The sequence below is a fragment of the Rhipicephalus sanguineus genome, chromosome 5, assembly GCF_013339695.2.
Source record: "Rhipicephalus sanguineus isolate Rsan-2018 chromosome 5, BIME_Rsan_1.4, whole genome shotgun sequence".
NCBI classification, from domain to species: Eukaryota; Metazoa; Arthropoda; class Arachnida; order Ixodida; family Ixodidae; genus Rhipicephalus; species Rhipicephalus sanguineus.
In genome coordinates this window covers 94975461-95119639 of record NC_051180.1, presented here as the reverse complement: position 1 = coordinate 95119639, position 144179 = coordinate 94975461, and the positions used below count along the sequence as shown (strand labels likewise).

Sequence of the window (144179 nt, the reverse complement as noted above, 5' to 3'; positions counted from 1 at the left end):
ATCGTGAAAAAGGCGGCTTGCTCTTGTATGATCGATTGTCAATCCCAATCCTTGGGCGGACCACTGCTTGCAATGGTGTAGGTGAGGCAAACAAGAGTTTCAGTGCCAAAAAGGGCAGAAGCCTGTAACGAAGCGGCAGTTAGTCAGTAGTTAATGGAAGGAAAAACAAACAGACGAAACGTATGGTGCCTTTCCCTGGTCGATCCGAAGCAGGATTTCTTTCTCCGAGGCGACGAATCCGTTTTTCACTGATCGATCCGGAGCGGGTTTGCGCGTTCGACTGGTCGTCCTAGAGCAACTCGCTTCGCGCCGGATTGCTCTCATTTTCTCCGCTGCCAAGTCGCGGATCCGGTTGGAGATATGGTACATTCGACTGGTCGTTTTCGAGCGCTCCAAAGCGCTCTGGCGACGCGGCGCGTCACGTTCGGCTAGTCGAAATCGATTGCTCTCAAGAATACGTTCGTCTGGTTCTTTCACAACACCACGCTCCAACTCAGAGCGCTCTGAGGCAGCTCTCACTTTGACCTCGGAGCGCGACCGATATCTGATCACGTGACTCCCGCACCTCATCTGTTTGCAACAGAACCCGCGGTGACGTGTATCCTCTTCCGGCCTCCTATTGCTCTGGCGAGCGGCTGCACGTTCGGCTCGTACACACGTTCTCTGGTTCGGATCAAGATCAGGTTCCGCATTGTTGCAACAGCGCCCAGCCGAATGTACCACTGGAAAGAGTGGCATAGATGGCTTCGTCAGTCTGCAAGCAAGTGCAGTCACGCTTTTTAGCGACCAAGGTTGCCATGAAAACGTACAGGGCGGAAGCAGGCATAGCTTACGCTACCAGTTTACGTGACGTATGCATACAGAACTTCCGGCGTGATCTCACAAGGAGCATTCCCATGTTTCATTGGCAGATTCGTCTTGGTGCAATACGAGTGGTCGCTTCAGCATTTTGGAGGCCGCTGTGGATCTGCCAGTGAAAAACGCCATTATACCCATGGACGTAGCGGAGATCTAAATGGAGCACATCCAAAATAAAAAGCAGATTTTTTTTTTGTGAGGAATACATTAACAATATAGACGAGGCAACCTAAAGTATGCGCGCGCGACGCCAGCTCCGGATGGTCCCCTAATGGGCCGATGAAAACATCCAAGGACTGTGCGCTGCAGCGCGCGCGTTTTCAAAGGAGCGCGTGCTGCCGGTGATTGTGTTTCCAAGTTGCAAAGAAAGCCACGTCATTCCACAAGTCGGTACGCACCGTTCTTATGCCGCGCAGTGCCGCATCAACCTTGAGAATATTTAAGCATTTAATTGAACTGTGAAACTGCATGTTCAAGGGAAACGCACAGGCAAAACAAGCGCCAAGCTGTACGCAGACTCAAACAGTCATTGATTTTGCGCGCCTTATTCTGATCATTGTCGTATGGCAGATTGAGTGGTCCTTACGCATACAGCAATAAAGTTTAGTCGACGGTGCTCCTCAGGACTATCTTAATAAAGTTCATTGTCTGTCTGTCTGTCCTCTCATATCATCGCGCCTATTCAGTACCTTCAGGAAAGAGCACACTGGAACACCAGCTGATCTGAAAACCCGTTGTGGCACTGCGCCTACCGCGAAATACTATTTAACACAGTGATCGCGATTGCGTATCTGCACTGGTGCTCTCCGATAATCCTACTTGCGGCCTGCGAGCCCGTGAGGCAGCTGCGCGAGAGAACGGGTTATGCATCGTAGATTCATCGCATAAATGCACAAATGGCGTTTCTATTTTTTATCATTACTAACTCGATTAGTTCATTCTGATAAACTTTTGAAAGTCATTGTGTCATTTATTGTGCGCGGTCCTATCCAAAACAAATACCATTTCTGATCATTTTATATATGTCGTTCATCCATTATATGATGACAAACATTTTTGTACCTCGCAAAGCGGGTGCTCAAGCTACTTGCCTTTTCCTTTTTATTTCAAACGTGTAAATGGGCCATAATAATAGTGCAACGATTATTCCAGCAGCCCGTCCTTTCTAGACATTGACTACTGTGTACAAAGCCACTGTAATTGGTTACAAAAAATATCGCCCGTGTTTCTAAAACAAAGCGGCACAAAATGTTACAATGCGCTCAAGTGCTGCTAGCCGAAAGAGTGTATATATATAAATATGTGTGCGTACGTACGTGTGTGTGTGCGTACGCATCTTCGTTTCCACAAATTTTAGCAATGTGGTTTTTACGTTGCTCTCAAATGACATTGGAAAGAAATAAACAGCAGTCGTGTTTTTTTTTTTTCTTCGCACTGTTCTATTTTCGGAAACCGCCGGACCAGGAAAACAGCCTACCTCAAACTTGGGCAAAACTTATGCGCAGAAATGGAATAGTGAATCTAGCAAACGCGAGCGCACATTATTTGTTTCGCCCTTGTGCATTGGTAACAGCTTGATGAGGGCTAGTCGGTTCATAATTAGAGGAGGTAATAAAACAGAGCGACGAGAACAAGGACAACAAAGGGACGAAGTTCTTGTCCTATCGTCTTCGTTCCCTTGTTGCCCTTGTATTCATCGTGGTGTTTCACCTTCTGCCTTTGTGCTGTCACCCCAAAAATCTTTTACCGAGAATCCCAGCTTAAAATCCGTTTTCGAGGGGACACGCTCGTTTTCGAGTGGCTTTTATGCCAAACACCGGTTGGCATAAATTAGTCCATGTTGGTTGTGTCATTTATAAACGCTTCTCTCGTATTCCCGCACGTTTTTAAGCAGGGTGACTAATTTGACCTTTTTTCGCGTTTATTTTCATATCGAGGCTGCAGAAGTTCTCGTCATGAATGTTCTGCACGATCATGGTGCCATTTCTTTTCACCATTCTAAAAGCATGGCGCACTAATTTATTTTCAACCTTTTATTTTCTCGACCATCTGGGCATTAATGTCGCTAAATGGGTGGCTTTCTTGGTCAGTCTCTTGACAAACGTGCTCTACACCAACTCCACCGACCCCGCGAGGCCACAACCTGCAGTTAAATACATGAGCACCGTGAGCAAGAGCACGCGCTGCTGCTGCTCAGTACAGCGCGAGAGGAGCACGCGTGCACGAGCGCCTTGGAGAGAGCACACGTAGCGCGAGCAGAAGAAGAGAGCGGGGGAGAGAGAAAGCACGCGCGTGCGTGGAGGGAGAGAGAATGCACGCAGCCGCAATGTAAACAAATCGGCGGCGGAGCGCCGTGCGCGACCGCATAACGAAATTTCTGAAAAGAGGGCGCTTTTCATACAGTCGCTGCAGCGCCCCCTGACCGAGGTTTTCTCGTCTATAGGCCTAATAGGTTCATATACTATCAGATGGCAACTGATACTACCTGGGCACTGGAGTATGTGGCGAGTACGCGTGGTGCAGCCTATTGTTCGCATATACGGCTTAAATCTAACTGATGATGTTTCCTTGTGCAGGCCAAAGGGTGGCTTAAAATGCAGGATAGTGTTTTGATAAAAGGTTGGCGATTTAGAGCACTACGTACTGTAGTAAAGCAGAGCAATAAGCTGGCCGTAACATACAGGGAGATTGCCGGCATGCGCCAACGCAGAAAGACACTGTCTCTGGAGCCAAACGTAAATTGGACATGCCTAGCTTAAGTTATCCTGGAAAGCCTCCGTGCTAGATCCGGTTATATTTCATAGTTCGGCTGCCTTACTAAAACAGCTTTATTTGTAACCTGCGCAATAAATGAGTGAAGAATAATAAATTACGTTTACATTTTATCCCTTAAGCAAGCGGTTATAAGGGAAAGTACTTGGAATGATACCGTTGAAAAGTCTGCTACGAATTCGTCCCGAAACAAAGGAAAGGATCTACCCAAAGAAGCACTGATATCCATAGCAATGAATGAATGAATGAAAATGCGCTCAAAATGGCTTTTGGAAGTTGTCCATGTTTATTTCACCTCCTTGGAGTTGTTTAAGCGATGCGTTCAATTTTCCCTCAAATCTTTTTTCTTTTTTTTTTCGGACGCCATCGTCATGGCGTCTTTCACGTTCTTCCCAGCGTGTTTCAACGTCTGAAGCGGTCCCACAGTATAGCCGCTTCCAGCGACCACCGAAACGCGAGTTTGGCAGTAAAATTTCTCAGATTACAATTTTTTCTTATGTGTGTATACAGTCCTCCATGTCGGCTCCATGTCCTAGAGAGGGCTTTTGAATGCGTTAACATTTCCATGCCGACTCAACGAGAAGACAGTCCATGCGTCCGTCCGTGCCTCCGTCACGTGAAACGATCATCGTTTTAGAGAAATGAATGTATAAAAGCAAATAATTTTTCTTTGGCATTGCAGGGCTTGAACCCAGGCTGTAAGCCTCACTATATGCGCTCAACAAGTACCATTTCATAGCGGCATTCACATTTCCAATAGGCTCCAGCAACACTACTTGTTCGGCGACTGTAAGTGCGCAGTACTTAAAGGGCCCGGCTTATTGTGCATCCGTAGATCTCATGTCGCGTGATCACGCTCACAATCATGTGATCAATACAGGCCTAAGACAAGGCTCGCAATGCTCGCAACTGGTGCCAGATGACGATAATGAGAGCCGTGCAGTCGCCAGCAGGCGCTATCTTTAGCTCTCATGCACTTATCAGCCCAGTTTCGTCGACACCGGCCGATGAAGCTGCATTAGAAAAGGTGTCACCAGATTAGGAATGACACGAAAACGCCATCTGCGGTTGATCGCTCATCGCATGAAGCGCATGCGTACTTGGAGACTTCCAGGTAACGGACACTCGTACGTCTTCATACCAAATACAACGCCATGGGTAATGTGATCGCATCTGTCCACTTTTGCTACTTTTTCGTATGCTATGCGTTCTGGCGCTGCTGTCGCAGTAGGAAGTTCGAGTGCACGGTGTCTATAGTTGTGCGGCAGAAATAATCCCCAAATAGTCGATTTTTTTCTTGGTGTGTAAGAAAAAATCGAGTATTTGGGGAATATTTCACATTACTCGGCATAAAATCAACACCATAGACTCACCTCATGTCTCGCTTGTCAAAACCCTGCCACTGGCTTTTCGTTGTACAGTAGACTGTGTGTTTTACCTAACAAGAGCCAAGGATAAAAAAAAGTGCTTAATTGCAATTGAATGAAACCAACGATATATGGTTTGCCGTCATGTGGTGCTCATTAGGCTGTCTTTTATAGCGCGCCTAATTAGCAAATTAACTAAGGTCAGTCATGCAAAACATTTAATAGTTACTTTAGGGTCAGGTATATAATACACTAGCTTTGTAGAGGGCATTTCAAAACGACTGATATAATTTGCTGTGGCAACGTCCCGACGTGGGAGGACCTAAATCAAGTTTCGCCACCAACCATCCAACCAACGTACTACACGCTGCGTGGTGATTTTTCCCGGCGTTTAACGAAAGCCCGCAAAATGTCGAATAAAGCCACGTGACTGCGCTCATGCGCTACCGTATTCCAGCGCCATCAACCGCGCATCGAGCGTAACAAACGCGTGCGCGCGGACTGTCAACCTATTGCTTATCAGGGACGAAGGCGCTTGCTTGCCCATGCTGACGCACCATGCCTGGAGCCGCGACCGCTGCTTCGCAGCTATCCACGCGCATTGCACTTTCATTTCTGTCCCCTTCTCAGTGACCCCGTATTATGGAACATCCCTTCACTCGGGCGCTCCACCTTGAGCCGAGAATGTCGATGGCAGATCCACCTTTCGGCATGAATGTTCGCTGCGTGTGAGCGATAGTGGGAATCATTTCGAGACAGCCGCTGCGTCATTTTCAGTCTAGCGGCGGCGCTGTGCTCAGCTCGGTCATGTTAAGGGTGAACTTCGAGTCGAGGCTTGTTTGAGAATACGGGGGTGACGTGCGATAAACTTTGAGCACTCATCCGATCCAACACGTCTCGGCTTCTTTCTTACGCCAGTGTCCCCAAACAGTGGCATACGCAGCCGCACGAAGCACAGCGGAAACGTAAGCGTAAACCCATACGATTATTAACCGATGATTCGTGTTCCCTCAAGCAGTTCTTAACACAGCGACCAGTTTCGTCTATGTAAACTTCGCCATGTCTCAGCAGAATTTTGTTGACAACGCGCGCAATGCAGCGCGAAATTAGCCTGGCGAGCTTCTTTTCGCGCGAATGTAGCCTATAGCATTTTGGGACGAAATGCAGGCACAAGGCTTCGGCAGCTTATTCGGTGAAAAAAAAAAGAAAGCTATCGGCACATATCGGGGGTTTTACGCGCCAAAACCACGATATGATTATGAGGCAAGTCGTCGCATTTCGGCGGTCGCATCGCCTCCATCGAAATGTGTGCAGCATTTTTCTTCCCCTTACCAGCGGAGCTACTCAAGCCGAGCGTTCCGTGCAGAGCGAACAGAACACTATCATCATCATGAACCGGCACGCGCTCTTCTTCATCTTCTGCTTCGCTCCCAGAAAACATGCGTCGATTTGTTCGGCGTGGGATGCAATCACTATGATGAGCAAGAGAACGAGCACAGAGGGAAAGAGGGGAGAGAGAGAGAGAAAGAAAGGAAAGAAAGAGAGAAAAAGATAGAAAGACAAAGAAAGAAACAGACAGACGCAGAGCTTTATTGGGTCCTGAGAAACGCTACTCTTTTAGAGCAACGCCGCGGGCCGCTCCCACGTGGGGACGGGGAGGCCTAGCCTCACCGCCGCATCATGGGCTCTCACAGCCCGTAGTTGTGGTAGAAACTCTGAACTTCGTAAGGCAGAGTCCCAATCCTGTTTTGTGAGCCGACTTGGGCCCTGAACGAGGGACACCGCCAGAGCATATGTTCAAAGTTCCTGACCTCCCCGCAGTCAGGGTAGGTAGACTCCAGTGTTGTACGGAACGGCGTTCCAAGGAACGACGTTCCAGGAACTAGTTCCTTTTTGGAGGAACGAAGGAACGCCACCGTTCCATATAGGATCGGTGAAACTGTAACGGTAACTCGTTACGTTTACGTGCGAACGGCACAGGGAACGGCGTTCTTCTGGAAACGTTCCTCGGCATTGAACAGGCGTCCGCACACAGCACATCACGCAGAACAAGGTGTATGGACGACCGCGTGTGGCGCAAGAATCTACCGCTCGCTAAATCCCCTCTGCTCCGAAGATAGAGGGGCTTTACCGCTAGCCTCTCACTTGACTATGCTGCATCTTCGTTTTCACTTTAAGGCGCCCGCCGGGGGCGCAGAAAAGCGCGCCATGTCAAGACCAACCGCGCGCCGGAGGAACAGCTGATTTTTTTCTTCTTGTCTGAGCCAGTCTGACAGCAATCACGGGCCGTTCTGGAGTGTAGACACACCTTGGAGAACATTTACTTGATATTCGAGAATCATCGAACCCCATTGGAAGGCTGCCCAGGAAAGGGCACGCAATTTTTCACCTCGCGGACTTCTTTGTTGGGCCAACTAGAAAGTAGCTAGTGTGTGTGTGGGGGGGGGGGGGGGGGGGGGGGGGGCTGCGTATTCGGGTGGTTTTGCTGCGTGTCCCCGTGGCCTTGTCAGCATAGGGAAAAGTGGGGGAGCCGACTTACAGTAGTCGAGGCGCCTATGCGTGGTTCCGCGGAGTATTCGAACGGCGCGAATCATCGTCGCGAATATGGTGTTTGGCGCGAATGGGACAGAGGAGCCAATCACAATGTCAGAAGCCGCATAAAATGAGAAGCACTGACGTGCTAACCACCGAAATCCCGCGTGGTAGCCAGCCACTGCGCATGAATGGTCTTCGGCCCCAACATAACAGTGGCGAAGTTACACTTTGGTTCTACTCCTTGGGAGTCAGCGGCTTGCCGCGTGCAGCGTACTCTTCAGACGTTTTATTGGTTTTATGTTCGCGCACTGCCGACTGCGAAGCTTCGGCTCAATCCCTGGGAGTCTTTCTCTCGTCGCGTGGTCTTTAGCGGCTCGATCTTCCCTTTAGTATATCGTGCATGCCGCCGGCAGGTATCGGCAAATCTGTCTTTTGACATCCGCTTGCGTGCATAGTGGGGAAGAGGACTGAAACGCAGTGGACGCGGGTGCTGCAGTTGCGCCTTCGATGGTTTCGTTGCGGCAGGCATCCCTTCAACATGCAAGTTATCTCCGCGGCTATCGGCCTACAACATTTATTATAGTTCAGTTCGACAGCCGCCACACCGATAACGTCTGTCGTGCTATAAACGATACGCGTACATCCAGCGCTACATTCTTGTTGCAGCCACAGAGCCTGCCGTCGCCACTACTGCCACGGTTTTGTCCCTATTTGTGTACAACACTGCAGTACCCTCAAGCACTTGATTGAATGGCTCTTCAACATTGCCAACGAAGTGCTGACGAGAAAACAGGTTCCTCAGTCGGATACCAATATCGAGATGCAAGTCTTGCTGAGCGCTAACAAGGGACTTTCCTAAGTTGCGAATACGTATCATGGACATTATTTTCTACTCCCACTGCGATATTAAATCAGTACTCATTAAACGCCTATTTATTGTTCTTTTCGATGTGGTTTCCTGTGCAAGAAACTAATTTATATTGGTGCATGTGTAGGAATTTCCATTTGAATATCTGAAGCGCAGTATTCTGACGGCGCATTTGGAGACTGACGTGGAAAGTGCCCCATGTGTTGCACTTGTAATAGATGAGCACATAAGTTGCAGTTTTTTTTTTTTTTTTTGAGGCATAGACTTGCCCTTAAGGCATAATATTTGTTATGTCTTTAGTGTGGCCGGTGTTCTCTAAAAAAATCGTCTAGGAGCGTTTCTGTACATTCATTTTGTCTACATATATCTTACTGCCGGCGATGTCAAATTCGTAAAATATATGTAGGTCAATGTTAGCTTTAGATTGCGCGCTTTATTTCGCCTCAGAGTTATGCAGCACTATATTTTGATTAAGATTTCCAATGTAACGGTAATGTAACGACACGTTCCAATTTTCGAAATGTAACTGGAACGAGTTCCTTTCGCATTAAAGGAACTTGTAACGGGAACTCGTTCCAAGATTGGGAAGGAACGAGGAACGAGCTTTCGTTCCTGTTTTAGAGGAACGTGTACAACACTGCTAGACTCCAAAGCCTCCGAAGAGACGACGCTGAGGAAAGTTAGGCTAGGATAAGACCTAGTCTGTAGCATTCTAAACGTGATGGCCTGATGTCTAGACAACTTGCTGTGCGGATGAGGAAAAGACCGCCTACTCAACTGGTAGTGTTGTGACCTCATTGAAAGTAAGTAAAGCGTCCCTAAACACCCCACAGTCAACATGCGACCAGCCCCAGCGCGGAGGGTTAGTGCGAGCGCCCGGGAATGAGCAGTGTCGTTGAGGTTTGCGAGGGAGTCCAGTCGGGGTTCGAGATGTGCAGGAAACCAGGTAACGGTATGTGGAGAAAGTGTCCTATTTGCAAGTATTTTGAGTGCTTCGGCGGAGATTGGACCAGAGGCAAAAGCCTTGACCGCCGATCTGGAGTCAGTAAAAATTTGCGACCTACTGTCGTCCAAAAGGGCAAGGGCTATAGCCGCCTGCTCGGCTCTCGAAGAAGTAGAGTCCCTAAGCGATGCAGCATTTATAGTAGAACCCATTTGATTGACGGAGATAACGGAAAACCTAGCCGAGCGACCGTACCGAGCGGCGTCGACAAAACACACCGAACTAGAATCGTTCCCGATGCTCTTAAGAAGCGTGATGGCCCTGTGCCTTCCTACGTTGTGTTGTGGATGGACGTTCCATGGGAAGGGAGCGACATGAATGGCAGTACGCTGGTCATCCGGAAGCTGAAGACGGCGCTCCTCTACGAGCGCAGGATTGAGACAGCAAGACAGAAAGGGAAAGAAAGAGAGATAATCAAAGAAATAGAGAGATATAAAGAAAGAGAAAGCGAGAAATAGAGATAGAAAGAAAGAAATAGAAAGAAAGAAAGAAAGAAAGAAAGAAAGAAAGAAAGAAAGAAAGAAAGAAAGAAAGAAAGAAAGAAAGAAAGAAAGAAAGAAAGAAAGAAAGAAAGAAAGAAAGAAAGAAAGAAAGAAAGAAAGAAAGAACGAGAACAAGGCAGGCAGCCCAGCTCCGCAGTTCCTTCAGGCTGTCTTTCGCACTAGGGGTCCTTCAGACCACTAGTGCGAAACTGGCTGGATTTTTTGAAGTTGTGAGCAATGTTGGTGCATGTACGGCAACAGATGCGGTCTCTCCTGCTGCATGCCTCAGGCTTTCTGCTGCATCTTTCCCGCTTCCGGATCAACGACTCGATCATACGGATTATAACCGTAGAAGGAAACCCGGCTGCAACGAATTCCTCTTTGTCTTGTCCTTTCTTTCCTAACCTCGACTGCTGACCCGAAGGTCGCGGGATCGAATCCCCGCCGCGGTGGCCGCATTTCAATGGAGTTAAAATGCTAAAGGCCCTGTGCGCTTAGATTTAGGCGCAGCTGTTAAAGACCGCCAGGTGGTCGAAATTTCCGGAGCCCTCCACTACGGCGTCTCTCACAATCACGTCGTGGTTTTGGAACGTAAAGCCCCAACAATTATTATTTCTTCCTTAATGTTTGTTTACGTTGCGTAGCAGTATCTTGCTTAGCTACGCACCAACTCGCCAAATATATTTACTCTATTACCCAATTTTTAAAATTCGAGAGTGTGGACTTGGCTTAGTGTGCACGTACTTCTTTTGACAGCGCTTAGAAATTTCTCTCAGCAGTTAATAATTTAGGTGGCTGTTTTATTTTTCACTGACTAGTATATCGCACTGTGAAATTGCAGCTTTCCTGTCGCCATGGTTCTACTAAAACAGTGTTCTAGTTCTTAAACTCCGAGCGTGTTTTGATGGTCAGCTCTTAACGTTTTATTCGTCTACCAGCGCATATAACAAATTGCATTGTCCAAAGGGACATCTTAGCCATGGCTTTAAAGATGCTTTTAGTTGTAATTAGGCTGTAGCGATGTACGAGGGGTGTTCAAACGACAAGGAAAACGTAACCGTAACATAGATGCCTATATGGGAGAACGTAGCGAGACATCTAGGGATGCGATTGGAGTCTCCGTCGTGGATCAGAGCATACGGGGGCGCCCGCATACGCAGGAGATAGCACATGCTGTTATAAAGAGCGCCGTCCAATTGACACGACACTGCGTGCGAGGACAGGATGGCGTTCACATTGCAAAATTCACCTTGCATCCGATTTCTGACAGCGGAAAGTGTTAAACCGGCCACCATTCACCGCCGGATAATGACCGCAGCGGCCGCATTTTAGATGGAGGCGAAAATGCTTGAAGCCCGTGCACTTATATTTAGGTGCACGTTAAAGAATCCCAGGTGGTCGAAATTTCCGGAACCCTCCTCTACGGCATCCCTCATAATCATATCGTGGTTTAAGGACGTAAACGCTCCCCCCCTCCTCCCCCCCCCCCCCCCCCCCCCCCAAAAAAAAAAGAATCTGAACTTAAAGGGACATTAAAGAGAAACAATGAATTGGTTTAGATTGATAAAGTGTGCTCGGAGAACTCTTGCGTAGTTTATTTCACCACGGTTTAATATTAGAGGAGAAAACCAAGTTCAAAGTTTCATTTTTAAATTTCGCGCCGAACTTTGTAATTCGTGACGTAAAAGACTTCAAAGAGCATTTAACGTATTTTGGCGCCACTGGCTCGGACGAAATTTCGACAAACGTGTTATGTCAAGTCTCTGGCCCCCTCAGAGGACAATGTACTTCGATTTAACCGATTAGGAACTACGCAGGCCCAAGCAGGCGCCGTCAAAAATATGTGACGTCACGGCAAATTGTGCGGGAATTCCAAGGTGGTGTCGCCACCTGTATTTTCTTTTTGCGCGTTTTCTCGCTTATTAAGCGTCTTCGCGCAGAAGGCGTGGTGGTTTTGGTGTCGTGGAAGACTACTTTACTAATGCGAGAAAAATCGTTTTGCTCTTTAGTGTCCCTTTAATGTTATTTCCACATTTAAAGTAAATGTACTTCTGAAGGTAGGGCTCTGTCACTTGCTAAAAGTATACTGATTTCCAGTATGAACCGGCTGGATCTAGTTTGAAAGTAACGTTCGCAAACCTCCCGTGTACGCCCCTCAAATGCATGGTTCGTCGAACTTGCCAAACGCCTTCGTGTTCGATCACACGTACCTGGAACCAAACTAGTTCATGATGTCGGTGCAAGTGAAAAGGGGACTCGTGCACCTTGCAGTCCCGCACGTCGCCTTCAATACCTGATCAATAGCTCGTGTCGCTGACCTAGCGGAATTTTTTTTTTTTCAGTCGTATTTTTTTTACGCATACACCTTCACAACTCACCCCACCTCTCGTACTTTTTTCCTGCCGTGTGCGTGTGTCAACTTGCCTGCCTAGGTAAAAAAAAAAAAAGATACACATAGAGAAAGTGAGGGGGGTATAGTTAAAGCTATTTTTTTCACCCTTCTCAACAATAACCAACCTGTTATTCGATCTATTGTGTGAACACTTTTTGATGCTAGCGCACGGGCCGCACATAAAAAATACACTCCCCGGCTACGTCCACAGGCACGAAAGAAAAATAAAAAAACAAAAAAAAATGCCAGAGAGAACTTTAGTTGGGCGGGTTATTTTTTATGCGGCCTCGGAGACATTTTTCTTTTTTTTTAATGCAACGTTCAAATGTTTTTATGAAACGTCGGATCGCGTTGTGCTCTTGAAGCTTCATGTTTGAATGCCCTCCGCCTCGCTGGTTTCGCGACATTGTACTTTCTTTTGCGCCGTATTCAATCCTCCCCAAACATTCTTTCATGTACAAATAAATAAATAAATAAAATGCACGTGGTGGCACTTTTTTTTTACAGTATTCTTTTTTACTTTACAAGTGTGGGGTCTTGTGCGCACCTGATTCATGCCTCCCTCTCAGCACTGTTAATAGAGCCGGCCTATTTTATACTGTCTTTTCTTATTCCAATTTCAAAAATTTTTTTTTCCTTCAGGTGTCTAATTCGTTTGCATTTACCTGCCCATCGTCGCGCCATATATTCTTAGGCTGCCCTGCTATCGTCCGCCGTGTTTTTCAGTGACACCAGCCATACAGTGTTTGCGGTTTGCCGACACTATCAAAGAGATAAACTCTGCCCCCATTATCTTGCAAATGAAGCCAACGTGGCATGGTGCAGCGGCTCGAGCGGGTATTTACGCCTTTACAGGCGCAGCCCGCTCACCTTTTGTGGTGTGAAACGACGCTTGAACGCGCTTTCCGAAGTGTTCTTGGCGCGCACGTTTTGAAGAGTCGCACGCAAGCAGGGGTCGGTTGTTTGCAAGCGTTGTCAACGCCACTTTGCATTGATGCTCAAGCGTTGTTGGCAACCGGTATCGATGTACCCCGTCAGCTCCTTTTCTAGAGGCATCGCACTGTCGTTGTTACGTATAGCTAGATAGTTAGCTATTGCATAGCTTTTAGACGTTGTAATAGCGAATATTGAAACATTGGGGAAATTTCGCATATCTTTGTTGGGCGCCGTTAGTGCTCCCTTTGAGACGCTTGGTATACAAAATTCTGCATCGCTTGTTTTTGTTAGTTGTGTCTAAGAAAGACCAAGATACATTGAGATTTGGATCAATTGAACGTACTTCGTAACGAACGTGTCTTCATTTAACTTCATTTTTCATTGCACTGTTGCATGTGATAATTTTCCTGAAGTCATTATAATTATGTTCGACGTGCGGGTTTGCGCGATTCATGCCAAATATATAACTTTTTTTTTTTTGCTCGAAATGAATAAAGCGGGAACGAGACTGCTCTATATTTGTAGCCTGAGATTTGATTCTATTTATGCAAAAACGGAGCATGATTGACTTCAAGACGAATAATGAAAACCAGCAGATAATAAAGTCAAGGAAGTTATAGAGGATGTTAATTGTACTGTTTTAAGTGTGTTGTAGTAATTGTGATTTAGATGTGGACAAAGTAAAGTGGACGAAAAGACAACATGCCGCTGGCAGGGACCGTACCTGCAACCTTTGCATAATAAATATGTCTTCGGATAACAAGTGTATCCGAAGGTTGCGGGTTACACCCGCGAGGTAGAAAACCAAGTTTATAAGTTTTCCTACCTCGTCCCATTTATCGGGGACACTCACGCGATCGTAAATCGCGAGCCAGTCCTCCACGTCTGTGCCATCCGCGCCAATGAAGACTGTCCCGGTGTCCCTCGTATCCGCGCCCTGGCGCGGATACGAGACACTGGGACCTGAGGTCGATGCAGGCGGAGGTGTTTGCTGGGCGGCGTCTTGAGGCATATGGTTGATCGCAGGGTACGGGATCGAAGTGCCAGGGGCATCGAATGGGGACCGAAGTTGTTGTGAGGGCACATCACCCTCCACCAATTTGTTAAGGAATTTATTTGACGGCACTCAGCGACAATACGCAATGGCGACAGTCAAGGCAAAGCACGGACTCTCAGCGCGAGCGGCGTTCTTTCAGGAAGGAGCCGAAGAGAACGACCCATGGACTATAGCAAGGCGCTGGAGAGCGCAACCCATTACACAGTTCCAAGGCTTCGCTACAAAACAAACAAAAACGATTACTGAGCAATTCACCTAAACAAAAAAATTGACTTTAAACGAGGTACACAAATGGAATCTACAACCAAATCGAAAAAACCACATCTTTAAAGTCTAAAGCAATGCCAAATAGAGCACAACGTTGACGAAAAGCCGCCGCAAAAGGAATTCTCGTAGTCGGATTATACAAAGTAGCTAACGGCACGACATTTAGTTTCGAAACTTGCTCATTTCGCGTCGTTTTTGTGTTGCTTTAGCATTTGAAATCAGGTCTTGGGTTTACCTGTTGTACGGGGACTGCACGATTGTGTCTCGTATGTCGAATTGCTCAATTTTTAGAGTCTATACTTCTGTCTCCGCATTCTTCTTCGTTTTGCATATGGTTGTTTTTTCGGTTAATATACTTCTTTCTTTATAGGTGGTCATTAGAGCGACCAACTATTCCGTACAAACAGCTATTAATGAGAGAAAAGAAAAAAAAAACAGTTGACTTGAACGACAAATGCTCTCTGAATTAGTGGTATACGGTATAGCCATATAGTCGTTAGCTATATACCCTTTCAGGTTATTGGCTCTATATGCAGCATCGGTGAGCGCATGAGTATGTAGATACATGGGTTAGCTAGCAAGTATTAGAACTTTTCAGTGATACCATTTCATAACCGAACACTAATTAACGAACCTGTGGTTCAAAAATAAAACGTATTTATTGTCAGGCACCACTTTTTGAAGAAAATGCTCTCGACGTAAAAAACTTGTCTTGCATAGCCCTGCAGAGAACGTGACAGTTCTCCTGCTTTGTCCACGTTTGCGTAAACTGTGTGTTAGCGCAGAATGGAAAGAAAAGAGCGCAATATCTACAAGAAGAAGCTGTACAGAACCTCGCCATGCATGATAACAGTCCCCTGACGTGTGCGCATACGCACAATATCGATCGACATAGCCGAAGAGAACATGTATAGATAAAGGGGGCAAACCGTAACACCCAAAACTGGAACGAAAAAGAAAAGTAATAAGCGAATTCGTTTGATCAAACCCAGCTGACGTTCGTTAGCTCTAATTGGCAACGCGTCGAGGTTCCTAATGGAGTCCTGCGGATGCCATGTTGTCTTTCCCTCTCGTTTCTTCTTTCTTCCCCATCACATTTCTGTGCTGCTGGCACAGACGTTCATTACGGAGCCTATAGCGTCTTCGTTCATGCAAACGTTGCTGCTGCTGTTGTTGTTGCTTCCCCAACGCCTGGATTCCCTGCATTTCTTGTTCTGTTCTATACCTCTGTTCCCTCCTGTCGACTTTAATATAACAGGCCAGCCGTTCTGTCTCGGTGCTTTAGCCGGAGACTAAGCGGCACTGCCTGTGGCACTCGTAATTAAAACTTGGTGTCCACGAAGCACTTCCTTTGTGCATAATTTGCCACTCTAATATTCCGCGATGCACTTGCACAGTACTGCCAGGTGAATGAGGTTGTTCTACGTCATCCGTATGTGTACAGTGCTCACGAATTGAAACGCGACATCGTCTTTGTTTACTATAATGACTGGCATGAGAAATTGTTCGTGATAATCGCATCATGTCACTGCAAATCTGGCCGCTAAATCTGACCGTTGGCTTTGTTGTAAGTGTTCGAGACAGAGTTACGCCGATATGACACGAACTGCGGAGTTGAGTTGAGTTTATTTACCACATATACAATTTTACAGTAAGTGGTTGTAACAGGGAAAAAAAGCTGCATGAGACAGCTTGACAATGCCCCACGTCCCCAGGTTCACTGCGACAGCAATACATCAATCGCAAAATAAATTTCAAGACAATTCAAACCAGCAATGCACATGCTTTACACTGGAAAAGAAGTTATACAAAGAGAAATATCCCTAGGGACATGTTTAACAAAGCATATTCAACATAGAAGTATTAGAGAGAATGCGTACATTTTCACAAGTAATTTTGAAATTATTTAGTGTATTTGGCAAGCTATAACACAACGCCTCAAAACCATAGTATAGTGCGCAGCCTCGGAACACACCAATGCTCAGAGTGTCGTAGAAGGATTTAGTTGTAGATTAGCTAAACTGCGTATATAACGGCTTTTTATGGTGTCAGATCTGAAGGAGATTAATGAGGAGTATTCGTAGAGTGGGTTTAATTTGATTATTTCATTTTTAACGAATATTTGTGAAGTGTGGGGGTTAAAAGAAAGGTTTGCAACAGAACGTAGTGCCCTTTTTTATTTGTAAGATAATAAGATTACTTATGGATTGCTTTGTTCCATTACACCAAGTGAAGTTGCAGTAACGCAGATATGATGTAGAGAGCGCATTAAGTATCAAAAGCTTTTGAGGAAGAGGCAATACACGATGACAATTTCTCAATACACATCAGACCTTGCAAAGTTTGTTGTATAAAAGTTCTGCACGGTAATCCCATTTCATGTGTTCATGAAAAACAACGCCTAAAGATTTCGCTGTAGAAGAGAATTCGTTTTTGTTGTTATTTAACACAAGATTGTAGGAACTAGTGAGCTCATTAAGTGGAGGTTCGGAGCGAAAAATTACAGCTTACGTTTTGGAGCAGTTTAGAAGTAAAGAATTTTTAAGTGTCCAGGTGTACATTTTTTGTAATCTTGAGTTAACTACATTCACGAGATGATTTATTTTTGTACCTGAAAAGAATAGGCTTGTGTCATCTGCATATAGGTATTGGGCTGAAGGGTCAACATGTACAATATCATTTATAAACATAATAAACAAGAGCGGTCCCAATATGCTTCCTTGGGGAACGCCATATTTATCAGTTTGCACAGAAGAGATTGCCCTGCTTGTAGGTGCACACTGCTGTCTGTTTGTTAGATAGCTTTGGATTAGATCGAGCTCCATAACACGAACTCCATAACACTGCAATTTTCCTACTAATGTCTCGTGGTTAATTTTGTTGAAGGCCTTCGACACATCTAAAAGTATCACCAGAGTGAATTTCCTGGTTTCGATATTTTTGAGAATCAATTGTTATTGGAACAGAAGGGCGCTTTCGGTTGAGAAACCTGATCTAAAACCATATTGTGATTCAGTTATAACCAGTGTTGTAGGCGTTACCGAAAAAAAGTAACTAAATACGTTACTCGTTACGCTAACAAAAAAGGAACGCGTTACCGCCCTACGTTACCTCTTAAAAAAGGTAACGCGTTACCGTTACAGTTACTCTAAAAAAGTAACGGACGTTACTTCTGCCGTTACTCTATGGTCAGAAATTTTATTCACCGAACTTCCACTGTAGGAACCCCAAATAACAGTTTTGAAAAGCTGATAATTATAATTCACACAAAACTTCTATCACAAACGACAATTTTTTGCGCGATGTACCGATTTAACGAGAATAGGTCGCACATAGGTGTCGTACTACGGCAGCAGCAGCGTAGCCGTAAATATTTTTCGGGGGTGGGGCGGGGGACGTTAAGTCATACTTTATGTTTGGGTGTGCGTGCGTTTGTATGTGTACCTGTACATATACACATGGATAATTGAAAGATTTCGGGGAGGGGGGGGGGGGGAGGAGTGTTGAACGCGGCAACGCCAGTGCCCCCTTCCGCGGCAACGCCAGTGCTTGGCAATAGTGGAGTGACCTAAAGTCGCCTGTACAGTTACATGGGACGGCTGCTAACTCTGTGGCACATGGTAAATCCATTTTCTCAGTGTGACGTTAAACACAAAATTAGATTTTATCATCAACGCTCCTCCCTAAAGAAAACACCACAACTCTCAACAAATTTACAGTAATTCTGACGGTGCGCTTCTACTAACAAGATAGATGATCGAATAGTCATAAAGAAATGCTTAAACGTCTTAGTTTTGGGAAAAAAAGGTTTGCACACATGCATTTTCCCCTTTAAAAATCTGTATACATGCCTCAAAAATTGCGAGCGTTTATATGAAGGTATTCAAGGTCAGCCTCATTCGCTGAAAAATTGGGTAACTATAGAAACGTGTACTCGAAGTTGTCGATAGAGAGAAGCAAAATTGAAAACAAAGTTGATAACTATCGCTAGATTATTGCAAGGAGAATTTTCTAGTAACTACAGCTTCTTGTAGAAATAAAGCAACAGCTGCATTTCAAAGCTGTCATCGGACAGATTGCCTCTCTCTTAACGAATACGTCCACACCTACCCTGAATAGGCACTCGAAGGACGCATTGGATGGTACTCTTAACGCCTCATGAATGAAAATAGCGCGAAAAAACGTATACGACGAGACGAAGAAGGCTACAGCACAAGCGCATGCGCTGTATAGCCTTCTTCGTCTCGTCCTACGTTTTTTCGCGGTATTTTCATTCATCATGAATTACCAACTCGCTCAACAGTCTATTCTTAACGCCTGACGGGCCGGTATGACCGCTGCGACAATAGAACGTCGCGGCAAGCTCCGCAATAGTGGCGCCTATGAGACGAGGGAATTTTGAGTAATACTTCCGGGATAATTGAAAAAAAAAAGTAACGAGTAACGTGACACCTCACGTTACCGAAAAATGTTAACGTAAGTACGTTACCCGTTACAGTTCCTAAATAGTAACGAGTACGTTACTAAATTACCGAGAAAAGTAACGCGTTACCGGTAACGCCGTTACTTGTAACGCGTTGCCGCCAACACTGGTTATAACGGTAGACGCTGGAAACGAGAGTACCTGCATTACTTACGATTACATTTTTGTGTTTCAAACCTGAGCACTGTACCACTGCCAAAGTACGTAAAAACGTTTTTGTTATGGAACATGCATTATCTAAGATATCGGATTTTTTTTTTCAGCGAAAAAGAAAATGGGAGGAGTTACATGCGTAGTACACAAAATGGACCATTTTAGAGCGTAGTGCGAGAAACACTGCACAAGAAAAAGGAGGCACACACACACACATAGCGACCGTCTGTACGTATACTCGTTTTTGTGTTGTGCTTAAGAAGTTTTTTTTTATTTGGGTGGGGGGACAAAGAAGTTTCAGCGAAATTGCATGGAACAGATAACTTTAGTCTTTGAGCCTGATTACTCGACGCCACGGATATTCTTACATGAAATGTCAAAATGCGTAATTTACAGATTAACTAAAATTCTGTAATTAATACCAAGTTACTTACTTACAGTACTAATTGTAACTGGTGAAATGTAGCCGGTGGGTTTGAAAAAGTATATCCACATAGAACGAAATTTGAGAGTGGTGCTGATTTTACGACAGGTCTTACGAAACTTGCGACAAAAATACACTGTTGTTCCACTTTTCCTCTTACAAGGATCGTTTTCTGTGAAGCACGAAACTTACTGGAACGCCCATGTATTTCTTCGCATACTTTGAGAATGAAAAACTCCAACTTGATGTCACGCTGAAAATTTGTTCAAAGTGATTACGCCTATCGAATTCCTACACTTAGTAAATTACTTAATAAAAATTACTAAATACAATGTAATTTCTCATTAGTGCGATATTCTTGACATATATTGAGTACAACTTGTGTAATATATGGTAAGCCTTTTTATTATTAGCCTGTAAATCTGTCTGTTGAAAGGAGCCTGTCTTCCCTTTCACAATGATTTAGTTTCAATATTTGTATAATAGTGCACACACGTTTGGTGCACGCGCTTTGCGGATTGCCCATGCCACGAAAAATGGGGCGTAGGAGCCCCGTGAAGTTCAACACAGCAGCTTTTTGCTTTTATCCTTGCATAGTTTTTTCTGCTGAGTCAGTAATAAAAATTCGGAATATTTCATATTTGAATATGAATAGCACATTAGGCAAACAATGTTCTCTGTTAGTAAATAAGCAGTGTCACTTAGAACTTGCAGTGCAACTTTCACAAATTCAGTAGATGTATAATTTACAAATGGACGTAAGCGTACAAACTAAATAAAAGCGGGGGCAGCTCTTTTCGGAAGAATATTTTTCTTAGTGTCTGTATAGTTTTCTCTGCATTGTTTTGTAGTGGCCTACTACGTCCCTCACCTATGTAGTCCTGTGGGTCTATAAAAGGATGCATACATACATACATACATACATACATACATACATACATACATACATACATACATACATACATACATACATACATACATACATACATACATACATACATACATACATACATACATACATACATACATACATACATACATACATACATACATCTTTAGTACTTGCATACACGAAACGAAAGCACGGACAGAAAAATGGAACCGCTTCGCCACCTTCTTGATGTCTCTCAACGCGAGCTATAACTTCTTTATTACAAACGCCAATGCACTCCCATACGCTGTCACTATCCCTGAAGAACAACGGATTACTTTAACAAAGATAAAGGTAAGAAGAAAAATAAAATGACGACCGAGGGACGACCAGGAATGGTAATGACACGAGCAAGCACAGGCCGTTTGAAACGGGCGTGGCGATGGAAAAAGAAAAAGAAGGAAAAAGAAAGAAAAAGAAAGAAAAAGTAAAATGGACAGGCAAAAGAGGCACGAAGTAAACAAACCGAGAAAGTATAAAGAGGATTAAAAAAAAAAAAGTACTCCGAACGAGGGGGAGGCCACGGAGGGCGGCTGACTTACGGTCTCCCGTCCAATGGGGAAGCTCGTTCTTCCCGGCGCCTCTCTTTTGGGGACGCCTCCCCCGCGGCGCCAGCGCTCTCTTTTTCATATTTCTTCAGTTTTCCTTTTTCTTTCTTGCGTGAGCGTTTCCTGTTCCTCTAATTCCCCGCCTCCCTCCCTCGCCTCTGACTTAGCGCGTAGACGGCCGTGCATGCCGGAAAACAATCTCCCGCGCTTGCATCGCCATCACTACTCCCTCTTCCCCCACCCCCCTCTCTCCTAAATCTGCCCTAACTTGCCTTCGTTTTCTTCTTCACGTGCAGCCTCTCTGCGTTTCATATATTGCCACGCCAGTGTACGAACGGCGTACGCCAGAGCGTTTTTGCTCTAGCGGGCCTCTAGCTGCTCCGCGCGTGGATGCGCGTTAGCAAGCTGCTGTGCATACCGTATACAAGACCCGGGCGTCAGCGCGATGATGTTCGTTTCATTCTTTCTTTGTTTTTTACTTTAGACTGCAGATGGGGTTGGCCATTATCTCTGTCCCCGAGTTCTTATAATGACGTTTTAATCCCGGCTGGAACGCGCGCACAGATGCGCTGGATGCTAAAGGCGGGAAATAACGGGTGCTAGCGGATTACCCGAGCGTCCGTCAGCTTTGAGAAGACCCGACATACGTAGATAAGGGCGTGATTTCGGCACAGGCGTAGAAGAACTTACTATCAGGTGTCTATCGCGAAATGCCGAAATGACAGTGATTTCTTCATGGGCCTGAGTGTCCCCACATTGCTCAGAGTTCCCCGTGTCGCTCTCTCTCCACTTTTAGTCCCCTTCCCCCCGCGTATATGGTTGCCTTAACGTCTCCGCCTTCTCCCGTTATCTCTATTTCGCTCTTTCTATTTTGGAGTAAGCGTAAATTGCCAGAGATTGCGGGTGAAGGCGTAAGTCGGAAGATAAGCGACGAAAGAGCTATATAACTATTTGTGAGTGCCAGGAGTCCGCGTGCAAAAAAAAGAAAAAAAGAAAAAAAGTTACGAATGTGCTTTTAACAGCAGGGGACTACACGTCATTTGAGTGAGAAGCGATGTAAAAAAAAAAGAAGAAACGCGTGAACATTCGAGCAAGCACCACGAAGAATGAAAGGGCAGCATAGAGCGACAGTATAATATTATGCACGTCAACAGGCAACCGCGGGATGGAACACCTATTTTATTTTCAGGAATCTGCCGCCCCAGACATGTGACTCTGAATCGAATAAGCTATAGCCTGTAATCACTGGCTTCCCACAAAGTACTTATTGTTACCGAAGCTTGTTAATTTTAGATATTCAGCCTTAATGAAGATACACAATGAGCTCGTCAATGCGAACATGGGCGACAGCTTACCGAACTTATAAGCTATTGTCGGTCCTAGTTTAATATCACTTCAGTTAACGACAGTCCCAGCCAGAACATTTATCAAACTACATCAGTCAACCTTACTGGGAAAAGTTCTCATTGATATCTTGACTAGATTCTTGCAGATGGTACGGTATATTCTCAAAGCTCTAATAATATCATCGCTAGGCCATAGGCGTGCGCAGGGTTCCTCTTCAGAGGGGGGGGGGGGGCGAAGGTTCGTCGCAGCGCCCCCCTCCCAATTATGTCAATGTACGGCGCTGACATTGCGCCCCCCCCCCCCGTCTCGCAGCGCCCCCCCTCTCTATTATGTCAATGTGTAGGGCTGACTTTGCGCCCCCCCCCCCTTTGGTGAATAGCTGACTTTGCGCCCCCCCCTCCTGTGCGCACGCGGCACGCCTATGCTATAGGCAATGGTCTGGGATTGATACTTTGAAAACTATTCGCTTTTACTGTTCGTTCGCTGTCATCTTCGAGCATTGAACAGCGAAGTTATTTAGCAAATCGTTCTTTGTGAGTCGATCGCAGAAAACTATCATCATCTTAACGGGTGTGTGCGTCTACCGGAGAACCAGTACAGAGAGAGAGAGAGAGTAAGAAAGAGAGAAGCAAACATAGTGACGGAAAGAAATATAAAAAGAAAGAGAAAGGAAAATTCTTGCCGAAAAAAATTTCTTCACGAGGCGGGATTCTAACCCGCATACCCTCGATCCGAAGGCGAGCGTCCTAACCACTCGGCTATCCAGGCACACTAGCAGAGCATATCATAGCCTTGTATTGTATAGTGTAGCAAGGCGGTGGGAAAGGGAAATGAGCGTGAGGAGGAGAGAGGTGACGTTGATGAGGAAGACGGACAGGTGGAGGGGAGAGAGTAAAGCGTAGCACAGAAAGAATGAGAAAGAGAGAAATAGAAAGAAATGCAGAAAGAAGAATAACGAGAGACAGAGAGAACATCAGCGAAACAGAGAGAAAAAAGGAAAAAGATAGAAAGAGAGAGGAAGGAAGCATCGCGTCGTCTAGCGACCAGATACCGCACCACCTGGTCAAGCCACGCGTGCGCAGTAGCTAAGGCACGCCCACCGACGGAGACATCAAGCGCAACCTCCGCTCTATATAGTGCATAGCCTCGCTGCATACTCCCGAGGAGGAAGGCGCGAATCTCGAAGCTAAAAGACTTGTCGGTCGACGGGGAGCGGCGACGGGTCTGTGCTTCGCTGTGCCAAGCTTCGCGTGACTTACAGTGCAAACTGCCCACAACTCTTTCTCCCTCTCTCCGGCCTTTTCAGATTGTCCTCGAGTATACACCTAATGGAGCCTTCTTACTTTTCTTATTAATTCGCATTTGTCAAATCGCAAGAGTTTGCCTCACTGTATATCTTCACCCGCCCCTTTTGTAGCATAAAAATACAAATGTAATTCTTCCACTTTGAGGGCTTCCGCGTAGTTTATTTGCCATACCATGCATTCAGGGACGTCAGCATATACAAGCTAACAAGGCTTCGAGTGCTACACGAGGACGATGCCAATTCCTAGCGGCCTCTAGACGTCTGTGCCTGACACTTCCATTACGCCCTCCGTGGTGGCGCGATCATGCTTTCACGACGAGCTCCGCACGCCTTCGTTGCCGTGAGCGAAACGCGGGACACATTGTTTTTAGAGAGCTAAGCTATAAGCTGCAGAGCGCCTGCTCTCATCGATCGGCCTAACCACGGCCACCCCGAGCCGCGCCTCCCCTCAGCGCCCACCCCAGCTCGCGCGCGAGCTCGCGTTGGCTGTAGGCTGTACTACGTACATCGCACACTTGCTGCTGCTGCTACACTTCGATGCTGGCCTACTGCAGTAGGCCTTGCGTCAAAGCGCGTCGGCAGCGGCGGCGTCGGCGACGCGCTTTCACGGGCCTTCTCTCGCACGCTCATATCGACCCCCCTTCCCGCCTCTGGCGGCAGTAGGTATAAATACGGGAGCATCGGGGCGCAGTAGGCCAACTGGTCTACTGCGTCGACGACGGGATGCCGAGACCCGGGCCCAGGGTTTAAAAGCCCGGCGAAGAGCCACCGGAGAGAGACGCGCGATGGCGTGAGTCTTGTGAGGCGCCGCTGTGTGTATATCTCTACGCGCATTCTTTGCGTTCGCCAGGGACGTAGCCAGAACATTTTTTCAGAAGGGGGGAGGGGGTAGCCTTCTTATTATGTATGTTCGTGCGTGCGTTTGTATGTGTGCGTGTATATATAGAGGCTCAAAATTGCAAAATTTCGAGAGAAGGGTGTTGAACCCCCCCCCCTCCTCCTCCTCTCTTGGCTACGCCAATGGCTTTATATGCGAAGCGGGTGATGGGAGAAAATCTTTTTCTCTAGCAATCATTGTTGCAGAAAATTTTATTGCGGCTTCACTTAGACATCTCCCGCGTTCATATTACTTCATATTCATGTTCCATATTCATAACCAACGTTTTTTTTTTCTTCTTAATTTAGCCTTAGTAACTTGTAGTACCTAAGACTAGGAGCGAAATGAAAGTCTTGCTCTCACAAAATCGAGAACTGGTCGAAATCTCGTCTTGTCGGGACGTAATGGCATGGTAGAAATAAAAACACGGTAACGCCGACCAATAAGGCGTTGCTGAAAATGTAATTACGTTGTTTTCAGTGTTTTTTATTTCTACAATGCTCTTGCTCTCACCTTCGAAGTATAATCTATCACGCAGCCATGGTTCTGTTTATTTTATCTCTATCTATTTTTAGTATCTTCCGCTTGGTCATTCGTCGCTTATGAAGATGCTGCTTTCTCCTCCTGCAGGGTCAGTACAATATCGCTCTCAGCTAAAACCTGGCTGAAAATTTGTATTTTTAGTTATCTGCCCTACATAATATGTGGCCGGACAAAAAAAAAAAAACATCTACTTGTTCCTCTCTGTACCCTTATCTCGTCTTCCACCTGTAAAATTTAATCGTTCATCGTGTCTATTCACATAGCAGCAATGTTGGCATGAATTTGCATCTGGCGTATTTCTACGTCAGGTGGAGTTGGCCTTGCACATTTGGTTTCAAGGAAGGAACGAAGGAAGGAATACAAAAGGGAGAAGGCAAGGAGGTTAACCAGACACTAGTCCGGTTGGCTACATTTGGATACTTTTGGCTACGGTTGGCTACCCTACGCTTTCAAAGTGGATGAAAGTACTAAGCGGTCAGCGGTTGAGATAACCAAAAGACATTTAGATTATTAGTAAAAAATAAAAATAAAGCAGGTATGAGGTTAATAGAGCAGAAGTCGCTTCAGGAGTGCCGGTAACATTACAAATGTATATTGCAAAAACAGAAGCTTGCATGCAAAAACAAAATTTCTTGAAACAACTTATAGTTTAAGTCTCTGGCACCCTCAAAGGACAACGTACTTCGTTTTTACGGATTGAACAGCGTACGGGGCCTACTGGTGGTCGTCAAAATCTATGACGTCACAGCTATAGTTGGTGCGGTGACTATAAGGACGTCACGTGCACTTTCCTCTTGCGTGTTTTCTCGCTTATACCAAGCGTTTTGTCGTGGCAAGAGTTCTGCTGTTGGAATGTGGGAAAGGGTAATTTACTGAAACGATGGAAACAGCTTTTCTTTTTAGTGTTCCTTTAAAACAAAGTTGACTGTCCTATTACGCTCGATCACTATGCCATGTTTTAAAAAACGAAGAGAAAAAAAAACTAACAGAGATTCTTGTATATTCGCCCAAGACGACTCGGTAAGTGTAAAGAGCCCGCGTGTGATTACTTCCGGATAAAAAAAAAAAGTTATGGATGTCCTTTTAACAACAGGGGGAGGGGGGGGACATGCCGTTTGAATGAGACCAGGACGACTCGAAGGCGAAAGCCCTCCGTGTTGGCTATTTTACCTAGTACTTTGTATTACGTGAACGCCGCTTGGTTTATTATATTTTTTAACGCGATAGCGTTACAGAGCTTGTTTCGCAGAAATTTCGGTGTCGGCGTCGGCGTCGTCGGTTGTGAGCGAAAAATCAGCGTTGTCCGTGAGCCAAAATTCGAGATAGATGCAAATAAAGAAGCAATAAAAAACCTTCGGTTCGAGTGGGGATCAAACCCTGGACTTCTGCGTGGCAAGGAGGTGTTCAACCACAGAGTCACGCCCGTGCTCGAAATTGCTTCGGAAAGAACAGTGTATGAGTGTTATGTAGTGCGCGAGGTGTAATTAACACATGTAATATTGCTTGACAGCAGCATAGAATCACAGCTGGTGTCAAAACACATGAATTGCGCAACGAGTGGTTGATTTGAAGGCCCACCAGTTACAGAGCGCACATGCATAATTAATCGTCATTATCAGGAGCAGCATCAACAACTTGTGCAGCCGCGCAATTACGCGTGTTGCCTACGCACGCGTAGTGTGTACTTCGCATTTTCGCAAGAGGAAGAATTGTGTCGCAGTTCGCACTTCGCAACTGTGCTTGCAGTAGGCATCTTATAGGATAGCTTGAAACGGCCAGTTTTGACGAGCACAGACGTTCCTTTGCTTGCGGCACGGTTAAGGTCTCCACCGAAAAGCGAAGCGAGACTATAGCGACTGGGAAGGCGATGCAACCTCGTCGCCTTCTTCGAACCTCCTTCAACGAGGTCCGAATGCGCTATCGCATTCTACTTTTGAAGGTGTAGCTCAAGCGTCCTCCAAGATTGTTTTTGTCACGCGAATGTCGCAAGAATGAAGTGAAGGCGCAGCTTGCGCGATATTTGAGCTTTTCTTTCTTTTCTTTTTTTTTTTACTGACGAGAACGCCGAAAAGACCAAGTGGACGCGCTGCCCAAATGATCTTTTCTTAGACCTAACCTAAGGATTTCGCTTTAAAAGGGCGAATATTGAGATTACTCCGAACAGCGTATATATTATACGGGAGAGCGGTGAGAGAGGACTTCGTATAGTCTATATCTTACGTGGGAGAGCTGTCCCTATAGCTTCCACCAGAAGCCATATTTCCAAACTATACATGACAACAGAATGGTTGGAATAAAATGTACAACGATTTTGGAAGAGCTGTGTCCAGCTGTCCTTACAATAACCTTCTCCAAGGTCCCACCCAGACCATTGCAGATTTTGTGATTAGAAAAAATAATTCACTATTCAGAGTACTGAGTACTATGGGAGAGCAGTTAGCTGTCCCTAACAAAAAGCGCTGTGCAGCAGTGTTTTGGTGGCACGTACGCCTATATGGAGCCGTATTTAAGCGCTACGCTATCATACGCTATAATTGCGAGCCTAAGTGGATGCCCTGGTTACTCTGCAAAATTCGCTAGTACATTTCACTATCTTTGCAAGCGCCCGCGGCATCACGTATACTCATACTGTAATAATTCAACTTATCTTCGTTAGCTCTAAGCTAACAGTCCCATATATATATACTCAGTAAATGCATGCCGTTGGAATGATATCACTAAAGAAAAACTCCACGCAGAATATCCTATGACAGTTGTCTAAGTGACGCGTAAGCGTAGAGTTTTAAGGCGAAAGCCTTAGTTGACTCATCAAACGCTAAAATTGACCGTCGGCGTCAGCGGTGTCGGGTCAACAATGAAGACAGCGAAGTTTAGAAGAACTTGTTGGTGGGCGAGTTGGTGCATCTTAATACAAAAGGGATAACTGCGCTACCTGTGTGTCTATGGTTGTTACGTGTGTGTCAGGTAGCGCAGTTATCCCTTTTGTATTAAGACAGCAGCAAAGGTGGCATGGTCCCAAGGAGGTTAAACAAACCTCCTTGCATGGTCCATGCAATGCATGGAGTAATACATGACCGGTAACTCCGCCTTGTGTATGTCACCGCCTTGTTTCGAAAGAAAGAATCATCGCAATCATAATCGGACCGGCCATTTCTCAGTTTAAGCGCATCTTTCCCGCGATGTGTAACATGTTTTTGCCTATTGAAACATCTTCAATACAGTAAGAAGCTTAGGTCCGTTCATTTTACACAAGCGCCGTGTTGTAGCTTCTCTCCTTTTGTCCCGTATTTTTGGAGCTGTAAAAATGAACGGATACCAACAGCCTGCATCTCGAAGCTTATAAGTCCCCTGATTTTGCGCGTGCGTGCATGTGTGTGTGTGTGTGTGTGTGTGTGTGTGTGTGTGTGTGTGTGTGTGTGTGTGTGTGTGTGTGTGTGTGTGTGTGTGTGTGTGTGTGTGTGTGTGTGTGTGTGTGTGTGTGTGTGTGTGTGTGTGTGTGTGTGTGTGTGTGTGTGTGTGTGTGTGTGTGTTTGCGCGTGTGTTTGCGCGTGTGCTTACCGTCTTATGCGCTGGCTAAGTTGAAATGGCCCCTTTTTCTAGTAAAGCGAGTGTGTTATTCGAGAGCAGTGCTAAGGCTCGTCCTTGAAAGTTTATGTGTGCACCATGTTTGCGTTGAACTACGTGAACTAGCACTTGTATGGAGATGAAACGCATAGGTGCTCGTGCATTTATTTATTTTATTTATTGTTTGATAGTGTTCGCCGGAACGCCGATACAGGGTGCAGTAATCACAACATAACCTTCAAAGATCTTACGGACATGAACGTTACGCAATCAAACGAAAAATTACGGCAATACTACGAATTTTACGCAAACATACAAGTACTCAAACTACATAAATCGCAATCCAAACCGCTACATAAATCAAGCCAGAAAATACAACTCGTCTGTGTAAATGAACGCCAATTTTACACAAAATGTCCAATATTGAGCATCATAACACCGACTCTGAATGCTATATATACTATCAGCAGCAGCTACACCGTATAGGAATTTAAATTTTCAGCATCACGCAAAGGAACTTCGTCAACAAGACGTATAGAACCATTTCAAACCATTTCATAACGCACATGCCGTTCATAGATGAACAAAGAAGCTAATAATGTTGCGTATTACTGCACAGATGAATGATAGGCCAGTTCTGATGCTTCAAACTGTTTTGGAGAATCAATTTTGGTTATGCTATGCCGTAGGGCATTGCAATCTACACGAATTGTAAGCAACTTGGGCTGATGTGATACATTTTGGCGTCCAAAAATTCCTTTTTGGGTTCTCTTCTATCACCAATTTTCTGCCAGAATATGAAAAGAAACTTGCTGCCAGCCTACAAAGAATATTTCACGAGCATGTACTTTTTAGGCGCGTTGGCTTCAGCGACGAAGACAACATGTGCATTCAGTCACCGGTTCGTGCTGTTCTCTCGGTCGCTGCATTTTGTACAGTGACAGACCACGACCTATGCACTATAGGCATCAGTATCAATGCGTAGTTGACACTCGAGCTATGCGTACATGTAAATTTTCACGAAAAGGGCCGGAGTTCGTGTACAACTGTGTACACAGCGGTCCATGTGCACAACCCATGTACACAACCATGTACACAACCATGTACGCAACCGTGTAGGCAACCATGTACACAACTATGTACACAACCATGTACTCAACCCATGTACACAACCATGTACACAACCATGTACACAACCCATGTAAACACGTGGCACGCACTCCGATGTTTAACAACGGACCGGCGTGTACGTAGCCTGAACATATATACCAATTGTGCATCGGTATATACTGAGGGCAAAGCACTACTTATGAAAACTTCTCGACTGAGATACACTGATGAAGAAGCTATATGTTGTGGCCATTGAGTTCAGTTGTGAGTGCGAACACCGCTGTACATTTTGTGATTTCAGACATTGTGAGTATACGGATGTAGGTAATCGGACAGTTCATTTCCCCACTTGGACTGCTAATTTAGGATCTATAGCTTAAAGTATAGGACGCTCGTCTTGTCTTCAAGTTTCTCTCTGTTTTAAAGAATTCTCACATAAACGTGTATTCCAACGCCAAACTGGCTGTTTTAATGTATTGGCGTCTGTTTCTTTGCTATTGTTTGCCGATTTACTCAACTTAGCGGAATAATTATTGCTTCGATCTTCCACTTTTCTGAAGACATGCATGCGTAGGTTATACGTGACCATTGAAGCATATTTTTGCCGACGTCCTCATTAGGGTAGACATGCTGGAATCATCAAGGTGGCCTTGGAATTCTTAGTATAAATGCTACCCGCATTGTTTGCGAAGGCACGATACATTTTGTGATTCTATACCTGATGAGAACGAATATGTTTTAAAGTTTGGTCCATCGCTCTAACTCCAGGCCGATAATTCACTTAAGAGTGAATAAGTGCTAGATTATTTTACGCTATCAGACTTCTGGTTTAAGAGTTATGAATTTGTTAAGCACAAAATCAGTTTTAGTCAAAGAGAAATGACGTATAAAATTACAGTTAGTCTTAGTCAGAGTGAGTCCGAATGAAGAAAATTTTGGTGAGCCTGAGTCCGAGTGAGCCCTAAAGGCAAAATACATTTCGTGAATGAATCTGAGTGAGCTCCACATGTTTTGCCGACCTATGGAGTTATGGTTGATTATTTTTTTAAAGTTTCACACTGAACTAGCAGTGCCCGTCACGCTGATTTTGGAAAAATTACAGTATATTGAAGTGCCCGATTCGTTTCTTGTGCACGAATAATCATCGAAGGGTTCCTAAAGCTTGATATTTTCCTTGATTTTTTAAATGTAATTTAACTTATCGATCCCTGCAACTTGCCACGAACATACGCTGTGAAAATCCATTGCGTCATGGTGTGCTTGGTTGAGAGAATTTGGAGGCCACGTCACCACCTGAAGTTTTTCGAATTTCTGTCGTTTCGCGTTCATCGGGCAACTATACTCACGGTAAGGACAGTTTAGTTCGAAACGTGGTTATTAATCTGCGTAATAGGCTAACTTCAGTGATCATAACATTTGTCTCTTTATCCCTTCTTCATAAGAATTTAAACTATGAACAGAGTACAAGTAATGACGTTCAGCAAACAAAAATCAGATGATGCCTATATCATTTAACCTATAGCTGCCGATTCCTCACGCGTCTGTAGCATACCTGCCACATATGTTTTTCCCTGTGAATTCCGATACGTGTTGCTATCATAGTGAATTAAAAGGCTTATGGAGATGCTAAAACACGATCGCTTCATCAAGAACTACATCTTGACTTCTATCGCTGTAATCTATGCTATGAAGCTACATTACTAAAAATTATGATGGTCAACAAAACAATAATGGTGGTCATTTCAATACTATAATAATAATATGTGGGGTTTTCCGTCCCGAAACCACGATATGATTATGAGAGATGCTGTAATGGAAGGCTCCGGAAAAATTCGACCATCTGGGGTTCTTTAACGTGCACCTAAATCTAAGCACACGGGCCTCTAGCATTTCGCCTCCATCTAAATGTGGCCGCCATGGCCGGAATTTGATCCCGCGATCTTCAGGTCAGCAGTCAGGCACAATTCAAAGACTAAGCCAATGTTTTATACGGCTACTTTTGCAATATAATGGCAAGGTGTTTGCTACAAGCTGTAATCGCGTGCACAAGTGTACTTTCTGCTTTTTCTTTTATTACCCGTAACCTCGGCCTCCAGACGCTGATCTTCAAAACTAGGAAATGAAAAAGTACAAACGAAGCGTCATTTTTTTACTATCGTCATTTGTGTTAAAACGAGAGTCGATTCTTCACGCAACAAGTTTATCCGAATCTAATGAGTCTTTTCTGCGCAAGTTGGCGCATTGCAGTCATCCAGGGCTCAACGTGCGGTCCTTGGGCAAACTGGGATCAATAGAGGAACGACGGAAGAGGCTGAAAGCACGTAGACCGGGATTAAACGAGGAAAAAAAAAACTGCGTGGCTGTGTTCAACGCCCTTTGTACCAGCGTTGCTGGAGGCGAGGGTGGTCGGTTTCCATGACAACGAGGAGACGACGACTCGCAGCCCCCGGCTTTCCTTTAAGCCCGGAATACTTTCGTACAAGAGGGCTCGTTTTGCTCGGTAATCGTGGAATCCCTGGCTCGTTTTAGATAACGCTACCAAATTGACGTCCAAACAATCGTCGGCGTATGAGTCTGCGCGAGTGAAAACGTTTATTAAAATATAAGGAGAAACCGCAGTGTCGTTCGTGTGCGAAGTAGGTACTTTTATTATTGAGAACGTGTACTTTATGTAGAGAAGTACTGACGGCGTTCGTACGCGGCAGCAAAAAGAAACAAATAAGGTCATTTGGTACCTACTTTTTTTCATCTACAGCTATATAGACTAATAGTTCAGTTTTAAAGTTATGGTACAAAATGTTAGGAGAGTGGTCTCAGTACTGCAGTGCTGTTTATCTACTCGAAACTAAATGTGCAGCTTTGTGTATGTGTGCACGTGAACTCAAACTACGTTGTTCATGTTCATGGTCTTGTTACTCGAAAAGAGTCGTTATGTGGTAGGTTCGTATTAAAAGAACAAATGTCAGATATCGGGTCTATTCGTAGACAACGCGCGTTTATATATATATATATATATATATATATATATATATATATATATATATATATATATATATATATATATATATATATATATATATATATATATATATATATATATATATATATATATATATATATATATATATATATATATATATAGAAATGAGCAACTCAAGTTAGATGTGTAGACCGTTGTTAAGCCTCTCGAACACAAATGTATTCGCTTCCCAGTTAAAGTAAACGAAACAAGCATTAAAAACCTACAAACAGCTAACGACGTCTTGTGAAGATATCTTCGCCTGTTGCACGTGTGTCTAAAGAAGAAGCACCCTTTCACGTCAGTTGTGGAGCATAAAAAATGAAGTCTTCGATTCGTACTTTCACAACAAAATTTACGGCCGACAGTTTACAAATTTACGTGCCAAGATGATAACATTATTAATGATAATGATAAAAAGTATGTAGAACAACATTTTCATATTTTTACACGAAATAATATCGCTGCATGCTCGCCGAACTGATATTACTGTAGCTTGCATTCTGTTTCGCTGAACAGCGAAGGCAAACACATCCCGCTATGAACTTTAATAGAATCATATCAGGTCGGTGACTTCGGCGTGGTTATTTTCATCTGAAGCCTTTATTTGTGTTTGGCCATATGTGCCGAGTAGTTAGCTTCGGCTCGTGCAAGGTACATAGCATTTTTTTTTCCCATCGAATGTCTTGGCGGTACTTCGTTGATGAAACTCGAGTCTTGACGGCGAAGACCCGGACCCACGCAGTGCACCGCGGAAAAGATCCGTAGTCATGGAAACGGGCGGCCGGCGTCATCAGCATAATTCGATGTCGAAGGCGTGGGCGGAGCGCCGGCTTCCCTCGCGACTGCCGAGCGAGCCGTGCGGGGAAGTGAAACTGCGGGGGGAGCTGGGGAAAAAAATTACTTTTGTCCTCTTTTCTTTATTTTTTTTGCAGTCGTCGCGCGCCTCCTCTGTGCTGGGATGATTGTACATGAGTGTCGATCTGAAAACTAAAAAGCAATAAAAAGCAGTAACTAAAGTTCTAAACTAAAAAAAAAAAAAAGGACGGGGGTGGGGCTCGTTGGCTCGTTTATGCTGGCTTCCCGTTGGTAATAATGCGCGTCTGGAGGGCCCCCGGCTTGTTGGCCGGAGTATTTTTTATGACTCACTCAACATGGGCGGGGTTGTCGGCGCTCGTCTTTGACAAGATTATTTCGATTACTATCAATTCCCCCCCTTTTTCTTTGCATAAATAGAATTTTATACTCGAAATGTCGCGGAGAGATGGCGACGCGACTTTCAGCTGGAGCAGTCGGTATGAAAGTTAGGCCAGAAAGTCATTCATTCATTCATTCATTCATTGCTACATCGTCCTTGAGAGAGGTACAGTGTGATAGAGACGTAAGGTACACGAACCGCTGTTGAAGGGATGGTTAATTACTTTTAGAGATAAGAAAAAAATAAGGCTTCAGTTTAGAAAAAAACAAAACAAAACAAAAATGGAATGATTCATAGTACTGTTTACTTTATATAGCACGAGACAGCGGTATTCGGCTGTCCCTGAAACAAATCGTAGATGAACGAATTATGTGTTTAGAAAAATATAACACAAGACTTACACTATACTATGTACTTTACCACTCGAGAGCAGTAAACTGTCCCTGATATCAGGTATTGCAGTCTTTGTGTCCTCTCTTTAAAACTTGGTATACAATTCAGATACTCTTTACAGTGGGAGAGCTGCGTGCAGATGTCCCTGAAAAATAAATGGTTCTTATGACCAAATCAGACACCGTCGAAACCATTACGGATCGGCACACACCACAGAAGCACGTTGCTTTCACTCTCTTTTAAGTTTGATGACTCGTTCAAGTTATGCTGGTTTAACCACTAATTAATTGCTCCTTTTAAAACTGTACACAAAGAATACATCGGTTTCATCCGTAACCGAAAAACACCAAACGGACGAAGAAAACTGTTAAACATCCGCACAGTAACCAAGCTGCAAAAAAGAACTGGCATCAAATAAAAGGAAAAAAAAAACCCAAATGACAAAACTCTTTCGACGAGGCTCAATCAATGTGAAAAATGAGTCACTTCTCTGTGTAAGATATCTGCAGCAGGCCTTTTGTGACGATTTGCTTATTTGCATTTTCGACTCCTTGTGCCCTTCGTATTGAAACGTCTGGAAGCTGAACACCGATTTGCCGCTGAAATCGACTATAATTATGGGGGACGATAAGAAAGCAATAGAAGCGGAGGACATGTTATCATGGACCTAAACTTCGTCTTTAATGCGTGATATATCTATTCTTTATATTACCTTATTGTTAAATTTTCTGCAGATCTATGAAACCGCCCAATTCTTGGCCAATCCCCCACAGTGGGTGTGAGCCATGGTGACTAGGTGACTAACAAAAACAAGAACAACAACTCTTGAGAAATTCTATGTAAGTCAATAATGTGGTTAAGATTGAGTGAAGATAATGTTAACGCCACAGAAGAGGATAGCCGGTATTAGTGAATAGTTAGCCAAGGCTAGCCAACATTGGGCAGTGGTGGTTGTATTTCTGGTAGTACGCGATTATATATCATAGTAGAATTCGGTATCAAATAGGACAATAGTATTCTTCATCCTAGGGATCGGTTGCTATCACTTCGATTTGTGTACAGAGCCCCATAAGAATCTAGCGAGGATGAAGAAAAAGTTCGAGCGTTTGCACTCTGTGAAGGTCGATGACCAGCGAATCTGTGTAGCACACGGATTTATTTATTTCATTTATTTTATTTATTTGTTTATTTATGCATTTATTTATAATTGTTGAAATTAGCATGTGCTAATGCAAAGGAATTCTATTTTGGTGTGCGTCGGTCAGATGGGCAGCGCGCAGGTTATTTATTTATTTACACATTAGTTTATTTATTTGCGTGTTTATTGTTAATGAATGAATGAATGAATTAATTAATTAGTATTGCCGTATAGCGGAACAGTTGTAAGTAATGGGGTTTGCCCAATTTCTGTGGCCCACCCCTGCAAGGGGTTTTCTGTTGAGTTGATAACTGAGAAGAGAGAGATAATAATCTTTAATGAAAATCCCGGAGAGGTTAGCCTGGTTTGTCGCCTAGCTTGCTATACTCTGGGTGTCGGGTGACGACTATGGTATATACAATGAATCACATATACACACAAATGGTACGTACAGTCACATACGCACATATATACACTTTGGTTTAGTCCAGTGTTCTTCAAGAACACCAACAGCGCTTTGGTGTTGCGCATCGCGCAACCGCTGTCTTGCCACGAGCCGAGAAGGTGCCGCAGTTCCAAGCTCGAGCCGCGTTGCAAATGAAGTTCTGCCTTCAGAATCTCTCGTTCGGCGTCGTAACGGGAACAGTCGCAGAGTGCGTGCTTTAGGTCTTCCCGAGTATTACGTGTCGTGCACGTGGGTGAGTCCGACTGCCTGATCTTGTGCCTTAAGTATTTCGTATAGGCAACGTCGAGTCTCAGCCAGTGAATACACGTTTCATCTTGCCTGGTTACTCCCTGTGGCATATGAAAGCTACACGTCGGGTCTATTCTGTGCAGCGGCTCGTACTGGTTATTTGCATCGCACCATATTGTTCGCTGTAGATTCCGCGCGAACGCAGATACCAAAGTCGCTGCATCTTTCCTTGAAAAAGGAATGTCGATTTTCTCAGATGCGGTGTCATGTGCAGCTCTGGCGGCGGTGTCAGCACGAACATTCCCTTCTATGCCGCAGTGAGCTGGTAGCCACTGCAGTAATACATCGCGGTGTATCAATGCTCATGGGCATTGTTGCCTAGGCGCCTGATGTCCAGGACTAGTTGATCTTGTGTACGTGGTGATTTTAGGGACTGCAGTGCTGCTCGTGAGTCGAAGAAAAATCACCCAAGAGTCGGGTCTTTGATCTTTAATATATGCAAGCGCCCTCCGCAATGCAGCCAGCTCAGTGGCAGCGGCGAATGTACGGTGGCTGAGAGCGGCTGTGATGGTGACATTCGCCGACGGTATCCACACGCCTATAGCAGATGATCCATCGGTTACAGACCCATTGTATAAACGTGACGGCGGTTTATATAGTTGGTGTTAATGTGTTCGACAGCAAAGTATGTCAACGCTGGCCCAGGTGTGTTTCTCTTGCTCTTGAACCCCGGCACTGTCGTGGCTATCGTCCAGGAAGGAAGCTGCCATGGAGGCCCCGTCAATATCGACGACTTTTCATACGTCGGGAGGAGTAACATCCGCACCTCAGAAGTGCTGACTGAAGCAAGTGGATGATCTTGTACCATGGCCGCAAAACGCAGACAGACTCTGAGGAACTCTTGCTTCATTAGCAGGGCAGCCGAGAGACGTTTGCTTTCTGTCAAGGTCCCTATTGTCGATGTGTTTTTCGGTAAGCCTCAACGCTTTGGCTTGCATACTCCTGAGCACCTGAAGATTTGATTTGGTGAGGCCCTGTAGTCTAGGAAGACTGTACCGCAGGAGACCTTCACAGCTTTACTTGACATCATGCGGAAGATGTTCGCGTATGATACGAGCTTCTCTTTGAGTGATCGAATGTGAGGAGACCACGTCATTGATCTATCGAAGGTCACTCCCAAGAATTTGTGACTTGAGACGTATCGGATGTGAGATCCCGCAACCTTTAACTTGTAGTGCGACATATCCCGTTTGGTAAAGGCAATGGCGGCACACTTGTCTGGTGACATGGATAGTCCACGCCTCAGTAAGAAAGTCTCAATGGAGTTAATGGCCTTCTGCAGTCTTGCGCGTAGTACTCGACGATTGCGACCACTACACCATATGCAGATGTCGTCTGCATATAAGGACATCTCAACCGATGCAGGGACACATTTTTCCAGGCCAATGATAACTGTTGATATATAGGTAACTGTTCGCACAGTTATAAACCGTATGTTCATAGTCATTATTCTCAGGGTCGCATTCCCGTCGGCCGATTCGCTCAGTTCACCAGCTGCCGTCTCAGCTCTGTCTGATTGGCCATGGTCGTTTTTTTTAAAATTTGAAGCTAAATGCCTTTTTGATGAAGATAGTTTCTTGTGGAGTAGATAATTTTAGAGTAGGTAACTGTTCGCGGAGTCACGATTGCACTGTATTCGCTTCATTTTCGCTGATTTCCTCTTCTGAACAGTATCAAAACAACTCGCCCAGCAAGCTACGTTATGAGACTGGTTGTATACAGCTTCGGTGAAAGAAATTAAAAGTAATTGTGCCGCTGTTGTGGTTTCGAGGCATTTTCTCGTATTTATTTTTTCTGAGGAGTAGGGTTGTGCGTGGTAACATTTGATATTTCGAACAGAAATCGGGTGGCCTTCGTTGTTGCATTCGCGTTCGACCATAATTCATTTTACCTCGTTCGAAAGTGCTATTCTTTGCACTGCACCTTTGGCCAGCGAACATCATCGGTTGTCATGTTTCTAAATGAAGACGAAATGCCTGTGGTACATCCTAGGGCTTGTATTTTGCTCAATTTCATCACGAGATGCATGTCTCCATCTTTCACGGCTACCAGCGGCGCTGAATACCACTCCTAGATTTAAGAAAGCACATATATACTCCATAAAGTGGATGAAAGGATGAATAGTTATCTTTTCGTCCGCCTTACTTTCTTCAAATTTACACCATAATTACTACAAATAAAATCCCTTATACTTTCCTTGGCTTTCTTGTCTGTTAGTTCTAATTAATGTTGTGTCTAGCAAAGAAAAACGAGCCCTTAAAATTCCCCTTCTTTCGTACGTCTTAAGACAAGGCAGCTGTGCTTGTATACGCCGATCGAAAGTCACTACTCCTCCGCTACACTCGAGGAAATTGCCTCGCGGGAAAGCTAGCTTTACAATTTGGAAAATTGTCGACTATTCCTTCTCATTCAAACATAATGCTCGCTGGAACCTCGTGAAAAGAAGCACAACACAAGCGCGGGCAACTTCGTACAATTATGCTTCACGGCAGTCTCGGAGTTCGCATAGGAGACGCATGTTTGTTAGCGAACTCATGGAGCCGCAAACTTCGACACACGAACTCTCGGACAGTCAGAATACCTATAGTCTATACGTAACTTAATAATTTATTCTTTCAATTTATGCAAATAAATTTTTTAACGTCCCAGATTCATCAATTTAAGCAAACGCGTAATGCTGTATAGCGCTATATACTTGGCTCCTTCAGTAAACACATTTCATCGGTGGTCGCGTGCTGTCTCCACGTTGTGTGCTGTAATTAATTGTCTTACATTGCGCCAGATAACAAAAAAAAAAGACTGTTTATAATCGAGAAGCCCTATAGCTATAAATGTATGGTTGCGAGAATCATTACGCGCACGCATCAAGTGGACATCAAATGAGCGTCTACGAGACGCGGACTCCAACGAAAGTTGATATTTTCCTTTGTTTAGAAACGGGACGCTGTCCGTTACCCAAGCTTGAGTGATTTTTAGTCCCCATACACATTCAATTCAGTTAAGTAATGTTACAGTTCAGTTACCTTTACTGAAAAAGCAATGATGACGTTTCAAAAATGGCTTCCTGTCAATAATGTTTGGCTTCGGTAAGTTTAGGTGCCGCATTTAGCGAGAGTTGTTTTACCAGACTTTTTCTAACTTCTTAACCGTAAAAGGCCGAGTGTTCATACCCAGTGATCACGTGATTGAGTTTTTCTGCGAGGGAATGGGAGAGAAAAAAAACTCTGAGAATTATCACGAAATTCATCCCAAAAGGAAAAAAAGGAAATAAACTATACGCAAAATATTTCACCTCACAAAGCTATTGCGTCTTTTAAAAATGCGGTTTCAAATCTTGGACCTTATGAAGATGAAGTCGCATTTTTCTGGGAGTGATATTTAGCAACTTTCTTCACTACTTATCTGATTTGTCGATAAAAATTCTCGTCAATTATTCTATGTTACACGCGTGCGTAATAATTTTATATGGTATAATGTGTTCGCCAGTAAATGAACAACATGCGGCGCGTCGAATACTATATTGATTCGTGCACTAATATTGCTGTTTTAACAGCTTTGTTCATAAAATTTCATCCACAGGGCAACCGGATATACTCATCTGACCGGACGACGCACTGCACGATTGGTCGTATAGGTGTAACTTACATGACGCGAATCGAAATATTAAACGTTGCCCTAAAGTACCGAGCTTCAGGACATCATTGTAAAGTGAAACACATATTCACGGACACCAATTGAGAGAGGCTCGTCAGAACACGCAAGTAGAGATTGCGCGGAAGTTCTTCGATCATGCACGCAATATTTTATGGCTACAATAAAAAGTTTATGATGCAGCACATGGCGTCACCCGTTTACACTTAAATGTAAACATACTTATACAAGCGTTTACGCATAAGCGCTCTATGTATAGAAAAATTGTGGGAATTTGTAACGAGTTATTCATTGCAGCTATAGGAACGCTTCTCTAAGTCTATTTATTTTTTATCAAATGTTTTTCTTATATCAGCGATATCTGTTTGAGTAGTCCTTAAATTAAGGTGTCTTTGTTCTGTTGTTGCCACCGAGGCTTTTGTGCAGTTAATCAAAAAAAAATGCACAGAGACGAAACACTGCTACAGTTTTTGTTGTCGGAATATCAGGTTTACTGGAAAATAGTATAGATAGTCAGGCTAATATCAGGTTTACTGGAAAATAGTATAGATAGTCAGGCTATATTTAGTATTTTCTTTACTAGGAAACTAGAGCGGCTACTAGACAAAAAGAAAGTCACACAAGCAAGCGACTGCTTGTGTCATATTCATTCTGTGTTGTCACTCTATTTTGTTAATATCTTACTGGCAAACACACACACACATATAAATAAGCATACAAATATGCGCACTTACTTTCGAGTTACGCATCTTCAAAACAGATATGACTAGGCGCCTGCTACTCCTTATTGCTAATATAGTGTGCCTACGATATTTCACACAATAATTTCCTACACCAGAATTGTACCTTGATGCGGAGCGCAAGTGGTTCGGAACGTCTATGAGCAAACGGAAGTATTAGTCTATAAGAAGAGTAGAGCCCACAAATACTATCAACCAACTTCGGGGATGTTAAGTGAAGAAAAATGCACATGTGTTGTCAATCGCTTCGACGTTGGATAATTTATTTACATTCGCATATATAAAGCGTGACAAGATTTTCGGTTTAAACAGCAGTCTAGCATGCCATCTTTCTCCATTTGCTGCTTTTTAATTTGATAATCATGCAGCAAGTACGCACGTTATCTGACATCAGGAATGCGGTAGCAGTGACGGAAATGGAAACTCGTACACGGTGCCACATAGCATATACACTCGCTAGCCATATCAACAAAGCCGTTCCCACTAACACAACTGATAATTCAGTCGGCCCATCGCTTCTTTTCTTTTTTTAATAATAAGGCCCCCTCTTCCTGTGTACCGCCCCCAAACATTGTACACAAAAGAATTCATTATAATTCTTAGGCAAATTTCTCCGCACCGAAGCCTTTCACCAGGCCGCGCATGGTCAGCATAGCCCCCGCTCCATTGGAATGTAGGCAACTTTTTTGTTTTTAAATATTTCATGCTGTAACGTTTGTAGCGAAGTGTCACGTTCTCCTCCTTGTGTTTTTTTGCTTTGTTAAGTTCATGGTGGCATTAGTATGACCACAGCTGGGGAGATAGTTCAAATAAAGAGAAGGTGCATCGTGGAAAGGAAGGGTGCGTTGAATGAGCGTTATTATCGCGGTGGCTGCGAGACCACCTTTGTGCCCGCGGGGTTGGAAGATTAATCTTCTTTAAGACGATCCATCTTTCCAGTGCCACCTGCTCCTTTCGGAACCTCCCCAAAGCTTACGGCATACGCTGTTTTTCTCGCTCGATCGTTGAAACCCGGCTTTATACGGGCACGACTCCTCACCAACCACGGTGGGCGCTAATTTGCATCTCGCCGTCATGAACGCACACGTCGTGAACGCGGCTGCCGTCGCCTGACCAGGAAAGCGCAGATTGAGCTGCTGCAAGCACTGACGGCTTGTGGATACCAAAGCGCATGCGATAAAGAAAACATTTCAAGAACAAATGAAGCGATATGCACTGAGGGTTGTAAACGTTATTGCGTTCGGAATGCAAGTCGTGACTTGTCCTAACACACGGCGTGATGCAAAGGGGCACGCCTAATGCCAATTGTACACCGATAAATAACATGTAACGATCGAACGGCTTAACTGGCTCATTGTGTTCATGCATGCTTGAATAATAATGATTTATTTTTTGAAGAATATATAGCACAGTGAGAAGAAACGACAAACAGTATAAAACAGGGAATGTTATATGTAGTGCTGCAGCAAAGTTGAGTTACATCGCTTAGACACTATTGACAAACAAATGCCACATACAGCCTTGTTGAGTAGAGCAAACGTGCTAGATTTCTGCAATGAAATATAAACCTGCGTGCCGTAAGCTTAATGAACCTCTACGTACATGTTATGCCCAGTGTGGTTTATTCGCGATTTACGTAGTTTCCTCGCTGCCGCAGTGCTTGCACGTATCACTGTCATCCATGCCGATTCAGAAGGCAAAGGATTTTGGCCAAAATGCGTTGGCGGGCTAGTTGGTTGACGATCATAAGTTTGAACAGCGCGGCGCCAAGCCACAGTCTGCAAAATACCATCGTCTCAAGTCTTGTCCTACCTCAGAGTGAGGATTGAGTGATATTACTGTGTTCTTGCCATAATGAATATAATTTTCTCAACACGAAAAAGTTGCGCAACTTTCATGACTGTACCAAACAGAATCCAAGCACATCACATCACGTAAGCGAAAACCACAAGTCTGGAAACATAGGCATTTCAGACATTTTTTTAACCATATATTCTCATCTATTATAGAAAGACCCATACCTTGACGTAAGCAGGGGTTGTCAACATCGCTATCGGGCAATGGTGGAACTTTCTTCCATACTAACACATTCGATAAAAGCTCTAAAGATGCACATATAGACACTGGTGGACTTCAAATAGGTTCTTCCGTGTTCACAAACGACAACAAGATGCGATTGAAATCCCGCATCAACAAGGTGTTAGCTTGCATGGTGCAAATCCAGCAAGGTGTTATCTTGCACGTGTATGTGATGCTGATAGGAAGACAGTATAGAAGACACAGAGAACAAAAATAATTAGAAAATTGGCATACATACACATGTGTTAGCGGTAACGCGTTACAAGTAACGGCGTTACCGGTAACGCGTTACTTGTAATTCCAATTATACTCACAGTCTTACACAAAATTCATTCGTCTTGTAGGAGCGCCTTTCTCAGGGCTCGCCCCGACGTTATTTTGCCGCTGCGGCGGACTGCTGTCGTCCCGCCAAGCATTGACAAAGCGGCATCGCATGGGCGGGTCCTTTTTTTTTTTTGCGCGGGAGAAATTGCAATGGGGAGCGAGTTGCCGAAATTTCATAAATGGATTTGCTATAATTATGGCGACCTTGCTGTCGAGGTTCAAGTTGTCGTTGATTGTCGATGAAGCGAAGTGTATGCGGTCCTTGTAACCGTCAAAATAGAGCTGTCGAGATCTGCTCGGCTAGCAGACTTGCAAGACTCGGCGTGAGCTCCAGCAAAACGCAGGATTACTTTTTCGCAAATTCCTTCTGAATATAATCGCCAACTGATGATGAGCGACTGTCTGCCTTTGGTGCCGCATGGCATCGCCATGAGCGGGCTCAAAGAAAACTCCGCGCCTTCACCAGCTCTTTCTGAAAGGGAATACAAAAATACCATATAGTGGTTCCGTCGAGCTCCTATTTAGCGTAGGTGCAGACGTATTCGCTAATAGGCGAGTCAAGCTGTCCGATTAAAGCTTTGAAAGGCAGCTGTTGCTCTTATTCAGTTATTTGTAGTTACACTAGAAAACTGTTTCTTCATATTGCAACTGCGCCCACGTTTCTGGTTATTGAGCTCCTGGGCAAGCGAGGCTGACCTTGAACACTTTCACGTACGCAGTCGTAATATTTGCGGCAATTATACAGGTCAAATTGGAAAAAAAATCTTGTTTATGTGCGCAAACACTTTTCTCCAGATTTATGCCATTTAAGCATTCCTTTATTGCTACAAAATTTGCTCATTGATTTTGGTAGCAGAAGCACGCTGTCATAATTACTGCAAGTTTCTTCAGTGATGTTTTCATTTCGGAGAGCGTTGATGATGAAATCGATTACTTTGTGTTTAATGACCCGTTCCGAAAAACAGCTTCCCCGTGTGCCACAGGGTTAGAAACCATTACATGTAACTGTACAGGCAACTTTAGGCCAATATAGTACTACGAAGATATGGCAGATTTGTGCAATTTTTATTTGGGGTTACATTTTTGTTTGGGCGACAACTCTAACGTGATATATAAGTATCAGTTTTATAAAGTAGCTAATGTGGTTCTTGAGGCGAAGACGCATTGATTAAGATTTCTGGCTGTGGATTAACGGCGGAAGTAAGGTCCGTTACTTTTTTTTGGTAACGGTAACGGTAACGCATTTACTTTTTTTATTGGTAGCGCAGGGCGGTAACGCGTTCCTTTTTCTTTAGCGTAATGAGTAACGTATTTAGTGTATTTTTTTCGGTAACGCATACAACACTGTACATACACGATAGCATATATCCGTAAAACGCAGTAATGCTGGCAGTTCTTTGTGGGGCAAATCATTCAGTTTGGCGTCTTTAAATAAGAAGTTACGAGAGACGGCCGTAATTGACTACTTGAACAATTCGCTTGCGTTTAGAGGTCCCAATATGGTTGATTGTTATGACAGAACCGGCGACAATTCGATCGAAATCTATCGACAAGTGCAGGCTCTGTGCGGCACCGAGACTTCGCTGATCTGCCACCTATATATATTGCAGCAAAATGATGCTATAGATTTTGTCAATCGAAGCCAGCTAGCTGAAAGTGTGTTTATACAAAGCATATATGAAGCGAGGTGCTGCGTCCTCTGTATCGCGGTTCGTATTGTTGGTGATCGGTGGTCGATGCTGCGAAGAATATTTGTTCGTTCGCCCTGTACTTCACTCCCGCTGGCTACAAGTGGAGTTGGCCACAATTGACGCGCACCTGACTGGTTGCATTCTCTGAACTGTCCAGAGCCACTGCCATTTTTCATAAGGGATCCTCAGGCTCAAGGAAGTTCTCTTATTTGCTGAGGTCACCCTATTTACGGCTGACTGACAATGCTGCGTATATACGATATCTGCGCGTGAGAAGATACCGCTGATCATCTCATCTGTCACAATGTCTGCATTTATTTATAAAATGGTCGCTTTCTATTGCATTACGGGACTCAACCGATACTCTTGCTGGTCGTAAATGTAATTTTATAAAACACCGGCCTCACCGTCATCGGTCCCATATCTCTAATTTCATTTCTATGTTTATTTGCTTGCTCATTTCTCGCGGACTTGATGTGCGTCGGAGGGTGAATGCAGTCTCCGTAGAAGCTGTCAAACTCATGGTGGATTTCATTTAGAATGTGCGTGTTCAAACGACGCAAACATTACATATACACAAGTCCAGAGCTGCGTTCTCTTTTTCTTCGTACTCTTGTACAGAGCGACAAGCGGTTGTCTCCCAGAGAGCGTGTTTTAGACGCCCTTCATTTAAGCCTCCACTTAGAAAAATAAAAAGCACCGTTTCTCGGCAAAGATATTGCGGAAGATAAAGCTCCCAAATGAGACGAGGCAGCAAGAGAGACATGCATACAGGACGAGACGCGCGCGCACCGGTTGTCACGAGGCCACGCGATGTCGTACCATGAGGGAACTCGGAAAAGGCGGGATTTCGCTCCCTCCCGAAGCGCAATCCCACGAAAGCGGCTGCACTGGCTATAGGAGCGCGGAATAGAAGAGAATGAAAACGAAAAGTACATATCCGCGAAACGGTGCTTACAGAGGCGGCGGCATTCGCTTTCAAGCGCTCAACGGCAGCCGTCCGTGCGCGGCCGTCCAGCTCCGTTAGAAAGATTTTGAAGACACTTTGGCTTAAATTTTTGCAATCAACGGCCATTGCGGGAAACCAGTCTGGCGGCGGGGAGAGAGGGTGGTGTTGGGAGAGGCGGCCCCAGTGACGTCATCGCTGTATCGAAAGGGTTGCGCCACTCTTTCCGCATGTACGCTTACTACGCACCGTTCTGACGTATACTACACATAACTTGTGAGGACAAAACTAATTCGCCGCGAAGGCACGTTTAGGGCGCAGAAAAAAAAAAAAGACAGAACAAGTGCGGCAAAGCTTTTCTGCGTCCACACAACTCTAACTCCCGCGCATATTTTAATGCTGCCGGTCTTCTCCCGATTGGCTTAATACTATGGGCCCAGCTGCATATGTTATGTGCAACATTAAGGATAACTTGTGCATTCCAGTGTGCAGATATATTTCTAAGCGAAAGGTACACAGAGACGACGAATTGAAACCAAACTACCGCACACCTAAAGCCCCCGACTTGTGGCTGGAAGGTGTGGTCCAGGCGCTCCATGTAGACTTATCTCAAGGCAAAGGAAGCACAATGAGGTTGAGCAGAGATCTTCAGTTGCCTACCCTGGGAAAGTGAGAAACTGCATAATAGAGAATTAAAAAGAGAAGGGTATACGGAGGCCCCACAACGTCATTGGGACAACGGCAATCTCTAAGACACGAAAAACACTATCTATGACCTGTCACAATGTACCAATCCGGTGTATCCGGTTCAATCAGGTGTATAGAGGCTCGTGCGGACTTCTGTGTAGGCTAGCGCCCTATAATTTTGCCTCATACGAGTGGGTGGTTGTGCTGCATATAGTGTTAGATGTCTCAATACTGGTGGGGTAGGCTGATCATATGTGCTGTGAAGTGCAGTTTAAAACGAAACGACCTAAAAACAATAATATTTGGAAATTTGGCCCCTGACCCTTCGTGAGCTTTGTAAGCCCTTGAACGGCTTGTTTACGCCGTGCGAAGTCCTGTATTCGCAATTGGAACTTGTTGCTGGGCTAGTTTTTGTATACTTGACGACATCTTCATTTTAGCACTTAAAGGACAAAAAAAAAAAAAAAACATGAAAGACCACGCGCAGCGCCAATCACATAGCGCCTGTCCTGTGGTCTTTCACATGTTTGTCCTTTTAGCGCTAAAATGAAGATGCCGTCCTGTATACCTGTATACATTACACGAGTCCTTTTGCAGTTTTTGTAGTTTCTCACCCATACTGCATATAGCACATGGTTCGTACCTTCTTACACGCAGCGTTTCAGCAAGAACAATACAAGCTGTTACGTGTGCGTTTGCTCCGTCCGTTTGCAAACAAATACTTACCGCGAAAGAAGACGCTGTTCCTCCGAGTGAGGCTTAATTGAAGAAAATTCGCGCTTCGTGTACGCAAGCGACGGCCATCTTTGCGCATTTGTTCTGGCCAGCCCCAGTCTCGCTGCGAATTGCACCACAGGCTGCATCAAAGAATTAACAACGTAAACATGTTTGCGAGGTAGGTTGTCTTCGTCAAAGCGTTCTTTTCCCACATTCTGCTTTTACTCATCGTATCGAGTGGATGAAAGAGAAAATCATCGGTCTCTTGCATCCAACGTGCGTATACCCATACGACAAATTGCACAAAAAAAGAAAAAAAATTGAGTATATACATGTCAAACGAGGCGAGAGGCGTTTCCAAGGCAACACCCAGATCCAGGGACGGGGCCCGGAGGAGAGGGACGGAAGGCTTCTTCCTCGTTCCAACCCTTTCCTGCCTGAAAGACTCGATTAGGCCTCAAAATGGCGCTGCTGTGCGCTACAGTAGCAACAGGAGGCATATGGCACGTGGAGTGGCCGTGTCTGGTTGCCGAGAGGTCAGTGGCCAGTGGCTTCAAGGTAGCGAAAATTTGAAAATATATAGTATAGATATTTAAAGAGTCTCGGGCTTTCGGGACATTGAGGTAGCAAAGAATGTTTGAGAAAAAAAAAAGAAAGCTGCTGCAGAATGACATGTGGGGACCAATCGGTGACTTTTAGCATTCTCAACGGACAGCACGAATACATGGGACGATGGCTTACGAATTTACATATGACGGCAACGCTATCTTTATTAGTCTTTCAGTTGACGTCCCGTGTTCTTGCTGCATCTAGAACATGTTGTCATGAAAATTTTTTGTGTTGTTTTGAAATACTTTCTAACCTTTCTCCCACCCGAAACATAGTCTAAAATACTGCAGCACCGTAAGCGAACACACCAATAATCTGATTACAAATATGGCTTCATTAGTGTGCGTTGATAAAGGCGTATTACCTGACGGCCTTTAGGGTGTTGTCCACAGCCCACTGCGTCGGTAATTCGCAGATATTCCAGCAGTCCCATGCGATGTGTGAGTGAGTCCGCGCTTAGCCTGTACACATAGAAGCCTTGCAGCCACGTTATTATAGCTTGACAGTGTTTAGACATTCCTTATAAGCATGCAACAGTGAATGTTCTTGCATGCTTCGCCCCAACAGTGGCAGTATAAATGGCTTCCTCTGACAACTTCTTGACGTTTTAGAACAGAAATGAGGCTCTTTGCGGTAAGGGTGGCAATAACATAATTTAGTCCGCACTTCATCGTCCGCACTTCATCGTGACATCGTGACGTCTCACTTCATCGTGACAACATGCCCGCACTTCATCGTGACATCTTTCCAAAGGCTTTATGCAAAGTGAATGGGTTGTGCGAAGCAAACGCTTACAGCCCTGATAAAGTAGAAGAATGAGGAAAGAAAGTGTTACCGAGGTCGTTGGCAGAAGTTACTTTGCCTACGTAAAAACAGTATGAAGCAGCTATGAAGAAAGTGACACGACGACTTGTGTCATTTGCCCAGCATCGTCTTCGTCTTGCCTAATTCTTTTTTTTTAATCTTTTGTATATTTTCTACGAGTAACCCGGGTCGCATCCGTATTTTGCGCTTTCAGGAAAGAACATAAATCCTAATCATAATAATTATCGTGGTTTTATGTCCCAAAACCACGATGCGAATGAAGGACGCCGTAGTGGAGGGCTTCGGAAATTTCGATCACCTGGGCTTGTTTAACGTGCATCTAAATCTAAGCACAAAAGCCTATAGCATTTCGCCTCCATAGAAATTCGGCCGCAGTGGCCGTGAATCCATAGCGCGACTTTCGGGTCAGCAGGCAAGCACCATAACCACTAGACCACCTTGTCTGGTAACGTAAATCCTGGCTTTTTCGAATGTAAGAAAAAGCAGCGAATAACGCCTAAACGTTGTTCGTGCGAAGTTTGTGGATGATGGTGTACGTCCGCTCCATTCCTCAACCGGCGATACATCACTCTCGTCCACGCGTATCTCCCGCCTTGCCCGGCATGGCCAGGCAGCCGAGACAGAAGCCGTGGTGGCATTTTTTTTTTCTCTCGCAACCGGGGAGGGAAAACGCGCCGTCTGCGGCAGTAGCGCAGCCGGCATAAACAAGACACAAGTAAATAGTCACCTCTGCCGTGAGAGCCCCACGCTGTGGGACATGGCAGTCGCCGGCGGAACCAATCAGGAGCCGCAGCTTGGGAATCAATGACGGCGGGCAACATGGCGTCGTCGGCTCCCGTGCGCTGCCGCCATCTGGAGGTGACTGGCGGAATGAGGCTACCGCGTTTTCTCGCCTGCAGTCAACGTAGCTGTCGTCTCTTCTGTCTGAAAGCGATGTTGAGAAGAGATATATCGACTGGAAAGATGAGAGGAACCGTTGTTGAATGCACATGCAGTGAGGCTTTGCATCGAAATAAACCTCAGCGAGCGACGCATTTGAGGCTTTTGGTCTATTGACTAACCTTTTACGCTTTTTTTTTTTTCGCAGCCTTCTACTCCGTCGTTTTAGTTACCGGCGATGAAACATACACTCTGATGTTCGAGGAAATCGGATAACGCATGCATTTATAGCGACATAAGTTTGTGCGCATGATTTCACGTTAAATCGAAAGGAAATCCGCCCGCCGCGTACTGTTTCGAAATATGAGAAGGCGTTGAATTCGGAAACCCTTTGTTTCGTAAATGCTGTTTGTTCATAAGGTGAACTGGACTGAGGTTCACGAGGTGAACTGAAAGGACTTAACAAGAGAGTTGACGAACCCGAGCGGTAGTCCTGTATTTATTCGGTTTCCCTTAAGCTGAAGTATAAAAACAAGCCCCGTTAAGTACCATATTACTGTTTTCAATTAAAAATCAACACAAATAAAATTTTATTTACCAGGAAAAGAAACTGGAAGGTCAGTAGGGTTAACAGCCGTGAGAACGGCTTGACAAATGCCCTGGCGACCTGTACCTGACAGCGGGCAGTTAACAAAATTAGGCACATACCATTCCGTGACAAAAGCAGGCATCAAAAATGCAGAGTACAAATTCATAAATCCCATTAGTACTTAAATTTTCCACGAAGTCATATAAGAATATTGCAGCATTTGATAGGCCATATACACACGCCTTAAAATTACACAGCAAGGTTTCTAGACATTTCAGTAGACACTATGCATAGACTATTAATAATATCTCTACAACAACAAAAAATTAGTCCAGCTTACACTAAGTCGCGCAAGGGTTGGTCACAGCAGAGCACGTTTCAGCTTTGCTTGTTAACCATCTGTACAGAATGCTTGGGCGGTTCATGATGATGATAATTTTGTATCTACGACGCACTTCAAACCTCGACCAGAACAGTTCTATACTAGTTGGTTGGCACCTTCGCCAATAATATGCCAAACGTAACAATCGGCTGGCATCTGCTCTCACGAACAATTCTGGCATAAGGAGGACAATTTTCGTCGTTTCGAATCTGGGCCAAGATACGCAGAGGGGCGTGGATTTCCTATGCAAATTATGGGCAGTAAAAATTCTCAGCTGAGCTGCAAAAATGTTACGTCATCTACGTGGTGAAGTGACATGGAGAAAATGAAGTGGGCGTTAGTATAAAGCCACAGTGCACGGTCATATTTATGCGGCCATGCTGACCTTCATGAGAGGATAAAACTAGGTTGTTTAACAAATCCTGCAAATTACATACTTCACTAGCAGTTCTCGAAAAGTATATATCGAGATATATAACTATATAATCAGCTACTTGTTGGTATTTTTAAGTCTTGAAAAACCTTTAAATACGTTTTTTTTAAGAACCACTGAACTCTAGAATGATCTGCCTGTCACGACCATTCCTTTATACAGAAGGAAATCATAGTTGCTGTTAATTGCTCGCTATAACCATGTCCTTATATGTTTCTGTATTTTATTGTGTTCTTCTTTGTTTATGTGTCATACTTTGTATTCCCCCCACCCATGCGATATCCCATTTATGAGCTCCAGTATCTGTCAATAAATAAATAAATAAATAAATAAATAAATAAATAAATAAATAAATAAATAAATAAATAACAAGGCCCAATACCAAAGCCTGCCAAGCCTATTATTCAGTTAAAGCTATTACAAACAAGCCTGACATTACAGAACAGTGATAACCACCTGCCTCAGCGCATTCATGTCCACTTTGCCTTAAACGGCAGATATTAATTAACTTATCCGAGTTTCTCATTTTCATTAGTCACACAACTATATTAAGCCAGCAAATATTGAAGCAATCATAACCACGCACACTTCCGTGGTGTTTTTGTCTTATTCAAAGTTATTGGTCGTAAGGAACCATCCACACGTATGCCTTCATATGTGCGTGTATGTGGCCATTTTTATGAAATCTCCGGGGCCGAACTCACGAAACGTTTATTTAATAAGCCCTTCTCGCCATTTGCCTGTAGGCTTCTCTAGTGATACGTCCCTCATCAAGACTGGTCGACATATTCTCTTATGAACATCTTAGTTTTGCTTAAGACTTTTTCGTGAATACGGACCAAGATAAGATATTCCCCCTACATTTTCAGCCCGAACGCTGACACATGCACATGCATCCTTTTTCTGTGTGTTTGATCAGCCTTCGCGGAGTGTGTGTTTGCGACCAAAAATTAAACCAGCGATACCGGGAATATTAAGTAGGATTATACTGCTGAGCTAAGTGCTTTGTTACGCCAGCAGCCAAGGCTGTATACCGAGTTAGTTCCACAAACGAAACATCCACTGGTGTCTGATATGGTTTCACGAGAATGTCATTGTGGAAGGAGGGCCTAAACAGTCAGAAACTGTCGCTTTTTGCCTTAATCCTTAATTTGCTAACTGTCACAGTTAGGTAAGCTTCAATTTTGGTTTATTAGGCACGCATGCAAAAACAAATACGGCATCTAAGCTCAGTAAAGCACCGCGCAACTTTAATTCTTACTGAGCCAATTCCTGCTGGTTTCTGCTAATAAAGTTTATTCCTCCTCCTAGCAATGTGTTCGTCATGAAATGTTGGTCAGGTTTAGGTAGAACTTAACAAGTTGGTTTGTTTATAACGGTTAAAAACAAAGAATTGCGCTATACGGACCAGAACGCGGAAGTGTAATGTACAAGATCTTTCTTTCGTATGTTTAACCGTGGTATTATTCTGCGCAAAGATGTTTTGAAGCCAACCCGTGAGCTCACCTGGTGCCTTAATCGGGCACTCTAAAGTCAAGGTCACTGAAGAACACACATTCACTTTAAATGTCTGGGACTTTGCAACCGCGAGCACCTTGCACGGCGTTCAGTATACCCACCTTGACGACAGGTCCAGTCAGATAGGATAATTTTGTATGCGTATACCATGTACATAAGATAAGTGAAAAGCGAACGAGATTATTTAGGGTATAGAGTGCTCCTTTGACGGCCGAATAATAACTCTAGAGTACCATCCTTCTCATCTCTAAGCCTGTACATCTTTCACACCACTTCAAGCGCACGTGTAGATGATGACGTCACGACAGACAGCCAAAAAGAAAACAGAACAACTCCCTTTAGTTCTTCCTACAAGCTCTTAAGCATCTTATTCGTTCACGATAATGCAACGGTTGAGTTATAACAGTGACACAGTATACCTCCATACTCAAGTGCCCAATATCTGCTGCGTGAAAAATCTCGGGTTTGGGAGCATCTACGCAGTGTCAACTGATAATTGCAGCACTGATAATTGCTCTTACGTGCGAACATTTCGGTTTTATGAAGATTTATGAACTTTCCTGTTGCGCGAACGTTTGTGTTGCAGCACTAATTACGTGAATTCTTGTCCGCGTGTTTATTTGTATAGTTTTGTGGCTGACAAAGCTGCGAAGACAACCGTCATGTATACGAGAGGCACTTGTAGCCGGCGCCACCCCTGGGCACCAACCTTTCCTTACAATAATTTCTATAAAAAGGCCAGGAATGGAAATCCTACTGGATGACTCAATGAGTCGTATATAGATATATGTGCATGTATATTACTTCGAATAAATACAGCTGCCCTAAACTCGCAGATTTTATTGGATAGTTTTCATTTTTATATTAGAATATTCATAGGCTTGCGCTTATTTGCGCAGGTATTTCGCTTAGGTTCGAATCAATCGACACCAATACGACACTATTCGGCAGTGCGTACACGTGAGTAATTAATACTCCCAATTAATCTCGAACTGAGTATTTATGTATCGCTTTTTAGTCCACAAGAGAAAACCAAATAAAGTCATCATTAAGCGGTGGGGCCTTATACCTGAATACCTAGAGCTGCTTTTCATTCGATATTCTCCGAGCAATAAGAAGAACAAGCACACGACAACCCCCAGCAGCGGTCACGTTTATTTCCAATGCATTCTTGCGGAAGCTTGCACACGGGACCCTTGTAACCTGCTTAGCGGTTGCCAAAGGCAGCCGCGCAGGCAAGGAAAAAAAACGAAAGAGCGCCGTTTTCTGTACCCACAGGCGTTAAAGAAGATATGTACAGACAGAAAAACAAGCACATAGACAAACAATAAGCAAGCGAAGAGGAAGAAGCATCGAAAACATCGCTAACGATGTTTGTTTATCCACTCATCTTCTTTATAATTTCGGGACACATCTTTGTTTGCTCATATCATATACGCCGCTGTGGCAAGCCCTGACGATGCCCGAACAAGGTAGCGAATAAACACAGATACACACGCCGCTTAAGGAGAAAGGAGGGAGAGAGGATATTGGCGAGGGGGGTTGAAGGAACAGCAAAATGATAAATGAAGTCAACAAGCCGAGAGCAAGGCGAGCAGGAGTGAATTGTTTGTTTTTCATGTTCGGGAATCCTATTGTCGAGTGGCAGCACTGATAATTGCTTTCAAGTGGGGCATTCCTTCAGGGGCTCTTCCAAATGGGATAAGCGAAACTTAATTTGTAGACATGACGGTTTTGTCGTTAACGTCATTGCATTGTTGTTTTGTTGCTGATTCTTTTATTGATTTATGAACAAACATCTCACGATCGTCGTCTTTTTGCTCTTGTACTTATCGTAATAGTGTTCGGTCTCACTTGTAACTACTAAGTGAGCTCACTAGAACACTGAAAGGTGAAGAATTTTGTTGGTTTTGCTCGATTATTTCAATAGGTCATGCAATTTTTTTTTTTACAGAGATATTGTTTAAGCTTTTCGTTTCACCGTTTCGCGTGACCAGAAAACTAAGCTGCGCCTATAGCGCGTACTCTGCCGGCGCGCTCTCTGTTCATCCTCCTTTTTCTCTGAGGATTGACTTAAATAAAAATAAAGACAGTTTGCTCTTGGCGAAGTACATTCGAGAAATGGGTATAGTTGTAGTACATTTTTCTGTATCGCCTAGTAATTTGGTGCATAATGAGGCCTCTGTGTGTGCAATGTCGACGTTTCTTCAACGCGTGCGCCTTCTGAAGAAAATTATAGAGAAGCACAGAACAGATAAACCGAAGAGAAAGGTGAGAAAAGAACTATAGAGAAAGAAACAGAGAGAGGAAGAAACAGACAGGAACACGTAGAGAGAGAAGACCTTGCTAATTAAGACAATGCTAATTAGAATCGTGCTAATTAAGAATTCGCTAATTAGGACCTTGTTAATAACCTAGGTCGGCCACAAGCCCCGCTGTTAGTCCAGCATTGCACCACTAGTGGAACCTGCCCACATTTTTTTTTTAACGTGAATTCATTGTCGCCGGGTTGCCGGAAAGTTGCTTCGATTCCAGACGAAACATACGCGTACAAAAAAAGAAGAAAGAAAGCATATAAAGCAATCTCTTGCGTTGTTTTAGCAGCTTTCCTATGTATAATAATACAACATCTCATCCATGACACAATGCACCACTTGTTCGGCACAAAAGTGCATCCCGCAACACGGCGGCATTGCCTTTTCTTCCAGCTGATAGTTTACAGAATGTATAGCGCACGTCACGTGACTTAACCGTGTTTTTTCTTCGCTTTGTGGCGCTGATGGTTGTATTCACTGTTTAAAAAGAAATTCTGCTCACTGGAACATCGACGTACTCCCAGAGCCTGTCAACCTTCTGTAATCTGAAAATAAGAACTAGAAGAAAAACTAAAAGAAAGATTCGGCAGATCCCACGCCTTGTGGGAATCGGTTTCATGCGAAGCAGTCAGCGAGTACCTGTCAATGCTGCATTTTTTTTTTTTTGCTTTGAGACAAGCGTTGCGAGGTACATCGACATGTTTCTGTAAATGGAGTAGTAGTGTGCAAATCGTGGGGTCACCAGGCACGTCGACTATACTGTCGTTTAAAGGGCAATTTATGGTCTGACGCAAAGTCAGCAAACACGTTTGAGCACATACATTAGTCTTATAGAAACGAAGTGCACGCTACGGTGCGATAATATGAATATCATTCGTTAGCGTATTCCTCCGTGATGGAGCAACGTTTGAATATAGCTTGCTGAGTCATAGGAGTGCATATATAATGTTTATTAGACTGTTCTAAAAGTGGAGCCTACGCTGGAGCCACAATTGACGTTGCACGGCATGACGCCTGCATAGTATCTTTTCCAAAGCAATTTCAAGATATGGCGTGGCTTTGTGGTAGAATAGATGACTGCCACGCAAAATGCCTGAGTTCGACTACTGCTGGGATCCTGATTTTTATTCTTTGCATTCGTCGGCTCAACGCTGACGATGCTGAATTTTCTTAACGCTCTCGCATTTAAATGACCAATGTCTGTTGTCGCCGTTCCTGGGGAGATATCAACTGTGAATTACATTTGGCTCATACCCGCGTACCGCGGCCCGTCGTATACGGGTATCTGCCACACGTGACTGAAGGAAAATGGTTTCATGACGTACACGACAGGATTTTCACGTTATTCATGCCACGACCAGACAGTCATATTCGTCATGCCCTCATGCTCCCCTATGCGTATTTTGGTCTGTACAAAGATAAGGAGGCGACCACGAGAGCACCCAGACGTAGGCGGCTAGATAGATAGATAGATAGATAGATAGATAGATAGATAGATAGATAGATAGATAGATAGATAGATAGATAGATAGATAGATAGATAGATAGATAGATAGATAGATAGATAGATAGATAGATAGATAGATAGATAGATAGATAGATAGATAGATAGATAGATAGATAGATAGATAAAAACGCTCAAAATGCCTTTGGTTCGCTAAGAAATGCTTCGCATTTAAAAACAAGAAAGGAACAAATATAATTGAAACTGCAGCAACATAGCAACAGAAAAGAATGCCTAGGATCATTCTTTTGACAGACAAAGTGTGACAAAGGAATTCCTACGAGGGCGTGAAATTTCTGTGAATATTTTTAGGTAAAGCAAACGTTTTTTTTTTTTCTTCACTGTGTTTGGACATCAGCACTGAAAATATACACTGAAAAGACAAGTGAACACATCCTGTGATTTAAGCTCCGTGAGTTAGACTGTGATGGTGACTGATGCAATACTGTTTGAGAGTATGAGACGGATGATATTTCACATGTTTACTTCTACATTATTCCAATCATTATTTTGCCCTTTACAGACGGCTCCGGCTAATACAACTGCGTAGTGCTGTAAAGCAACATTTTACGACAGGTTGAAATTCGTATTTTGGGAAATTGTTCACAAAATCGTTCGGGAGGCCTGTATCGTGTAACAGTAAACGTAACAGCAAACATGGCACACACATTACGCATACGGCGTGTCTGACCGTTTATGCCCAGTCATCTTGAGCTTCTACGACGACCTTCTAAAACGACCATACTAAGATATTCTACTTAATCTTACACGAATTTTTTTTTCGGACAAGGAGTCAAGAAATTTCAGTTCATATTGTACATTACATACAGTATTGTACAGAATGTACAATATTTCACAAAATGTACAATATTGCACAGTACGTACAATGTTGCACGTTAATGAGCAAGGAACTGATGGCACGAAAGATCTGGATAAAGGTGTCAATTTCTATAGGCCGAAAATTACGTTGTCTTTATATGTATAACGGTGTCGAGAGAAAATACGTTTGATATTTATCGAAACTAGACTATTGGGATAATAAAGCGGTTCCGTCGGTATTGCTTTATACTAGGTAGGCATAGTTGCTACGTAGTTGCTACGTAGTTGCTACGTAGTTGCTAGTCTGCGCTTGTGCGTGTGTCTCACCTGTCCCTGTTTATTTTGCGCAGTTTTTCGTAGTAATGGAGTACCAACTCGGCCAACGCTCAGTCCTTTCAAAGTAGGCATACACATTTCAATATTACTCCATACTTTAAATAAGCAACTAGTTTCGAAAAGCAGACACGTGATGTTTCCAACCGACAAGGTCATCCAGTTTGTCTTAATGCAAGCCCATCGTTCATGGAGTCTATAGTTTTATACAGAAATTCAAAAGACTGACGCTGGTAATTCATACATCATAATAAATTCTCGCTAGTTTCACTAAACAAATGAAAACTGTCGAAGTTCGTAATTGTGACGCCTTTAGCAGACACCAATGGATAACACGACAGTTTATTGAATTGTTTATAGTTGTTATTATTGCTCCCTGTAATAGTGTTGAGTTATTAATGAACGTACCTCATAGTCACGATATATGTAAGTGCATAAAAAATTATCTCTACGGACTGTATCCGCTGTTTGTACTGTACTATGCCCTTAGACTCTGCTCATGCTTTATACGCTGCATATTGTATATGTACGTAGTGCTTCTGATTCTTTCTTTATTTTATTATTCTTTTATTCTTCCTAATAGTTCGTGTCTTTGTGTGTTTATTCGATTCTACTATCGTGCTGATGGGACAGCCGGCTCTAACGTAGCCTACCTTCCCATATTTTTTTCATATATAAATAAAAAAAATAATGTTTTCGTTTCACCAACCGGTGAGCGTGAAGCGATGAAGCGAGCGGGTTGAAAAAGACGCTGGATTTATACTTGCCCCGCGTCTATGCGTGACCACTGAAATCACGCGTGAGCGTCTGCTAAGGACGCGAAGGGCCCTGGCACTCACGTGCTCACATGATTTAAGGGTGAAATTTGTCTGACTTCGTTGCGCTTCAAAAATTAAAACCTTCAGCCTTTTTTTTTTATGTGCAGAACCGGACTGAAATTCTCCGAATGAGGTGCTTTCGATTTCTCACATGACAGTGTGGGCTCAGTTTACTTGTTATTTCCCAGCCTTCTGCATGGTCTTCTGTAAGCCAACACGCGCAATCGATTTCAAGTCGACACGACACGACGAGCCGAGGCGGCAAGCCTATGCGTAGTTCATTGTTATATCATTGTTATATGCACAGTAAGGCTGAATATCATGATTGTCTAACGCACGTGTTTATGATGACTTTTTTGCTCTTTTGCAGGTAAGCTCGACTGCCGTACTTCCAGGAATGCAGATAAACCATTCAACAGGGGCCAAGGAATCCTCTTTTCGTGTCCTTAAAGAAAGATTCCTCACCTTGTTTTGCTTCTTACTTTTTGCGCCCTCATAACGACGCGCTCGAAGTTACCTGTCGAACACAACGGCTAACGTGACTAACGACAACTGAATACCTAAAGACCACGTGAAGTTTATTTAAGAAAACAAAGGGGCTTTCGATGACTGAAGCATACATTTCTTTTAAAAATCGAAAACAAAATTTATGGGCCTGCAAGTAACATTCGTTAGGCAAGAGATGGGAGGAGATATGGTAGCGTTCAATCGTTTTATGTTCTTAGGTCATCAATATTCTGATTATTCACGGCACAATGGGTCAAGTAAGACAAATAAATAAATAAATAAATAAACATAGATAGATAGATAGATAGATAGATAGATAGATAGATAGATAGATAGATAGATAGATAGATAGATAGATAGATAGATAGATAGATAGATAGATAGATAGATAGATAGATAGATAGATAGATAGATGCATTTTTCATCAAACCTAAACTCGCTTATGCAAGTGTACGGCACTACTGCCAATTTCTTCTTTATCATGCATGCTTGTTACGTTTCCTAGCGCTGTCCAAGAGTTCAATGTCTCCTTTTAAATGCGAAGCATTTCTTAGCGAACTTCTGCGACTTTGAGCGTATCTATCTATCTATCTATCTATCTATCTATCTATCTATCTATCTATCTATCTATCTATCTATCTATCTATCTATCTATCTATCTATCTATCTATCTATCTATCTATCTATCTATCTATCTATCTAGCCGCCTACGACTTTGTGCTCTCCTGGTCGCTTGGTTCATCGAATGTGCACCAAAATTATTGGTATGGCGTAAAATGACTGTATGACGAACATAAATGACAAGTCATAACATGAAAATCATGACACGCATGTCATGTACAGCATGATTTACATGCTACGCTCATGGTGCGCTGGCGGCCGTTTCGCTACATTGATATACACCAAAATTGGTATCTTGCGACGTGACTGTGTGACGAACTTAAATAACACGAGTTAACATGAAAATCATGACACGCATGTCATGCACAGCATGACTTGCGTGCCACGCTCATAGTGCGCTGGCGGCCGTTTCGCTGGCTTGATCTACCCCGAAATTGGTATTGTGCGACGTGACTGTATGACGAACATAAAAACTCGAGTTAACATGAAAATCATGACACGCATGTCATGCACAGCATGACTTACGTGCCACGCTCATGTAGCGCTGGCCGCAGTTTCGCTAGCTTGATATACACCAAAATTGGTATCTTGTGACGTGACTGTGTAATGAGCATAAATAACACGAGTTAACATGACAATCATGACACGCATGTCATGTACAGCATGACTTACGTGCCACGCTCATGGGGCGCTGGCGGCGGTTTCGCTAGATTTATATACACCAAAATTGGTATCTTGTGACGTGACTGTGTAACGAACATAAATAACACAAGTTAACATGAAAATCATGACACGCATGTCATGTACAGCATGACTTACGTGCCACGCTCATGGGGCGTTGGCGGCGGTTTCGCTAGCTTGACCTACCCCGAAATTGGTATTGCGCGACGTGACTGTGTGACGAACACAAAAACACGAGTTAACATGACAATCATGACACGCATGTCATGTACAGCATGACTTGCGTGCCCCGGTCATGGGGCGCTGGCGGCGGTTTCGCTAGATTTATATACACCAAAATTGGTATCTTGCGACGTGACTGTGTAACGAACACAAATAACACGAGTTAACATGAAAATCATGACACGCATGTCATGTACAGCATGACTTACGTGCCACGCTCATGGAGCGCTGGCGGCCGTTTCGCTAGCTTGATCTACCACGAAATTGGTATCTTGTGACGTGACTGTGTAACGAACATAAATAACACGAGTTAACATGAAAATCATGACACGCATGTCATGTACAGCATGACTTACGTGCCACGCTCATGGGGCGTTGGCGGCGGTTTCGCTAGCTTGACCTACCCCGAAATTGGTATTGCGCGACGTGACTGTGTGACGAACACAAAAACACGAGTTAACATGACAATCATGACACGCATGTCATGTACAGCATGACTTGCGTGCCCCGGTCATGGGGCGCTGGCGGCGGTTTCGCTAGATTTATATACACCAAAATTGGTATCTTGCGACGTGACTGTGTAACGAACACAAATAACACGAGTTAACATGAAAATCATGACACGCATGTCATGTACAGCATGACTTACGTGCCACGCTCATGGAGCTCTGGCGGCCGTTTCGCTAGCTTGATCTACCACGAAATTGGTATTGCGCAACGTGACTGTGTAACGAACATAAATAACACGAGTTAACATAAAAATCATGACACGCATGTCATGTACAGCATGACTTACGTGCCACGCTCATGGAGCGCTGGCGGCCATTTCGCTAGCTTGCTCTACCCCGAAATTGGTATTGCGCGACGTGACTGTGTGGCGAACATAAAAACACGAGTTAACATGAAAATCATGACACGCATGTCACGTACAGCATGACTTACGTGCCACGCTCATGGGGCGCTGGAGGCCGTTTCGCTAGCTTGATGTACCCCGAAATTGGTATTGCGTGACGTGACTATGTGACGAACATAAATAATAGGAGTTAACATGAAAACCATGACACGTATGTCATGTACAGCATGACTTGCGTGCCACGCTCATGGGGCACTGGCGGCCGTTTCTCTAATTTGATCGACCCCGAAGTTGGTATTGCGCGACGTTACTGTGGGACGAACATAAATAATAGGAGTTAACATGAAAACCATGACACGCATTTTCCTAAATGACATACAAGACGATGTATGCAGCTCTTATCTGGCTGCTTCGCATTACATCGATTCCCACAATGCGTGGGATCTGCCGGCTTTTTCTTTAACGGGAGGTAATCACGTCATTCCGCTTGTAATAAGACAGTTTTGTAAGTGTCTAGTTTGGTACGATGTGGATCACTATAGCCTCGTTTTGTATAGCAAGTTTAGGTGTGTGTATGCGAAACCTGCGAACAAAACTAGTTCAACGCCGAACGCCCATCCTTGCAAAACGTGTCTGTGTACGGAGAAATCCGTGCTTTATTAAGCAGCGGAAGAGAGGCACGTTTATGAAAAGATTGAAGCAGATCGTGGTAGTAACAACAAATAAAAATAGGATATACTTGCACCGTTTGTTTGCCGGCTCCCTCAGCAAGTACTATTTGTTCAGGCCACATATACAGAAAGGACGATTTGTGCTGTTACGTTCCTGCATTCTTGGAATTGACTGGGAGAATATGTTGTGCGGCCGACTGTCTTTCATGGTTTCTCGCCTCTTAGAGCGGTAAAAATGCTCGTTGTTTGCCATTCAATCTTGCTTTTTCACAGCCTTGCTAGCGCACCTTCAGGACACATTACAAAAATAATAATAAAGTGACGTTGAAGTGTCGCCCCCAGTGCAACATTTTGCTTTCCCGGAACTTTTGTTCGCTCAACATCCGGTGGTGCACAGGACGTGTTTCATTGTTACGTATGCGTGAAATTCGCTTGGTGTATGTAAGAGAGAGAGAAGTAATGGGTGTGCATAATTTTGCGTGCTTATCGCGGGCCTCGAGAGCGCAAGGCTGTCGAACGTATAAAGTGCGAGGGGGATTAGTAATGCAAATTAGTCTTTGTCGGCACCTTGCACGAGCACTATTATATGGAACACGTTCTATTGGCGTGTGGGCAGGGCTGTTGTCTTTGTTGCACCCGTTTGGACGCTTTCGTGCGTTTTCTGCGTTTGAGATGAATGGCTGGGATCACAATTTTACACCGTCTGTGAAATCAGTGTGTTTGTGTGTTGAGATGGCACCATGGTCTGAAACGCGTGTTAGAGGTGAAAAACGTGGTGGTGGAGAAACGCGTAGTGGTCGTGCTGGCCTTATACTGACAGTGGCACCCGCCGACTAGGGGTTACTGGCCAACAATCCGTCGGCCAGCTCCGTTCGGGGTAAGTGCGAAATCTCGCGGTGCAATAAAAATTTTTCTTCCTTTTCTTTCCATGTAATTTTTCTTCGAAATGCTTGGAATTGCAGCAACTACATGTGCACCAGCCGACACATCTGGATCTCAATGGCTGCATATCGATCTATAACGACAGCTGTCGCTGTAGATAATGAAACGATACGCATTTAGTACCCGTCTTCAGACAAGTGTCGCCATATGCATCCGTAATAAAGATGTAGCAAGGCGCCCAGAACGTGACGTGTGTCATCAGTCGTCTTTTGACTCGTGTTACTTACGCTTCGAATGTATAAAGCTCACAGCTTGCTAACCTCGTAATCGCAAGATGCTCGAGTTATAAGCCTGAATTTGCTATTCCTTTGTGCTTGAGTGGTTTTCTTGGCTATATAATTGCTCTGAGCCTCAGGAAGTGATAAAAAACGGGCGCCACCCTGTCCGTGGTACTTGGACGTTTGAAATGCTTGCTCTGAACGGGCATTGAACTAAACTGGAAAAGGCATTGCATTTGTGCGCCCTGGGTGGTTAATCACAGCCTCATGACAGCCACAATTACAAAAATAAAAAAATCAAACGAGGACCTCACGACTGAGGTCACACGCCAGTCCATAGGGCTGTCGAAGAAACTATTGAGCACCTCTTGTGTTACTGCCTGACTTACTCAAACAAGAAGCTTCACCTCCGTAATGCTCTAAATCACCTGCACGGAAATGATTTCACTGTCGAGAAGATATTGGGACCACGAGACTGCACATCACAGTTCCGAAAGAAAAAAAAAAGCGCTGTTGCGTTTTCTCAAGAATACCGGACTGATTCGACGCTTGTGATATCAAACACGGAACTTTTTTTTTATTTATTGAAATAGAAAATAAATGAAGGAGTTGTTGTCACCATTGCTTGGTGACGGCTACCCCTTTCCACATAGTTGTTAGTATAACTGTTACGTCGGCTGAAACAGTGACTATTCTCTCCTCCTCTATAACTTCCCTTCCACCTCCCCCCTTCCCCATGCAGGGTAGCCTACCGGGCTCAGTCCTGATTATCCTCCCTGCCTTTCCTTTATCCCTATTCTCCCCCTCCTCCTGGGTTCTTGAGATCACTTCGTAGAGTGAAGCGACTTTCTAAATACTTTTGGACGTTTAGATATCTCGATGCACACTTTTTCTGGAGGTATCTAGTGTATGCATTCCCCACGTATTCTAGATATGGATGGGAAATTGTACGTATAGTCAAAGGACACGGTATTTATAATAGGATTATTCTAAAGGGTTAACGCCATGATCCATTCCGGTACAGCGTAGGCGGCCGGAAATTGTCACACATTATTTATGAACAAACAATCGTGATTTCAGCCCCTTAAAGGGACACTGAAGCACTTTTTAAAAAAAATGACTTTGGAATGTGTAATCATAGTTTGATCCTTGCTGAATACGAAAACCAATGTAAGAGTTCACAGAAGTGAACGCAAATGGCATTTCTTGGCAAAAAAAGAGCGGCTGCAGCTGCAGGGCTTTTTGAACTGCTGAGCGAAGGCGGTGACGTCACCTTCGGTATGCCGCGTCATCGGCGCCATCAGCTCTGTAAAAGCATGGCCTTCGCGATCAGTTCCACCAACGCGCGCAGTCAGAAGTAATCACGGAGGCCACGGCTCCGCCAAAACCACGGTGGTAGAATAAAACAGGTGGCCCATCGAGCGCCGCGAGCGCGTCGCCGTACTGCTCGAGTTGCTCGCGGCCGCCGCTAGGTTCGCGACGAGTTTTTGGGCCGAAAGACGCGCATTGCAAGCTCTCGCTGGGCTGCAAAAACCGGTTTCTCTAACTAATTTTGTGGCGTTAACCGGTTGTTTGTGCTTTTACTAGCTTGTAGTGGCTGTCTGCCAGCTTCGACCGCAAAAGTGAGAGCACCAGGCTTTATGAAGCTTAATATTTTTTAATCGGCGCGGGTAGTCCCGATATGACTGTCACAGGGTGCCGATTGCAAGAGACGCGCGCGTATTTTTTTTTTTTTTCGAAAGCGTGCAAAATTCTACCGGCGAGTGTATAGAGTAAAAAAAAAAACATTTGGTTTTCACGCTATCGTATGTATGTCGGAAAACAGTAGCTGGCGGTCTTTCCGTGGAATTGCATTTCTTCACAACTGCAGTCGCTTTTCGTCTTTCGGCGCGGAGAGAAGGCACAGCTTTTCTTTGCACATTTTGTAGCCAGATTTGCAATTTCGAGCGAAGCATTTTCGTCCCATGGTGGCCGCCGCATCAGCGGCACAGATCGAGCCACCGTGGTTTCAGCCGTGGTTCCAGCTTACAAAGTGAGCGGAAACACCGATGCGGTCGCGCGCGTTCGTTTGACAGAGCGCAACAAACGCGACGCATCAGAGCGGATCTCAAGCCGTGGGATTACCTAATCACGACCACAGTGATCTGGCCGCGTTCATGACTCGAAGGCTGATTGCGACTTTGCGACGCTGGTTGCGTCACATAGGGACGCTCTTGCTCTTCGGACGCTTGCATCCACGGACGCCTCCGCATTTATCGAAGATGACCAAGCAGAAAGGAAGAGACGCGGCTGCAACGCTGGTTGCGTTGCATGCTTTCATTAGTGGCGCGTCCGTTCTAAGCGACGGCGACTCTTCAGTGTTGCTCTAGGCCTCTCTGGTGTAATAAATACACCGCGGATCTCTTTCTCAAAAGTTAAAGATGTAAATTGCAGTTTAAATGCTCACGACGCACACTGGTCACATGCTTTCAAATGCGCCGGAGCGGAGATATCGGCCCAGAATGTACCTTCTGCCACCTTGCGGAAAAGCGGCGGCAACTCGAGCACCTCCGTGACACGCGCGGCGCATTGGCGGAGCGCCGCGTCGGGCCACCTGTTATTCTACCACCGTGGCCAAAACTACCGACGATGACGTAGTTGCGGTCACGCCCACACTTTCGGCGCGTTCGCGTGGGCGGAGCAAGACGGACTTTTCTTTCGCGTATTTTAAAGCTCCTGCTGCCACAACAGCGAAAAAAATTACGCCATCGTCGACAATAATGTTGGTCCTTGTTAACAACAAAGTTTTACCGAATTGTAAAACCACTTCAGTATCCCTTTAACTGTATGGTATTCTTTCTAAAAAACCCTATAGATGCGTCTAGAGGCCTTTGGCCCCAAATAAAGAGAGAGAGGGGCATTTCTGGTGAAAAAACAAAACAAAAAACGGTGAGCTTGAGGAGTATAGATGAGATGTTCCCAGCTTTGCTGTTTTTTTTATTCCTCGCAAAGGACGCTCAGCTGGCAGGAGCCAGTGGAAGCTGACTAGCATTTGGTTACATAGTGCTAAGCAAAGCAACACCCGCTCTTACACCACTTCCATCTCATCACCACCCACCAAAACTCGTACTCCCTCTGTATAGCCTCATTGTGGGCACAGTGAAGAAAAAAAGGCAGACGAAATTCGCAGGAAGAGTAAAGAACACAAATGTGACACCCACTCACTGCCTGTCTCGACAGTGAGTGTATGCCACGACCGCATAGCTGGGTATTTAGAGTTGAGAGTTCATTCTTTCATTGTGCATAACGAGAGTACATTACAAGTGGGAATTATACAGATACAGAGGGAGGTCCCATAGTCAACAGACTATACAGGTGGCCTCCCACAAGAAATGGGTAATATAGGTGAGTACAAGGCAGATAATTTCAAACAAACTAGGCATTGTAATAAATGAGTCATTAAGACTGTAAAATTTTTTATTAAAACAAAAAGGATTAGAGAAACGGTGATGATTAAATGACTATGCTGAGTGCAAATAATTACGAAGGTTTGAGACGGTAGCTATATTGATCAATATAGCAACCGTCCTTAACGCCCGCTCCATCTCTCAGGCGTTCTCGTGCTCCTAAGTTGATAGAATATATAAAAATGACGATTATGATGACGCCCCGCCATGGTGGTCTGGTGGTTATGGCGCTCGACTGCTGACCCGAAGGTCGCGGGATCGAATCCCGGCCGCGGCGGCTGCATTTTCGATGGAGGCGAAAATGTTTGAGGCCCGAGTACTTAGATTTAGGTGCACGTTAAAGAACCCCCGGCGGTCTAAATTTCCGGAGTCCTCCACTACGGCGTCTCTCATAATCATATCGTGGTTTTGGGACGTCAAACCCCAGATATTATTATTACGATTATGATGATGACCTGTCAATTCTTTCACGTGTAACGTGCGGATTACATCCTATAGAAATAATTTATGAAACCGAGCAAGCTGAAAAATAGTAAATAATATTAATTATAAAGATTTTTGTTTGGGATAGCGAAACCTAACTACTTAACACCGTCTCGTGTGAATATCAGCGACACTCTAATTTTGTTATACATTTCTAAGCATATATAAAAAAACTAATCAACTTTTATCGCACGAATGCTGCTCTCTTGTTTGGATGATCAGGGAATATGGAGAGGTGGAAGTGCAAATGCAAATGGTGTGATTGAAAGTTGCCACGACAGCTTTATTAGCTTTTTCAGCAGCCTTGTAATCAACTTAGCCCTCTACCCTGTCAAGAAATGGTAACTAACACTGTGGTTCACAAGCGTGCAAGAAGAGGTGCCGGTGAAGTTTCAGGATGATAACACTTTCTAAGTAAATTTATTGCGCGAGACGCCCAGGCAGTGGGCGTCCAGCAGGATTCCTTATATCCGCTTAATTTGCCGCAGTGTCACAGCGGTCCAGATATGAAACATTGACTGATAATATAATATAATAATGAAGTACACAGACTGCGCTTCCTAGCCGCTTCTCAAAGCTCAACTAGACAGTATTAACGAACAAAGATTTTGGAAGTTAAGTGAAAAAAATTTGATGAAAATTAACATATAGCTGAATAAGGTGCCCTGCTGGGCTAGTATGTGTGACCTTTCAAAAAAATTTTTTTATCGCACTGAAGATGACAGCACAACAATGTGTAAGAACTAAAGTGTAGCCTATATTCTTCGCTAAGCGAATGTGATTGGCTCAGGCGACCAGTGTCACGCCTGCGCCGTGCAAGCACAATTTTGTCAAAATCTACGTTGCCATCAAGAACAACACTTTGTTACTACAACCATGGTCCCTCAATACTTTGAGGGACCATGCTACAACGTAGGTGGACGAGCGCTAAAGAAAGGTATAATTGACAATCACTCGTCTGTAGCACGAAGTCACAAGGAAATCCTTGTGACTTCGTGCTACAAACTGGTGGTTGTCAATTATCCCTGTCATAACTCTTCGGCTAAATTGCGGGATTCCGCTGACTCAGTTGCAACAAGCGCTTAACGTGTCACTTCTTGTGTTCTCTCGTTTGCTCTTTATTCCTTCCGTAACACGCATCAACTAATAGACGAAGGACATGCTGTAACTTTTCAGTGGTTCACAGGCCACTGCGGCATCATCGGTAACGAGCATGCCGACGATGCAGCTAAGAATGCTCACGAAAATGGCGTGATCGAACCTATTCCACTATCAAGAAGCGACGCAGCAGCAAAGATTAATACGCTTGCGCATGATGTCGCCAGGTCTATGTGGAACACGCCCGGTTTTCTCCACACCCGTCTTCACCGCCTGGATCCATGCCTACGGCTCACTATTCCATCTGGCCTACCCCGATCCGAGACGACCCTTCTCTGCCGCATGTGGCTTGAGGTGTCTTTTACGAACGTCTTTGCTTGCCGCATCGGAATGACAGACAGCACTGAATGTGACCATTGCGGCAATGACGAAACCATTGAACATATTTTATGTCAGTGACCTCAGTACAGCTCTCAGAGACAGTCCCTCTCAGCAGTGTTTGCTCGCCTCGACGACCAGCCGCTTTCTGAGCAGTCAATCTTGGAATGTCGGAAAGACCGAGCTTCACGGAAGAAAGCAACGAAAGCGCTGATGAAGTTCCTGCGAGCGACCGGCCTCGTTGAACGATTGTGACACTCCTGTGTGTGTGTGTGTGTTTGTGCTTCCCTCCCTCCCTATCCCATCCCTCTCTTTCTTACTTTTCTGTCTCCCCTTACCCCTTCCCCAGTGCAAGGTAGCAAACCAGATATGTTTTCTGATTAACCTCCCTGCCTTTCCGCATCACATTTCTCTCTCTCTCTCTCTCCGACGAAATGTTCTATTGGCCTCGAGGAGTTACGGAGTCGCCCTCTATCGGACGCGCCTCGATTGCGTGCTAGGCAGGATACCGCCGGCGCGCTCCCCATAGGTTTTGCTGTCGGTGCTCTACAAGAACACCTCGCGGAAGCCCTCCAGGGCATTTCTGTAAGTACTTTCGAAATTAACTGTCTTCTTTAATGTCAAAATAATCATTTTCGACGAACTGAAAGCACAAGATAGTCTACAGTCGCTGTCTCTTTGCAGAAAACCGAGCACCCGCTTCACGCTGTCACCGCGTTGGAGACTCCTGAACCGACTTCTTGCGTGAAAGGTAGTCACTCGCTGAGTGCAAACTACGTGAAATATCTCGTTAGAGTAGACTGTCTGTATAACCAAACGGAGCATAACAGAAAGAAGCCTCAAGCCAGCGATCGCACGGGTTCGCGACGACTGACGGTGCCTCTGCGTGTATGAGCGTCTGCATGTATGTTCGTACTGATGGTTTCGCTTTTGCTACGAGCGCGTTTCGGCACTGCGCTGTGAACTTTAGGCCGCAAAATATGAGAATTTGTGAGTAAACAAACAACTACTGTTGCGCGGACGCTATCAGAGCAGTTCAAAAACAATTTCCTTACAACTGCGGCTTCGGTGAGCATGGCAACTTTGTGATCTGCCGTCCCGACGATTTAGTGTTTTTTTTTCTTTTTCGGTCTAAATTCGGGTACGTTTCAATGTCATTTGACAAGCTGTCTCGCACTGCGTATTGATCGGTCTTCTCAGCGGGCAAATGCCGCTGCTTCTATTTCTTCATTCAGCGCATTCGTTTCGTTTGGTGCTCACACAAAACGTGAGCAAATGCGACGCCCTTTTTTAATGCTCCTTAATTATCGTTCCGTTTGCATTCCAGTGAAATTGCCGCTCTCTGTCATCAACAAATTCATGGACCAAAGCTTCACCACTTCGAGATTGCTGGTGGAAGAAGAACCAGTCTACGAGACCGAGCATGTAGTAGCATGCGACGCCTAGGAAAAGAAAGAAAATACAGTAACGTTTGCCGGACTTGTTCTGCAAACGTCGGCTGTGAACTAGGACCCACATGAGCTTGAAATAGCGGTGAATAAAATAGAAGTTATTGCAGCAACCAGCAGCCGCAAAACAGGACAGTAATTATTTGGCGAGTACCCCAGCAATTTTGGCAGCAGTGTCGTGTCTAACGCGAACAGGGTGGCATCTTTCCCACGTAAATAAATGAGGCTCCAAGAAAATACATGGGGTTGGCCGGTGGGCCGATCACGGAGGCAATGCAAAATTTATGTAGCTTATTAAGCAATGCATGCCTCATCAAATGGGAAGGTTGCCCGTCGGCGTCCCGCGTCGGCGGCGTCAACACGAGTGATGCAAAAAATAATCGTCACGTGATGGTGTCACCATATGACGTCATCATGACGTCACAGATCGTCAAAATATGTAGCGTCATTATGACGTCACATAATGTGACGTCAAATTATGACGTATTCACACGTCATGGTCGCTTTGCATTGCCTCCGTGATCGGTCACGGAGGCCGTGCAAAACCGCGTTAGGCGCAGAACGCTTTTGGAGGGGGGCGCGGGAGAATCAGTACATCGACTGACAAGAAGAAGATGGCTTTCGCCTTCTAGTCATCTTTAACGAATGCATAAGGGACCCTGTGCGCTTTTTAATTTAACGTATCTCAACAATGACTTGCGCATCTGCAGCCGATTTTGTGGACGCTGAGCACGGGGCCGACGATCAAGAGGTCGCATTGGATGGTTCTGAGATGGCATCGCACGTGGTAAAAGGTAGCGCTTTTACCATCCTGTGGCAGATAAGCATCATTTGCCGGCGGGAAACGCGCGCGAGCCATCGTCTCAGTGCGCGCTGTCTGCTACTCACCGAACATCGCAGGCCCGACGCAGTAACAAGTCTTCGTCGCGGAAGTGCTTGTTGCACACCAGCCTCGTAGCGGATGGCTACTTGCCGGTTCTTAGCTTTACAACCCATGCTTCACGCTGTTTCTTGTCCCGCGGTTACCGGTGCAGGCCGACACTGGGCTCCTTTGCGTAAGCGCGGCACTGCGGCACCGAGCGGTAGAGCCCCATGTTCGTCGCCTTCGGAGGCAGCCACTCTATTACAATGGTTTCAATTGAGTAGAAAATGAGAGAAAACTTCCGAATTTGAACAGACCGCAGCGCATGTGGGACTTGAAACTCGTTTTCAAAGCACGTGCGCCACAAGCAGCCGACGCGGCCGCTGAGACCACGTGATCCTGCCAAGCACGTCACGCCGACGGTGGCGCCGGCGCTTCCAGTGGTGGGCCTCGAGGCCAATACATAGACACCTTACGGGCTAAGCTATGACGGCGGCAGATAACGTAGCCAGATTGACAAAATTTTTTTTTTTTTTGGGGGGGGATGTTCAATCCTACTTTATGTATGTTCTTGCGTGCGTTTGTATGTGTGCGTGTATATATACACACGCAAATTGAAAAAATTCGGGGGGTTGACCCCCCCCCCCCCCTCCCTGGCTACGCGCCTGCACGGCGGGTAGGGGTAGTCCAGCAAAGCCAAAATAATGCGAACCCCAGATCACTGAGTGTTATAAACACTCTCTTACCTTCCCGTTTACGTTGACGGCCGGCGTTAGACACCAGTGCAATCACTTCCCGTTTCGTTAATCGTCATAGAAGGATCAAACTTGATGAGGGAAAGGGTCTGAGGCAGACAGACAGACAGAAGGAGAGAGAGAGGAAGTAGTCTTCAAGTCTCGACTTTATGTCTTCCCTGTTTATTATCATTATTTTTTTTCATTCCTTTCTCGCACTTCCCACACTTCATTCACGCCCTTCGAAGGCTCCATGGGAAATGCCAATGGAGCGGAAGGAACTCGAACCGCCCGGCGACCCCACCCGGCGCCCTGTCGCCCGCGTTTCAGCCGCCGCCCTTGGCGCTATGGCCGTGAATGCAACCCCTTTCTGAGTCGTCTTTCTTGGCTGTTCGACTTTTCCTCTCCTGCTCGTTGTATGCTGTTGGAATTTCTGCATCCCCTCTCACCCTCATTTTTTTTCTCAATCTTTAATGCTACCGTGGTCCTTGCTTTCGTTTCTTAATTTCGTGCTTGTTGCTTCCCTCTCTCCCTTTCTGCTCTTTCTTTCCATCGCATCTTGCCCTCCACGGCAAGCAGCCGACGTGCCTGAGGGCACATATGCAATGACTCCGGTTGCATTTGGGGAACCCTGGGAACAGAGGTCCACTACCTTGCGTCGCCTTTTCGTTGCACCGTGGTTGCGTGAGTCACAGTGCGTGTAGTGGGAGCGAAAACAGGCGGGTGCGGCCTGCAAACGCCGAACGTCGTTCGTTGTTAGGCTCTAGACTCCGAGTTTTGTGACGTTACACGAACGTTACGGCTGCTGTGCTCGTTCAACGCCGTACCGACGACTGTGCGAAGATTTCATGCACTGCTTCGCCCTGTCCCCGTAAGTCCTACGCTTTGCGTCTCGTTGAATGTCATGAATTTTTGGCCATATCCTCCAAGATTGGGGCTCTGCGCGAACCGCACAATCTCGGAGGCTTTTGTTCGAATTATGCGTGACCTTTATCAGTGGCAGTGCTTATACAGAGCGCATAGATGTTAGTTGGTGCGCAATGTAATTTTGTGGCACTTATAGATATTGTCTGGCTGTTGCTTGATTTCTTAGAGTCATGGTTCTTTTGTACGATAAGATTATTATCGGTCAGAGATGTTATCGCACATTGAGGCAAGCTTGCGAGCAGGGGTGGCAAATTGGGAATGGGGGTGGTTGGTGGGCAGCAGCGCATTTATGACATCTCAGCACGCTCTCCCTCCCCCTCCCGCCCCTTGCTTGATTGACCCGTTTCATTATAATGCTGGACCCCTGCGGGAAAACTGTAGCGCCACCCCTGCTTGCAAGCATATGAATTAAAAGCCGGATATTATACGGTGACAGACCGCGGCCATCTTAAAGCGTATTACAGCGTGCATTGACATTAAAATGAACAAAAAAGAGTCGAACCCGCGTCCTCGAGCTATGCAACCACGGCGGGTGTTCCCAACCAAATAGTTTAGTAAGTGAACCTGTTGTGTCATGGACGTCATGTGTCCGTGAATGCATTAGACTTACTCGCTTCCTCCTGCGGATCACACCGAGGCGCAAATGTGCTCTAGTTCCGAATCTGTGTGTCGAGAAAAACACTCATGTACGTTCGCAACGAGATGTTTCTCGCTGTTGCATTTTCCTCACTGCTCTGTATCCTCCATTCGGGCAACCTATTAATTGTTTTCAATAGTAAGCAGATGTAGCAAATCGCGAATATAGATAATCTGTAAACAACTTCACGCGTACACACCGAGTCATTCTGCCCACTTACAGCTATAGAGTGCTACAATAGACATTACCATATCTAAAAAAATGCGTTCGTGTGCGTCCCTCCTTGTCTTCCTTCATTCTCCGCGTCACCTTTCTTTCAGAGCTTACGTGCTTGCGCTGCAGGTTGTGTAAAACATACGTAAACCAACTCGCCCCCATCGCCGTTCTTCTTCAATGCAACCTAGACTATACAAGCAGGCATCTCAGTGAGGCCGCCAGGCATGGAGGTCCGGAAGGGGGCGCAAGGGGAGGCGGCTGCCCCCCCCCCCCCGGAATTTCAGATATTTTTCTCTGCAGTATAGCAATAAGCTACCGTGAAGCTACACAGCTCGATCAGCGCACTCAGGTCCCGTATATCCGTCTGAAACGGCCTTCAGGATTGCCAACCAACTTAGCACGTTACACACTATTGACTAATGTTGCCGGTCATGCCAAGACAGTGAAAGAAAGGCTGCCTGTGCTTGATAATCCCCCCCCCCCCCCCTGCGGATGCACCACCCTGAAAAAATTTCTGCGGACGCCCTTGCCGCCAGGCCTCCGACCTGTGCCAAACTTCTGTCGATTACAGCGGCAGAACCGAACAACGCTCTCCCTTTGTTAGCGTGAAGATCTAGTGTATGACAGGCCACAAGGCGAAAGTCGTGCTCGTCTTGGGCACGAGGAAAGTGCTCGTGCTCTCTGCAGCACCGCCGGCCTTTGGTCGGCCTCCCCACCCTAATTCGAGGCTTCCGTCTATTTATGCGGAGGAGAGGGCCAGACTGCAGCGTTTCCGCAGCAGATCCAGGTTGGCGGCGTCGCTGCTGCTGCATGCTGCCCAAGGTCTCCGCTCTCCGATCACGGCTTCCGGTACGCGCCGCCCCGAAGCCACGGGATACGAACGGCACTGTCTCCGCGCTCCAACGCCGACGGTCGGAAAGGGAAAGAAAGACGTCGAAGGGAGAGTGGCACGTGTTATTGACAGTTCCTTCTATTTCATTTCTTTTTTTTTTCTTTCGGCTCGCGAACGGAAAAGGCAATCCAGGAGACGCGGATGGGCGTAAGTATGCAAGCATGTAGGGCGCCAGACAGCAAGCAGTGAGAAAGTCTCATGGCGAAGAAGGTCGTAACCAGTCACTGGCGTAGCCAGAGGAAAGTTCAACCCCCCCCCCCCCCCCCGAAGATTTTCAATTTTGCATGTGTATATATACGTTACATAAAAGCACACGTACAAACCTACACACGAACATGTATAAAGTATGGTTGAACCCCGCCCCCTTCCAAAAAGAAAATTTCTGGCTACGCTACTGTCACCAGGGCTTAAAGTCTGGCTCCGTCGAAGGGGGTGACTCTAGCGATTCGACCGAAAGTGGAGAGAGAAATTAAGAGGCGGAAACAAAAAGCAGCTGAGAGGTTGTCTTGCACATCGTTTTATACACCCGGACGAAATCATTTTTAAAGGTGTTGCCTTTTTTTTTCTCAATTTAAGACGTAGACATGAAACAAGTCATCCCCGTGCTCTGTCAGTGTTCTACACATCCGTAAACCCATGAACAAAGTGACGTCAAATCAAGACAAAAATGTTCCGACCACCATTCACAAGGAGACAAAAATATGGCTGACCGCATCGGATTCACTCAATCCCTACATTCTAGCGAGGGGGGTCCCGGATTCCTTGTGAGTACTGGTGGGGTGTCTAAGACCGTCCGAGAACCCCCTGACATTAAGCACTGGTCATCACTTGCTGTACCTGTGAAGGCTGGAGACACGGCGAAGTACTGCAAAGGCAGCGTAACCAGCGAACGTGCATGCTGCTAACGACTATAGACTCACCTGCACGACTGAACTCAGCTCGATTTCGCCATTGCGAGACGGCCACTCGAAGCAAGGGTGGGGAGACTGGGTGAACAGCGTTGACCGTCCAGAGAACATCAATAAGCGACCGATGCAAAAACGCTCAAATCTCCCACTCACTTGCACCCCATCACAGACGTCGTATGCCTAAAATTATACATGCCGTAAAAGATTATGCTTTTTCGTCGGTGGAACCAGTGTCTTTCATCTTATCCATGATCACATCGATACATCAAAGAAATTGGACTGTCCTTCGGAAACTGTTCTTATTTCCTCAGAATTTCTCGGAAAAAATCAGAAATTTTTGCTTCCCACAAAGAGCGAAGACAGCCGCTTTAAACTGGATGTGCACATGTGTACAATCAAACTTCCTAATATGTTGCTGGACGGCAGAATATCTGCCGCCTGCTAACGCGTATCTACTAAGGGAAAGGTGCGCTACGTAACAAAGTAAGAGAGAAAATCTTTATTTAAAAAAAAGGAGGCGTTGGCTTGATATGTTTTCCGCTAGAGGGACATAGTTGTCCATTTTTGTAGCTGTTTGAAAGTTCGTGTGTGTTTCTAGCGGCGATGGCTGCACTATCTCGGCTTTTTTCGAAGAATGGCGTCACGCAAAAAACGTAGTTTGACGGCCCCGCCAATGCGCCTACAAATCGCCGAATAGGCTCATTTTCGTCGTGACACCTGTCGAACAAAATGGGCTGAGGAGAATCATTCCACTACATGGCATTTATGTAGTGTTTCTTCCCTAAGCAGTTGCATTTAACATCGTGGCTTTGTGGTAGGACACTTGCTTGCCACGCAAACGGCCCGGGTTCGATCCTCAGTGGGACCGAAAATTTTTATTGTTTATTTTATTTGCATCTTTCTTGATTTTTCGGTCACGGACGATTTTTCGCTCACAAGCGACGTAGCGACGCCGACACCGATGGCGGCATTTCTGCGAAACGAGCTCTCTAACGCTATCGCGTTAAAAATGGGGAGGGGGTTAAAAATCAGAATTAGATGCTTGATGGCTGGGGCCCCTCGTCCAGGGCTCCGCTGACCTTAGCCATCAGCTGAACTAGGAGCGCGAGTTGCACTCATGCTGTGCCTCCCAGGAGCCTCAATCGAACCACAATCGAATTCTTGCTCACCAGTGCTACACACGTCTTCAATGCGTAGCTCCCCACACATGTATTAATGGGAAGGAAGAAACAGACTTCCGTAGAACACAAGCGAACGTCTTTACAAATCTTTTAAGATTAAGCAAAATTGATCCGACGCTCTTGCGGGACATTTGTCCGTGCGGGGACAGGCCAACTTTGTGTCACGCCTCGTGGGGGTGTATAGAGAAAAACCAGAAAGACCTGGATATATTTCTAGGTAAGACAATTCAATGCATAAATGATCAATAACAATTTAAGAGATAATGACGCAAAATGGATCATGTACAAATCCTTTACCTCAATGATGTTGATCAGTAGCCCGAGCACGGTCCTGAAGAGCAGTCGCGCTGCCATGCTAGCAAGATTCCCGCGATGTTGTTGGCCATGCCAAAGAAGCACACTTCCTTCAGGGAATTCAGTGTAAATAAATCAGTTTTAATGTTTAATTAATAAGTAAGAGATTCGAAAGAATACATGGTTGGCGATGGCCAGAATGGCACGTATTAGCACATTGTCGAGCACCTCGAAAGGAATAACCGTGCGCTCCTCATGTTGTCCCGTAATACATGGAGAGATAAACTAAACTATGAATCATCACACTTGTCAAGCAATTTTCCTCCATTGCCGATTTTGTGGCAATACAGATCAAACGACATAAATATGCACCCCAATTTACTGAGTCTCACAGAGTGCGAGCAACGAGGTGTTGTACAGACTAGCATATGTATTATAAGTTTCAGTCAAAAGAAGTCTTTTCACTGACTGGCATAACATTTCCAGCGAATACACATCACAGCATGTTATACAAGGCTGAATCTCAGAATATATATAATGCGCACAACACATACTCCTTTCTACGTCTGAAAGACACATTCAACATCGAAAGGACGAACTTTCTTCGGATGCTCACATACTTCGTGTTATATGCACCACTGAGCGTTAATAATGTTTATAATGCACACACATTGTCCCGCTGATAAAATTAGGCCAAAAACATCGAACATATAAGGGATAAACCGTGTTCATTTGTGTACACATACATAAATACAGACTTTCGCGTTCGGTGACCAAACAAGCATGGTATACGTTGCTGGAACACTAAACAGTCAGACATTACACACCATCAGACTCAAACACAACAAAATGATCACAGGAAGACGAAGACTTGAAGTGACCAACAGTGTACAAATGAGGAAACCCTGTGTGTTGGGTCAAGGTTTCGGCAAGTGGACTCGTTCACACTTCAACGAACTAGATCTACTTTGAGCCCAATTCGGCATCTAGCCATTGACGTTCACGTCATTCAGTCCCATATATATAGAGATCAGTACGTCCTGCGTTCTCAGGCATTGCTTACTGTTCGGTCCCTCTTTCGGTTCCGTCAACTTCGGCAATACAGATCACTTTACTTCTATAGGTCAATGACAGAGAGAACTAGTGAATGCCTACGAAGAGGTCATCTACAGCCAAGTTCATAACACTGTGCTTCTGTTAGTTCTCCAACCGTACGTTTCGCGGTGATTGTGCAGTACTCATAAAAACCACTATGTACCAAAATGCGCTAGCAATGTTACTTTCTATAGGCCAATTGAATTTGAGCTATGGCGCGTTGTAAATTTGATGGAGCCATTCTAAAGGACGACTACATGGGAGAATAGAGAAGTTAGTTATTCACTGTTCAGTCACCAATGAGCCCATGGTACAAACTTTTTAATGTGCCCATCTTGCTCCAGTGGCACTTGCGAAAAAAATAGGTATATAACGATACATACTCGTGCAGCTGTCGCATTGGAATGGCTGATTCATTCATGTGCACTAACAGGCTGAACTGAAGCGACCATAGATCCCTTGTTGTGTCACTTTTATCAATTTGACTTAGTTCGCCATAATCTCCAGTGTGCTTTAAGCAGACTTGGAGATTGGCCTTTTGCTGAAGGAAATAGCCTGGCCTCACAGCTCATCAGCCCAGAAAGTCATACGAGCCCTTCTGCAGTTCTTGAAGGTAACTGGCTTAAGTGATCGTCCGTACAGGTATGCGCTGCGCTATACTTGTCTATTGCAAATAGTCTGCAATCACGCTTTCTCCACCTTTCTCTTTTGAGCCATAAATCCCCTCCCCACGTGTAGGGTAGCAATGTGGACAAAGTCCAGGTAACCCCGTTGCCCTTCCTGCATTCCCCCTCTCTAGCCTATAATCACGCATGGGATCATTTCACCGCATTACGGTATACGCTATGAGATTCACGACCATTCTTATTTAATCACACTTGAATCTACGAGCTTCTGTGGCAACCTTGCAAGGATACAGCTACGCACTTGGAAGCACCAATACTGAAGGTGTAAACGCGTCGAAGGAGGGCAAGGGACGAAGGAGGCGAGTGCAGGCGCAGCAGGGTGTACCGTGCACAACCCAGAATGCGCCGTGCGCCAAGGGTATACAGTTTCCTGAGATGCGCTTAACTTGTGTTCGGTTGAGAGTAGCGGAACAGACAGAGAAGACACGACGAAGCCGCACGGGCTCGGCATACAAAGAATTGACGACACTACATGCACTTCACAACAGCGGTTACGGCACATCCCAGCGGTACAAGTATTTTCACAGCGGGTGAGCTTTGTCAGATGTCCTCGGAACGCTACAGAAACGTAGGCTGGCGTTTTCACAATACTTACAGACTTACAGTGCTAGGAGACTAATTTTTATGGTCGTCACAATAACACACTCGAATATATTTTACAATGATTTTAGATAATACGCTAGTTGCAAATCTTTTCTGTTGGCTAATAATGAAATATACATTTGTGTCACTCAAAATAGTAAGATAGTCGCAAACTGCAACTCCGCGTCGTCAAGCTTTTTAGGATGTGAACATAAACGCTGCGAGTGGAGTTCAGAAATCACTGCAACTATATCAAATGTACGATTGAGAAGTGATAGCCTAGGTGTGATATTTCTCTGACTTGGTCTCATAAATGTATCCAATGAGCATATATTAATGGGTTTTTGTTACTCTACTACATATGCACACTTGACGAACCAAACAGTCGTCTCCGTTTCACAGAGGAAACAAGCCCCAGATTAACTGCAGCATGCAGTATATAAGAAGAAGCGAGTTGAAGGCTGCAACACCTGGAAATGGAAAGGGACACCCTGTACAACATTTGTGCACCATGAGACTTTTGGGAGCATGCGCTGTCGAACGTTCGTTCGCAACAGAAGCATACAACCACGCAAGCACCAAAAACGTTACAATAACGGTGCAAGCGGTCGCAAGATAACGGCAATAGTGGGAGACTGTAAGACGTGGTAGTCAGTCGTACCTAAACAACAATATTTGTGCGCAATGCATCGACTGTACGTGACAGAAATCTTAAGGTATTGCTTCATACGGCCTGTAGTAGGACATTACCAGAGGTTGACAAGGAAATCTTAAAGGGTCTTGAAGCATACAACTTTTCTAAGACTTGTTACAAATGCAACGCCGCACTATACGGCTTCGCGAAATTCACGATCAAGGCTACGTAATCGCTCTTTTTATGAACATGGCGATCAGTCTTCTCTATACAGAGAGGAAGACATTTCTCCTCAAATACCTTGAAGCACGAGCACAATGTTTTTGTGGATGCGTCGGAAGCATTCCAATGGTTACTTGATTCCTGGTAAAATTTAGCCTTTGCAATGAATACAGGCGATCAAAACATGGCTCGTACTGGTCCGACACTTTTTACAAAAATTTTGACCCACTCACACGATTAGAAATTATGTTGAATTTGCAGTGTAGAATGTATATATACAAAACAACAAAGATATCAAGAATTCTCGCAACGATATTGAAAGAACTCAGATTTGTACATGGTAAAGTGTGTGATGAACAGACGTGCAAAAATACAGGCAAAAATTCGAAATATACTTGTGAACAAAAAGTGGTTGCAGGTTTCTTAGGTACAATCAGTATAGTAATACTGCCGCTCAACAAATGAACACGGTAACACGCAGGCGTGTTCACCATTACATTTGCCTTGCCGATCTGTACATGTGTAACACAGGTACTGTCAAATTATTTTTGAGTACCTCTTGATCGGAAATAAAAAAGAATTCCGTCACAGCTAAAAATAACAGTTTTACTTTGCATATAAAATCTATCGAAATGCTCCTTTAAGTTTGACGACTTATACTTGTCGGGATAAAAATTGTGCTATTGATATTTTCGCAAAACGTGAATTGCCAACGTTTTGGCAGGCTGCAAAACTGTCATCATAAATATTCCGCAACTTCAGTAGCCATCAAAATTCCTCGCTAATTTAGCAAATTGTTTTGTGAGCTGAACCACCGGTCTTTCATCACCTGTAAATGCGCGAAATAGCGTTCCAAAGGCGAAGAACCCTGTCGGGGTTATCGTCTTTCCGATGGGTTCTGAAAATTTTTACTGTCACCTGAAATAGCCGTACCCTACATATAATAGGATAGCAGTTCGTAGCTCAGATTGCTTCAATCAAGCGTCACATCGTCATGGCTACCTACATAGTAAGAGTACCTACTCAACTCTTATCGTAAATGTTAGGGCCACGACCACCCACCAAATGAATTTAGTGACAGAAACCAAGGACGTTGCGTGAGATGTCATGCTCCATTGACTTCAAGCAGTACACTATTCACGCTAGTACGGCTTGGGCCCACATGATAGGACACTTTAACGTGCACACATCAGTGCCCGAAGTGCACTGATTTGGCCGTGGAAGCTAAAAATGGCAAGCAGTGTTAATGGCAGCAACCTTAATTGAATCGCTAAGATTTAGCCCCACCGGCGTATAATAAACCGTCCTGAAGAGCTTTGCCAAAAGAATGAACAGGGCAGACAAGAATTAGACATCATGGAACTTCTTCTTGTCGAGAGTTAGGTTCCTTCGAACTCTCCATGTGTCTATGACTAGATGAATATTTGACTAATCAGTGATCGTTTTGTTTTGTCATATGTTGATACGTCAATACTGAGACCTAAGGCGTCCTTCACAGATGGTCGGCATTTTGAAGACCCGCATTCGCTTTCTCCGGTGGCGAAGGTGACTTTCTTTCAGGCAATGCATGCCTTTTCCGAAGCATTTTCCTGTGCTGCAACTTCGGCGATGTCAGCGTTCGTATAGGCATTCGTTCGGTGCTCGGAGTCGATTCGTTGGCGTTCTATCCTGATCCCTGTTTCCGTCTTGTGCTTCGTCCTTGAAGTCGTATATTCCTGTCCTGGTACACGAACTCAGGCATCGACATCCTGAGCAGATAAAAAGAAAGAAAGAAAGAAAGAAATGAGAATTTAATGCAGTAATCGAGCTTGATGCGAACGTACGCGACAGACCCCGTCTCCTACTGCGAGCCAGCCTTCGCTACATTGCCACGATCAGCTATTACCGCTGGATACACGATAACATATTCCAAAAGACAGCGCTTCAATTCATACACAAGGGCCTTACAGCACACGTCTAATACACATATACACACACAGTACTATGCCTTAAGGACAAGTCTTCATCGCCGTGAAGAAAAGTATACAGCAGAAACCAAAGGTGGACTCTTGTATAGAAGTGAGTTTTGTTCGGTTGTCGAACGTCCGGTTACTGCTCGCGCGATTGGCCAGAAGCCATGGCTGTTCAACGATGACAGCTGGCAGCTACTGGCCGGCCAAGTGCCTGAACCGAAACTGAACGTTCGAAAACCGAACGAAGACCGAAATGGTGCAGGATTCCGCCTCGTGAGCTGAGTGCGCTGCACACGCCACTGAAGTACAGACTTCATGTCGGTGCGAGTAAGCGGCCAATTGTAATACATAGTTTCACTATACTAACTTAATCACTCAGCTCCTGTGTATTTTAGTTCACTAAAAGTGCAGCTGAGTAGACCCTCCATTCGCACTGTTTTAGAACGCAATGTTTCGCTATAATAATGAAAAACACTGCCAAGTATGCTTCTTTCTCGAGACAGCCAAACGTGGCCTGCAATTCCTTGGTTGCAGCGATATCCGATTCACCATTGTAAGCGTTACGCTGCAGTGAACACATTTGCTAAGTCCACCGCGAACAACGACAGGAAACAGTGTGCACGAAAAAACGAGTACAACATACGAAGAGCTGTAAGCTCTAAATGAACGACGAGCAACACGGAATCGGGGGTTCAAATAAGGGAAGGGAGGTGTGGCGTACTACGGAGGTTCGGGGATGAAGCGCGGCTGCTCTGCTGGGGAGGCCGCATCACCATGCCCGTATACGGCAGGCCTGGTCGGCGTAGACCTGCCTTCTCTTTATTTGTGTCGGTACGGCTCGTTTCGCATCTGTTTTGCATAACGCGAGGCCGTGGAAACAATAGTGGTCACCCGTTCCCCGCTTCACCAACGCCATTGCCCGTTTTTTTGCACCTTTCTAGTCTTTTCTTTCCTTTCTTTCTCTTCAATGTGGGTTCCCCTCATGCTCGGCCCGTTAACTCCTGCAGCACGTTCAGAGTCTCCAAATTGCAGGGGGAATCGGCGAGCGAACTCGAAAGGGGTCTTCCATAAAAGCGCTCAACTCTTTGTTCGCTCGTTTCGCGTGTGCACGTTGCGAAGGGGCTCGTTTTCCGGGCGATATGTAGCGTATAAGAAAGAAGAAGCCTTTCGAGAGTTGCTCTATTGAGCGGCAATCTACATTCTGCGTCTCCACGGCTCGCCCATGGTTATAACCCGCGACCACCGCCGAAGGTGTACACGCGTTCTGCTGTGCGCATCGCGTTCACGACAAAGAAAGCGGCTGTTGAGTTACGTGGGCTACGAGCGCCAACAGATGACCCAGCTTGCTGGCAACACTGCATTTGTTCAGCGGCGATTGTTGCTTTTTCATAACTGCGTGTGTGGGTCCCCTGACGTAATTTGTTGACGGAGCCCGTAAATGCGCGCAGATACGAGGAGAGCGCGTGTTCCCGAATGTTTATACAACGTAACTATACACTCTAAGCCGAAACTGGGCAAAATTGGACTAACGGCAGTCGTTAAACCAAAGGATCAACGGTTCGTCCAACAGGGTGTAAATGCGAGACAGTGCGTGTCGTGCGCAAACGCCCGGCAAGAAGGGGACCAACGGGGGGTGTAACTGCGCGCCGATCGCCTGCTGCCGCCCTGCACTTACCGGGCCTGCCGGCTAGCACGATCACGAGTTATATGGCTTACACGCCAGAGTGAAAGCGAAGCACTATTACAACGAATAGAAGCAGTTATGAGAGTCAAGTTCAACTCGCACCGGCGCACACAGCGAGCGAGAGCGCTCACCCACGTTTCTTCTCTACGAGCTGCCGGACCCAAACAAGTGCAAGCCTTCGAGCCCGGACACCGCGGATAACTCGCTTCAATGTACCGAATTGGGAAGAACTACGAAGAACACTGCCAGCGCTAACAAAAGTAAGCTGTTCGTTAGAGGTTGTATTCCCGCAGAGTCAGCGGCTACAACTACGAAGCGATACGAAGTAGGCTTCGCTACGTCGTCGGCACCAAGCCGGCCGGCGGCCGGTGAGAGTTCGTTGCCGGTGCAGGTGAAAGAAACGTTGCGTAGAATTTGTTTCACGGAGAATGATGTCTTCTGGAATAAAGTACAGTTCAATCTGTGTCTTTCTCTCCATGCGACAACTGTTGTCAAACATCTAGCGTGAAGGCGAGCGCCGATACGAGTCAACGTGCGGCCGGCGGTGTACAGCGAGCGACTTACGAGCACGGTGAAAGAACCGTGCCTGCGCGCCGTCTCGTCGTTGTAGGTATACATACATCTACATCACTCTGTAAGACGCCGCCGACAGCGGACATCTATTTTTCGCTTGTATGTAAAATAACGACAACGAAAATTGCACAGGAGACGCATGTTGGGATCGCCAGCGGTCGTTTAACTCATAACCGTGCTCCTCGTAAAGGCCTAGCGACGTTGTCGGCAAGAAGCCGGCATCGGCGGTACGCCTCACTGCTTCGCCGGCGTTCCTGCATAAGTGCCGCTTCTATGCTTGTGTGTGCATAAGTGCATTTTACGGACTTGTGCACCAGCATTGCTAACGCTGGTTCGGCGGACACGATAGAGTACCAGCTGATAATTCGAATTCGCTGACTGAAAGGAGGGTTAAACGTCCGGCGGGTTCATATTAAAAGATCGGTGTGTTGCGGTGCTACAATTGAGCCCACGAAAATTTACACTTACGCTTCGAATGTTTATTGTTTTATTACTTTGGACAGAAGTCTGCCACCAGCACCACGTGGGAGGTCAAGATACTGTGCCTATATATAGCCGATGGTTGGTTTTCAGCTGCGTAGCGCGGGCGGTAGGTATGTGTGGTGTTTAGATTGCAATGGTTGTGTGTGTTTGTATGTCTGTGTGGTGTATGTCTGTGCCGCAAATAATGCATCATTCAATGCTGATTCAGTTAGAAATACAAAGAATTACGCCGACATAGCGAAGAATCGCCATCTTTTTTTTTTCTCGGTTAGACCAGACGGTTCAACTGTTAGTCCCTCTGGAGCATTCTACGAGGACCAACGTTTAAACCACCTGGAGTAAGTGCTAGAGAGTAAAAGTTGAACCCCTGTAGTTACTCCCGCAGTTGGTCCAAAAATGGTTCAAAATCTGTGGCAGCCCATTTAGTCCCCTGAAGGACCAATGCCATACCCCATTTTAGTCCTTTTCGGCTTAGAGTGTACCAATTACATGAGCTCGAAGTTCACCTACATGTAACGCTTGTAATGAAAAAGCCTACGCACTACTATGACAATATCGCAGTTTACGCAACTATTAAACAGAATAGACACAATGTGAGTGCAGGGAGATGCACCACATGCACTATGTGATAACGATTGGCTCGGAGACACGGGATTGTCACAGATAATTTGCATGCACGAGGACGAGATGGTGCGTATAGAAACATTGGGATCATGAGAATACGGTGGGCTATAGTTAATTGCCATGGTTTTACGGAACTTGTGTGCTTTATGGAGTTGAAGTTCTGCGTGCTCCTTGCTGTGTCCCATATATCCTATAACACGCGCCGATAAAATGATGTTCCGCAGAAACGTCGTAAGTTGAGACAACATGTATACGATGCTTAATTGTACTACTGGTGCTACGTAAACTTTTGCTAAGTTGTGTAACTATTTGCGCTCAGTCGCAGTCGCGTAAGCTCACGAGCAAGAATGGAACGCTCCAGCAGTCTAAGTGTTGCTATATGCCTCATTCAGCATCTGATCTCGAAGCTTTTTTAAACATCCGTTCTTTTTAATAGTTCTGTTCACGTCACGCGTGAACCAATGAACCAATGATCGTCTGCTTTCAACGAGAGAGTTAATTCTATTAAGCAGCAATCTTTCATGTTTTTAAGGTAGCCTCTTAATAAAAAAACACCAGTTGTATTTAAATGATCGGCCGGCGAAATCGTGTAGAAGTCCGGCCACGAAAGCCGTGTACATGCGGTTCATTGTGGTTATATCTGCGCGAGCATAGTCGATAATTCTTTATATTAATTTAGCTTCCTTTGAGCGTGGCACCGACAAAGGTAGGTACCACGCCCTGTTGTACCTGTGCAGTGCGACGACCCTGTGGTCGCTTATTTTCTCAAGAACAAGAGCGCTTGCGTGTTCGGGAGGGACAATAAATGTCAAATGTAGCTTTTATTATTGATAATAAAAAGCATCGTTAAAGTGATTCACGGAATCGGGCTGGCTATAATTGATAATTAATACGACGAATGCAATCGAGACAAGCAGCGCAATAAATCTGCAGACAGTGGCGGCATGGTTGAGACGTGCGAATACGAAGGCAGGATCTTTACGGCAGCCCTAGCGGCCTCCTGATGATTTATGATGGATTGAGCTTCCTATAAAGCGGACTTCACACTACTTTCTAAGCCAGGAATAAGTCCTCGTTACGCATGAAAAAATAATTGGTTCGTGTACGATATATCAAACATCTCGGTCGAAGGAGTGCCGAGTTGAGGCGGAGCGGCTATCATAATTTATAAAGAAGGGGGGGGGGGGGATAGGATAGTGCGCAACAGCGTCTGCGTGCGTCTTTCGTTAATTGAGAAGAAGAGCTGTGCTGTCTGTATTAGCGCACATTACCTGACGCCTGCGAAGAAAGTCGTGACACTTGGCGCTCGACTAAGTACCTCCATCGGAAGCGACATAGCCAGATTGATGAACCACAAAGTTTCATGAGAAGTTTACGAGAGGATTAACGGTTACGCTATAGCGTCTGCATGGGAGAGCTAGCTGCAAGCGTGGCGGTTCAGCAAGCATGTGTGATCAGTGCAGTAGGGGATTAGTTCAATGACCTTTCTTAACTTCATCGTTCTGGCTTCACACGGCTTTGTGAGTCTGCCAATCGTTCAGTTGAACTTCATATTTCACTATAATGGTAATGATATTCAATATTTCTGCCTGCGCGCTCTCTCTTAATGTCTTGTGCGTCTAAAGACGTACGTTTTTGTTTCGTAATTTAGATAGATCTCATCTTCAGTGTTCCTTTTTGCAGTAATAACATGTAAATAATGGGATGATCAACCTACCGTGTACTAAACGGTTGACGTGTGCTCATAGCAAGGCAAACATCTGAGGGCTCGCCACAATGTCTTATATACTATGAGAACGTCCACTCGTTTGTTGTCCCGCAGCCTATGAATACAACAGTTCATGAGATTGTATACAAAGGGTGAACAGTGGCCTTCTGTTGACAACTAATAGTGTTCTTTTAACGGCTATATACGACTTCTGCTTGCAACTGCCGCTCACACCTACAACTTCAATCAGTGTTTCCAACCATTCGATTGCTTCCAAAGTTGAAACATCCAGTCAGGTGATTGATATAGTTTTTTTTATATCGTTTTGATCGTCCCTTACCACGCAATGAATCATAAGAAATCGGGGCTTCAGATTGAAAAAAGAAATCCGTGAATGCAAATGAACGTGCCGGCGTGTCTGGGTCCCTGCGTTGGAAGACAATGAAGAAACACAAGTGGCGAGGAGATAAAAGCAAAAAAAAATAAATAAATAAAGGAGAAAGAACTATAGAAAGATGGCTTCGTGTCCTGTTTTGACTACGCCTGCGATATTTTCACTCCTTGTGTTTTCAGTGTCGACAACAAAGGTTCCTATTGGCACTGAACAATCAGCAGAATCGATCGCCATGCTTGCGCATGCCCTGACCAATCAGCGGAAGAGGGGCAAGCGTGAGAGTGAGCTATAGCGCAAGAACGCGCCGGCACTCTTCCCGCACACCACGCCTGTGTGTATAAAGTCACTGTCATACACCATGGTGTATCTATGCAGGCGCGCCGCGGCCTGACAAGACAGATGCGCCAACGAGCTCGCACGCACGCTTATACAAGCGTTCGTGAGTGCACGCACGCATCTCTCAGGACGCGCCACATGCGGCACCGCTCGCTGCAGCGTTGCATTTTCTCGCGTGTATGCAGATGCAATGCATCAAGCCTTTCGCTCCTTCTTCGTCCGCGGCCGTGCGAGGAGTTTTGTTTGCCTCATTCCGCGCGGTGAATCACGCCGCTGTTGTGTCGGGTGGTGCCGCCCATCCTTCCAACACGTGCAAGAATCGATTGCACGCCATCGCGCGCAGCACGTGCAAAATCGCGCCACCGTTCTCGCAGTCTTCGCGCGCAGGATGCGTTCCGCGCACGCTCACGTGCATGCTTGTGCTTGTTCTCGCGTATACACTGCAGAGGGCGATGCACTTGACTTCTCGATTGTGATTATCCGGAGGGCGTGGTGCAGATCGATGTGTGTGTGTGTGTGTGTGTGTGTGTGTGTGTGTGTGTGTGTGTGTGTGTGTGTGTGTGTGTGTGTGTGCGCGCGTGTGTGTGTGTGTGTGTGTGTGTGCGCGTGTATGTGTGTGTGCAGGAGTGGGAGGAGGGTGTTCTTACGGCTATTCCTGGCTACGACACGTATTACACTGAAAATTAACTTCTTAGCATAATCACCGCAGTGCGAGCTGCACGCAGGTCGCCGCCACTATCCCTCCCTATAGCGGCTATCTTCACTGCTTGATGTTATGCATAGAAATGTGCTGTCCCCACCCGTGTACAGACGGCGACAAAAGTTTACGGGACAGGAGGCTCCGCAGCAAATGTGAATTTGTGCTCCGTTAATGCATGACGTTTCTAACTTATCGGATAACTGGGCAGGTCACAAAAACACTGTACTGGCTTAAACTTTAACTTAGAGGCTGTATATGTATCCCGTAAACATTTTTTTATTGAGTGTAGTTGCCCAGAAGCCCTTTCAAGGTGTATAGTATATACGTGGGACGAAAGATTAGCAAGACTATAAAACCGGTCCTAATACTCTAATGTAGAGGTTCCTTTTACTCAGTTCCATCCCTTATCTTATGACCACCGCAAGAGGGAGATTTCGGCCACTTTCCTGAGATTCATATTTAAACAGTGCAGAAGACGATACAATGGCGAGAGACTTCACGAGACGAGCGCTGACTCACTACCGTGTGTTGTTTTCCCGCCTGATTGAAATTTTTCACTTATTTATTCGTCTCGTCTTCTGCGCTGTATAAATATTATCGACCACGGTTTATGACCCGCCGACATCTAAATGGTAAACTGCGCGCAGTCGTTGTTCGAGCCATTGAAAAAGTGCCAAAGGAACAGCCTTGTGAATTGCACATAGCACCCGGACATCTTCAACTCAGAGTTTTCTTATAAATACAGTATGCCTTCATGCGGCAGTTCGGTGGTTACACTCGTAAACTGAAGTTGGCGCTTATACATACGTCTCACGATCTAGAACCAAAGAAGTGACTGTAAAGCACACCAGAAGAAAAAAAAAGCTTTAATTTAACGGAAAGCGTGACAATACTGCTTGTTGACTTCACTGGTGCTTTGTGCGCGTATTTCCATCAGCAGGCCTATATTTCTTGAGAACTATAGCAGCCTGGGTTTTTCTCGGTTAACCAGATGTCCTCTGGATAACGTTCCCGTCTTTCCATTCGTCTCTCTCTCTCTTTCTCTGTCGCTGTCTTTCTCTCGGCTTTTGTTGTGTCTGGCACAAGGCACCTCCGGGGATCTTGAAATCACAGTGTGGCTGTGTTCACGCAGATTGCGCCCCCAGGACAATGATCCCAATCCGCTCTGACATTCCGTGATACCAAAACGAGTGTATTTATATACGTTCTCCGGCTGCGTGCGGTGCCGTATCGAGGGAAGTAATTCTCTGTCGAAAAAACAGCTGAAATCTTGGTTATCTTAGTGCAAGGGACCAAAAACAGTAAGGAAACAGCTCCGGAAATTACTTCGCATAGCTTTGTGATTTACAGCGCGATTCCACGACACTGCAGAAAAGGTGCAGAAAGTGTAATGTACTCGCAGGGTATCCATACCATATGCAATTTAATAATTTGAGAAAACGCATTTGTGATTCCAAGTTCACCCTCGGCACGCTTTCTTTTCTTTTTTTCTTCTTATTTATTTATTTATTTATTTATTTATTTAAATATTTATTTTGGCAGAATGGCGCCGTGCGGCCTTCATGTTTCATTACCAAAAGCGTAACGACGGTTATCAACGACGTCGCTTAACTTCACTCGGAAGTGGCTGCGCTTGATTGCAAGGGTTGTCCGCACGCGGTGCAGCTCACAGATTGTGAAGACAACGAAGGGCAAGAAGGCAAGAAGGTGTGCCATGGAGAACGAAGGTCGCAGTTCTTCTCATCACTACAGCAGCCCTACGAGAGATAAAACGTTTCGATACACTTTTCACGAAACAGGACGCACTCTTGTCTCACCTATGCATACCGGCCGCGTTAGCATTCAACTAACGCAGCTGCAGGCGCCGCAAGTTATACGTGACCTAGCTTTATACCTATAGACGTCTGTTTCATCCAAGGACAAACGGGAAAATGCACCGAAGCAAGGCGATTTCCGGGAAGGTAGCGTTACGGGTATGTGACGATTCGTGAGAGATACGTCGTAGTAATACAGCGCAGTTACGCTTATCGACGGAAATTTTCCACCGCGTTAATTTCTAAGAGCATCATTATGGGCCAGCTGAAAAAGCTCAAGAATAAGGTAGCTAGAAGAATAAGGATGGAATGGAGCACGTTTGGCAAGCATTCTCAGATCATGTATGATATATAGTTTACCACTATCACTCAAGAGAGAGAGAGAGAGAAATGTAATGCGGAAAGGCAGGGAGGTTAACCAGAAAACATATCTGTTTTGCTACCCTGCACTGGGGAAGGGGTAAGGGGAGACAGAAAAGTAAGAAAGAGAGGAATGGGATAGGGAGGGAGGGAAGCACAAACACACACACACACACACAGGAGTGTCACAATCGTTCAACGAGGCGGGTCGCTCGCAGGAACTTCATCAGCGCCTTCGTTGCTTTCTGGCGTGAAGCTCGATCTTTCCGACATTCCAAGATTGACTGCTCAGAAAGCGGCTGGTCATCGAGGCGAGCAAACACTGCTGAGAGGGACTGTCTATCAGAGCTGTACTGAGGGCACTGGCATAATATGTGTTCAATGGTTTCGTCATTGCCGCAATGGTCACATGCAGCGCTGTCTGTCATTCCGATGCGGCACGCAAAGGCTTTCGTAAAAGACACCCCAAGCCACATGCGGCAGAGAAGGGTCGTCTCGGATAGGGGCAGGCCATATGGAATACTGAGTCGTAGGCATTGATCCAGGCGGTGGAGACGGGTGTGGAGAAAACCGGGCGTGTTCCACATAGACCTTGCGACATCATGCGCAAGCGTATTAATCTGTGCTGCTGCGTCGCTTCTTGATAGTGGGATAGGTTCTATCACGCCATTTTCGTGAGCATTCTTAGCTGCATCGTCGGCATGCTCGTTACCGATGATGCCGCAGTGGCCTGGCAACCACTGAAAAGTTATAGCATGCCCTTCGTCTATTAGTTGATGGTACAGTTGTCTTATTTCCAGCACCAATTGGTTTTGAGCCCCACGACGTAGAGCAGTTCGAAGACATTGCAGAGCTGGTTTCGAATCAGTAAAAATGCCCCATTTTTGTGGTGCTTCTCGATCAATCCTGTGGAGTGCGCTGCGGAGTGCCGCGAGCTCCACGGCTGTCGATGTTGTCTTGTGTGACGTTCGACACTGTATGTTTTCGGCTCTTGCTGGGAAGATCACAGCTCCTGCAGATCCTCCAACAGTTGTTGAGCCATCCGTGAAAAGTTTAACATGATCTTTGTAATCTTCGTGCAGCATGAGTAGAGTCATCTGCTTCAAAGATGGTGATGAGAGCTCCGCCTTCTTGCGAACCCCCGGCACTGTCAAGCGTAGTTGTGGTCGGTCCAAGCACCAAGGGGGTGTGAATCCGTTCCGGAGGCGTGTAGGCTGTTGGAAGGCACTCTCGGTAAGTCAATATTCTCTTACAGAAGGAGGTACTCGGTCGATCTTCTGGAAGCGAAGCAAGATGGTGGGCAGGGGCGCGAGCAAGGTGCCTAATGTGGGCTCTAAGCACCTCCAGTGTAATGTGCACCGTGGCCGGATGATCTTTGGCAATTGCGATGGTTGCGGCTGTTGATGTGCAGCGTGGTAATCCAAGACAAACTCTGAGTGCCTGGCCCTGGGCGTTTTCGATCGTGCGTATACTGCTTTTGCAAGCGTTCGTCAGAACCGGCAAGCTATACCGCAGGTACCCCAGAAACAGCGTTTTGTATAGCTGCAACATCGCGTGCACTGATGTGCCCCACGTTTTTCCTCCGAGGAACTTGAAAAGTTGTGCGATGGCCGTTAGGCGCTTCTTTAAAGTGGCCACATGGGGACTCCAGCAGAGATTTCGATCGATCGTGACTCCCAGAAACCTGTGCGTCCTGGCGTAGCAGACATTGCGTCCATCGATGACGATGGGATATGACGTCATTGCCTTCCACGTGAACGCAACCAGCGCCGATTTCTCAGGAGAAATCTCGAGGCCTTGTTCTCTCAAGAGGAAGGTATATAACAGCTGCATCTTACCGGTGCTTACCTATACGGAGCAGCCCCGCCACGCTGGTCTAGTGGTTATGGCGCTCGATTGCTGACCCAAAGGTCGCAGGATCGAATCCCGGCCGCGGAGGCTGCATTTTCAATTGAGGTGAAAATGTTTGAGGCCCGTGTATACTTAGATTTAGGTGCACGTTAAAGATCCCCAGGTGGTCGAAATTTCCGGAGCCCTCCACTACGGCGTCTCTCATAATCATATCGTGGTTTGGGGACGTCAAACCCCAGATATTATTATTACCTACGGAGCAGAGACCTGGAGGCTTACAAAGAGGGTTCAACTTAAATTGAGGACGACGCAGCGAGCAATGGAAAGGAAGATGGTCGGTGTAACCTTGAAGAGAGCAGAGTGGGTCAGGGAAGAAACAGGTGTTAAGGACATCTCAGTCGAAATCAAGAAGTGGACATGGGCAGGGCATGTAGCGCGTAGGCAAGATAACCGCTGGTCATTAAGAGTAACTGACTGTCAGGGGCGTAGCCAGGGGGGGGGGTTCAACCCCCCCCCCCGAAATTTTTCAGTTTTGCTTGCGTATATATATACACGCGCACATACAAACGCACGCACGAACATACATAAAGTATGTTTGACTCCCCCTCCCCCCGAAAAAAATTTCTGGCTACGCCCCTGCTGACTGTATTCCAAGAGAATGCAAACACGCGAAGGGGAGACAGAAAGTTAGGTGGGGAGATGAGATTAGGAAGTTTGCGGGGATAACGTGGCAGCAGCAAGCACATGGCCGGGTTGATTGGCAGTACATGGAAGAGGCTTTTGCCATGCAGTCGGCGAAGTCAGGCAGATGACGTGAAAAAGCTCAGCAGGACATAGCATTCCTGATAGCAAAGTGACAAGTGCCGAGTTTTCAAGGAAGCAAACAAACAAGCAAGATAACAATTATTGTCGTGGAACAAGACGCCCCGAAGGTTGCAAAGTGTTTTTCGAACATGGGGGGAAACTTGGAAATGAAAGAAGACAAGCAGAGGAACGAGTCACTTTCTGTCTGATTTCTTTCATTTCCGCATTTTTGAGCTAAAAATGTAATGTTTTAGCAAACACCATGCAACTAGCCCAAGTGGAAGTTATTCTGAATTAAAATGTGTGATTCCCTGCTGTGATTTCTATAGAAAACCCTATTGCATACAGGGCTTAGCAGATAACTGTATACATGTAAAGAGCCATGAAATAGTTATCAATATTGTTCAACAGAAGTTTCAAAACAGCACTTTCAGAGTTAACAGCCACTGCCTGAATCTTCAGTGCTTGTCTTCATTGCGAATGAACGGTTGTCTAGTTTCCTGATGCTTGCCAAATTATGTAAAGGCCTGCCTAATATCGCACGCATTTATTACACGCTCTATATATCAACGTTTCTAGAACCAGCAATCCGTTTTAAAAACGCCGATATATATAGCGTGCAGTGCTGCTGACCGGTTGCTCAAGCACGGCTGCTGGATAATATCCAGCGGCCGTGGCTCAAGTATCAGGCCGTCAACAGCAATAGGCCCGAGGGACGCCGTGTGCTGCTCGCGAGCTTCAGTTTGCCACTCTTATTAAGGCAAAAGCCTTAGAAGCCTCATCAAACGCGAAAATTGACCGTCGGTGTCGTCGCCACGAGTGATGCATGCAAAAAAATCATCATCACGTGATGACATCACAGTATGACGTCATCATACCGCCATAGATATCAGCATTTGAGATGACATCATCATCATTGTGATGTCATCATGAGGATCAAGGTATCAGTTGAGAAGAAAGAGAAGGCAGCTTCGCGTTCGAGCCGTCATAGGCGAATGCATAAGGAACCCTGCGAGTTTTTTTCTATATACAATATAACCATCTTGGAAAAAATATAGAAGACTAGTATTTAAAAAAAAAGAATCCTGCGAAAGCTGCAACAGTATACACTTCGATGCCATCGCGTCAAAATACTGACAATAAGGTTAAAACAACGTTACTTCGCTTAAAGAAATTTCAGCGATTCGTACGATCATTAATGATTTATTTGTAAACAAAACTCATTTCGCTCTTTGCAGGCGCCCCCACATTATGTTTCTCCGTTGTGTTTATTTCTTCGCTTGTATGTAAATTACGTAAAGAACCAGCAAAGGTGCGAAGGGCCGGGCGCAGGCGTCTATGCGAGCACAACACAGGTGTGTCACACGAAAACGTTTAGCGACTTAAATTTTTTTTCATTCTTTCCCACTCAGTTTCTCTGTCCTCGCCTGTATAATTAATGGGGGGTGAATGCGATTAGCCCACAAAGCCACGTAATTAAATTCAAAACAGAAAGCATTAGGGCGTCTTCGAAGTGAGGTATTTCTATTCTGTTAAAGTTAACTTACTTTCTAATACAGAGAAATCGAATTAAGTGCAATCAGTGCCATTAAAACAAGTAGCGACAAGAAGAAGGAACTTAAGAAAACTGCTCGATGAACTCAACGTGGCGCGGATAAGGAAAGATTTGTCAAATCGTTAACACGGCGCTGTGAAAGCGTTCCTTTGGTAGCCCACCTGTTGCTTGCCTCTGTAACGTCTTTCGAAACTGCGCCAGAGAAAGAATGTATAAATGCCCACTTTGTGGACGCCAGTTCTTACGCTTACGATAGCTTTTACGATAGCGTGTTAAATAAATACGTCAGGTATTATGAATTGTCTGTGTGATACGCACAACTTACTTGGCAAACTTATAACCAGTGCTTTTGCCTCACGAGCCGTAAGTGAAAATATATCCAAAAAGAAGCGTAATTTATTTCGTATATGGGTGCCGACAAAGCTCGCACGCCTTTTTTTCCCTTTTTGTTGTTGTTGTTGTTGTCCACGTTCTGCGCTAAACGTTGTGGAACCGTCATGGTGAATTACGTTCCCCAACTCACAATCCTGGCAAACACGTTACTTAACATGTAACTCTACGTAACTTAACATTTCACGAAATGCTTGAACAAGAAGCACTAAAATGAGCGACATTTGTCAGGAATGTTCCAGGACTGAACTAGTAAAAAAAAAAAACGGAATTATATAACTTACAGAAATTCATGGCTTATGCTTTGTTGAACTAAGAAGAAAAGAGAGAGTCATTTGACTTTTTTTAGCGTTCTGTCTTGCCACGTATATGACTCTCTTTAACGGGATACGCGTGAACTCTCTTTGTAGTTCATTGTACTCTCTTCGGAGAGTCTTGTGACCCACAAGAGAGTTAACGTGTCTCCTTAAAGAGAGTCATATACGCGGCAAGTCAGGACTCCCCGAAAGGAGTCACACATACTCTTCTTTATTTCAGAGTGTAGTCCCAGTGTACAGCTGCGGAAGCAGCTTCATCCGTGTGCTCTTTAGCTTATTTGTCACCGAAGCTTGAGTTGCGGCCATATATTCGAGGTGCTTTCTTTCGCACTGGCGATATCACGTGCGTTAAAGCAAAGAAAAACGAAAAAAAGGAATTACGCTTGACAAAACGAGGGAATGTATGGTGAATGTGGTATGGAAGCAGGGGTGCAGTGTTTGGTGTGTATATACCTGATGATATTAAATCTAACTAGGACAACGTGCAGCTGCAGTACCTGTCCTCGCATTGTCGCGCAACAGGAACTAGACTGACCAAACTGCTCGCGAATATTCTATAGCGTCGCTGTGCAAGTTATGGTTGCTTTAGTAATACTTGTTGCTGGGCTAGTTGGTACTACATGGTTACTGGAATACACAAGAGGCGTAACGGCTGCGGAAGAGAGACGAGACAGAATAATGGAGACCCTTTCCTGTTTCGTTTCTCTTTTGTGTTGGTTGCGCGTCTCGTGCATTTCAGTAGTTATAGTCGGTTTCCATACCTTAATATTCTTGCTACATGAAGGTATGTATTGCGGTCAAGCTTATTAAAACGCGTCCACCATTATGAAACGCATAACGGACCCATATAAGAACTTGATAAGCACGATTCAGAGGAACCTGTAACACATACCTGTCATGAATGCGTCTGTGATTTCGGTGAAGCTATTAAAACACATCCGGCATTGTGGAACTCCTATAGGTAGACCAGTTGATATTAACGCCCAGCTTCATTAACCATGCAGACGTTCAGGGGGAGATGGAGGTTTGAAGTAATACATAACATGTGGCATAGAGAGGAATCTCCACACGTCGATAAGGGGACTTGCCTTAGTCAGGGACCCGATTTACAAGTGTATGGATACTTTGTACGACCGACAATAATACATAAAAAGACTCAATAATAACTACTTCTTTAGTTGGAACGTTATAAAAGAAATAATAAAAAAATCAGTTATTGAGCTTTTCTGACAACGGACGTTACCACAGGCAGGCTTTCAGAAACAACAGTACCTTTAAGCTAACTCAAGGGTGGAAAACTTGAAGGATATAGAAAGGGCTGAGGAGCCTCGGACTGTTAAGCATCCATAGAAGTTAGAACAGCTCCATGAAATGATGTGCTGACCCTTAAGGTTTTTCACGCCATCCGCCCTTTATTTCGTTCTACAACTTACGCTAGTCATTTAGCCAATGAATTTACTCAAAGGGGGTAATTGAAGCAGAATGACAGGCCAAACAAATAGTGCTTCTAGCGACAACATGCGGCTTGCAGCTCTCTCAGCAGAAATTTGGCGATGAACTAAGTTGTTGATTAAAGTGGTTGGGCAGCAATTGCGGACAAAATTTCAGCCATGTAACTACATCTGTGTGTTATAGCTATGCGTAGCTTTCAACTACGCTTCTTATATGAATTTTACATGCGTTCCATAATGACTGCCGCGCTTTAATAAGGTTCACCGCAATACATATACATTCATCGTCAAAAGTTTCTGGACCACGAGACGCAAGCAAAAGCCGAATATTCCCGCTGCTTCAGCAAGCAGCCTTGAATTTGGATTTCCGGCCTGTTCTAAAACACGCTAGCAACATGCACTGTGAAATTCGACCGAATACAGTTCCAAATCGCTGGGAAATTCAGTTTTCTCAGACCGCGCTCTCTAAATTTTTTAGTTGACTTGTACCTATATTCCCCACGAACGTCTGCAAGTAGACAACCAACCAACCCTAAATTTCACAGTAGCATACTAAGAAGTCTCCGTCAAGAAATTTGCCTAGAAATTTAATCATGTTTATCAGTGTAGAAACTTCGGATTTGTATGCAGCATTTTTTTATGCAGCGCTAAAATCACAAGTATGCAGACTAACAGAGACGCGCACGGGGCGCTAATACACATACACAGTTATATGAACAGGCAAATTTGATCATCCAAATTCTTTCTTTCTTACCGCTACGGTGGTCTGGTGGTTACAGTGCTTGGCTGTTGACCAACAGGTCGCGGGATCGAATCCCAGCCTCAGCGGCTGCATTTCGGTGGAGGCCAGAAACTAGAGGCCCGTGTGCTTAGATTTAGGTGCACGTTAAAGAACCCCAGGTGGTCGACATTTCAGGAACCCTCCACTACGGCGTCTCTCATTCTCATATCGTGGTTTTGGCACGTAAAACCTCAACAATTATCATCATTGCTTACTTGCGCCTGTCACATCGTTTCCGTACAGTTCAGCACGGCTATGCGGAGAAGCCGGCGTGCTGCAACTGGTCTCTTTTACGTTGCCCGCTAGCGCCATAGATGGCGCCAGGAGTAGCGCTGTCAATCGGAGCGTCGACAGCGTGTTCGTTTTACCGCGCGCCCGCGCTCGTGGCGTGGTCGGCGTGGTGCGGTGTGCATCCTCGCGTCCTTGAATTCGAAAACGCGCCGGAGAAGCGACCGTTGACGGCGACTTGCGTGTCGTTCCTCCCCTCTCATTTCGCGGCGTCGCCTTCCTCGAGCCTTCGGTCTGCCGAGAGCCCTCTCTCATCACCGTCGCCTGCTTCAGCGCGGAGACGCCATCCAGGGAGACCGTTATATTCAAATTTATGCGCCTCCCCCGTCCACCCTCTCGCTTCGGGTCCGACAACGCCCCGTGGCCGCCTCGCAGTCCTCGTGGTCTTAATCGGACGGGGCCGGTTCTTAATTCTTGGGGTTTCACGAAAGGCGTCGAGAAAGTACTGGAGGCCGCAAGGCGCGATGCTCTCGTGAAAACAAAATATGCTGCTTTGAACGAAGCGTAGACAGACCGAGAGAAAGAGAGAGAAGAGAGAGAAAGGAAAGACAGGGAGGTTAACCAGCAGAATTCTCCGGTTTGCTACCCTGTACGTGGGAAGGGGAAAGGGGATGTAAATGATTAAAAAAAAAGAAGAGATGTGACGACAACACGCGATGAAATACAACAACTACAACAACAAACAACAAAACAAAGTCATGACCGTATATATAGCCCAAGTACTGCACAGCAACATTTTCTGCCAACAGTCATAGTTTGACATTGAGTGCGGTTGCTTGAAAAAACCGCAACAACACCCTCAGAGCGGCTCGTTCTGAAGACCGGGTAGGCCAGGGCCCTAGGATTTTTTTCTCCGTGAGATGGCGGTTGTTCGGCTGGCCTAATGCGGCTGAGAAGGCCGCTCTTTCGGAGTTGAAGCGGGTGCACTCACAGAGAAAGTGCGCGACTGTTTCGCTGCACCCGCAGACTTCACATGACGGGCTCTTATAGCCATTCCAAGGAGTGGCAAGCCATAGACGGACCAGCAGGGTAGAGTCACCTCGTGATAAGGTGGACGGGATGCTTAGTTCAAGATCAGGGTCCAAGGCATGCAGCCGTGCACTTGTAAATGTCGATGATGACTTCCACAAGTCCATCGTTATACTAGAATACAAGAAAGGCAGGGACGTTATAACTAGAATATGTCCAGTTGGCTACCCAGCACGTGGAATGGGGAATAAGAGGGCAAAAGAGAGAGCGAGGAATAGAAAAACCACCAGCGTACACAATTTTCTCAGCATGCATGCTCAGTGCAGCGTATCTGCAGGCGATCAGATCAGTCAATGCAGTTGTCTTCAAGAACTGCACAAGCGCTCGTATGGCTTTCTGAGCTGATAAGCTGTTATGCCAGGCTCCCAAGATCTTTCCTTCAGTAAAAGATCATCAAGTCATCTCAAGGCACACAGGACGGTCCGGCGATGTTGGTCAAATTGGGGACAGCGGCACAACAGCTGATCTGTACAGTTTCTAAACACTTGCAGTTATTGTACATTGGCGGAGTGGCAAATACGCCTTACAAGTGCGATAGCTCAATGAGTTTCGGAACGCTACACAAAGCGTATATAGAGTGGCTGTCATGACAATCCCTTTGAAAGAGGTCGAAAAGTGGCGTGGACATCAAAATGGTGAACAAGAAGAAATAAGAATTAGGACTATTTGCAGATTGACTAGCGCAACTACTCGACGGGACGCAAGAAAGAGGCACAATCCACAGAGCGCTCTGTTTTGTGTGTATCTTTCTTGTGTCCCGTCTAGTAGTTGCGCAATTCAATCTACAGTGATGCTTTATCAAGCATGCCCAGTCTTCAACCTTAGGACTATTTGATTTCTGAATACAACTACATAGCCGAATATCAGTCTAGTTGCCGAACCAATTTATTGCCGAATAGCAATCTAGGGGTGGGGGTGGCAAATGAAACTAATTTGTTTATTTCTGCATCAAATTTTGTGAAATTCAGCACAGCTATTCAATTCCTTGTGGTGATTTCAATAGTTGTTATGGAATTTTGTGGTGTTCGAATATTTGGAATAGTAAAAGTGCCTTGCGAATCGAATCGAATACCGAACTATTTGAATCGAATATCCGCACACACCTATAAAAAATCCCAGAAAGAAAACGGGAGAACATGCAGGGGACCGGTTACTATAGTACCAGGTTCACCTCCCTTCCTTACCTTTTAATCTTTCTCTTGCTGGAATGACATGCATATTGTACGTGGTTGAGCTTTCGAAGACAGGGACTAAGTACAACATACAGATCCAACGCACGAGAGAGTTGGCGCATGAGCGAGGGAAGCGCATCTATCCTGGTGTGTGCTGTCCCGGGTAACGTCAGTCTAAGACAATAGTCAATTCGGGAAGCACGCGTTGACATGGGCCAAAAGAAGTTGATTTATCTGCAACAATGGTGACGCGATCTCTGTACACCACGTGGCGCGTTTCGTCATGCTATATAGTGAACGGCGTTGACAATGGACCCGTCATTCCCTGGCAGTGACATCGTGAACATCCTGTACGTTTATAGGCCAGTCAGATATCGAACCAAGCACGAAAGCATCTATAGATAGCGAACTAACATTCCCCTGAGGTGAGATAAAGCGTAGCGAAGCTCTAGAACACCAATTTACACGAAAGGGGCAAACAGGTATATATAGAAAAGACTAGCCATTCGGTCTGAAGCCATTCCACCATGTCCGGCGATGGCGTAACTTATTTCACCTTATACTGTCGACGGAAGTTTTGGGCGAGCTCGTTAAAACCTCTTTGGTAGTACATAAAACAAAGCGCAGGTTGCGCGAGAACGAATTGAATATATATACTCTAACTCAATACAAGTAAACGCAGAACGACAAAACAAAATTGCCCCAGGCGCTGATAGTCTACATACGCAACGTTCCTTGCATTGTTTGAAAGCTTCACGCTTCTATAGCTGTTGCAACATTTAAAAAGTTGCTCTGGTCACGAGCTATGCAATAGGACGAGATCGTCCGACTGGCTTGCCTCTATATAGCTGCATGTCAGGCAGAGTTCACAACCGCATTAACATCTTTAGTTTTCCCAGCGAAGGTGTTTGGTTATTTGAGAAGTCTACACACTCTGAACCCGTGATGTCCTGTGGCGCACGTCTCTCCGACTTATGTGCGAGTTCTCTGTAACAGGATAGAAAAATTGGCGACTTGTATTAGATTCGTGGTTCGCAGCTCTAAAAATGAAAAGGGGTAGACGAAAGCTTGTGATTGCCCTTAATTCTTTGGCATGTCCATGTTCTTTTTTTCTTCTTCTTAATATTCAGATATAACCCTGGTGTGCTCCGGCACCCTGTATGTGCTCGCTGTAGCCTCCTGTATACCCGGACTGCAGATTAATGCCTGCAGAAAAGCCCGGATGAACAAAGTGAAATAATGTTATATCTGACTGAGTGTGTACTTTAACTTTCCTTCCTATTATTCGTAACATTTAAAGCGCGAACACTTAGGTTTTCTATTTAACAATTTGATATTGTATAGATATTTCGAATAGGTTTTCACAAACTCTACTTTATAATCTCACAACGTAACTGCACCAAGAGGCTGTCTGTTAGGCCCTTGCAGGCACCGATATGACTCAGCGATTAATAAAAGAGATGTCGACGGAAGCCTGTATGGTCGGGATGAAACAGGACAAAATAAAACTGCACTACAAAAAAAAAAAAAGAAAACTGTAGAAGTTTTGTTTAGCAGGTGTACATTTTTCTTTGGTGTTTAGTGCAACCATTGTTTCAAAATAAAGGTAAGCTCATGGTATCAGTGAATGCTGCAGCCCCACGCTGCGAGTGCATCAGATAACCTTATTACCTTAACAAGTTTCGCTATAAGTATGTTCAGTTGTTCACACGTATGCCGACTTATTACCCCAATTTATGTGATTATCCTTCCAGCTATGGTTTTATCTATTTCCTCTAACGTATTTCTAGCAAAATAATTTCATTTTCTAAATGTTAACAGCAATATTTATTAGGCTATTTGAATGTGCTATAGGAACACGGCTTTATACGGATTTGAGGCTGTGTTCCTTTTTCCAAAACTGTAGCAATCGCAGAAACCGACATTTCATTCTTTTCTCGTCTCGCTCAGCGGATCGGGCATTCGCCTATATACATACACGTGTTCAGTGCTATACTAGACGTATAATACCATGCCATTTAACGCGGACTGCATTCGTTCTTGCTTTGTCAGTTCACCTTCTGCCACATTTCATATCCCCCCCCCCTTTTTTTTTTCATGCTCAAAAGTATTTGCGATTCAGGTAAATGCAATAGGAGGCCGATATTTTCCCGACCATAATATTTCATTGTACATACGAAAGTTCGTGACTACTCCACACTTCTCATTATTAGAGGCATTTCCGTATTCAATATCTCCATCTGTGACAGAAAATATACTTGAATCCTGACCGCGACGCCTCGACCTCCGCGTGTACGTATACACGCGCGCGTTGCAGCACTTCACGAAGTCGACAGACCTAAGCGACCGTAATTTCGATGCACGAAAACGCTGGGCGAAGCGACACCCTCTCATTTTCTTACTTCCAGTCCTTATAATCACCTCTCCCCGACTGTTTAGAGTACCAAAATGGGCGTTCACCCTATTTATTTCCTTCCTCCGTTTCCCTGTTCAACGTTTCTCTGTTCATTGTACAATCTGCGTCTGCTAAAGGAGACGCAGACTGTACCGTGAAAGTTAACATTCTCTTCAGGAGCAAATACTAAAATGTTCTAAAGATAACGTCGTGAACCAACCGTCTAGTGTAGCTAAACGGCAAAGCGAGTACGTTGTGCGGTGTACGATGTATTTATTCTGTGACCAGATGTCGGTAAATATATAGTTATGCCACGAACACGGTGGTGGCCACGAATAAAAATAAACTTGAAGCAAGTTTTCGCTTGCTAAGTATTCGAGGAGAACCGTGTTAAATTGGGACTAGCGGCTTTCTCAGTCGTGTTTGCCTTGATAGAGTGTTAATTCTTGACAAGTTATCGAGGTAAATCGAGGTCGTAACATAGCATGCAAACAAACAAGCAAAAAAGAAAACTTGTTTTGTTATGAACCGAACGCCGGACAAGAATGTCTAATTTTTTTTTTACTTCAAGAGAACAGACTTTTGGGCTAGTTGGTTCGTTACGTTCATTGAAGCCATAGCGCTGATAAGACAGGGACCAGAGAAAAAGGTCCCTGTCTTATCACGTCCCGTCCTTTTTCTGTGGTCCCTGTCTTATCAGCGCTATGGCTTCAATTTTTGCTTCAGTACCAATAAAAAAAAATAATGGTTGTCTGTTTAGGTTGGCCACCTTCGCGGAAGCTTTGTATCTTTCAATTGTTTTCACTTGTATCTTAATTATATGTAGGTCTCCGTGTTTTCGGAGTTTATTTTTCTTGAAATTCGGCGCGTGTTTTTCGGAGTTTATTTTGTGAGGGAAAATTCGGCGTTTATAGGAGTTTATCTCTCGTAAATCATCGATTCTCCGAAGTTCGGTGTTTAATTTTGCATTGTAAGTTGTTGCAATGTGTTCTTATTAATTTTATTTCCAATGAAAATGCGTTGCCTTGTTGCTGATAACCCTGTTTTGCCATCCTTTCATTTTCTCTCACTTCCTGTTCATTTACCCTGTTAATCAGGCTGTTGATGCACCCTGCTGTAAACTCGCCAGTGTACTTTTTTTTTTTTGGGGGGGGGGGGGGGAGGGGGTAAGATCTAGTGAAGTTGCTTCTCAGCTTTTTCTCCCAGCCTCCCTCATCTTCTTGATGAAAAATAAAGGACCTATTATTATAATTATTATTCTCAATACTCGGAAATCTTAGATGAAATGATATGTGAACACGAAAACATGTGAACACACTAAGTGTATTTTAGATGTCTGGAAGGTTCGAACGCGCAAACACATATACATACAAACACAAATACTTCAATGCAAAACACCCACGTACGTTTGTTCGCATTAGAACCTTAAAGCTGGTTGTAATACACGCAAGCATACTTTACGAGCTTGCTACCGCTGATGGAGGTGTCAGATTGTCAGCTTCGAAAATGCCCTTTGAAGGTTGAAAATGCCCTTTTAAAATCGGAGCTTATCGGATAAATCCGAATTGTCAAAAATTTTACGGACGAGTGTTCATCGGATTTTCTTCGGATTTATCCGAAAACACGTATCCCTAATTATATGCAATCTCACTTGTGAACGCATACGACATCGCTGTGACCTTAGGAGGGACGTCACCGTTAGTTCAGATTTTCAACGCGTTGAAGTAGCAGGCAAAAAGGCTTGCAGCAGTTGATACTGGTGATCATGAAATAGCTCTCTGGCGTTTTTATTTATTTATTTATTTTTAAATGCGACAGCACGGAAAGATTAAAGTGGAAAGATGAGCAAGTTGGTAGGTATTCATGATGGAAAAGAGCGCATAAAGACGAGGAGCTTGTCAAATCCTTTCTTTTCAACAAGTTCGTCGTCTTTACTTACTGTTTTTAATTAGGAAAGATTAATAGTGAAAAATTCCGATATGTCAAGATCCCAGCAAAAAAACAATAAAAGAATGTGATTGGAGATGTACGCATTATCGTTAAAATGAATATGTGTCCCCATAGCTGGTGGTTCGTGATCAAACCTATACGTAAACTGAACTATATATATGCAATAAATATGACGTATCCTTCTGAAATATTGCTTCTAAAGTGTGTTCGTACAACGTGTTTTTAACTAACTTGAGAGCGCAATACATATGCATTGTTATTGTCTTTTTGTGCTAAGGAACACCTCGACTGCCTGCGAAAAAAAAAAAGTCCCCGCTTTCTCTGCGACCTTCCTTTGGTCATATCTAAAGGAACATAAATTTGTCCAATTTAACCCCTGTGTTTTCGTTCTGAAGTTGAACTGCAACTAAACCACTTTCGCCGCTCGTGAACCTAAGTTAGAATTTTAAAATTTTCGGTTATGCACTCTATAGCTTTATGGCTTTTTGCCCCTTCAAATACGGCGCATTTAATTAACTGCACAAGGATGAAAATAAGCCACTGCTGCGAAGTCGTGTCTGGGATATACCAGATAAGCCAGTTTCTGTTTCCTTTAACTGTTGCGCAAGTTCTTACTGTCTAGCATCTGTGTTCCGCAGTTCATGCAGATGTTCTTATCTTTAAGCGCACAGTCACACGGTAATTCTCACGCAGAAAGTGGCTGACAAGTTCCAAGTTTGCAGAGGAGCATGACGCTGAAATGGGACCGATGCTGGGTTAATTTGAGATCAACTTTCCACCCAATTCCGCGAAGCCCCCGCTTCCATTCTCAGACTAGGCTCACAGATAACGCTTCTTTAATGAAATACTTGCTGAATCATAGCGAAGCCGTGTTTAGAGATGACAGGCATGAACATTTCGCGCAAGATGTTCTACAGCCTATTAGTCAACTTAGTTTGGATGGCACGTTCCCGTCTCAGCGGCAATTTCCCGAGAGAACACGCAGAGAAATTGCATAGCTACATGTCAAGGTAATATGCAGAATATGGTGCAGCAGGTATATGCGGTGCTTGCACTGATATATCTGGGCTTTCACAGCAATGTCAGACATCACTTTCGTATTTAATAAAAAAGTATATTGTCCCAATGACGAGTGACCGGGACATCGCCAACGAATTGTCTGGTGCAAGCTCGACAATGCAGGTCTTAGTTCATCGTATATGTTCCAGTGATATAGGCATGGTAGACCGAACTTCTGACACTATAGACATATCCCCCCCCCAAAAAAAAAGAAAAAACAATGCTGAATATATGTAAATAGCAGAACTGCAGAGATAGCCCAGGATGACGGCTCGACTTTCTTCTCATAGCAAAACGATGCTGGGGACAAATATCCCGCATGGGATCTGTCACTAATGACGTCATCTTATTAGTGAACTAATGTCATCATATTATTAGAGATTATTGACGCCATATAATGACGTCGTCGCATGGCATCGTAACTTGGTCAAAGGTGGGCCGATCACGTAGGTAACGCAACACCATGTGAGCTGCAGAAAGCTTCAGGCGGAAGGAGGGAAGGGGGAGGAGGAAAGATGCAATCGACTAAGATCGTAAAGGCAATTGAATGCGTGTCTCTCACACTGCGGCTCGCTATGCCTCGTTGCAAGGAGTCTGGCACAAGATTGTATAACTGAATGCAGTACCAAGCATGCAGCAAGCTTTCGCCTTCAAGGATTACAGAGTGTAGTGTTACAGAGTGTAACTTTATTTAATTCTTGTTCTTGCAAAAAAAATAGTAAGCCGAAGACCTGTCGGTTATACGGTCTATCTGGTCCTTCCGAAAGAAGTTTGAACCACTGTGCGCATGGTGAGTTGCAATATTATGGCGACTTTGGTGAATTAATAAATCAATTAGCCATTTCGTACAGCGCAGAGGAAAGTGTGTGGTGCTGCCGTGCGTCAGCGAAATACTTCCAGCTGGGCTTATCATCAGTCTTGAGCACATTATAATTAAGGAGAATCGCGGTCGCATCTAAAGTTTTCCGTTTTGACACCGCACTCAAGCTTCGGTGCCAGGGAATGTACAAAGGCGTCAACGCAGATGGGTGGAACTCACTCACTGCATGCTCTGCGATGGAACCATTTCATATGCATGTTAATTTTGAAAACGAATGAGCAGGTAGGCTTTACGTTAGAGATACTGCGGTAGACACAGATTTTGCACAGACACCTCTCCCCCCCCCCCTCCTCACGCGAACCTCACCTTCCCTTTTCTGCTGTAGCTGGCTTGCTGTCGAGAGGTTGATGTTTATATGCCCTCGGCTACTACACTTATATAAGTTCTGCAGAGCGAAAACAAAAATTACTGAAAAAAAACACACATATAGCAAATTGAAACAAATTAAAAAAAAACACATGGCAATGGACAGTTTGCTTGCAGGGGTGCACTTTGCAATAGAACGTTCACACGCACGCATTTCTGTCCAAGTTCTACCAACTGTATACGGACTGACCCATCACTTCGTATACAGACACACACAACCTCTTCTTCTTTCCAGGTTGATCTTCTACATTGTAAGGTTACTATATACATGCAACAGCGCCTGCTGAAGCAAAGCCCAATCTTGTCTAGTGTACATAAAAACGTCTTCGCTAGCACTCCTCGTAAGTGTGCTGCTGGACACATTACCGAATTCGGCCGGTCACTGTAGAATGCAGCAGACGCGAACTATAGAAATTCTGCGTATTCGGCGCCCCCTGACCATTTTAAACGGCGCTTCTCTGAAAGCAGCGAGGTGACTTTCGTATATGCTTACAGCGCCGGTGGCAGTACTGGAGCCAAGCTCCTAAGGCAATCGGAGCCTGTGCACCATATGAACGACCAACACAAAAACGCTGGCCGTTGAAGAGCATATAGGTAAGATTGGTGCTTCTTTTTTCGGGAAAATGCAACAGTTTTCAAGTAGCTCAGCGAATGATAGGAATCATACGACGTCACCTTTGAAATCACATAGCCCACCCCACAGGTCAGGCCACAAGGAAACTCAGCAAGCCTTAGCCAGGTCTACTCTAGACAGCACACGATCTTTCAATCGAGCTCCTCTAGTATAGTCTTTGGTGGCTGTACGTGCACAGTGTTCTAAGTAAGAGCGTGCAAAGACAACGGAACACTTAATCAACCGCCGGAGAAGCAGCGCGCAGAACTACAATGTCGTTTCACATGTGTTTTGCGAAGTGGAACACATTTGCAAAAAGTGTTCCACTAGTGTAAGCATATCAGGAAGGACATAAAGAGTGCATACGCGGACTGCAAGGACTCGCATGACATTGAGCCGTGCCTTCTCCCACAGCTGCACAAGAAGCGTCCGTTCCCAACCTCAGCGTTATCTCCCTGAAGACTCGCACGCTTCTAGACCGTGAGTAGGGTGATCGCTAGGAAGACGTAGCGCGGGTCTGCAGTGTTAGGCCGCACCTGTGCAGCACAGTCGGCACACAAAAGGAGGAGGCGCGAATGCATGCACTGCTCGTCGTCGTCTGGGCCTGTCTGGTGCGGTGGCCTTTGAGAGAGTCGATGGGCGGCGGCACCTGATCAGGCGAGGAAGGAGCTGCTCGCCGCCGCCAAGGGCGCGGCAGAGGTCGCTCGCTCGAGGGTCAAGGTCGGCGCTACACTGGCTCTCCCTCGCTTTCCCCCACCACGTCTGGGCGCAGCCAAGAAGCCTCGGTCGTCTGGACCGCCGACGACGGAGGGTTTGCTCGTTGCGACGGGGGGATCGGGGCGGGGGGTCGCAGACAACCCCCTCCAACTCTAGAGAAGAGCCCCCGGGGCCAGCGAACCCTGGCCGGCTGCTCCGGCGGCCGACGCCTTCTCCGTTCTTCTTTCTCCTTTGCGTCGTGTCCTGATGTTGCCTGATGATGAGTGACAGCGCGGGCGGCTGCTGGCGCAACCGCAACGCCATCGCGCGACCCAGACCAGACCACCAACCTTCCCCCTTTCTCCTCGCAGGGCGCTCATCTGCTAATTCGCGCATTTGCACCGCTCGGTGGTCGGCTCGCACTGCTTGTCGCTGACGTGACGGGCTTACGGAAGGCAGGCCGATTGTCGACTGCCTTTGCGCGTGGTTCTCCGCTTTTGACGTACAATTGCTGCCCTTCTAGCAGGGCGAAGTACGTGGACAAGCCTGCGGCATTGCGTGTCCGGGCAAAGCTGAGGTGTTTTCCCGTATCTGTGGGCCCGGGAGAATGAGGGGTGGGGTGTGCGGATTGTTCAAAGTGTTTGTGGAAACAGGACCGTAGAAGGTTCGCTTGCGAACGTCATGCTTCGTTGACTAGAGGTGCGTGTGAGCAATATAAAGATGAAAGGAACTCCGCCATGGCTCGCATTGCGTCTGCTCGTATCCTATAAAACTTGAATGATCATATATGTTTTCATTCAGCCGTATAATAAAGATGTCTGGTAGGTGTGTGTGTGTATGCTGCTTCAAAAAAAAAAAAAAGAAAGAAAAACACGCGATGTAGTAGAAGCATAGACGCCCTTGGAAACGCCTTGTACTCCTGCAAATTGCATTGCAGTGTCCCCGTCTGGTAGAAACTGCATCCTACTCTGTACACGAGATTTGCGGAAATGAGTTAGGTAAGTTGGCGCTCGTGCTAATTTCGATAATACAGGTTTTACCTTTGTACCGTATTTGATAAAGCGGCTCACCGCAGAATTATCAAAGGGGATGCTTCTAACCTAGCTGCTGGCCATTGTTTTCAAACTGTACTTTGAAGATCGGTGCTTTTCTTGGCTCTTTGTATATGTGTCTTCCCGCTTTGCGTATGCAAAAAAAAAAAAAGAGTTATCGCTAAATTTAGCCACCGTTTGATACAAGCTGTCATTCCTGGGTCAATAAAATCGTCCTACAGACTACACTGAAAAGTCTAATTCGCGCAACAGCAATAAATGACGGAAGGGGGAGGAGAGCGGACGACTGGTGTACATGCTGACATCGTTCTCCAAACTGCAAGTGAATGGAACAAATTATAGCAGAGACCAAGCAAATGTTTTAACGTATTCTCAAGCGGGTTAAGAAGAAAAGAAGAAAGAAACCGCATAGTTAAAGTACGGAACGCCTTCTGGGGATGTTAAAAGGCATTAAAATTTTGTCTCGTCAGGTAATTGTGGCGCAGAGGAGGTGGGGTTTTTGCATTTGAATAGCGCATCCGTTGGCTGGGGAGATCTTGTACGTTGGTGAAACGGCGAAAAGGAGGAATAAATAAATGGAGAGAAAGGGTCCGCAGGATCGGTGGGGCGAGAGAGAAAGAAGTGGAGGAGAGAGAGGGAGCGCGGGGGCGGGGGGCAGCAACTTCATAAATGAGCGTCACCGCTACAGAGAAAAAGACGAGAAACAAAGCAACGATGTTATAGAGCAGCACGAGACGGCCGACACTAATCCCGCAGCCAAGAACACGGTGGGGATCAAACTATTAACCCGCTGAGTGCAGAGACTGGCCGAAAAACACCGAGTGCTACGTAAAAGGCGGCAGTTATAAGGCCCCGAAGCAGTCTCGAAACGCGTTCGTCTGAGTATCCTTTCTTTTTTCTTTTTTGTTATTCTGTAATGCAGGTTTATTATTCGACTTGTTCCTTTCTCTGATCCATGTTTTATATTATTTTCTTGTTCCTATTTTCTACGCTTTATGCCACATGTACGGCGAGCTAGCTATGGTGGCTCGAACTGACCCATCCGACCAGACAAACAGGTTCCGAAACCCCAAGAAAGGGAAAAGCAAGCAGGCTGGCTGGACGTGGAAGTGGAAGAGGGGGGATTGAAAGCGAGGGACTGTAAAGCAAAGGGCTGCTGCAAAGCACGAACGGACTCCGCTCGGTGCTGCTGCCATGCAGCAGATTTATTTGTACGACCCCCCCTCCCCCCTCTTTCACCCCTCCATCCGAACCACTTCTTTTCTGCCTTCAGCGCTCACGCAACCGACGGTTGTTGAGTAAGCGAGAGGAGAAGAGGAGAGAAAACATTCTCCTCTCGCTCTCTCGCTCTTCCCTCTGTCATCCTATAGACCCCGGCACTGCATGCAGTTGTCGGCCGACGCCAAAATAATACAGACCCAACCAACTACCGCTGCAGCCGCTTCGAGAGGCAGCAGACTACGCAGACGAAGAAGAAGAAGAAGAAGAGAAAGGTTTATGCGCCGAAACGCAGCCGCGATATTTATTTCCTCCTCGTCTGTACTCCACCACGCCAAAGGAGAAGGCGTGCGCGACGGAGGGGACCCGATAGCCAGGGCGCGGTGGCGATGCCAGACAAGCCCGGTCGATGTTTATGTCTCCTCGTTGTCCTGTCCGCGGCTGACTCGGACTTTGCCGTGTGAGCGGCATTTTTCCCGTGGGCCGCTCTCTCCCGTCGGCAATTTGATTCTGCCGCTCTAATCCTTCCGATTTCTTTTTCTTTTAATTTCGTTCTCTGCTTCACCTTTTTTTTTTTTTTTTCCTTTTTGCACCCCTGTACAGATGTGCTCCTTCCCATCCAAAACCCCACCTGCTCCGTCAACACACCCTCGACGCATTCAAGTCAGCGGCCAGGTTTCATTTGCAGGCCCTGGAGTGAGAATTGTCTTGCGACGCGTCACTTTAGAGGGACGCTAAAGTGAAACAATGAATCGGTTTCGGTTGATAAATCGCACTCTTAAAACACTAATGTCGTAATTTCGCCACCATAGGCACATTAATAGAGGAGAAAATCAATGACAAAGCTTCATTTTTAAATTTCGCGCCGAAGTCTCTGCGCGTTACATCACAAATTTCAAGGTGAATATTTCGTATGTTAGCGACATTGGCTCAACGAAATTCATTGAAACTTGGCATGCTAAGTCTCTGGCCCCGTCAGAGGACAATTTACTTCATTTTTACCGATTAGGGACTACGTAGGCACTCGTAGGCGCCGTCGAAATTTATGACGTCACGGCGACTGGTGCGAGAACTTCAAGGCGACGTCGCCGCCCGTATTTTCTTTTCGCGCGTTTTCTCGTTCGCAGAGCGTCTTCACGCGGTGAGAGCGGTGCTTTCGGTATCGTGAAATTATAATTTACTAATATGAGAAAAAGGCTTTTTTTCTCTTTAATGCGCCTTTAACGTGAGCGTGCAACAAACCCGGCGCGGTTGCGAAGCGATATAGAGATGGGGAGAATAAAACATTGAGCCGTCTTACACGAAGCCGTCGTGTCAACTTGCGAGTCGCATGCATAGGTCGGCAAATTCACTCATGAGTCGACTCACTCAGACTCACTCAGACTCAGATCGAGCTGTGAGTCTGAGTCTGAGTGAGTCTTGGTGAGTAATAATTTCGTGAGTTTGAGTCCGAGTGAGTCCGGCTGAGAAAATTTTCAGTGAGTCTGAGTCCGAGTGAGTCCGGTTGAGGAAAATTTTCGTGAGTCTGAGTCCGAGTGAGCTCCAAGGGCAAAATATATTTCATGAGTGAGTGTGAGTGAGCTCCACACCTTTTTGCCGACTACTCGTTCTATCTGCACCTCTTCAGCAATATTATCAGCCTTATGTCAGCTCACGTTTATAGTCCCGTCGACTCACGCGTACTTCAAAGCCCTAGAGTTCATACGCCAGCTCAGGCACGTAGCCAGGATTTTTTTCGGGGGGGGGGGGGGGGCAAGGCCTAATTGTTCGAAAGAAAGTATTTCCATGGCAAAAATAAAACAAAAGTTGCCCGGGAATATAGAAGGCTGGACGAATTTCGGGGGGGGGGGGCGCCCCCCCCCTTGCCTACGTTCCTGCGCCAGCTCAATATTTATTGATCAGAGGCGTGAGTTACAGAGGTGGGGGGTGCCATGACCTGCCCCCGAAAACTCTTTCACAGGAAGTTCTTAATAAAAATATTTCGTCTGAGTCATCCCTTTAAATAAAAATGTCCTTACTGTATTGCAACCACGGATAACTCATTTGAAGGTGCGACATCAAAAGGCGCCAAGTAGAGCACCAATTATGCGAGATATTGGAGTGAAAAAGCATTGACACCATAATCGATAAAACCAATTATACGCTAACAGACTCATGAGTCGACTCACTCAGACTCAGACAAAGCCGTGAGTCTGAGTCTGAGTGAGTCCGAGTGAGTAATAATTTCGTGAGTTTGAGTCCGAGTGAGTCCGGCTGAAAAAATTTTTAGTGAGTCTGAGTCTGAGTGAGTCCGGTTGAGGAAAAATTTCGCGAGTCTGAGTCCGAGTGAGCTCTAAGGGCAAAATATATGTCATGAGTGAGTCTGAGTGAGCTCCACATTTTTTGCCGACCTATGGTCGCATGGGAAGTCGTTTTTACAATGTAACGACGGTATAGCCGACAGCCGACAATCGAAGGTTATCCTATCGGATTTCTGAGAGATACCGAACAGATATCACAGGAGAAAGCGAAGGGCGCTGGTCAAGAGGCTCCCAATTGTTAATGATAATAAAGCAAGAAGTAGACACCAAGTGGTGGGAAATCTCACTTCAATACAACTACAATTGTAGTTTTACTTATCCGACTTTATAAGAATGCAAACGAGTCTTATACAAATAGTCAGCAGCATGTTCAGTTGGGGATATGGTTGGTACATCTTGTGAAGCAGCCGAATTTTGAACAGAACGAACACAGCGCTGTTCACTAAGAGCATTAATAAGCAGCGGACGGTGCTCAGACAATATTTGTAGTGATATTTTCACTATAAGTGCAGGTACATTGTCAGTGCCAATGATGCCGTGTTAACGACCTGATGTTTTCAGACTTGTCGACGCCCTCAGGTATAAACCGACGCAGCATTAAGGTAAAGACTGCACCTACTGTGACAGCGCTTCACTCAGTACTCAATTACGCATTGAGCCGTCCATCTTGTCGACCGTTCCAGCTCGACAGTGTCGGAAGAATGTATTCCCGTGTAACGCATCAATCAAGTGCACTGAAACATCTTATTTTTTGGTTGAAATAAAAATAAATATACGAAGAGTTGTCACCATTTGCTGGCGAGCTCTTCTCACTTGGTGAATAGCATGAAATATAAAAAATGATGAACTTTTGCGTCTGGTGGCTAAAACACATTTTACAAATGTTCTCGTTGCAGGCACGTACGGTGCATGCAATGGAGTCAGCCTTCGTGGCAAGTTTCAGCGCATTCAAAGAAGCGCTGCGGTGATGGCGTCGTTGCTTTGTGATGGTATAGTCTTTTTATGGCAATGGGCCTAATCACGGCAAGTAAGAAAGTCGAATCAGACTCATCAGATATAGATATATGAACACGATGTTTATGGGGCTACGTTTCCCTGATCCAGTGACATTGTATTCAGCAGCATATATATCTAATGCTCAGCGTACAACACAAAGTCCTCACGCAGAATTTTCCACTTACGTCAGCCTTGCGCGGACAGAATCCATTTCATCACATGTCCAGCCACGTCATGCTTCCCCTTATTATAGACCAGGTTACTTTTACTCTTTCACTGAGATTTAGAATAAGAATACTTAATCTTGACCCCAGTTATCTTCTATCGGCGTGGCCAAAGTAAAGGCTGTGGCTTTGGTTATGTCGCAGCCAGGGGCGTAGGCAGAAAATTTTTTCGGGGGGGGGGGGGGGTGCACCTCCTTGATCTGTAGTGGGGACGAGCAGGCAGATGTGGTCGAGTGTCATTTTCTGCTCTGTATGCTATGGCAAAAAAAAAATTTCGGGGGGGGGGGGGGGGCACGGGCCCGGTGTGCCCTAACGTGGCTACGCCCCTGGTCGCAGCTGATGGCAAGAGAACACGTAAAGGACAGGCCGGACGCTATCGTGGTCGTCCGTTCCACGTGACCCACAGCCCCTCATCAAAGGTGGCCACCCTCTGTAATCGATGAAAATTCTGGTTTATAAACTCGTATCTAGACTGACAGCGTGAGCGTGTATCTTGGACGTCCGAGAGAAGGAGGGACAAGCGCGATCATCAAATATTATCGACCTGCGAACACTGCTAACACGGATCTTTTCACGCGCGAGGAACCCAAATTGCAAATTGCACGCTATTCCTGCCCCACCACCGTCCATGTTTTAGTGGTTATGGTGCTCGATTACTGACCCGAAGGTCGCGGGATCGAATCCCAGCCGCGGCGGCCGCATTTAGCCTGTTTCACATGCGAGCGACTGAGCGGCGGGGCCCGCGGCGATTGAGCGGCGACAGGACGCTCGCACGCGGCTTCGTTTCACATGCACCGCTTTTGCGCGGCGCGCGCCTCTGCGATGCGCAGTGATGGTTGTGGGAAGCGCCAGTTATCCGCGGGTTTCCTTTCTCCGGGCTCGCTTGTTTTGGTGCGCTTGGGTTGCAGGTTTCACGAGCCTTCTACTTCGGTGATCGATTTTCACGCGCCTAAACCTTGAATGATGAAAATGTGCAGTGTATCAGAGTGCAATTAAACAACTTCAGTAGTCACGTTTATTTCTGTTCCAGCTTTCTTTTTTTACCACGCAAGTCATGTTGCACGCCCATACACTTGGCCATGGAAAAGCAAAAGAAAGAATTTGTTTTGGGGGTTTTAAGCTTTCACAGGGCTTTCGGTGGCTTTTGCTCTCGAATGCCGCAAGGCGTTGGTGCGCCGTATGGGCCGGCAACCGGATGCAAGCGGCCCAGTCAACGACATTGTGGGTTTGTGAAGGAGCTCGTCTCTCTTTTTTTTTTTTTTTGCCTATTGACATTCTGCAGTAAAGAGGCGGCGGCATTTGTCGTCTTCGGGGTACGTGACCACTAAAAAAAAAGAAAAAGAAAGCAGTAAACTATTCGAACGTGCTGCACCAGAGTAGTAAAAAAAAAAAACTGAAACATCTGCTGCGAACAAGTGCGGAGTGTCGTAGGTTCCCCCTGTCCGGACCTATGTTGGTGTCACGATTAGATAAAAATACAAAAGAACAAAATGGCACGTGCAAACGATTTGTCTGCTTTGATGGAAGCGCAGTAAAGAACAACAAAAGGAAAAGAACGGCGTTTTCTACACTGCCAGCTCGTTACAGCAAATGTCGTCTGCTAGGAAACCGAGTCGGAGCGAGTTCCTCCCGGCGCGCGCGGCTGCTCTCGTCTCCATCCCTACAGTCACGTGCCCCCCACGTCACTGCTCCCCCATTGGTTGACCTTGGGCAGACGCTCTAGACGCGCTGCCGCGAGCGAATTTTTCCAAATGGACCGAACAAGATCGCAGCGTCCTTTGGTCGCCCTTAAAACCTGTTTTTGGGCTTCCGCGACGGCAGCCGCTCCGCTCTTGGAGCAAAATCGCTGCATGTGAAACAGGCTTTAGACGGAGGCGAAATGAGGCCCGTGTACTTAGATTTAGATGCACGTTCGAGAAAACCCGATGGTCGAAATTTCCAGAGCCCTCCACCACGGCGTCCCCAATAATCGTATCGTGGTTTTGGGACGTAAAACCCCAATTATTATTATATTATGCACACTGTTCCTCGGCTTGTTTTTTGGGGTGCGTCGTCAGCGCACGCATCAGTCCCGCGACGGTATACCCACCGCATCCATATTCGTCATTTGTATCTCATACACAGACGCGGTTAACGTCCGAGTAATAGACGTTCTGGATCCAAAACGCCCATCTCGAGTCTGTTTACGTGGGCGGCCGTTCGTTAAGCGTAATATACCACGGGGCAGACGGAAGACGCAACGTGTCGTGTAGGCGCGCAAACCGGATCTTCTCTCGAAAGTGTGAGCATGGCCGCTCGGAGCAGAGTGTATGCAAAAGTCGTGCTTTATGACGCTCCTTAACTCTCGCCTCCCTCGTTTGCAGCGGGCAGAGTGCTTTTACTACGAAGGTTCGGACGGACACGCTGCGGCGGTTATAGAAAAGCGCCCCACGGGTGAAAGGGGTGAATAATAAAGCGAAACGCGAAGGGTTGTTGCCCGTTGTTTTTCAGCCGGGGCGAGGCTTGAGCAGGCCCTCGGGCGAGTTTTTGAAGTTCATGCTGTCGGCGGCGGCGACGTTACTATTGCCACCTTCATGTAATAGTGGCAGGGGCACGTAACACCCATTGAAAGCTTAATTCTGGCGTTTTACGGGCCAAAGATACGGCGTGATTATGCGCGTGAATATAATGGACGGCTCCAAATTAATCTTGTCCGTCCGCGGTTCTTTAATGCGCACCTCATACTGTTCTTACATAGGTGTTCTTGGATTTCGTCTCATATTCAAACGCGGCCGCCATGGCCGGCAGTCGAACCCGCTTCCTCGAGAGGCAGCGGTACACGTTAGCAGATAGCCTGCGACGGTAAGTATTGTACTTTAATCGTTACTGGAAAGCGCGCTCTGACGACGGACACGAAGAGAGAAGAACACGACACAAGCGCTCGCTTTCAACTTAAGTTTAATGAAGGAAAACGGAAGAAGATAACATACAGAGTACCACGCATGCGTCACTATACGCAGAATACAAAACTCAACGACACTCGTCACACATTGCTTAAAAATCGGCCTGACACCATGACGAGGTGTTAAAAGATATCTGTCAAAACCTGCAAGGCTGTGTTGCCCAGAAAAGATATCTCTTTATCTACTATAGGGCAAGCGACGTTCGGCTCACAAACCTGTAACATTCCATTCTGAAATTGAACGCCTCGCAAATTTCCCTGGTTATCTTGTCCGAGTGACGGAACAAAACTGCGGTGCCTGTGAAATCCGCGGAGCATTCGCAGTCCCTGCAATGCATGCCTAAGTGTGTAGACAAAGCAGGACCTTTGACTGCATTCCTGTGTTCACTGAGGCGCAGATTCAAACCTGTCTGGCCAACGTAAACGCGGCCGCATGATAACGGGATGCTGCACACGAATCCTGAGGTGCAAAGAACATATCTGTAGGTGTGGTTAATGGTGCACACTGTAATTGACCTATATAGTTCGACTTAATGCCTCTGCGCACCGCCGGGCATATGCTACGCACCTTGTGTTCCGCAGAAAAAAAAAAAAAACACCTTGATCTCGTGCCGTGCGCCCACTCTTTTGAGACGATGGGATAGACCATGCGCGGTATCACCGCAGTCTTTGCCTTGTCTTTTTCTTTTGATTCAATCGCGCCTGCCTGCTGCCCTGCCATCGACTTCTTCAGCTCCCGCGAAAGCCGGCTACATAGAACCATCACCTGGTCCGCGGGTAGCCCGCCTTTAAGTTTGCTCAATTGAACACTAACGCCTACTTCCATCATGTGTTCACATGATTTCGATCATGTGAACATGATTTCCTTTAAAAATAATGTTCACGTGAAACTCTTAAGATGTCGATCGTCTTAAAGGTTTTTAGAGAGCACGGCATGGGTTTGTCCTTCACTACATAAACTGCTGGTAATGGTTCCCTCAAGTTTTTAGAGGTTGAGCTTACTTTTGGGCCCAAGCCATATCTATTGAAATATAGACCCAGGAGCGTCAAGCCTCTGTTGGATTACCCGTCGGCCCACCCTAAGAAAGACTGTAAAGAATGGCATTGCCATTTCTCTAACGGCTTGCATTTTCAAATGTACTCACATCACGTGACAAGTGAGGACAATATTTTTTTTTTCTTGTGAGATAAATGTAGGAGCCCTTTCTTGTTGGTAGGGCATAATCGCATATATTCGATCGGTGCATGATTGTCGGCGTATACCTTTTGACATTACATCATTATACAAATATAAGCACTGAATAAGAACGCTTATTGAGCACATTTGAAGGTGTGACAAGCACAGTAATGTTGCGTGCGTACACATGAGGCCATCAGGTACATGTATTAATATGGGACGCTCTCAGTTTGCACAAACAGGCGCATTCAGAACCACCCGAAAAACGACAAAGCAAGAACATGCCCTGTGTAGGCGCCATAACACGAAAGAGGGCTTGAGGCGGTCTATGGAGCAATCCCGTTCGCCCATGCAATGACTGAGCAAGCAAGTGCTCCTCCAATTTAAAATCTTTTATTATTATTTTTTTTGCGATGCCGACGTGAACACCCCATGTGCCTGAATATATTAGTGTATACGCACACACAAGAAGCTAAGCTCGAAGGATACGTGCTGAATCTGTATACCCTAAGGTAGCCAAATGATATACCGTTGGTTGCGGCTGTTTGGTCCGCAGTTCTGGACGTTATCAAGCGAAGCGAGAGAGAGAGAGAGAAATAGAGAGACGGAGACGGTTCCACCAACTTTTCTAACGAAAAACGCCGTGAACCTGAGCCGGTATGCAGCATGCTATGTGGCCTAACGACGGCGCATTTTTTTGGAAACACTTCAAGGACGTTCCTGCGCGGACACGCATACTGCCAAGAACGCCGAGAAGCCACTTTCCAACCCTCGTTCTATTCATTTATACTAAGGGCGATAACAATCTAAACCGCCTGGGCAGCTTGAAAAAAATTCCCTAGACGCCACGTGCGCTAACTTATGCGATAAGGCACGGACAGATTGTTTTGGTTAAAAATAAACCGCCTCCAAGTGAATATCGGCGCATTCTCCTCGAAAACGAAGAGAGCAGAAAATAGCGATAGAATAAAAAGAACCTTCCTTTGAGAAGACGCAATCGCTGTGCAACCTTCGCCGCTCGGTAAAGATAGGAGAGCCTAGCCTTGTGAAATTTCTGGCACAGTAACCAGCGCTAACCTCGGCGCGAGTGTGTGTATTTATGCCTGCAGCGAGGAACTCGAAGCCATTCCTGTTAAAAAGAATCTCGAGAATGGACAAGGTGAGAATAGGCAGGAAGGCCGAGGCGCCCAGGAGCTCAACGTGACGTGTTTTAGCGGATATATATACTGAGACAGGAACCGCAGCTCTTGAACGCTAACGGTATGCACCGTTTGGTGAATGCCGATAAGTTCAAATGCTACGAGGCTTTTAACATGAGACTACATGCAGAGAATAAAAAAACACAAGTTGTTTTCGTTTTAATAGAATACTCGCATTTCTGTTAAGCACTATATGATTGTTTCAGTTCAGAGTATGCAAGAAAAAAACTGCCACGTCATTGATGGTCCATGTTGCAATTTGCACCAGATTCGTGCGCACTAACAATACACGCAAGCACACATGAGAACTTAGATTAAGGGCACCAGAACACGAGTATATCGAAAAGACAACGATTCTGTATCAGACAACGATTATGTAACAGCAGTAAATATTAGTGTCACAAAAGAAACCGCAATACTTGCTCGCTTTAAAGGGCATATATGTGTATGAATCATTCTCTTGAAGGCATATACACAAACTTCACTATTCATAAAGAAATCGCATTTATACTGCCAACGATTGCCACAACTTTTCAATTCGTTTTAAATTGAATGCAAACAAACTATCTCGAACTTGACACCGAGCGGCTTGTTTTGCGGACTACTTATCAGCAGGTTACATTCACGAAAAATCATCTTCTTTTGCACTAAAAATAAATAAATTTGCTCTACTCATGATCTCATAAGCAACTCTTCGTGTGTTACAAGGCCAGGAGAACGCTTCCCAAATATAGTTCAAGTTTCGTAAGCAGAGACAGAGAGAGAGATGAAAAGGAAAGACAGAGAGGTTAATCTGGTGCAAGTAACCTGTTTGGTATACCCTACACAGGTGTGACGAAATAGTGGCTGGAAAGAGGACAGAGGGAGAGATAAAAAAGAAACATGGTTGATCCCTCGCATCATAGGAATCGGTATAACATGAAAGTAAAGAGTGTCTTCAAGAAGTAGTTGAATGTTTAAAGGGACTTAACGACGCTTGGGCTAAAGTCGCCACCTCACGGCGTGTTAAGGCGTGGACAAAATTTCCTTTCTATCGAAGACGCGCGTAGCAACGACGCGTTGTAGGAGCTAATCGCGGAGGCCACGGTCATAATGCATTACTTCGCTTTGCCGCTCCCAGACGGCGACACCACCCCGCCGACCCGGAGCACTGTGAGAGGAAAATGTGAGATATAAAAGGCGCGTTTGCAAAGCCTCCACAGTGTGTGACCGTGCTACTCCAGAGTGTGTGACTCCAGAGTTGTTCGGAAAGGCCTGCGGAACGCATGAAAGTGCTATCGCTTGCACAACGTTTTAAGTCCTCTCGATGGCACATGATGATTTCTTCCGACAGAGGTCGGTCGTCCAACTTGTCGAGCGCATTGCAAAGCGATTGCCTCTGTGGACGGAAATATCGCATTTACAGCCGGTCGCAGCTATTGACGAAGCAAAGCACGACATTGTGGCCGCCCGGCTTTGGTTTCACGCCTTTCAACGGCGTTGCAACAAAGCAGCGTCGTGTGAGCCTCCAATGCAGCCGCCGCCGAAGTGCGTGTTGTGTGTTTGTATGTGTGTGTGTACGTGCGTGTGGCCTTGGAGGCCGTAACTGCTCGCACGTGGCTACGCAGGGTCAGTCGTGCGTGAGTCCTTCCTCGTGGGTAGAGGTTCGAGAGTGCCGAGAGGTGTGGCCGTCATCGACGCGGCTTCGTCGACGCGCGCAGTCGCACTTGCATACGCACGTGTACACATCCACATGTTGCTTAGCTGCGAGGATGCAACGGAATGACTGGGCTGAGGAAAGATGGAGTCGTAGGAATGCTCCTTAGACGAAATGTGAATCAGCAAGTGGTAAAAAAAAAGAAAAACGCGATGAGGAACCCTGCTGGAGATGGACATTGAAGATGTATATTAAACTTGGTATCCACAGGCCAGGGATAGGACACGCAGTGGAGTCTCGTTGATAAGAAAAAAGAAAACAAAAGAAAGAACAAAAGCTTGGGGCAGCTGCGCACTTGTGGCGCGAAGAGTGAGGAAGCAGCGGAGCTGGTGGCGTTACCCTCCTCCTTTCTCTCCTCCGCGCCCTCACTTCCACCCCCCCCCCCCCTTGCTATACTCCACTGCACATGGTTATGATTGCTCTCTCTTTTTTAGGGGCGAAGCTCCTTAAGGCGGCACCCGTTCGTCCCTCGTAGTCGTAGTCGTAGTGCGTAACCAGTCTTACGCTTTGACCTCCAAGGTGGTGCCGGTGGGAGATTTTTCGTGTGCGCTGTTGAACAATAAAAATTCGCAGCGGTAGCTAAAAGCCGAATTCTTCTGTCTCTCATTCCCATTAGCAGCCATTCTTTACCTCCAAGGCAGTGCCTGGTGAGATTTCTCCTGTGCGTGATTAAACAATAAACATTTTGTTCAAAACGCCGTTGATTGATGAAATAAACCAAGGAAAGACGCCAGATGTTTTGTAAAAGCAAAACGAAAGAACGCCAGATGTTTCTAAAGCAAAAACGAAAAGACGCCAGCTGCTTTACGAAAGACGCCAGATGTTTTCTAAAGCAATGGTTTTCTAAACAATGAAAATTCACAGCGTATATGTAAATTAAAGTGAGCTGCAAGTCGTCATAACTCATCGAACCTTTAGTATAAACGCGCCCGATCTCACGTCGGTGATGATGTACTGGGCAGAATTCACGGAAGATTCACGGTTTACCGATGAACCTCCGCAGCTTCGCCCACTCATCATCATTCACTCCGTGGATATGCTGTGATTTTTTTTCTTCTTTCTCTCTCTATCTCTCGGTGCTAGTTCTCTCGCCCATCAGAGTTATTGCATCCAACGCCGGACAAACCGGCGCACGTGTTCCGGGAGCGAAGCAGAAGATGAAGTAGAGCACGAAGAGAGCACGTGCCGCTTTATGAGGATGACAGTTCTCCGGTGTCGCCACACGGCATAACGAAAAGCTTAACAGCTCCTGCGTAAAATCTTCACGGGAACTAGGAAATAAGACGTACCATGCGAAAAGCGTATTATGTGAAAGAAGCCTCAATATGATATGAATAGCAGCGTACTCGCTGACAAACTGAATAGCGAAGGTTCGTGTGCGTGGTTTCGACTGATACTTCTCCGCACAGCACATAATGTGGAGCAGCATCACTATACACCACGTGACCCGCAGCTTAAGCGAGTTTATTCTGCAACGTTGACATATATGTTGTCAGCTTGAGCTGAAGCTTGTTTCTTTATTTCTCACTATCCTTAAATATCTTGTTCGGGAAAATTAAAGAAAGAAAGAAGAAGAGGAGCGATTACGCTTATAGAAGATGACTAGCGAAGATGTTTAGCACACGACACTCAGCAATGCTCTTCTAAACTATATTTTCTAAAAAAAACGCAAATAAGGCCAAGAAAACGCGAGAAGTGACTGGGAAATTCTACAAACGACGTGGTGAAAAAAGTGGCCCAGATCCGCTTACTATAAGAGAAGCTGGCAACTCGGCCTTCTTACGAAAGGAAAGGCTGATTTAGGAGAAGAAGAGGTGGGTACTATATATGTTGGCTCGTAAGAGAGATATTATCCGACCTGTCGGAGCCCCTATTTTATGGACCCGCTATCGGCGGAAGGTCAAGGGCTTTCCATATATCGGGCTGATAAATCCCCCCCTTCTCGCTCCGTGTCGGCTAAAACCGTTATGATAAGGTGTTCGGCAGCCCGATAGGGAAATGTCCAACCACGCTCTTCCAGCTTTCGCTTGGCAACAGTTGCGCGACAGTCCGCGATAATCGGAGCTCAAAGAAGCGATGTTACCCCTCGAGAGAACAATACTCATTCAGTCAGAGATGACTACACCGCGAAGCTTCCATTTTAATCGATAAATCGTGCAACCCTGCTGTAATAATCGGTATTTCTTTCTGGCTGGGAAACACTGAACAGCTGAACAGAAGAAGAAGAAGAGAAAGAGCAGAGGAAGGCAGGGAGGTTAACCAGAAGTTTGCATCCGGTATGCTACCCTGCACTGGGGTTGGGGAATAGGGGGTTGAAAGCGAGAGAGAGAAAATAAATAATAAGAAAAAAAAAACAAAAAAAAACAGTCACAACCACACACACACAAGAGCGTTCCGCTCAGAGGCGCTCTGACAGACCAGTGGATCGCAGGAAGGCGAGTAGTGCTTGTAAAGCCTTCTTCTGCGACGTTATGTCCGGACGATGGCGTAAAAGTCTTTCTTCTGATAGAGGCTGGTCGTCTATCTTGTTGAGAGCATGGCAAAGAGATTGTCTCTGTGTTCTATACTTCGGACAGTCACACAGAACATGCCGAATCGTTTCTTCGTCGCCGCAGTGTTCACAGGCGGTGGTGTCGGCCATCCCTATGCGAAATGCATACGCATGGGTAAACGCGACGCCCAGCCATAATCTACAGAGAACGGTAGCGTCACCTCGGCGAAGTCTTGATGGCAATCGAAGGCTTAACGTTGGATCAAAGGTGTGTAGTCGTGCATGCATGAAATGTGGCTCATTCCAATTTGACATGGTGCATTGGCGAGCGAGCATGCGGAGCTTCCGAGCAGCGTCTGTCCTAGAAAGAGGTATCGACAGGTCGCGGTCCTCTGTATGGGCTGAACGGGCAGCTTGATCGGCCCGTTCATTGCCGATAATCCCACAGTGACTTGGTAGCCATTGAAATGTAATGCAGTGTCCTTTCTCGGTGAGGTGGTGAAACATCTCGGCAGTCTCAAATACCAATTGTTCGTGCGGACCGCGGCGTAAAGTCGACAGTAGAGACTGCAGTGCCGCCTTGGAGTCGCAGAAAATCGTCCACCTTTTTCTCATTTGGTCGTTAATGAAAAGCAGCGCGGCGCGAAGCGCTGTGAGCTCTGCTGCCGTCGATGTTGTTGGGTGAGCCGTCCTGAACTTGATAGTTGTGGCGATCGTTGGAATCACGACCGCCGCTGTTGAACTGCTCGGTAGGACGGAGCCGTCAGTGTAGACGTGAATCGAGTCGTGATACTTCTCGTACAATAGAAGTAAAGCGAGCTGTTTAAGAGCTGGTGCTGACAGATCTTGTTTTTTCTGGACGCCTGGTATTGTCAGGTTGATGACTGGTTGTTTCAGGCACCATGGAGGAACCGAAGGTCTCGCCGCCGGTGTGAAGCCAGTCGGTAGAGAGTCGCCGTGTGCGGTTACTGTTCGGCAAAAGGAGGTGCGTGGTCTGTCCGCTGGTAGAGAGGCTAGGTGGTGGTGTGGTGTCCGGGCAAGATGCCTTATGTGGGTCCTCAGTGCTTCAACCTCAATATGAGTCTTTATGAGGTGGTCCTTGGCGATGGCTATGGTCGCCGCTGTTGAAGCACTTTGAGGCAGGCCTAAACAAATCCGGAGGGTCTGGGCCTGAACACTCTGTAGCATGCGTCGACTTGTCTTGTTTGCGTTAGTTAATGCAGGCAAACTGTATCGCAGGAAACCGAGAAACAGCACCCTGTACAGCTGTAACATAGCACTGGGCGACATTCCCCAAGTCTTTCCAGCGAAAAACTTGAAGAGGTGAGAAATACCTGCCAACCGCTTTTTCAGGTACGAGACGTGAGGACTCCATGATAGTTCTCTGTCTATTATGACACCCAGGAACTTGTGTGATCGACAATACGGTATACTTTGACCATTGATTGATACACTGTAGTTAGACATTGGTTTGCGCGTAAATGCCAGAAGAGCACACTTTCCGGTAGAAATTTCCAGGCCTCGATCACGGAGGTACAGAGCAACTTGAGTGGCTGCTCTCTGGATTCTCGCTCGCAGCTGCAGGCGAGTTACCGCAGATGTCCAGACGCAGATATCATCTGCGTAAGTTGACAAACAAACAGTGCTTGGCAGGTGTGTATGGAGAGCAATCAGCGTAAGATTGAACAGCACAGGGCTGAGCACACCGCCCTGGGGAACACCACGATAACTGTAGTGTAGGGAAGTGTCCCCGTCCTCCGTGATCACAAAAAAGGATCGCATGCAGAGGTAGCTGCGTATCCATTTGAACATTCGACCGCCCACTCCGACGTCTTCTAGCGCGGCAAGGACGGCTTCATGAGTAACGTTGTCATAGGCCCCTTTGACGTCGAGGAACAAAGAAGCGCAAAGACGCTTGCGGCCTTTCTCGTGCTCCACGAAGGTGATTAGGTCGATGACGCTATCAATTGATGATCGACCACGGCGAAAGCCGGCCATGGTGCCTGGGTAGATGTTATTGTATTCCATGTACCACTCCAGGCGTCCGAGGATCATCCTCTCCATCACTTTGCCCACGCAACTTGCCAATGCGATCGGACGATAAGATGCCAGTTCCAGCGGTGACTTGCCAGGCTTCAACAGTGGTACCAAACGACTTGTTTTCCAACTTAAGGGGAGTGTGCCCTCCTGCCAAGATTCGTTATATAGCTCAAGCAGAGCAAGTCTCGCGCGCTCACCCAGATGACACAGGGCTCTGTAGGAGATTCCGTCAGGTCCTGGCGCTGACGAACGTTTGCACGAAGCGAGCGCTGCCTTCAGTTCTTGGATGGAGAAGGGGAGGTCCATGCGGGGGTCACGTGGTGGTGGACAGCTGTTCGAAAGTTGTAAACTGTCGGGTGCTGTAAGTTGTCCAGTTAATCTGGCGCAGAATTCTTCTGCTACGTCAATATCTGGTCGCTTTTGGTAAATGCCTAACGCCTTGAATGGAGACCTTTGAACGGGGGATGACCGCAAACCTCGTACCGTCCTCCATAGCTGCGATAATGGCTTACGAGGGTCGAGCGACTCGCAGAAAAGCAGTCCAGCGTTGGAATTCGACCTTATCCAACCGGCGCTGGATCCTTTTCTGCATACGTCTGGCAGTCCGTAAGTCGTCAATGGCCTTCGTGCGTCGGTACCTCCTTTCAGCACGTCGCCGGAGTGCGCGAAGTCTCTCCAACTCTAGGTCGAAGTCCGTGAATTTCGAAGAGCAGCTGAAGGTACGCACAGACTCCTGTACAGTGCTCTTGATTGCCTCTTCCAAGTCTAGTATGTGGTCTTGACATTGATCTTCCATTCGAGCTGAACAGCTGAACAGCTTTTCAGGGAACATACTATGAACAGAAACAGCTGAACAGGAAACAGTATATATGTTGGAGAGCTCTCAAACAACATGTTATCACAGCACGAGGCGAGATTATGCAGAAGGATATGTGGGTAAATGCTAGTTTAACCTGTTAAATGTAACGCACACAAACGCACACATACACACCCGTACACACACACACACACACACACACACACACACACACACACACACACACACACACACACACACACACACACCACACACACACACACACACACATATATATATATATATATATATATATATATATATGAGGCATCGTGAGCCGATGCAAATGAACGCAAAAAAGAAATAACAAAGAGGGCCTTGTCGCCCATGGCAATGGATACACACGATACGTATGAAGCCTCGGTTATGTTAATTATTACGTTGAATGGTTATTTATTACTTATTTGTACGCGTACCTATAGCGCCCTCTAGGGGCATTGTCGTAGGTGGTTTACGAAGTCAGAGTTCACGCACGTGATCTAAGAAAAATTATGCGCAATACAAAAGAGTAAATGACAGCATACAATACGCGGCACAAAATGCATGGGCTGCACATATCCACTTCGCAACGCGGAAAGCGCTGAGAAAAGGCCGAAAAAGAAAAGAAAATGTTCATAATAACTGAAGATATCGCTGCAGTGACGTCTCACGCGTCATCGTCGTTTTGCTATGTACTGTCGCCACCCGCCCACCCACGTGACACGCACGCTTGCTTGGATTACACAAACATGCACCAAGTCATGGCTTACTTCAAAGTATATACATGTAATTTTTTATCGTGTTTCCTGTAGCGTAATTTTTAACTTAAACTTTTGCACTATAGCAGACTTGCAGTGCCTTGATCAAGCAGTACATTGTTAATGAGGCATAAATTGGTGAAACTTCGGCCGGGTAATTGGTGGTCTATCACACTGAGAGAACGGATGGCAAGGAATCGCAGTCGAGTATGTTAGAGAATTAATTGATGGCAAGGCGAAATTGGGGAATTCAGCAGGCCTAGAGTTGGGTCTGCTGATGTTACTTTTTTTTTTTAATTTCGAGAGTTTGCCCAACGGCATACATAGTTAAATATACAGGTAGAGGCCGGATTCCGCTATATGCATCAACAATGCTCTATAATTCATGAGATCACTTCGTCCTACAGCTGACATAAGTAGCCTGATAATGATGACGAATTGACTATACACACAAACTCGTACAGCTCTCAAATCGTGCAGGAAAACGTTGGCCCATTTGGCGACCCTTCGCGAGACCCCAAATGAAGCTGGAGAGTTAGCTACCTGCCGCGTGTTTAGCATAAAGTTGATTCCAACAGTTCTTCATATTGGAATATTTCGTGGCCGTTTTGACGTAATAGTTAAGTTGTGTCCTTTCTGCCATCGTGTGTATTGTAGTCATCTTCACTGAATAAACACTATTAAAAAAAAAAGAAAATATTTGTTGTTGTTTGATTAATACATATTGAAGTTTGGGCGTAACCTCCATAGGCGTAGACTGTAACGCCCAAGACAGTCTAAATTAGCAGCCACTCCATTCTCCGATGTCCACAAGAGTGCTAAATAGATTATGTTTTATTTCTTTACAAGTCGATGGAGAGGTATGGAAAAGCAAGGATAAGAAAGATTGAGAGGTCAACTGGACGACTAGTCGAACGGTTTGCTACCTACACTGATGTTGGGAACGGGCCAACGAGAACAGGAAAAGACTGAACACTGTATCACACCAGGGACTTCATCAGGGCTACTAACGATAATTCAGAGCGGCGGATTGTAATCATTGCACCAACGTGGGAATAGCATTTTGCGACAAAATTGGGTGTGCGTACATATCCAAGCGCCTCTACTACGAACGCTTCTAGAAAAAAATGGCCCGTGTAAGGAATGATTTGTTACATCCTGACTATATTGGGAGCATCACGGAGTGCTATCCTTACAACGAATTGCACTACATTACGAAGTACATTGAAGGTCCCGAGAACTTTGTAATAAAGGCGTTGGACTGCAGCAATTATTAAGTCAGGGGGCTCGAATTAACCTCAGCTAGAGGGCCGCAGTCGCGAAATTTGTCCCGCAAGGGCCGGGACAGGGAAGAAGGTTAAAGGGGGGGGGGGGGAGGGGTGTGCTGTACAATATGTCACATAACGCTGCCATTTGAAAGAACGCATTTCCGGTATCTTATATACAATGGTCCATTTCTTAAGTGGACTTGGCGTCAGAATTCGAGCAACATATATATACTGATCTCAAGGGAGACTCAAACCTGGACGCCGATTCTGAAATATAGAGATTTTGTTCTACGGTTATGTTTTAACACATGGTGACCGCATGGGGGGCCTCACGACAAAAAAAAAAAATTGCTTGAGACCAGTCCCGCCTCTTCAGCTTACCCGAACAAAGTGTTATTAATCGCAATGGGCGAGTAAATAATGCCAGTACCATTTAGCAAAGTCATATAAATTTTATTTCTTGTGAAGCCGCGGGCCGCGTGCTTGATACCCCGGCTTTAAGCGAACGACAGGCACCAACAAAATGTGAAATATGCTGCAAAACTTGAATAAGAACAAAATAGCAATACACTCAGCATCCTCATTTGGCGTTGAGAAGGGGCTAGTGCAAGCAAGTGCAACGAAACGAAACGGAACAAAACGTCGATCTGAACCACAAAGCGTCACGCACCAACGGCCGCGAGGAAGCGCCCCACCAGTGCCCCGTCATCGAAACGTGCCCGTGCCTGCGAAAGAGGCCGGCTCGAAGAGTCTACACCGCGTTCGTGCGGTTCCCCAGACGTCTTTACAGAAAAACCATTACGCGCGTGCGCGCCCAGCCCAGCCAAAACCCTGCCTAGTCTGTTGCTGAGACGTGAAGAAGAGGAAGAAGTGGGGTGGGGGGAGTAGTCAGACATGGGGGTGCACGCGAACGAGGTGGTGGTGCAGATCAAGGACTCTGCGGGAGCAACAGTGGGGGCACTTTTTTTGAGCGACGGCGGCCCCCGCGATTCGAGCGGGGGCCATCGGTGGTCACTGACCTCCTCCTCCTAGACGGGTGGCACACGCTGGACACGCGCCTCCGCATCTTCTTCTCCCTCTCCTCCTCACCTCCTGCGCCCCCGCCACGCCTGTCACAAGCTAGTACCCCGTTTCCGTGCAGTGTGCCTCGGCGACGATGGGCGAGTTGCGTGCACTGCACGCGTACGCGGACGATGCAGCCTCGAAGAGCATGCGCGGATACAACAATGCGGGGCTCTTGTGTTGTTTTGTACGAAGGAATTATGCAGGATGGAAATACTTTAATAGGTCGCATCGAAGTATCCGTCATTCAGGACCCAACGAACCTGTCCAAGGGTTGTCGAAAGTGTCGAGTAAGCTTCTTTTCTGCGGGTAATTCTAAAAGGCGTCAGGAAAGAAAAGAAAGCTGCCGGACAGATGAGTGAAAAAGCAGCAGTGTGCCATGCAAAGAAATCGAAGTAATGAGTAATTAAATTGTAAACAAATGCAGCCACTGCGGACGTGATATGGTCCATTGTTAATATAAACAATCCGAATGGTGCACACACAAAAAAAATGCATCTTATGCAAAACTACAGATATTGCACGCAGATGTCCACTGCACCCAGCATCCAACTAGGAAGTCCAATGTTTACAACAATGGATATGTTAGGTGTTGAGAACAAATCAATATTTTAAATATTAGAAACTGAAAAGAAGCGACACCTATATACGGAAAGTCTCAGTACTAGTGGTTACAAGTTGTAAACTCAAGTTTTCTTTTTGGGTAGTGTTGGTTTTGTCTGTTTGGCATAATAAAAATTTTGAGCCTTAAGAGTGCGAAAGGCGTTTTTCTACCTTATCTAGCGCCCATTTAGCGCCCATATGCATGGGCGCTAAATACAACAAAATATACGATACTGAGATTAACATCGATAAGGGTATACTTAATGAATGGATGGATGAACGAATTTTATTAAGGTTCAATAGGTCGCGCTAGTTTCCTAGCTCGAAGCGGGCCACTCCCATGTTGGGACCGAAAAGCCTAGCCTTTCGGCCGCTTCGTCGGCCCGTTGGACTGTCCATAACCGTCCCTCTAATGTCGGACTGCGCAGAGCTGCGTCCCACCGCTCTTCAGTGTTTTCCTTGTCGCTGAGTAACGCGGAGCAATGCCAGAGCATATGAGTGAGATCTATGGTGTCGTGGCATTTAGCGCATGTTGTAGGGGTAGAGAATTCTGGATAAATCTTGTTAATTAACAGCTGGTTCGGATAGCTTCTTGATTCTAAGAGCCTTAGAGTAATGGTCTGAGCTCTATACTTAGTTTACTGCGCAGAGGAGGGATAAGTGCGTGGTTAGCTCGCTGTAAGAGGGGAGGTGATCTCTGCATTCTGAAACCTCAACATCTTCTTGCCTTGTGGCTGCACGGTTGGCAAGTCCTCGTGCAGCATTGTGGGCAGATTCTTTGAGGTTCGCGGGAGCCCTGTTGATTTCTCCCATGTGAGCAGGAAACCAGATGATCGGGTGTGGTTTGATTACTTTTCCCTTGAGAATTGGCCGAGCCTGTCTGGAAATGACTCCTTTGGCAAATGCTTGGACGGCTGCCCTAGAATCGCTGTGGATCCTCGATCTATTTGGATCTAAAAGTGCCAATGCGATGGCTATTTGCTCAGCGATTTCTGATTCTGTGGTGTAGGTGGAAGCCGAGTTGACGAGTTCACCTTTGCCACTCACAAGTACCACTGTGAAGGCTCGTTAATTGGACATGAAAGCCACGTCGACAAGCGAGTATTCTTCAGCCTGATATTTAGCTTTTTCTTGCAGGACTTTGGCTCTGGCTTGCCTTCTGCTCACATTACGAATGGGGTGAACATTCCTTGGAACAGGCATAACATATTCTCCCTGAGATCGGTGGGAATGCATTATGGTTATTGTTATCTATCGCTGCAATTGGTATACCAATCCTTGTGAGGATGTGCCATCCTGATCGCGTGGTGGAGAGTGTAATGAACTGGGCTCTTTCTTGTGACTTGGCTATTTCGTCCACTGTATTGTGCATCCCTATAGCTGCATGAGTCTTTCAGTTTCGGTGTACATAGGTTGCCCAAGAGCTACCTTGATTAGTTTTCTTAACAAATGTGTTCAGTTTGTCTGTTTCGGATCTCTGCCACTCGTGCATGGCTGCTACGTAGGCGAAGCGACATAGCACAAAGGCGTGGACTAGTCTTACGACGTTGTCTTCTCCGAGCCCTTGTCGGCGGTTAGTGACTCTTTTGATGAGCCTGATTGCGTTATCCCCTTTCTTAGCGACACGTTGTATCGTTTGATTATTGGAGCCGTTGGGTTCTATCACCAAGCCCGGGACCCGGATAGAATTAACCCTTGGGATGACGCTTCCGCTCATGGTATAGAGCGTTATGTCTTTATCCTCTGGAGGAATCCATCCCCTGGGTTTGCGGCCTCTTCTCTTATATAGCTCTGTATAGCAGGAGTTCCGATTTCTTGGGTGAGCATTGGAGTCCCGTTGGAATGAGGTACTCTTCAGTGACGTTTACGGCTTCTTGTAATTCTTCTTCTATTTCACCGTCGCTGCCTCCAGTACACCATATCGCGACATCGTCCGCGCAAACCGTGTATTCTATGCCTTCGATGTCTTCTGGCGAGAACTATCATATAGATATTGAAAAAGTAGGCGAGATGACCGCTCCTTGGGGTGTACCTCGGTTGCCTAGCTTCACTGTATCTGATATTGGGCCCCCAGCCTTGAGCGTTGCCATCCTTCCATTGAGAAAGGCTTCGACGTATTGATAAAAGTGACTATACCCAAACCAAGGTTCGAAATGGCCTTGAGTATATAGGTATGGTGGATATTATCGAAGGCTATCTCGATGTCTAGTTACAGTATTGCTCTCGTGTCCCTTGTCCTGTGGCTGATTATTTGTATTTTGAGTAAGAGCATGGAATGGCTACATTTTTAGAAACTTAAGCACCCATATGCACAGCGTTCACGCCCACCCTAAATGACGGGTGTTATGTTAAGGTCAGGCCCGTAGCCAGGAATTTCTTTTCTGGGGGGGGGGGGGGGTGCACTTGCTGAAAACCTTGAGAAAAAACTTATTTTTATTATTTATTTTTGGTAGAAACACCTACTTCACCAAAATTGCCCCCCCCCCCTGGCTAAGGGCCTGCTTAAGGTACTCATTAGCGCCATTCACTTATCTTGAAACGAGCGGAATTATTCGTCTATAACAGGGGTCCCAAACACGGGGCCCGCTGACGTTTCTCATTGCGGTCCACGGTTTTACAAAGAATAAAATGTTTGTGACTTTGCTAAATGGTACTCGCACTGTTTACTCGCCTATTGCGATTAATAACGCTTTGTTCGGGTAAGCTCAAGAGACGGGACTGGTCTCAACCATTTTTCTTCGGGATGTGTTGAAACATAACTGTGGAACACAATCACTCGATTTCCGAATAGATGTTTACATTTGAGTCATTCTGTAGATCAGTATCGCTATGTCTCTCAAATCCTGACGCCAAACCCCCTTCAGAAATTATCCATATCTCAGATATGGGAAATGAGTTCTTTCAAATGGCAGCGTTAGGTGACATTTTCTTGTGTGTGGTGTGCCACATTTGGTGTCTCCCAATGTGGCAGACCACTTTGGGAGACCACCATTGAATGACTGAAGGACTTAAGGACATGACTGAAGCGTAAGACCTTTCCTTTAGCGACTGCAGACTGTACCTTATTCTAAGTATTACGTACAGAGACAACGAATCGTCATCGTCGGCTGTCACAGACCTTGCGAAGATCACGTTAGCACAAAGAAATGATGACAACCATCTAACTTAGAATTAAGCCAACTGGTTCTTACCTCCATGAGCAGAGCCGTTCTATAATTGCATCGTCTAATTCTAGGTTCAAGAAAAATATGTGAACTGCGCATACGAAATTGTGTAAACCCTTCATCAGGCATATGCGTGGTCCCCATGTGACCATGTTGTATTGACGGATTAGGAGCTTGCTCCGTATTTGTTCGGATTTATATAGTAGAATGGGCGAGCAGGCACCGTGCATACGTTAGGAGCCGCCCCAGTCGCGCGCTGCCTCCAGCGCCAAAGCGGCCATTCGGCAGCAGATTTGGCGGGATATGGAAGCAGCGACGCAGGCAGCGGCAAGCCACTGCGCCGTGCTTTGGTGCTTCGCTTGAGGCGTCTTCTTTCCCTTTTGCTTGCCAGACCTCGTGTGTCCTCAGGCGAACGCGGCAACATAAAATGCATGAGCTGGGGGAAGCAACGGAGGTGACGAGCTCGTTGAGCGAAACTGCGCATGCGTAACGCGGGCCGCCTCACTCACTAAGCAATCACAGCTTATCACCCTCGGGCTAACGCGGCAGCGAACTCAGCGGCAGCTTGAAACTGGCGATACCAGCAATTGCACTGTTACGGCCGCTGAATAAAAAAAAACGCTTTCCATTTGTGTGAACTTGTAGCGCTTAGGAAATATCGATGGATTGTATACTGGGTGCGCCTCCTGGCAGGGGCGTAGCCAAGGGGGGGGGGGGTTCAACCCCCCCCCCGAAATTTTTCACTTTTGCTTGCATATATATACATGCACACATACAAACGCACGCACGAACATACATAATGTATGGTTGAACCCCCCCACCCCCCCCCCGAAATAAATTTCTGGCTACGCCCCTGCCTCCTGGCATTTCCTACAAAGTGCCTGCTGCATATTCTGCTGTACGGCCCAGGCGTCCAATTAGGACCCGTCGTTGCTGTAGTGCAATGTAGCATCCATAAATTCTCACTCGCAAAGAAAAAAAAATACCCCATCTATTCACAAAACTCCCTTTGCCGTCGAACGAGTGCGATCCACCGTTCACGCAGATTCCGTTCATATTCTTTGAATGGAAATCGGTAAAAACGCGTGCCTGGAGAATTCCTGTAGCTGTTATTGCACCCAACAACGCAAAAATTATTCCTGGAGTTCGGCATTCCTACAAACAGCGCAACCGACACAAAACGAACTGCCCGCGAAAATACCTCGCGACGTAACAGCGGGAGCGTGGAGCGAGCAGGCGTGCAAGCGCGAAGCGATGTTTTATGCTATATAACTCTTATCGTTCACCACCTGCGGCCGGCTGATCGCGTTGATAACGCGGACGGACCGTCGCTCTGGTCACTTGTCAAGCGCGAAAAGCACGAAAAGTATAGCCATCGTAAAAGGCATAGTTGTTCGATTTCACCCCATTGCGAGCGCGTGAGAGCATCCCGCCAAACCTGCGCTTCTTGCCTTCGCTCGGGCAGCAACAGCTGTGCGATGCACGAGCATGGGTGGAACTGCAGATGGGGTGTCCGGATGTCGTGCTGTCTCGATGTCCAAATCTCGCCGGAGATCTTTTGAGTACACTCTCTTCTAGGGCCTCTCGCAACGATTAACTGTATGAGGGAGGGAACGATCATGGATGATCGCGATAGTTTCTGAAAGGACTCAACTTGTCTCGTGACATTCCTACTGTATTCAATCGCATACTTCCCGCACTGGTTAGTGTTGATCAACTTTTGGCTACTGACGATTCGTATTTACCATGTCATGGCTAGCGATGACAAAAGCTGACAAATTTTGTGTAACGCTAATTTATACCGGTGTCACACAGTGCACCGCTGATAGCGATTAAGCACGATTGTGATCACATTTCCGAACAGTGATTAGATCCCTTCTGCAGCTTATGCAAACGAGCCAATCACATTCAAGAAATTCGATCCGGATTAGGCCCGATCCTGATCAAAATGACAGTGTGACCCCGGTACAACGCCTTTTAATGTAGGCTATCGGCTGTTATAACAGCACCACGATCATTGATAGATTGTTTGTTTGATTGATTGACTGACTGATTGATTGACAAGGTCTTCATTCAATCTCAGTTCAATGACCGAGCTGTCTACCAATCTTTTTAAAGCAGGAATATCCGCCACAGCCGTCGACACTGCACACAACTAATGATGCCTGCTGCCTAGACGGGCTCGTGCAGCAAACGATGTGGCCTCTTCGACGGGCTACACGAGCCAAGGGTGTACAAACGCATGAAAAAGGTGTATGTAATGCGGGGCGGCCGCCACACATGAACTTGAAGCACGACTGGCGCTCGTCTCGCCGATTTCGGCTCCCGCCCCCTACCCTAGACCTGCTTCTTTTTTTCCCCATCCCTCTACCCCTTCCGCCCACATGCATACCCTACCCAGTCCTATCCGTGCTTAAGGGCGCGAAGCGAATCGCATGGAAGCTCGCACGCGCGCGCACGCGCGCTTTAATGCCTCGGAGATCGTTTTCTTCCGGCCACAACAAGGTGAGCACGCAACGTCTCTGAAGCGCTTGTAAACGACTCGTACTATTTGCTTTCAAACAGGTCGGCCTGACCATTTGCGCTCGCCCGCCGTTTTTCTTTTCTTTCTTTTTTCGTGTGCTACCCGCTCTGCCACGAGAATAGCCCCTTCCTCGGTCAACCCGTTCGCTTTCTTATGTATACGTCTTTCTTTAATTTCTTTTTTCACCGCGGGTGCTCCGTCGTTGCAGAACAAGCAGGCCGTGGACAAAAGCGAAAGAAACGAACGTACAAAACGAAGTTGTTGCCTCTGCCACCCCCCTCCCATATCGTAAAAGGGAAGGTCGATGCTGTACGAAATTTGCGAATTCGTGACGGGAACAAAGAGAGTAAAAGCGATAAAACAACAAAACACACAAATGTGGTTGTTGACTCGGCATTACGAATTTGTACGCTAATAACAGTGTATTTATTATTGCTGTAGTATGTTTCTTTCCCCGTGGGGGTGGTGGTAGTGGTGTGTGTGTGTGTGCGGGGGGGGGGGTGCTTCATGGCTGCGTGATGCGATCGTCAAGAAGCGAGCAAGTACGTAAAAACGAAAGAGAAATAAGATAACTTGGATGCAAACAACTTTGCTCGATGTTCCATCGCAAAGCAAAAAAAGAATACAAATGATGCTGGCGTAACTACCGTATGCACTGGGAAAATAACGAGCGAAAGGGGCCTGCAGCGCCGCACAGATAGTAATTTTCTAAACTGCTCCGGTCGCCACTTAATCTCCCGTCTACATAATCGTTGCGCATATACGTGACCGCTTTGACTGATCCTAACCATCCGTCGAGCGGTGCAAAACAGTGATTATTTTTAGCGATCCCTCGCTAGCCCGGAGCAGGCTGCTCGTGGTTATACTATGCATATATTTATCCGATGGTTCCCTGCCGTACAAATGATTTTATAAGAGAGCTTCTCGTGCTCGTCATGCGGATGCCCACCGCGATGCTTCGGAGGTTATGGCATTGTGTGCCGCTGAACGCGAGGTCGCTGGTTCGATTCCCGGTCACGCCGTCTACATTCAAATGAGGCAGAAATGAAACAACACTCCTGTAGCAAATACGTTGACCCAACAAAAGAATGGGAATGAACCGAGCTAAGTAGTTCCTTTTCGTTAGACACAACCAATTGAAGGTAAGAAATAATAAAGCCAAGGAAAGCAAATGGGACGTTATTTGAAGTTTTCAATCGAAGATAATTATGTAATAATTACTTCTATACAATTAGAAACTACAATTAACGTCCCCTCTTTCCCTGACTTCACATGATTATATATAGCACATTAAGAGGACACTAAAGGAAAACATGATTTCTGCTCAGCAGGGTAAATTGGTGTTCCCCAGAGCCCAGACGCCTCTCTGGGGAGTACGTGAAGTTAATGATGGAGGTCCGCCGGCGTTCTACGGTTGCGCACGTAATCCTACAGCACGCGTAACCTTTGCGTAATCCGAAGGTTGCAGGTTCGGTCCCTGCAGGCGGAAAGTTGTCTTTTCATTCACTTTACTTTCTCCACACCTCTATCACAATTACTACAGTACATTCAAAACGTTTGTTCATCGTACTGTTCAGTACGATGAACATCCCACCTATACCTTCCTTCGCTTGATTATCTGCAGGTTTTCATTAAGGTTGTGTCAAACAAAGAAACGAGCCCTCAAAACTCCCTTCCTTCATACAACACGCGAAGTTCATCACAGGACGTCAGTACAGTACGTCAGTACAAATGGTGGTCGCTGAGGCAGCCACGGGGCTTGGCTTTATATTTATTCTATCTGTCTTTCTCCCTTTCACCCTCTCATTCCCCTCTCTATGTGTAGGGGAATTCCCCTCCCTACGTGCAGGGTAGCAAACTGTACTCTCCAGTATTTCCCATCTTTCTCTCTCCCTTTCAAAAATGTCACTCTGAACCTTATGCATTCGCGTAAGACAACTCGCGGCCGAAGGACATCCTCTTCTTTCTCTTCGCAGTAGGTTGTGTTGATCCCCGCCCCGTTGAAAGCTTTCTGCTTTTCACTTTGCAGTATCTCCGGTATCGGCCCGTGCACCTATGACCGAGCGACGATGTGATGACGTTATGATAACAACACAATCACGTGACAAATTTTGGCGATCTGTGACGCCGTGGTGACGCCATCACGTGATGATGATTTTCGTTATCACTTCAAGTTGACGCCGACGCCGCCGATGGCCACTTTTCGCGTTTGGTTAGGCATCTCAGGCTTTCTTCTTTATAATGAGACGGAGGCACGACGTGTTGGTAAAGGGGGACAATTCACGTTGGTGTAAAATGCGATGTTAAACTTTCGGCCCAATCAGCCATTTTGACAAGTTAAACTTTCGACTACCCGACTTTCGTTTTAAGCTTGTAAGTATCACCGTTCACGCCATAAAACAATAGTTCGTGAACCCCGATTCGGTTACGTGCCCGAAAAGCCTCGAGATGAAACAAGAGGAAAGGGGGAGTTCGGAATTCTTGAATTCCTGGGACAGATGTCGCTCAGCAGCCCGCATCTACCAACCCTGCGTGATTGGTCCGGAAACACGCGTCTCTTTACGCCCACTCGCACGTGCGCTAAAAGCAGCGCGTCCAAATAACGCCTTTCAGACACCCGGATTTTCTTGCATGCAAGAGCGCATTCGTATTGGATCCGCGGACATTACCAAACGAGAAAGGGGACCTCAACGGTATTCGGATAATGTTTTTATTTTTTTCCACTACGCCTTCGTCTGTCTCTGTACGGGATTTGTGAGAATTCCGGTACGTCGGCTGCTTCTGCAATGCTCCCAGCTCGTCATGCGTGCGTAAGTGAGCGGCTTTGCCTGATACGTGCAAGAACTACGACAACGACGCGAACAATTTCCGTTGTATTGGCTCGGCTTCCTGTGCATGGCAGCCGCACACTCTGCAGTTCTGTCTCAGAAAGTTTCCGAATATAATGCAGAAAGTCATGTGCCTTTTACCCCTCTTGTTGCGCAACACATTCGAACAGTGCGAAGATATAGACACGTAAAACTTCGTACAACGTGCGACGCGGTCAAGTAAAAGTAATCGCAGTGACGGGTCAGATAACAAGAGGCTGAGCGCTCCTTATATATTCACAGATATAGCGGGGAGTTCCAACGGTGTCGCAGAACTCTTATTTCCGCAGGAAATACCTCAAACCTTGCACAATAGGGTCGCAGTTCAAAAGAGAGTACAGCTATTCTCAGATGCTTGTGACGACTAAATTAAAAAGTTGAAGCACCTTTTTTTTAAAGCTCGACCCATGTTCACAAAAGCTTTCTTACGCAATCTGTGCCAGGAGGAAAAAAAAATGGCGGCTTTTGTTCTATAGCAAAGTCGGAGTTTTATAACACGAAGCCACGTTGACTGTTGTGCTGAAATAATACGTGCATGGGCACCAAAGTTCAATGGTGTCCGGTTCACTGATGTATTTGGGTAATGCTGAAGAGACAGGGACCATTGTCAATGAAAGAGAAAGTCTATACTTTATGGCTGCTGCTCAAGACTATTCATATGCACTTCTCGTCCGAAGTACGCAACCACGAACACATTAACGTTCTAAGAGACGCAAGGAAGGAAGGAACAGGAGAGAAAAATTCTTGAACACGGAAGGTCGCTACAGCCAACGTATCGACAAGCAGTCTCGCCTTCTTCAAGGCTTAACGTGCTACAGCATATGCAGCATGCGGACCAGACAAAGCGTCAATGTTTCGCGTTTCTGTCGTTGTATACAGTACGCATAAAACAGAAGATGTTCTTATGAGAGCAACACATTCAGACGGTTTCACACTCGTGTTGGCCCGCTCTGTCGTTTACTACGGATACTACACCGGTCCTTACAACTAGCAGTATGTCATAACACAGGCTATCGCGTGAGCCGAGTTGGGTGCTAGGGCATGGTCACGTGCTCCACGCACAGGGCCGCCTTCCCGGTGCAAGAATTATTACTATAGGTAAATTGTTTAAGGCCTCCTAAGGTTATCGTATATATATATATATATATATATATATATATATATATATATATATATATATATATATATATATATATATATATATATATATATATATATATAGATAAGCCTGGTAAGCCCAGACTTCCGCTTCCGCACCACTGGCGGTGCTGAGCATATCATCAACTGCCATTAAAAGTGTCCGATGCGAAAATAGGTGGGCCAGATGGGCCTCTTACCAAGCACTGCCACATACAGTTCCTCTATAAATCCAGCCATTGAGCACGCACTGCATATAGAGTGATCTATTCTCAAGTGTTTCGCGAAACTCCTTCAAAGACGCGCTCAGTACTGCGACTGCGCGTTGCAAGCTGAACCACGACAGCTGCTGCAATTACGACGGTAAGACAGTACAATTACGACAGTCGTGCACAGCTGCTCTGCTGGATATCTTCACAAACAACATTAGGCATTGGAATCTTAACGTATACTCATAATGCGAGCCCCGGCTTCAGTCGTATGATCCCTCTAAAAGTGCGAAACACTGACGTCTCAACCCTCTCGCGCAACAGAAGTTGCGATGCCTGCATGCAAATGCCCCTTTAACACGTTCATCGCTAAATCATCTCACACTCACCGGCTGCGCGGCGATGCGACGACGGGAGGCCACCGATTTTCGAACGGCGCCGGGGTTGGCGCCGCCGACGCTGCGCCGAAGCGCGCGTTTCCGAGCCGTCCGTGAAGCCTTCGCCGCGCGAGCCGCGGGCCCGATGCAAAACAAGCCAGCCGCAGCGCCATCTTTGAATCCGGGAGCCGCCGGGGAACAAAAACCCCGGAGCTCTCGCCTCTCTCCTCTCGTTTTCCCGGCGATCTCGATCGCTAAGGACCGCTTCGTAGTCGACGTCTGGAAGGCGCGTCCGCAGATGTTCCCGTCTCGACGCCGCCGCGGCAGTGATTTCGCGCACTGGTTGGCTTGCCGTCGAGCCCGGCGGTGGTAAACAAGCCGTCGACGCGAGACATTCTTTAGCGGCGGGAGACGCTAAGCCGGCGCGCTGCGCGTGCTGATGGAGGCTGCTCCTCCTGCAGCATGCACGCCGGTGGCGGCACTGTCCCGGGCTGCGCGAGCGACAAATTAGGAATATTAATTAGACCGCGCCTGCGTGTTCGAGTCGCGCGCGCTTTCCCTCGCCACCACGGCGCGTTTCCGACGCAGCTGGCGCCCGGGAACTCTCGCCGCATGGAGGAGAGAAGCGGTTCTTCTCTTTGTCGATGGAAAACTGCGTAGGCCAAGATATCGATCGGCCACGTGCGTGTAGTAGAGATACGGAGGAGAGAGGAAGGTGCAGACAAACGCGTATAGGCATTTCGTATATAGGCAGGAGACAGTGCACAGAAGGAGCATTCCTCTTGGGCTGAGGGCCCTTCGAAAGAGATGATTGGAATGATCCAATATTTCATCCGCGCCCCTGATGTGCAATGTTTCGTAAATCAATGTGTTTCCTTGCTTAACACATTCTATCGATTTGCACCACTCCTTATTTCGTAGTTTGCTCCTAATAACTGAATAATAATAATAATAATAATAATAATAATAATAATAATAATAATAATAATAATAATAATAATAATAATAATAATAATAATAATAGAGACGTCGTAGTGGAGGTCTCCAGAAACTTCGACCATCTGGTGTTCTTTAACGTGCACTGAACATCGCACACAATAGGATCCCAACATGAATCGAACCCAAGCATTCTGTGTGGCAATCAGGTATTATACCACAAAGCCACGCCAGGTCTATTAACTGGTTTGGAAAAACAGCCTATGCAGGCGTAATGGCGGTCCAACGTCAATTGTGGTTGTGGTGCTGGCTATCTAATTCAACGAAAACCAATAAACACTACATATGTACTCCTACGATACAGGCGTCATATCAGATTAACGTCTGCGGTTCCAGTGTTGGTTCCGCTTTTGTAGCAGTCTAATGAACATTACATTTGTATACCTATGATTCAGCAAGCTATATTGAAGCATTACTAGACCCCGGAGGAATACATTAACGAAAGTTACATATGATATTCACATGATTGCAGCATAAAGTGCACTTATTTTCGATAATACTGACGTATGTACTCTAACGTGAGCGCTGACTTTACGTCGCACCACAAGTTACCCTTTAAACGCCAGTGAAGTCGACGTGCCTGATAAGGCCATGATGTGCACACATCTACTACACTTACAAAAACACGTAGATCCACCTCGTGGCGTTTGGCTGAAACTTGAAAGACATATAAAATAAAGCATAGAAGTACTCGCTGACTGCTTCGCATGAAACCGATTCCCACAATGCGTGGGATCTGCCGAATTTTTTCTTTTTATTTTTCTCTTTCTGTCTTCCTCTCTTTCAGAAATGTGCTTTGAAGGGCCAGTTGGTACATGTTACTGCGATGAAAACAGCACGAATACGAGACAGAGGGTAGCAAGCAGACAACACAAGCACTAACAACACTTCCTCATTTTTTTTCTTTTCTCCTCTTCACGCAGTTCTTGCTATGCCTTTTTTGGCTCTGTTTATTTCCATTTCTTTGTTTCTCTCTCTGTTTCTAGCTTCCTCTTTCTTTCTATCTCCTTCTCTCTCTCTGTCCATTTCATTTCCTCTATTTCTTTGATTCTTTCTCACTACTACTTTTTGTCTTTCTTCCCTTTCTTTCTCGCTATTTCTCTCTTTCTATTTCTTTCTATGCTATGCTTTACTCTCTCCCCTCCTCATTTCCCCCTTCTTTCCCTCCTCTTCACCCTCACTTTCCTTCCCTACCCCTTGCTATACTATACTATCCAAGTCTATGCTACGACCCACTATAGTGGTCTAATGGTTATGGCGCTCGACTGCTGACCCGCAGATCGGGGGTCGAATCCCGGCCGCGGCGGCCACATTTTCGATGAACGCGAAAATGCTTGAGGCCAGTGTGCTTAGATTTACGTGCACCTTAAAGAACTTCAGGTGGTCGAATTCCTAGAAGAACGCACAGGTATACACAGGAGGAGCGCAAACTGCCACAGTTGTGACTCCTTTGTGTTCGAGCGGCGCGCTACAACGTTCTTGGCAGGGGCGTAGCCAAGGGGGGGGGGGGTTGGGGGGGTTCAACCCCCCCCGAAATTTTTCAGTTTTGCTTGTGTATATATACACGCACACATACAAACGCACGCACGAACATCCATAATGTATGGTTGACCCCCCCCCCCCCCCCCCGAAAAAAATTTCTGGCTACGCCCCTGGTTCTTGGATATGTTTTTTGTCGTAAACTGCGACGCATGGAGTGACCCCTCCGCGTCCCCAGCCGCGCGGTGGCGTTCGACGCATTGTTTGGCCAGCGTTCTACATCGCAAGTGGGTACAGAAATGGACCACTTTTTAGCGCGTGTCTGAAGGGCATTTTTAAACAGAGGCAATATCTAGAAGGGTCACATTCAAGGGCGCCCTTCGGGCAATCTTTGGGGTGATACTGCACATGCTGAAGCACCTCGGAGCTCTACGTACAGACAGAAGTAGATGATGAATATAAATAGATCCCCCTTAGCATCACGAACAACGAAATCCTATTATTCGAGCATTCTTGCAGGTAAACCTGGTAAATGTGCTACCTAATCTAGTAGTTTCATCCGATTCTTCTCCACGACCATGTTTATGGCGATTTATGCGAGAAGTTTATTTCTCTGTTCGTTTTTTAACAGTTAGGTTTTCAAATGAATATTTGTACTGTGTATCACGCAAAAATCTTTACAGAGATTTAATAGCGATGCTGTTTCCGCCACCACTTTATCGTGCAAAATACTTGGGACTGCCAGGACATGATGTCTTAGATCGAGTACGTAAAATGCCGCTGACACCATCGACAAAAACGTTCTTTTTTAAATTACATTCAGAGACTTTGCCTGTGAAGACTTGGCTTCGTTCAAGAGACATTTTTGTGTCGTCCGTTGATTGTCCTCTGTGTGATGTACCAGAAACAATTGAACATTGTTTTATAGGCTGCAGAGATGCAATCTTATTTTGGGATGTGGTCCAACGAACTCTTCAAAAAGACTTTGTGCTAAATTCCCATTCCGTGCGATATCTCTTGCCAGCGAGTTGTAATGACATACCATTCGACATGTTTCTTCTCATTGGAATGCATAGCCTGTGGAAGACGCGCATGTTGCAGAGAAACGCAGAGCCGATAGTTTCCTCAACAGCCCACTTCATTAGGTTGGTCACTCAGCTAAGAGATGTCTACGAGCAAATGGAATATCAACCAGAATGGTATACGGCATTGGTGAGGTGCTTATCCTTACCGCTGTTGTAGCACACAATTGAAAAATCAGTTATGTGATGTATCCGCCATAGAGGTGATTGCGAATTCTGTAGTGCCTTCTGTTCGTCATTGTGTTGCGATAAGAGCATAATTAACATATTAGTTCTTTGTCTGTATTCAATTGCTTTCAAGTGCTATCCTGTGTTGAATAAATACCATGAAAGAAAAAAAAAAGAATGGAGCATGGCCGAGTTGTCTAAAGCGGCTCGCTGCAAAGCTAGGGGTCGCAGGTTCGAATCCCCGTGGTGCGCTTCGGAGTTTTTCCTTCTGATTTAATTTTCTTTGTGGCTTTTTATTAATATATACATACATACATACACATATCCGGGACATGACGGCAACGGCGACGGCGAAAACCCGCCGAGAGTGTCCATATAATTGCTATTGCAATAATTCGAGATTTTCGAAGGCCCCAGAAGCAATGATCCCAGAAACAATTTGATCAAAATGCGCGGAAATCTCGAAAAG

General features: G+C 45.8%; 1 long non-coding RNA gene across 1 annotated transcript; it reads right to left on the bottom strand.

Moving 5' to 3' along the window:
• Nucleotides 1–76523: 76523 nt before the first annotated feature.
• On the bottom strand, nucleotides 76524–140478 carry LOC119394006 (uncharacterized). The gene is made up of 2 exons (XR_005184035.2): nucleotides 139998–140478; nucleotides 76524–81370 (listed from the first exon to the last, which is right to left on the bottom strand). It is a non-coding gene; the product is annotated as an uncharacterized LOC119394006 (long non-coding RNA).
• Between the last annotated feature and the right edge of the window lie 3701 nt (nucleotides 140479–144179).